Here is a 144179-nt window from a genome sequence, read left to right on the forward strand (position 1 = left end):
GTCCACTCCAGGTCTGTCTTTATTGTTGATTTTGTTGGTGACCAATTTCTCTAACCTGTCTGCAAAAATTATGATTTTTTTCCCACTCTATACTCTAAAGTGTTAATAAAGTAACCTCTGTGACATGTGTGACTTCCCCTTTAAGTCTCTTCCTCTTGTTTCCTATCAGTAAATCAATAGTTATATATGAAGAAGACGTTTCCTACAGATTCTGATCAGTCTCATACATCGTCCATCGTCCTCCAGCATCTACAATGAGACTTTCCATCCTGATCTTCTGTCTCTTCCATGGTAAGATAAGCAGCGGGGAATATCCTATTATATACATCAGGGGGGATAGTGACCTGGACTTCATATGGGGTTATAAGAGATGACGTCTGTCTATAGACTTTATATGGGTTATAAGAGATGACGTCTGTCTATATATTTTATATGGGGTTATAAGAGAAGACGTCTGTCTATAGTCTTTATATGGGTTATAAGAGATGACGTCTGTCTATAGTGTTTATCTGTCTATAGACTTTATATGGGGTATAAGAGATGATGTCTGTCTATAGATTTTATAGGAGGTTATAAAAGATGACGTCTGTCTATAGTCTTTATATGGGCTATAAGAGATGACGTCTGTCTATAAACTTTATATGGGGTTATAAGAGATGATGTCTGTCTATAGTCTTTATATGGGGTTATAAGAGATAACGTCTGTCTATAGTCTTTATATGGGTTATAAGAGATGACGTCTGTCTATATATTTTATATGGGGTTATAAGAGATGACGTCTGTCTATAGTCTTTATATGGGTTATAAGAGATGACGTCTGTCTATAGACTTTATATGGGTTATAAGAGATGACGTCTGTCTATAGATTTTATAGGGGGTTATAAGAGATGACGTCTGTCTATAGTATTTATACGGTGTTATAAGAGATGACGTCTGTCTATAGTCTTTATATGGGGTTATAAGAGATGACGTCTGTCTATAGTCTTTATATGGGGTTATAAGAGATGATGTCTGTCTATAGTCTTTATATGGGGTTATAAGAGATAACGTCTGTCTATAGTCTTTATATGGGGTTATAAGAGATGACGTCTGTCTATAGTCTTTATATGGGTTATAAGAGATGACGTCTGTCTATATATTTTATATGGGGTTATAAGAGATGACGTCTGTCTATAGTCTTTATATGGGTTATAAGAGATGACGTCTGTCTATAGACTTTATATGGGTTATAAGAGATGACGTCTGTCTATAGATTTTATAGGGGGTTATAAGAGATGACGTCTGTCTATAGTATTTATACGGTGTTATAAGAGATGACGTCTGTCTATAGTCTTTATATGGGGTTATAAGAGATGACGTCTGTCTATAGTCTTTATATGGGGTTATAAGAGATGACGTCTGTCTATAGTCTTTATATGGGGTTATAAGAGATGACGTCTGTCTTTAGTCTTTATATGGGCTATAAGAGATGACGTCTGTCTATAGACTTTATATGAGGTTATAAGAGATGACGTCTGTCTTTAGTCTTTATATGGGTTATAAGAGATGACATCTGTCTATAGTCTTTATATGGGGTTATAAGAGATGACGTCTGTCTATAGTATTTATACGGTGTTATAAGAGATGACGTCTGTCTCTAGTCTTTATATGGGGTTATAAGAGATGACGTCTGTCTATAGTCTTTATATGGGGTTATAAGAGATGACGTCTGTCTTTAGTCTTTATATGGGTTATAAGAGATGACGTTTGTCTATAGATTTTATATGGAGTTATAAGAGATGACGTCTGTCTATGGTCTTTATATGGGGTTATAAGAGATGATGTCTGTCTATATACCTATTATGGAGTTATAAGAGATGACGTCTGTCTATAGTCTTTATATGGGGTTATAAGAGATTACGTCTGTCTATAGTCTTTATATGGGGTTATAAGAGATGACGTCTGTCTATAGTCTTTATATGGGGTTATAAGAGATAACGTCTGTCTATATACCTAATATGGAGTTATAAGAGATGACGTCTGTCTATAGTCTTTATATGGGTTATAAGAGATGACGTCTGTCTATAGTCTTTATATGGGGTTATAAGAGATGACGTCTGTCTATAGTCTTTATATGGGGTTATAAGAGATGACGTCTGTCTATAGTCTTTATATGGGGTTATAAGAGATGACGTCTGTCTATAGTCTTTATATGGGATTATAAGAGATGACGTCTGTCTATAGTCTTTATATGGGGTTATAAGAGATGACGTCTGTCTATAGTCTTCATATGGGGTTATAAGAGATGATGTCTGTCTATAGTCTTTATATGGGGTTATAAGAGATGACGTCTGTCTATAGACTTTATATGGGTTATAAGAGATGACGTCTGTCTATAGTCTTTATATGGGGTTATAAGAGATGACGTCTGTCTATAGTCTTTATATGGAGTTATAAGAGATGACGTCTGTCTATAGTCTTTATATGGGGTTATAAGAGATGACGTCTGTCTGTGGTCTTTATATGAGGTTATAAGAGATGACGTCTGTCTATAGTCTTTATATGGGGTTATAAGAAATGACGTCTGTCTATAGTCTTTATATGGGTTATAAGAGATGACGTCTGTCTATAGTCTTTATATGAGGTTATAAGAGATGACGTCTGTCTATAGTCTTTATATGGGATTATAAGAGATGACGTCTGTCTATAGACTATATTTGGGGTTATATTATCTGAGGGGTGGTCTGACTTATGGGAAATACTGTATATAATGTGAGGGGTGGAGTCACTTATGGGAGATGCTGTATATATAATGTGAGGGGTGGACTCACTTATGGGAGATACTGTATATAATGTGAGGGGTGGAGTCACTTATGGGAGATACTGTATATAATGTGAGGGGTGGAGTCACTTATGGGAGATACTGTATATATAATGTGAGGGGTGGACTCACTTACAGGAGATACTGTATCTAATGTGAGGGGTGGACTCACTTATGGGAGAATAGAGATGTTGTGAATTGTTCGCCGGCGAACATAGCTTGTTCGTGTTCGCCGCGCCGTGCGAACATATGCAATGTTCGATCCGTCCCATATCTGTCATCATTGAGTAAACTTTGACCCTCTACCTCCCAGTCAGCAGACACATTCCAGCCAATCAGCAGCAGACCCTCCTTCCCAGACCCTCCCACCTCTCGGACGGACTCCATTTTAGAATCATTCTGAAGCTGCATTCGTAGTGAGAGGAGGGATAGTGAACCAGCTCCTGATTTAATAGGGAAATCGATAGCTAGGTGGTTTATTCAGGGTCCACTATAACCCTGAAGGACTAATCTGATCTCTGCTGTAAGGACAGCACCCAAAAAAGCCCTTTTTAGGGCTCAAACATCAGTCTGCATTTTTTCCCCCTGTGTAATCTAATTGCATTTGCCTGCCTGGCAGCGTGTGGGGCAGGCTCACAGCGTATGTTGTGCCCACTTGCCCAGTGGCACCACTCATATCTGGTGTAACAGTAGTGTACATTTTAAAAAAAATACAATTTTGACTGTAATAGATTGAATAACAGTTAGTTGTCTGCAAGCGTGTGTGTCGGGCCTACAGTGTCTACTCTGCCAACTTCTGCCAGTGCACAGTGCCACTCATATCTGTTGTCACAGTAGCTTGCACGCATAGTTCCACTAATCGGAAAAAAAAGTGACAGGCAGAGGCAGGCCACCCCCTCAGGGGCCGTCGTGGTCGTGGTGCTGTGATTCCCTTTGGCCCTAGAATAATGCCCAGTGTTCAGAGGCCACGTACCCTGAACTCGCAAAGTCCTGAGGACATAGTTGATTGGCTAACACAGGACACTGAATCTTCTACAGCTTCCGCTCAGAACCTTGACGCACCATCCTTCTCCAGCTTAGCTTGGGGCACCTCTCAATTTACCACTCGCCCGCCTGCCCCCACCACCAACACTAGCACCACAGCCACTTTACTTGATCCGTCAGAGGAGTTATTTACACATCAGTTTGAAGAAATGAGTGATGCACAACCATTATTGCCAGAGGATGTAGTTAACAGGGATATGTCTCAGTCAGGCAGCATTACACACATGGATGTACTGTGTGATGATGATGATGTTGTACCCGCTGCTGCTTCCTTTCTTGAGTTGTCAGATACAAGTGAAGCGGTTGATGATGACGATGCCCCCCAGCTCCCCAGGTGCTATTCTACATCACGGATACAGCAGTGTTACGCCATCTTGGGGTTGACTTGCCTGAAAGAAGAGAGTTACACCGCACCAGCACTCCTGTCCGCCCTGAACGCACAGGTGGATCAGTGGCTGACTCCGCACCAACTGGAGATCAGCAAAGTGGTTTGTGACAACAGAACAAATTTGTTGGCGGCATTGAATTTGGGCAAGTTGACACATGTGCTGTGCATGGCACATGTGTGTAATCTGATCGTACAACGCTTTGTGCATAAGTACCCAGGCTTACAGGATGTCCTGAAGCAGGCCAGGAAGGTGTGTAGCCATTTCAGGTGTTCCTACACGGCCATGGCGCACTTTTCAGATATCCAGCGCCGAAACAACATGCCAGTGAGGTGCTTGATTCGCGGCAGCCCAACACGTTGGAATTCAACACTCCTAATGTTCCACCGCCTGCTCCAACAAGAAAAAGCCGTTAACGAATATTTGTACGACCGGGGTGCTAGGACAGCCTCTGCCACGTTACTGGACGCTAATGCGCAATGCCTGTAGGCTCATGCGTCCTTTTGAGGAGGTGACAAACCTAGTCAGTCACACCGAAGGCACCATCAGCGACATCATACCGTTTGTTTTCTTCCTGGTGCGTGCCCTGCGAAGAGTGCTGGATCAGGCAGTAGATGAGCGTGAAGAGGAAGACTTGTAGACACCATCACCACCAGAAACAGCCATATCAGCATCGCTTGCTGGACCTGCGGCAACGCTGGAAGAGGATTGAGAGGAAGAGGAGTCAGAGGAGGAATGTGGCTTTGAGGAGGAGGAGGAAGACCAACCACAGAAGGCATCCCAGGGTGCTCCTTGTCACCTATCTGGTTCCCGTGGTGTTGTACATGGCTGGGGGGAAGAACATACCTTCCGTGAGATCATTGAGAATGAGGAACGGGACATGAGTAGCTCGGCATCCATCCTTGTGCAAATGGGGTCTTTCATGCTGTCGGGCCTGTTAACCCCTTAAGGACGCAGCCCTTTTTCACCTTAAGGACTGAGCCCTTTTTCGCAATTCTGACCACCGTCACTTTACGAATTAACCTCCCTGGCGGTATGATTCTGTCTGGAAATTTGTACCAAAAGCGGTACAATTTTTTGCACTGAATTTCACATCTCCCCCCGCCCATTTCACATCTCCCCCGTCACATTCCCTCTCCCTTGTCACATTCCTCCTCTCCCTTGTCACATTCCCCCCTGTCACATTCCCCCCTGTCACATTCCCCCCCTGTCACATTCGCCCCTCTGTCACATCCCCCCCCTCTGTCACATTCCCCACCCCCTGTCACATTCCCCCCCCCTGTCACATTCCCCCCCTTGTCACATTCTCCCCCCCCCCCCCCCCCCCTGTCACCTTGTCCTGCAGCAAATACACTAGGTTTGCCGGCAGATTTCAAACTTAGTGTATTTGCTGCAGAACAAGTCCTTTCCCCTTCAGCCAATCACAGGCTTTACACCACTGCGGCCTGTGATTGGCTGAAAAGGGAAAGGTCCTGTAAGATGAATAGTGAAGAGAGCAGGGACCGGAGCGCACGGAGGGGAACGACATCTTCAGGGACCGGGACTAGGTGAGCAAAAGGTTTTATTTATTTTACTACTTCTTCCTTTTACACTTAGCTCAGTGTTTTTCTACCAGGGGGCCTCCAGCTGTTGTGAAACTACTACTCCCAGCATGCCCAGACAGCCTTTGGCTGTTCGGGCATGCTGAGAGTTGTAGTTTTGCAACAGCTGAAGGCCCCCTGGTAGGGAAACACTGACTTTTAGTATTTTTCTTTACTTGCTCTGGCCGGCCCCCGCAACGGGAGCTGACCAGAGCAGATAATCGCATGTTTTCCCGGCGGCCGCATCGCTATATCGCATTGCTTTTGCGATATATCGTGCAGCCCGGCCGGGAACTCTGCAACTCTACCCCGAGCGTGACTCGGGGTTACCGATCCTGGCAGGGAAAATTAACCTCGAGTCACGCTCGGGATTACCGCGCAGGAGGTTAATAACGCGAAAACGCTTTTACCGAATATTCTGATTCTGAGATTTTTTTTTCGTGACATATTCTACTTTATTTTGGCGGTACATTTTCGGCGTTTCTTGCATCCTTTTTTGGTGAAAAATCCCCAAATTTCATGAAATGTTTGAAAATGTTGAATTTTTCTAACTTTGAAGCTCTCTACTTGTAGGGAAAATGGATATTCACAATCATTTTTTTTTCTTCACAAACACAATATGTCCACTTTATGTTGGCATCATAAAATGGACATATTTTTGCTTTAAAAAAAATTAGAGAAAGTAGAGCAGCAATTTTCAAAAATGTCATGAAAATTGCTAAATCTGAAGGGACAGATGTTACAGAACTACAACTCCCAGCATGCCTGGGCAGTCGAGGCAGTCGAGAGTTGTAGTTTGGCAACATCTGGAGGTCTACCGTTTGGGCACCACTGTAACAGTGGTCTCCAAACTGTGACCCTCCAGATGTTGCAAAACTACAACTCCCAGCATGCCCAGACAGCCTTTGGCTATCTGGGCATGCTGGGAGTTGCAGTTTGGCCTTCCTAGTGGTTGCCTCAGTAAAGATCGTTTTACTTTCACTTTCAATTCCCACCCCCCACTGTCGATTCCCTACCTGGGCAAGTATCCAGCAGGCTCCAGCGAAGATCCCGGGTTCCCAGGCATCTTCTCCTGCAGGTACAGCCTCCATCTTCTTCCCAGATCCCCTCGACATCCAGGGGCGGGCAGAACGGGGGGTTGCCATGGCAACCCCCTATCCTGTGCTGCCATTGGTCAGAACTCCATTCTGACTAATGGCAGGGAATAGGAGGAGATTGCAGCTCTGCAACCTCACTCCTATCCCTTAGGCTGATTGGGACTGTTGCTGACAACGCCGATCAGCCCTATTTTCCGGTTGATCGTGTCACCAGAGACCCGATCATCCCGGAATTGGAGAAAATCGCATGTCTGAATTGACATGCGATTTTCTCCTATCGCCGACATGGGGGGGGGGGGTTCTCAGGACCCCCCTGGGCGATGTGCAAGGGTGCCTGCTGAATGATTTCAGCAGGTATCCGGCTCCAGTCCCCAACCGGCTAGCGGTGGGGACCGGATTTCCCATGGGCATATGGATACGCCCTCGGTCCTTAAGGACTCAGAATGCAGGGCGGACGACCTGTACTGGGTGACCATGCTACTAGACCCCCGGTATAAGCAGAAAGTGCCTGAAATTTTACCGAATTACAGCAGGGCGGAAAGGATGCAGCAGGTCCAAAATAAATTAAAAAGTATGCTGTACACAGCGTATAAGGGTCATGTCACAGCACAACAGGGATCTAACAGGGGAAGAGGTGAAAGTAATCCTCCTCCCACGACCACAATGGCAACGACAGGACGATTTACAGACGTGTTGTTGATGGAAGACATGTGGAGCTTTTTATATCCTACCCATCGCCATAGCCCTTCAGGGTCCACCCTCAGAGAACGACTCGACCGACAGGTAGCAGACTACCTTGCCTTAACTGCAGATATCGACACTCTGAGGAGCGATGAACCCCTTGACTACGGGGTGTGCAGGCTTGACCTGTGGCCTGAGCTATCACAATTTGCGATGGAACTTCTGGCCTGCCCCACTTCAAGTGTCCTGTCAGAAAGGACCTTCAGTGCAGCAGGAGGTATTGTCACTGAGAAGAGAAGTCGCCTAGGTCAAAAAAGTCTAGATTACCTCACATCTATTAAGATGAATGAGGGATGGATCCCAAAGGGGCTGACATTGGGCAATACATTCAACATAAAAAGGCCTGATGAGATGAGCTGCCTTGGGCTAAAAATGGTCCACACGCTGCTGTATTTTACCTCTGAATGCCGGATGACTTGCGTGACTTATCCGCCACCAACTAGGGTTCAAGCCGCAATATTTTAGGCCACTTTCTGCCTGGGAAACAAACATCAATTTTTCTGCCCGCTGCTACAGCGGCTGCAACAATACCTAATTTTTCAGACATGTGTACATGCCTAATTTTTCTGGCCTCTGGTGCTGAACTGTGGCTTCAAAAACCAAACCAAAAAAAAGGCACACAACAGGGATTAAACTGATAGGAATAGTACTACTTAACACACCACTCCTATCTGGTGGCACATTAGATTGCACGTGCAGTGCCCCAAATTTGAAGTAGGAGGTCCAACCAAGCATCTTTTTCCATCTCCCGGTTCCTAAAATCGATGCCATATACACGTCCCCTTATAGGGGACATAATAGGGATTAAACTGATAAGAATAGAACTACTTAACACTACACTCCTATCTGGTGTCACAATAGCTTGCATTATAAAAATAATAATAATTTTGACTGTAATATAATAGCAGTCAGTTTCCTTCACACGTGTGCGTTTCAGGGCCTGCCAGTGCACAGTGTCACACCAGGGCAACTCATATCTGGTGTAACAGTAGTGTACATTTGACTGCATAGAACAAACTTCCCCTTATAAACCAAGAGCCCTCTCCCCCTTTCCCCCCAAAAACGACAGACTCAATTCTTCATTTTAACTGGTCTGGGTAGTGGTCACATCTCAAATTTATTTTATGTAAACAAAATAACATATAAAACTGCACAGCAGTTAACATTTAATATCAGCTTTTACCTCAACATAAACCAGATACTCTTACCAAGCCGGTATGGCGACCGCCAGACTCCTGGCGTGCATTTGTGCCCTCGGTACCTTTTCCTCCAATTCCTTTGTTACCAGGCTACCGAGGAGCCCGTGCTCCGACCGCCACTAAGGAGGAAAAGTGCCTGTTCTAGGCCATCCTGAAGGCCGGACAAAAATATGTCCAGGCCAATATCGTTCAGGTGGACCTCGTCCGGGATCATAAAACGCCTGTTGCCTGCTCCCGGTGGCGAACAACCACACCACCTTTCGAACGCACAAACCTTGGCATAAGCGAGTTCACCAGCCGGCGAGATCGCTCGATGGCTTCGGCATTGCGGGCCACCTGCCACAAAACCCTCGGAACAAACTCCGACCACACATGCACCATTTCCGTAAATGAAAACCAAGATTCTCTCCACATTAGCCTTCATGAGAATTATAAGGTCCGCATCCCGGGAATGACAAAGGTCATTCCCCCCCAACATGAACCACCAAAATCACACTAGAAGGAGTTAACCTTGCGATGTCCACCGCCTCCGTCAATACCCTAGGCCACCGCATGCCCGGAATACCTCTCCAGTGAGTCACAATGTCACTGCAGCCCAAAGATCAACCGCCAGGCTGACAATCCGCTCTATGTGCAGCCCGATGGAAGAGTGACCCAGGAAATAAACATTGGCTCTCGGAGAATCTGAAAAAGAAACAACATTAAAGCAACAATTCTGTTTGAACCTACCCCACATAACAACCAGACCTCCAGCACCCAATATGCTGTATTGCTTCCACTGACAGGCCCACTCTTGAAGCCTCGGTTGCAGCCCTAATCCGAAAGGAGTGGGTACCATACTCTACCAGAGGGGCAACTACCAAACCCAAACAACGCTTAAGCACAACTTGAAATTGAAAACGGGTTAGGGGTGACCCATCAGCATGCGCAAAAAAATGTGCACCAGACTCCCTGACCGCCAAAAATTCCAAAATTGTCCGCACGGAGCAGGTAATCCCACCAACCGCTAAAACACGCACCCACGCACCTTGCCCCACCTGGTCCGTCTTAGAACGCCTAACACGCAGCTGCAGCACACCGTTGGAGCACACCACATCCTCCCACAACAAACCACACATCCCGCTCTTAGAGGCAGGAACTAACTCCCCAATTCTCAAAGCGCTAAAAAACATAACGCAAAAAGCGGCAGAATACAAACGCAATTAACCCCTTTAGGACTCAGGGTTTTTCCGTTTTTGCACTTTCGTTTTTTCCTCCTTACCTTTTAAAAATCATAACCCTTTCAATTTTCCACCTAAAAATCCATATTATGGCTTATTTTTTGCGTCGCCAATTCTACTTTGCAGTGACATTAGTCATTTTACCCAAAAATGCACGGCGAAACGGAAAAAAAAATCATTGTGCGACAAAATCGAAAAAAAATACGCCATTTTGTAACTTTTGGGGGCTTCCGTTTCTACGCAGTGCATATTTCGGTAAAAATTACACATTATCATTATTCTGTAGGTCCATACGGTTAAAATGATATCCTACTTATATAGGTTTGATTTTGTCGCACTTCTGGAAAAAATCATAACTACATGCAGGAAAATTTATACGTTTAAAAATGTCATTTTCTGACCCCTATAACTTTTTATTTTTCCACGTACGGGGCGGTATGAGCACTCATTTTTTGCGCTGTGATCTGAAGTTTTTATTGGTATGATTTTTGTTTTGATCGGACTTTTTGATCACTTTTTATTCATTTTTTAATGTTATAAAAAGTGACCAAAATACGTTTTTTTGGACTTTGGAATTTTTTTGCGCATACGCCATTGACCGTACGGCTTAATTAATGATATATTTTTATAGTTCGGACATTTACGCACGCGGCGATACCACATATGTTTATTTATTTATTTTTTTACACTGTTTTATTTTTTTTATGGGAAAAGGGGGGTGATTCAAACTTTTATTAGGGAAGGGGTTAAATGACCTTTATTAACACTTTTTTTTACTTTTTTTTTGCAGTGTTATAGGTCCCATAGGGACCTATAACACTGCACACACTGATCTCTCATCCTGATCACAGGCGTGTTGAAACACGCCTGTGATCAGCATTATCGGCGCTTGACTGCTCCTGTCTGGATCTCAGGCACGGAGCAGTCATTCGTCAATCGGACACCGAGGAGGCAGGTAAGAGCCCTCCCGGTGTCCGATGAGCTGTTCGGGAAGCCGTGAGTTCACCGCGGCGGTCCCGAACAGCCCGACTGAGCAGCCGGGATACTTTCAGTTTCACTTTAGAAGCGGCGGTCAGCTTTGACCGCCGCTTCTAAAGGGTTAATACCGCACATCGCCGCGATCGGCGATGTGTGGTATTAGCCGCGGGTCCCGGCCGTTGATTAGCGCCGGGACCGACGCGATATGATGCGGGATCGCGGCGCGATCCCGCTTCATATCGCGGGAGCCGGCGCAGGACGTAAATATACGTCCTGCGTCGTTAAGGGGTTAAAAAATGGAAGAAAAGCCCCGTTCTGTTGCATCCAAAAGCAGGCCTAACAGGGAAAAATAAACCGGCTGACGAGTGTCCCGCCGCACATGAGTGCGCTGCCAGCCTTTCAAAGCCTGCTGGATCAAGAAGCGCTTAGTAACATGTTCCCAACCAAAAAGTTTAAAATAAAAACTAACACCGGACAAGCGCCGTCGGGCAACTATCGCAGAAACCTGAGACACTTGTAAAGAAAGCAAATAGTCTACCATGACCACTAGGCGATCAGCCAAATTAACTGCTACCTCCCTTCCAGCTATCAACGCACACCACTCAGCCCATGCCTTACCGTGTCTAGCCCATGTGGCAGCCGCCACAGATGACTCGATCAGGGGCAGCAAACGTCGCTCAGAAAGCTCCATACCAACTGGAGCCACTAGAACCCCTGGAGCCACTAGAACTGTCCCGGGAGGAAGAGGGCGATCTCCAGCGGGATGAGCGGGATCTGCGGGAGCGCTCCCTGCTCCTAGAATCCCAGCAATCATACCTCCGCCGCCTCCGGGAGGACCCAGCAGTTCTGCTACTCCTTGAGCGGCCAGAACCACGGGAGGACGACTGTGATCACCTCCCACAGGTCCGCCCCCAAGTGTTGGGGCAAGGGTCCATCTGACCACTGATACCTGGTCTGCAAAGCATGGTCAGGACAGTTATATCACCTACACTGCGCATTGGGTAAACCTGCTGACGGCTGCCAAGCATGGAATGCGTGGCTCTGCAGAGGAGTTGGTGACACTGCCACGACTTGCAGGCAGGCCTGCTGCCACCTCCTCTACTCCTCCTACTACATCCTCTTCAATAACCTCCTCGGCTGAGTCCTCTTCTGCTGCTGCGTCTTGCTCCACATCAACGGCACCCCCCCCCCAGCTCCCCCGGGAACTATCCATATCCATATCCCAGTGTCACGACGTCTTGGGGTTGACTTGCCTGAAAGCAGAGAGTAACACCGCACCAGCACTCCTGTCCGCCCTGAACGCACAGGCTGCTGACTCCGCAACAACTGGAGATAGGCAAAGTGGATTGTGACAACGGAACAAATTTGTTGGCGGCATTGAATTTGGGCAAGTTGACACATGTGCCGTGCATGGCACATGTGTGTAATCTGATCAAGAACGCTTTGTGCATAAGTACCCAGGCTTAAAGGACATCCTGAATCAGGCCAGGAAGGTGTGTGGCCATTTCAGGCGTTCCTACATGGCCGTGGTGCAAAGCGTAAAGCACCGAATGGTACGATAGGCAGTTCCTGGGTACAGAGTCTCTGACTTCGTGTTCCAGACAATCCAACATACCCTGTGAAAAGTGGCACTGGCAAAAGACATGCAAAGATGTTTCCTCCACGAAGGGGCACCGGGGGCAGTACCGGGTTCTGTACAGGTGCATAAACGACCTGAGAGAAAATCCTCCCTTAATGGCCAACCACGACAAGTCCTTATGTCCATTGGTAAGCCGTTTTGAAGCCACATTAGTCCAAACAGTCTCTGCCGTGGCGGTGGGGAGCCCCAGAACAAGCTCCAACAAGTCTTTACCTCGGATGAGCTTGTAGATTGTCTTTGGCTTCCACAGGTCCAGTTTCAGACCCTCCAGCTGGTGCTCCCTCACAAACTGGACAACATCCCCATAGAACCAGGGAGTGTTCCAGTTGTAAGAAATGAAGCTTTCCCACCTTTCCCAGCCCAGCTGTCTCCAGAGGGGCATGAGGAACAAGCGAGACATGGACCTGCACGCTGAGCCAGTCTTTTCAACAAGAGTTCGCTGCACGCTGACTCATGCAAAGGAGGCCCTCAGCAGAGTGGGGATATCGGGGACTCCTTTCCCACCCTTGCGGGGGTCCTTATACATCACAGACCTCTTGACTCTGTCCATTTTGGCCCAGATGAAGGGAAAGCCATATACATGTCCCCTGATAGGGGATGTAACAGGGATTAAACTGATAGGAATTATACTACTTAACACACCACTCCTATCTGGTGGCACATTACATTGCACCGCCATGAAAACTGTTGACTTCAATGTGTCCTTTGCCCGTCCCCCTCCTATTTCTGTAGAATTATTTATAATAACACAAATAAGGCCCTGGACCAGACATCACATGATTTCCCGCATCCCAAACCAGAAGTATGAATTCAGATCTCAGTAAGAAAAATATTTAGACCACAGACGAGTGAGAAAACAGCAAAATGTATTCTACCGTATCCCCCAGATGACCATCAGCACAGTCATAAGAACACATTAGCCCTGATTTACTAAGAATGGAGTGTTTGTTTATCTTGTAGTTGGTTTACTCCAAGTATTTTTCTCCCTGATTTACTAATCTGTCGCCCATCTCCGTAAATTTTTTTTCTGTCGCAGGGAAGTTATCTGTCTTTCTTTTTTTTGTATCTGAAGAAGTTATTAACCCCTTCAGGACCAAGCCCATTTTGGCCTTAAGGACCAGAGCGTTTTTTGCACATCTGACCACTGTCACTTTAAACATTAATAACTCTGGAATGCTTTTAGTTATCATTCTGATTCCGAGATTGTTTTTTCGTGACATATTCTACTTTAACATAGTGGTAAATTTTTGTCGATACTTGCATCCTTTCTTGGTGAAAAATCCGTAAATTTGATGAAAAATTTGAAAATTTTGCATTTTTCTAACTTTGAAGCTCTCTGCTTGTAAGGAAAATGTATATTACAAATTAAAAATTTTTTTATTCACATATACAATATGTCTACTTTATATTTGCATCATAAAAGTGACGAGTTTTTACTTTTGGAAGACACCAGAGGGCTTCAAAGTTCAGCAGCAATTTTCCAATTTTTCACAAAATTTTCAAACTCACTATTTTTCAGGGACCAGTTCAGGTTTGAAGTGGATTTGAAGGGTCTTCATATTAGAAATACCCCACAAAAGACCCCATTATAAAAACTGCACCCCCCAAAGTATTCAAAATGACATTCAGTCATCATTTTAACCCTTTAGGTGTTTCACAGGAATAGAAGCAAAGTGAAGGAGAAAATTCACAATCTTCATTTTTTACACTCGCATGTTCTTGTAGACCCAATTTTTGAATTTTTACAAGGGGTAAAAGGAGAAAATTTATACTTATATTTGTAGCCCAATTTCTCTCGAGTAAGCACATACCTCATATGTCTATGTAAATTGTTCGGCGGGCGCAGTAGAGGGCTCAGAAGGGAAAGAGCGACAAGGGGATTTTGGAGAGTACGTTTTTCTGAAATGGTTTTTGGGGGGCATGTTGCATTTAGGAAGCCCCTATGGTGCCAGAACAGCAAAAACCCCTCACATGGCATACCATTTTGGAAACTAGACCCCTTGAGGAACATAACAAGGAATAAAGTGAGCCTTAATACCCCACAGGTGTTTCACGACTTTGGCATATGTAAAAAAAAAATATTTTTTTTCACTAAAATGTGTGTTTCCCCCCAAATTTCAAATTTTTCCAAGGGTTAATAGCAGGAAATACCCCCCAATATTTGTAACCCCTTCTCTTCTGAGTATGGAGGTACCCCATAAGTTGACCTGAAGTGCACTATGGGCGAACTACAATGCTCAGAAGAGAAGGAGTCATATTTGGCTTTTTGAGAGCAAATTTTGCTCGGGGGGCATGTCGCATTTAGGAAGCCCCTATGGTGCCAGAACAGCAAAAAAAAACACATGGCATACCATTTTGGAAACTAGACCCCTTGAGGAATGTAACAAGGAATAAAGTGAGCCTTATTACCCCACAGGTGTTTCACGACTTTTGCATATGTAAAAAAAAAAAAAAAAATTCCACTAAAATGTGTGTTTCCCCCCAAATTTCACATTTTTGCAAGGGTTAATAGCAGGAAATACTCCCCAATATTTGTAACCCCTTCTCTTCTGAGTATGAAGGTACCCCATAAGTGGACCTGAAGTGCACTATGGGCGAACTACAATGCTCAGAAGAGAAGGAGTCATATTTGGCTTTTTGAGAGCAAATTTTGCTCGGGGGGCATATCGCATTTAGGAAGCCCCTATGGTGCCAGAACAGCAAAAAAAAAACCACATGGCATACCATTTTGGAAACGAGACCCCTTGAGGAACGTAACAAGGGATACAGTGAGCATTTGCCCCCCACTGGTGTCTGACAGATCTTTGGAACAGTGCGCTCTACAAGTTTTCATTTTCACGGACCACTGTTCCAAAGATCCGTCAGACACCAGTGGGGTGTAAATTCTCACTGCACTCCTCATTACATTCCGTGAGGGGTGTCATTTTCGAAATGGGGTCACATGTGGGGTTTTGTTTTTTTTGCGTTTGTCAAAACCGCTGTAACAATCAGCCACCCCTGTGCAAATCACCTCAAATGTACATGGCGCACTCTCCCTTCTGGGCCTTGTTGTGCGCCCCCAGAGCACTTTGCGCTCACATATGGGGTATCTCTGTAGCCGGGAGAAATTGCGTTACAAATTTTGGGGGCTTTTTTCCCTTTTACCTCTTGTGAAAATGTAAAGTATAGGGCAACATCAGCATGTTAGTGTAAAAAATTTAATTTTTTTACACTAACATTCTGGTGTAGACCCCAACATTTCCTTTTCATGAAGGGTTAAAGAAGAAAAAGCCCCCCAAACCTTGTAACGCAATTTCTCCCGAGTACGGCGATACCCCATATGTCGCCCTAAACTGTTGCCTTGAAATACGACAGGGCTCCAAAGTGAGAGCGCCGTGCGCATTTGAGGCCTAAATTAGGGATTTGCATAGGGGTGGACATAGGGGTATTCTACGCCAGTGATTCCCAAACAGGGTGCCTCCAGCTGTTGCAAAACTCCCAGCATGCGTGGACAGTCAACGGCTGTCCGGCAATACTGGGAGTTGTTGTTTTTCAACAGCTGGAGGCTCTGCTTTGGAAACAGTGGTGTACCGGACGTTCTTATTGGGGGAGGGGGGCTGTGTAGGGGTATGTGTATATGTAGTGTTTTTAACTTTTTATTTTATTTTGTCTTAGTGTAGTGTAGTGTTTTTAGGGTACAGTCACATGGGCGGGGGATTACAGCGAGTTTCCCAGCGCAAAATTTGCTGCATCTCAAGATGCGAGAAACCGACTGTAAAAGCCTCGCCCATGTGAATGTACCCTGTACATTCACAGGGGGGGGGGGGGGGGGTGCACCAGCTGTTGCAAAACCACAACTCCCAGCATGCATGGTCTGTTAGTGCATGCTTGGAGTTATAGTTTTGCAACAGCTGGAGGCACACAGGTTAGGAAACACGGAGTTAGAAACAGACAATGTTTCCCAACCAGTGTGTCTCCAGTTGTTGCAAAACTCCAACTCCCAGCATGCCCAGACAGCTGAAGGGCATGCTGGGAGTTGTAGTTCGGCAACATCTGAAGGGCCAGATGTTGCTGAACTAAAACTCCCAGCATGCCTGGACAGTCAGTGCATACTGGGAGTTGTAGTTTTGCAACAGCTGGAAGAGCACAGATTGGAGACCATTATACAATGGTCTCCAAACTGGGGCCCTCCAGATGTTGCAAAACTACAACTCCCAGCATGCATGGTCTGTTAGTGCATGCTGGGAGTTATAGTTTTGCAACAGCTGGAGGCACACAGGTTAGGAAACACTGAGTTAGAAACAATGTTTCCCAACCAGTGTGTCTCCAGTTGTTGCAAAACTACAACTCCCAGCATGCCCAGACAGCTGAAGGGCATGCTGGGAGTTGTAGTTCGGCAACATCTGAAGGGCCAGATGTTGCTGAACTAAAACTCCCAGCATGCCTGGACAGTCAGTGCATGCTGGGAGTTGTAGTTTTGCAACAGCTGGAAGAGCACAGATTGGAGACCATTATACAATGGTCTCCAAACGGGGGCCCTCCAGATGTTGCAAAACTACAACTCCCAGCATGCCCAGACAGCCAAAGGCTGTCTAGGCATGCTGGGAGTTGTAGTTTTCAGACTCCTAGAAGCAGCAGTGAAGATCTTCACTGCTGCCTCTGAGGACCACATACTTACCCGTCGCTGCTCGTCCACGTGGCCGGTCCCGCGCTGCTCCTCGGTCCCGCCGCTGGATCAGGTAAGTCCGCCGGTCCCCACATGTTCCCCCCGAATGCCGCAGGTCCCCGCGAGCCCCTGCAGCCTTCGTCCCCCGTTCTGCCCGACTTCCAGGGGCGGGCAGTGCGGGGGATCTGAACTTTCACCCCAGATCACTGTGATTGGTCCACAGGGATCAATCACAGTGATCGCTGACCAGGACCATCAATGGATGGTCCTGGGGGTGAAGCAGAAGTTGTCCCCTGCTGGAAACAGCGGGACTTCTGCAAGTTAACCCGTGCGATGCTGCGCATCGCCGGGTTAACTGAATGTCATTTATAAACGCCGGGATGCGCGAACGCACTGCACAACCCGGCGTTTATATATGACATTCTGCGGGAAGGGGTTAAACAGGGGAGCAGCCGGCATGGTCCTCCCCAGCCATATACAGTGTACTTTTGCTTTTATTTTTAAATTCCCCTCCGGGAGCCTTGAATGGCCGGTACTGAGGAGCCTCTGTTTGTAGGGGACACACATATATCAACGCTAGCACTTCCAATCAGATTTCATTTCATGATAGTCATGTGATTCTCACTCACCAGGATAATCCCTGAGTGGTCAAATAAATAATTGTACTTTTATTTAGTCAATAAGATGCTTACCTGTACATAGGTAATTTCCGGACCTGCGTTCTACTACTTATTACGCATACTTCCTGGTTTCGTCATAACGTCATTGCGTGGGGTCACGTGTATTGTCACATGATCCCCACGTCCTTCTCTTACGTCCTTTGTTTACCACGGTCACATGATTTCTCACGGGGTCAGAGATGCGTTTATTATACATATATATATATATATATATATATATATATATATATATATATATATATGATAATAGTAGATAATTTGGCTGGTTCTCAAGGACTCTAAATCAGCAGTGAGAGAAACTGTATCTGATCTAGAAATGAAAATAAGGAAGCTAAGATAATGCAGACACAGTGTTATAGATGTATCAAGGAAAAAAGTGTGGTAAATGATAATAATAGTTTATAAAGTGCTGGATCCTAGCACTCCCCTATATTCTGCTGGTACCAAGATAATGTATAAAGTATACAAAATGTAAATGTAAATGAAATAAAATAAATAATAGCAGGTTGAGACTGACAGAGTGGGTGGGGGCGCCTGCAGTGCACTTGCAGGCGCTGGAGACTCACAGTTACGAGCCCACTCTTGATGAAAAAAAGGTTTAGATTACATGCAAAGGGCACCGGATTAGCCGTTCTTATTCTGTATAGTTAATAGATCTTCGGCTATAGAAGACGGCTCGGCGGCCGTGTATCCCGGAGCAGTGCCTGGCGGGCCGAAACGCGTTTGATCCATTGTGTAGCAGACAATTAGACTGAACTGTACCCCTACAAATAGTATTGATCTCCGGAACCAACGCCGACCATCTCTGGACCAGCACCCGAGACCATCACCGCTGTACCACCGCACACAACTTCAGTGCGCACCACAACCCGAAGGCCGCCATACCCGATCCCTGGCTAAACGTGACCGGACCGCTGCACACCCGGACACTGTAAAGGATTCACCTACCACCTAGGAAGAGGGCTGCCATACCCTCCACCGTAGAGGAATCCACTACTGCCATGGGAGAGGACTGCCATATCCTCCACCGCCGGGTAAGAGGTACACTGTACCAGCGGGGCTCTGTTGTTCTTAACGGCCGCCGTGCCTTGCATCTCGTCACAGTCGCCGTGCTGTTCCTTTTACCCCCGGACAGCCGCCGCGCTGCTCCGGGATACACGGCCGCCGAGCCGTCTTCTATAGCCGAAGATCTATTAACTATACAGAATAAGAACGGCTAATCCGGTGCCCTTTGCATGTAATCTAAACCTTTTTTTTCATCAAGAGTGGGCTCGTAACTGTGAGTCTCCAGCGCCTGCAAGTGCACTGCAGGCGCCCCCACCCACTCTGTCAGTCTCAACCTGCTATTATTTCTTTTATTTCATTTACATTTACATTTTGTATACTTTATACATTATCTTGGTACCAGCAGAATATAGGGGAGTGTTAGGATCCAGCACTCCTATTTTAAACTGTTGTACTTATGTTTTAATTTATAACAATTAAAATAGTGTTCTACCTTGGACATAGAATTTAGACCATTTATTTTACATCATTAATCACTGTAACAGATCACTTTGCATCATATCATACTACCACACTGATAACCATTCTCCCTTACAACTGACAAACTCATACTGCTACAATCACTCACCACATTCTTCTTGATACATTGATTACATTGTATCCATACTTATCCTGCAACGCTTAACAATACAACAGTTGATCCAATCTGCAACATATTTTACTACCATATTCTAAACCATTCCCCCACATAACCGACAAACCTATACTATTATTATCATTTACCACACTTTTTTCCTTGATACATCTATAACACTGTGTCTGCATTATCTTAGCTTCCTTATTTTCATTTCTAGATCAGATACAGTTTCTCTCACTGCTGATTTAGAGTCCTTGAGAACCAGCCAAATTATCTACTTTTATCATTTACTACTGTGGTCAGAGGATACACCTTCTGGCTAATTTCTCGGACGCCTCTCGATAGATTGAGTATTTCCACCCCCTTTTTCTGTTATATATATATATATATATACATACCGTATTTATTGGCGAATAATACGCACTTTTAAAACTAAAATTTAAGGCAAAAAGTCTGCCTGTGTGTTATACGCCGATACATTTTCTGGTCACTGATGTAAAGCGGCTGCAGCAGCGGCTGCTTTTTGAGTATTAGCAGCACGGCCGCGGCCACTTTTAATCAGTGACCAGCGGCGTCTCCTCCCCGCTCTGGAAAACTGTCACTTGTTTTCTCCCGCACTATCCACAGGTACTGGTGGATCGTGCGGGAGACGCTGATTAAAATGAGCCCTACCTTGTCCGGATCTGCCCTACCTTTTAATCAGCGTCTCCTGCACTATCCACCAGTACCTGTGGATAGTGCGGGAGAAAACAAGTGACAGTTTTACTTTTAATTTTTCTTACCTCCCCCCTCCCTCATCATTCCCCCTTTTCCCTGCTTTTCATAGTTTTTTTATTTTCCTTACCTGGCTGCGCTTCGGCAGGTCAGATCGGGCGGGGGGTCTTGCGGGCTGCGGTCAGTGAAGCAGATGAGTGACGTCCTCTCCCGGCTTCTCTGTGCGGCATCAGTGACGTCACTTTTAATTTCCTGTAGTCGCCGCCAAAAAGTGACATCCGGAGGTCTGCAGGTTGAAGACCACTGGAGGAACATGATGGGGGGATGATGAGACAGGGTGGGGGGATGATGAGGGGAGAATGATGTGGGCATGATGAGACAGGGTGGGGGATGATGAGACAGGGGGAAATGATGAGGGGAGAATGATGGGGGGCATGATGAGACAGGGTGGGGGGATAATGATGGGGGCATGATGAGACAGGGTGGGGGGATGATGAGACAGGGGGAAATGATGGGGGGACATGATGAGACAGGGTGGGGGATGATGAGACAGGGAGAAATGGTGGTGGGGGAGGCACTAAATGCTTAATGTCTGTATGGCTAGTGGTGGTCTATGACAGGGGAAATGATGAGACATGGGGGGGATGATGAGACATGGGGGGTGGAGATGAGAGGGGTAAATGTGGCACAGGGTCGTTGGATGTCCAGGCATGCTGGGAGTTGTAGTTTTGCAACATCTGGAGGTCTGCAGGTTGAAGACCACTGGAGGAACATGATGGGGGATGATGAGACAGGTTGGGGGGATGATGAGACAGGGTGGGGGGATGATGAGGGGCATGATGAGACAGGGTGGGGGGATGATGAGACAGGGGGAAATGATGAGGGGGGAATGATGGGGGGACATGATGAGACAGGGTGGGGGGGTGATGAGGGGGGAATGATGGGGGGACATGATGAGACAGGGTGGGGGGTGATGAGGGGGGAATGATGGGGGGACATGATGAGACAGGGTGGGGGATGATGATACAGGGGGAAATGATGAGGGGGGAATGATGGGGGGGACATGATGAGACAGGGTGGGGGGATGATGAGACAGGGGGAAATGATGAGGGGGGAATGATGGGGGCATGATGAGACAGGGTGGGGGATGATGAGACAGGGTGGGGGGATGATGAGACAGGGGAAATGATGGTGGGGGAGGCACTAAATGCTTAATGTCCGTATGGCTAGTGGGGGTCTATGACAGGGGAAATGATGAGACATGGGGATGATGAGACATGGGGGGTGGCGATGAGAGGGGCGAATGTGGCACAGGGACTGATAAAAGGGAAGGAATGATGTGGCACTGGAGGGGACAGGACCAAACTGAGGTGCAAAAGAAAACTAAGTTGGGGGGGTGATGTGGCATTTAGTCCAAGTCATTTATTTTACATTTTATTTGTTTTACTTAAATTTCCCTGTTAAAATGGGGGTGCATGTTATAATAATAATAATAATAATAATATATTTTCTATTTATTTTTTATTTTTTTACTTTTACTTTCATGTTTATTATCATTTGTTTTATTGTGTTTTCTTAATCTCTTGCTTCTAATCTTCCTTTACTCTGTTATGCGCCTTTTAACCCCCATGTTGTGGCATCTGAATCCATGGTCCTGTTTGTGCCCTCTTCTCTGTTGATACCTGTGTTCTTGTTTTCTTCTCTTCTGTGTATGCACAGCTCGCGGCCTGGATTGTCGCCTGCGATCGTGCTGCGGCTGTCTCTGTATACTGCCTCGCAGATAGCGTTGGCCGTTGCCGGGGCAGCGGATCACGTGAGCGGGTGAGTCACATGACCGCGAACGTGTATGCGGAAGTATCCACAGCCTGTTTGCGCAGGCGCAATAGCTAGTAGCCCACGCTTACGGCGCCATTGTATGGAGCAGGTGGATGTTTCCTTCTCACTAGGCAGTATGTACTATTTTATGATGTTTATTATATGGGCAGGTGTTTATGATTGTATGATTATATGCAATCACATCTTGAGATGTATTTTCAAGCTGTATTTTAACTTTATGTATGATTTTTATGCACTGTACGCACTATAGCACTTTATTGACACTGATGCACTATGTGCTATATAATTATGTAACGCACTGTTTATACTTTTATATGATGTTTATATGATTGGCACTTTATGAATTGATTTGCACTAATTAATTGTTTGGGGCATAAAAGCCCTGTGGTGTTTGTATATCACTATGCTTGAAAATGGCTCCAGGAGGAGTTGAAACGTTGTAATGCTGACATGAGATATTAAATCACACTGTTTTTTGGAGTGCTGCGCCTGTTTTTGGTTTATATATATATATATATATTTGTGGTCGGTGCTCATGAGTGTAGCGTACCTACCTGCTAACACCTTACCAGACTAGACAATCTATAACCTCTAGGCAGTCTGAGTTATGCCATGTACTGCCGCGTGAGAGTACACCTGTAATTAGAGGGCATATCCTGGAGTAAAAATTATAGAAATTAAAGATATCTGAATGAGAGAGGGTTGGGTGGGGCGTGAAGAACCCACGGCGTCGGTAACAGGTACTGCCGCGGGTTCTTATAGCAAATCCCCGCCCCTCCCACAAACTCAGGCTAAATGCTTTAGCCTTCTTACTTGTGGTCGGTGCTCATGAGCGTAGCGTACCTACCTGCTAACACCTTACCAGACTAGACAATCTATAACCTCTAGGCAGCCTGAGTTATGCCATGTACTGCCACGTAAGAGTACTCCTGTAAATAGAGGGCAAAAAACTTCAGTATTAGTACAAAATGCTTTATTATCATATTACATAATAATCACATTGCCACCGATTGAAAGGCGTGACACCTTTCTGACTTGGGGTTAGGGATATAACTCGTGCAAGTATTAGATATCCAGCGCCTCGACTTTTTAATAACGTGAGCTGGTACCCCATGCAGAGATGCTGACGCCGCGGTGCCTATGTGTACCGAGAGGCCGGATATAACTGATGGATCACTACCCAATGGATTAACCAAGCTGCGAATGTCTAACAAATTGTACCGTAGTGAGGGCGGCCCCTCTTAATAGCAACAGCTGTTCTATTCACACCATGCTGCGCCGTTGATGTCGCTGCCCCGAAGCGAGGAAAGTGATCGAATACCGCGGATGGATCATTACCTAAGGATGTAATGAGGATACGTGCATTTCTGACCAATTGACATAGTGGTGAATGCCGCCCCCTTAACCAACCATGGCTGACCCTCCTTGGATCCTGAACGTGTGGAAAAACAAAGCTTGCAACACTCAAACTGGGCACTACTTGCGGGATGTAGGGAAAACGCTGTATGTTGACATCCTGACCGGGAAATGACATTAGCTGCTATACAGTTCCAAAACGTAGTTATCTGCATCCCAACAAACCTGATGTAACTTCGACCACGCACTTGCATGAAACTGCCCAAGCCTTAGAGAACAATAAACCTAAGGATAGAACGTCCTTTAGCGTTAAGTTGTCCTGATACCCAAATGGGGAATTATCTAACGCGTCAGAACCGTCTGACTGAGCCAGATGACTAAGGCAACGGCAAGAGGGCTCGCGAGCCTCCCTGTTAGAAAGCTCATCAGAACAGCATAGGTGGCGTAGGATGCAAACAAAGATGCCTTGTCAGGGCAAAACAATGTGAAATGCTGGATGTCTGACACTTTTATAGTGTTATGAGCTCAATGCAGTGAAGAGTGGCAAAATCCAATGAAAGCAAGTAGAATGAATGGTATGTGGGACATCCTCAAGGTATCTATAGTGAAAATTCCTATGTATTCCCGACTGTGGTGTACACCCTCTGCGTGTTAGAGGCTTTTTGTGACCTGTAGACGTGACAGGTCTCCACAAAACCAACCATATGCCCAACCCCCAATGCCAAACAACATGTATACAAATACAAATTCCTAACTTCACGTCAACCTAAAGACCGTGTCAGGTTGAACTGAACCGACCTGTGAATGTGACAGGCCATGAAACCATTAATGCAGCAAACAGAGACTCAACTAATACATAACTAATATCATCACCAACCTGAAGCCGAAACAGACGAAACCTCAACAGAAACCAAACTATATCCCTGTGCACAATCCGAATGCTTAATAAACATCTGAAAACGTAATGACATTGTCACCAACTTGAAGCCATGTCAGGTTGTAAATGAACCGACCTGTAGACGTAACAGGTCTGTCCGAAAGCAAAAGACTTAGCCAAACATATAACTGATGGTATTACCGTCAACCTGAAGCCGAGACAGGTCGTAACCCTGATTGACCTATAGACATGAGAATTCTCAACTGAACCATAAGGCTATCTTCCTGTAGCACAACCCATCTGCTAAATAAACACAACGCAAAGATGACCTTGTCGCCAACCTGAAGCCGTGTCAGGTTGTCTCCGTACAGACCTGTAGAAGTGACAGGTATAATCGAAATTAAAAGCCTCAACTAATATGTATAACTAGTAGTGTCGACGTCAACCTGAAGCTGAGACAGGTTGAATCCTGATTGACTTGTAGACGTGACACGTAACCACAGAACCCAAAAGCTATATACACGTATGCCAGACTCAAATACTAATAAACATGCCGACCCACCGGATTATCAGTGCACCGATTAACATGATGCCAACAAAACCTGCGCTGCGTCAAAGACATAAGTGTATGGTCTGAATACAAACATGAGCACAGTAAAAAGGCATGAAACATATGGAACAAATGAACAAAGACTTATACCGAGTATGAACACTGTAAATGTATGCCAAGCATGACTCCGTGACACGTATACCGAACATGACGACATGAACGTGGGCCTATCACAACCATCAAGACCATGCCCATCACGAACACCATGAACGCATGCCTAAAACAAACAGCATGACCGTATACACAGACCAAACTATAGAGGCATATACACAGAACAAACTATGAGTGGATGCAGTGAACGAACTATATGAACATGTGGCTAGAATGAACTGCATGAGTGATCGTATGCACTGAACCAACTATATAAGTATATGCACAGAACGGTGCATATGCCCAGAACAAACTGTATGATTATATAGCGCACTGAAGCGTGCTACTACATAAATTATGCCTACATAGTCTGACCCACTGTACCACATCTATAAAAACCTGATACGAAACAAGACACAACATTTCTGACCCACTTCACCCAGTGCACCACGCAAGCGTACGGCCGGGATGACTGACTGTATGCCCCGGACAGCTATGACCATATGCCCAAAAATATCTGATCAAATGAGCCATTATACAGAACTACATGTGAGCGTGAGCATGAACCGAATGATGCGAGCATATAGACGCATGTACTGATTCACGTGTGAATGTATGGCTAGAACTACCTATAAGGGCGAATGCATCGAACAACAATGTGAGCATGCAGACCTGTGGGCGTAACAAACTGTTTGTGTAAATGCACAAAACTGTAGAGCAGACTATGGGAGCATGTACCCAAGAGAAACTACGACTATGTACAGACCTCACAATACATGCGTATGGCCAGAACAGACTAAATAAACGTATGCACAGAACGAACTATATGACGTAAGAACAGAACAAAGTGTATGGGCGAATGTGCAGAACAAACTATAAGACTGTACGGCCTGCATTACTCTGTAATAGTGTGGCCTGAATAAACTAAATGAGTGTATGACTTGAACGACTAACATGCACGTGTGGCTAGAGCCAGCTAAATGAGTAACTGTACAGCAAAATATGCGTGTATGACCAAAACAAACAAAGACTATATACCTGGAACCAATAATATAAGCATACAAGCAGAAAGGACTATATGAGTGTAAGCATAAATTATATGAGTGCATGCACCGAGCAACTAAATAAGTAGATGCACAAACAAACTGTATGCGCGTAATCACAGAACAACTATAAGCTAATAAGGATAAGCCCGGAACAAACTATGTGAGCTTATAGCTAGAGCAACCAAGACTGCCTGCACGGAACCAATCACATAGGCATATCAATAGAACAGACTAAGTGAGTATATTCCCAAGACTGTTAGCATGTGCACCTAACTATATGAGCATGTCCCAAGACAAACTCTATGCACATATGTGTAAGACTAACAAAGTGAGCATATGCACCAAATGACTCTGTAGCCGTATCCACAGAACAAACTGTATGCATGTGTGCAGAGAACAACTATATGCTCAAATGTATAGAACAAACTATATGAGCGTATGCACCTAACAACTAAGTGAACGTATACACAGAATAAATTATATGCACTTATGCCAAGCACGAACTATATGAGCGTATACCCAGAACCACTGTGAAGGTATACACAAAACTGACCATAAGTACGTATGCACAAATGAACTGTATGCATGGAACAAACTATATGGGCGAAACCACAGAACCAACTATACACACCCACGTCTGCCCAAAACAAATTATATGAGCGTATGTTTTTTTTTCCCACAAAATATATGGTGACTGACAAACTGAGTGTTTGCCCCGAACCCGCTGGATGGACATATGCACAGGACAACTACATGAGTGTATGCACTGAAACACTGAGTGTGCAGACTGAACAAACTCTATGGCCCTCATTTACTTAGAAAATCGGGTTGTAAGTCTATGTAGCTTTCTTACCCGATTGCTTTTTCCCCATGTATTTATTATTATGTTGCATCCTGTTTGTCGCATGTGCGTCTTTTTGGCTTGGTTTCCAACTCCTCTGAGTTGTCGGGAAAAAAATCCACAACAATTGAACAAATTAGGGTTGGAAAGCTTTATAAATACGTGGGAAAGCTCAGAAATGTCGGGTTACGCCCCTTTTTCGAGTTTGGGAGAATCCACATCGGGTCCGTCAGGAAGAAATGTTGCATCGTGTCGCAGACTGGCGCATGATGTCTGCGACATGTCGCAGACAAAGATGCGATAAAAAAAACCGACAAAATAAGTTGGGTTTAGAATAGTAAATGAGGGCCTATGTGTGTATGCACAAACGAACTATGTGATCGTATGCACGGAACAAACTACATGCGAGTACACATGGAATGTACTGAGAAAATGTAACAAAACAAACTATAAAGCGAAACCCAGAACATACTGTATTTGCATATTCCCAGAACAAACTACATGTGCTTACGTACAGAACAAATTATGCGCATAAGTATGGAAACTATAGTGTAACCAAACTATGAGTGACTGTACCAAACAAACTTAATGAACCTAAACTCCGGCCAACTATATGCGCAAAACAAAGTGCATGTGCGATTGCCCAGAACAAACTATGATCTGTACCAGACAAACTTGGTAAATGTATACACGGAACACATTATGCACGCCTGTGGTAACCGTGACCACGAAACCATGCAAGAAACCAACGCTCTCAGCGATGTGCGAGCGTGTGTACAGTAAAAATGCTATGAGCGTGTGTACAGCATGAATGCTACCAGCAAATTTACAGTATAAATGCCCCGAGCGTACGTACAGTATGAATGCCACGAGCGTACGTACAGTATAATAGCTACGAGCGTACGTACAGTATAATTGCTACGAGTGTACGTACAGTATAATTGCTACAAGCGTACGAACAGTATAAATGCTACGAGCGTACATACGGTATGATTGCTACGAGTGTATGGACAGTAAAATTTCTACGAGCGTATCTACAGTATGAATGCTACGGGCATATGTAAAGTATAATAGCTACGGGCGTATGTACAGTTTGAATGCTATGGGCGTAAGTACAGTATAATAGCTACGGGCGTATGTACAGTATATATGCTACGGGCGTATGTACAGCATACATGCTACGGACGTATGTACAGCATAAATGCCACGGGCGCATGTACAGTATAAAAGCTACGAGCGTATGTACAGTGTAAATGCTACGGGTGTATGTACAGTATAAATGCTACGGGCATATGTACAATATAAATGCCACGGGCGTGTGTACAGAATAAATGCTACGGGCGTATGTACAATATAAATGCCACGGGCTTGTGTACAGTATAAATGCCACGGGCATATGTGCAGTATAAATGCTACGGGCGTATGTACAGTATAAATGCTACGGACGTATGTACAATATAAATGCCACGGGCGTATGTACAGAATAAATGCTACGGGCGTATGTACAATATAAATGCCACGGGTGTGTGTACAGTATAAATGCCACGGGCGTATGTGCAGTATAAATGCTACAGGCATATGTACAGTATAAATGCTACGGACGTATGTACAATATAAATGCCACGGGCGTATGTACAGTATAAATGCTACAGGCGTATGTACAATATAAATGCCACGGGTGTGTGTACAGTATAAATGCCACGGGCGTATGTGCAGTATAAATGCTACGGGCGTATGTACAGTATAAATGCTACGGGCGTGTGTACAGTATAAATGCTCCTCTCCCAGTCCCCTAAAAGTTCTGATCCAATTCCCAGCCACATCTCCTCTTCATCACTCAGTTTTTGAGCCTGTAACGGAGGATGAGGTTTCCAGGCTCCTCTCCTCCGCCCCACCCACTACCTGCTCTAGTGACCCCATGCCTTCCCACCTCATCCAGTCTCTCTCTCCTGCTATCAGCTGTCACCTAACTAAAATCTTTAACCTCTCCTTCTCTTCTGGGGTCTTTCCCTCCTCTTTCAAACACTCTATCATAACTCCACTATTGAAAAAACCATCTCTGGACCCGTCCTGTGCAGCCAACTATCGACCCGTGTCAAATCTCCCCTTTATCTCCAAACTCCTGGAACGCTTGGTCTACTCCCGCCTTATCCGCTATCTCTCCGAGAACTCTCTCCTTGACCCCTTACAGTCTGGTTTCCGCTCCCTTCACTCCACAGCAACGGCCCTAACCAAAGTCACTAACGATCTTCTGACGGCCAAATCAAATGGCAATTTCTCTTTACTGATTCTCTTGGGCCTCTCTGCGGCTTTTGACACTGTGGATCACCAACTCCTCCTCAGTAGTCTCCGCTCCATCGGTCTCAAGGACTCTGCTCTCGCCTGGTTTTCCTCCTATCTCTCTGGCCGCTCCTTTAGCATCTCGTTTTCTGGCTCTACTTCTTCTCCTCTTCCCCTTGCTGTCGGTGTTCCCCAGGGATCGGTCCTGGGTCCTCTACTCTTTTCACTCTACACATCCCCCATTGGAAAAACAATCAGTAGATTTGGTTTCCAGTACCACCTCTATGCTGATGACACCCAACTCTATACCTCCTCCACCAACATCACCCCTGCACTCCTACAGAATACCAGTGACTGTCTCTCTGCTGTCTCAGACATCATGTCCTCTTTATATCTGAAACTAAATCTTTCGAAAACAGAACTTCTTGTTTTTTCTCCATCAACTGATACTGTACCTAACCCTGACATTTCCATCTCGGTATGTGGGTGTACCATAACTCCCAGGCAGCAGGCTCGCTGTCTTGGAGTTATACTTGACTCTGATCTGTCTTTCACTCCCCATATTCAGTCCCTTTCACGTTATTGTCCCCTACATCTCAAAAACATTTCCAGAATCTGCCCGTTTCTCTCTACTGAAACTGCTAAAACTCTCATTATTGCTTTGATTCAGTCCCACCTCAACTACTGTAACTCTTTACTAATAGGCCTTCCTTTCTCCAAACTCTCTCCTCTCCAGTCCATCCTTAATGCCGCAGCCAGACTCATCTTCCTCTCTAGCCGCTACACTGACGCCTCCTCCCTGTGCCAGTCACTACACTGGTTACCAATTCAGTCCAGAATACAGTACAAAGTCTCACACACAAAGCTCTCCACAATGCTGCACCTCCCTACATCTCCTCTCTCATCACCGTCTACCATCCTACACGTTCTCTCTGATCTGCTAATGATCTCACACTAACATCTTCTATAATCCGAACTTCTCAGTCCCGTCTCCAAGACTTCACTCGTGCTGCACCGGTTCTCTGGAATGTTATACCTCAATCCCTCAGACTCAACAACAACATCCATAGTTTCAAACGTGGCCTAAAAACACATCTCTTCAGACAGGCCTATAACATTCTTTAATTGTCCTCAACATATCCTCAACATATCCCCACACCTCTTGTTTGAATAGTTATTGTGTAATATTGTCTGATACTTGTCTTTGTTTGTACCCCATAATTGTAAGTGCTGCGGAATCTGTAGGCGCTATATAAATAAAATTCTGTACAGTATAAATGCTATGGGCGTATGTACAGTATAAATTGCACGGGCGTGCGTGCAGTATAAATGCTGCGGGCGTATGTGCAATATAAATGCTACGGGCATATGTACAGTATAAATTGCACGGGCGTGTGTGCAGTATAAATGCTGCGGGCGTATGTGCAATATAAATGCTACGGGCATATGTACAGTATAAATGCTACGGGCATATGTACAGTATAAATGCTACGGGCGTATGTACAGTGTAAATGTCAACCAACATATTTATACATTCCTATTCAATAACAACTCCACATACTTTTGTGACATTAGCATGAGGCACCGCCGCGCACCGGGCGGAGCAGATAAGAAGCTTCACCAAATACCTCTACATGCATAAATACGTATAAATATACATGCATATCCACACGCATATACATGCGCGCTCAAACCCACCTAAAAACCTCCGCAAACTTGCGTATATATACATTTATAGACATGATCAGCGTACCTGGAAAACTAGCATGACGCATCAAACGTAGGGTGGAGCAAATGATACCCATGCACCGTGAGAAACACAAAACAAGCTCAAATCAATGAAAAAAAAAAATAATTATATATATATATACAAATCTTTTTTTTTTTGTGATAAACAAAAAGTGCCCCTAGAAGACAGTAAAAGGAAGGACAGAGGGAAGGGGGAGGCGGGGGCGGATCATACAGATCCCCCCGCTAAATCAAACAACAAAGTGCCCCCGGGAGACATTTAACAGGTATGCAGCAGTCCTAGACTCGGCGATAAATACTGCATTCTAACCTTAGAGATAACGAACAGTTAAACATGTCATTGCCATAATTTATTTAGCACCCATGTGAAGCTAACCACGCTATTAATCCCCCCCCCTCCCATATACCCCATGCACACCTGGGGGAGCGAGGTCTCACGAGACACAACCCCAGACCTTGTGCAGCGTTCACCCGTTAGCCACCTGCCGCAGTGGGCCACGACTATGCTGACTGATCCCCCACGAGTGCGGTAAACCCCGCAAGCAAGAAAACACAGGGACGCGGGTCCCTGAAATGAAACCAGGGGCCAGGTCGGGCTGGGGGTCCCCACCAATCAGCGGCTTACCTCCGGTGATCGGGCTGCAAAGGAACACCGCTCCCCGGCCAGCCCCCAGCCACTTACCCGAACGCCGTGTGTGAAACTTCGGTCAGCTGACCCGTGCATCAGCTGATCAAAGGCAGTCAGCTTATCCGGGACACGTGAAGAACCCGCGGCGTCGCTAACAGGTAATGCCGCGGGTTCTTATAGCAAATCCCCGCCCCTCCCACAAACTCAGGCTAAATGCTTTAGCCTTCTTACATATATATATATTATTTAACCCCTTAAGGATCGGGGGGTTTTCCGTTTTTGCATTTTCGTTTTTTACTCCTTGCCTTTAAAAAATCATAACTCTTTCAATTTTGCACCTAAAAATCCATATTATGGCTTATTTATTGCGCCACCAATTCTACTTTGTAATGACGTCAGTCATTGTGCCCAAATATCTACGGTGAAACAAAAAAAAAAATCATTGTGAGACAAAATTGAAAAAGAAAAACGACATTTTGTAACTTTTTGGGGCTTCCGTTTTATAGGAAAAGGGGGGGTGATTCAAACTTTTAATAGGGAAGGGGTTAAATGATGTTTGTTCACTTTTTTTTTTTCACTTTTTTTTTGCAGTGTTATAGCTCCCATAGGGACCTATAACACTGCACACACTGATCTTTATCATTGATCACTGGTTTCTCACAGGAAACCAGTGATCGATGATTCTGCCGCATGACTGCTCATGCCTGGATCTCAGGCACTGAGCAGTCATTCGGCGATCGGACAGTGAGTAGGCAGGTTGGGGCCCTCCCGCTGTCCTGTAAGCTGTTCGGGATGCCGCGATTTCGCCGAGGCTATCCCGAACAGCCCACTGAGCTAGCCGGCATGCTTTCGGTTTCACTTTAGACGCGACGTTCAACTTTGAACGCCGCGTCTAAAGGGTTAATAGCGCGCGGCACATCATTCAATGCCGCGCGCTATTAGCCACGGGTCCCGGCCGTTGTTAGAGGCTGGGCCCGACCTGCTATGACGCCGTGGCCCCGCGTTATAGATCGGGAGTGGACATATCACGTTCCAGTACGTCATGTGTCCTTAAGGGGTTAATTTAGGTGTATGTTGTGGATGCTATTCTATTTCACTTCCCTCTCCATTCCTTTTAGCCTTTTTAGTTATATTTATGTTATATATATATATATATCTATCTTCAATACTTTTGAAGACTGCAATGGATTTTAAAGATCGAGTATATTTAAGATGATTAAAAATCTATAAGAATTATATAGATTTGGTGATTTGAAATTTTTTATAATCTATATGAGGATTTTTCAGCAGATGGATCCTTATATATTTCATTTTAGTTTATGTAAATTTATTATTATTTAAAATTTTGAATATTCATCAGTTGGTCCAATCAGATTGCTATTAATTCTTGTATGCCTGGGCTTATATGGTAGAGATACAATAATGTTCCCCCACTTGTCAAGTCCTATTCCCATATAGCTATTGAGTTTGTATATTTTATATAATTCACCATTTGTTCCTCATTGCAGGTACTCAACTAACCATCCTTGCAGACCCATCCACTATTCCTTTTACCTGGTGAGTATGATCAGGGCCCGTTTTAGGCTTAGCGTGGCCCTAGGCAAAATCAAAAGTGGGGCCCCAAAAGTCTTAATAGTGCACTAACCAGATTTGCACATTTTTGGTCACTTCAAATACCATAAAAATATCTAAATCTCTAAAAAGCAATTGAAAAGTCCCATTAAAACAAAAATGGTACCGATAAAATCTACAAATCAAAGCGCAAAAAATGACCCTCATACATCCCCATATACAGAAAAATAAGAGTTATAGGGATCAGAATAGTACAATTTTATAGTTTTGTATAGTACCCCCCACATTAGGTTGACAGTATAGTTCCCCCACATTAAGTCTGCAGTACAGTTCCCTCCATATTAGGTTGGCAGTACAGTTCCCCCACATTAGGTGCAGTACAGTTCCCCCCACATTAGGTGCAGTATAGTTCTCTCACATTAGGTGTGCAGTACAGTTCCCCCCACAGTAGGTTGGCAGTACAGTTCCCCCACATTAGGTGCAGTACAGTTCCACCACATTAGGTGCAGTATAGTTCCCCATATTAGGTGCAGTACAGTTCCACCACATTAGGTGCAGTATAGTTCCCCACATTAGGTGCAGTACAGTTCACCCACATTAGGTGCAGTATAGTTCCCCCACATTAGGTGCAGTACAGTTCCACCCACATTAGGTGCAGTATAGTTCCCCCACATTAGGTGTGCAGTACAGTTCCCCCACATTAGGTGTGCAGTACAGTTCCCCCATATTAAGTGTGCAGTACAGTTCCCCCACATTAGGTGTGCAGTACAGTTCCCCCACATTAGGTGTGCAGTACAGTTCCCCCCATATTAGGTGCAGTACAGTTCCCCCATATTAGGTGCAGTATAGTTCCCCATATTAGGTGCAGTATAGTTCCCCCACATTAGGTGCAGTATAGCTCCCCACATTAGGTGTAGTATAGTTACCCACATTAGGTGCAGTATAGTTACCCACATTAGGTGCAGTATGTTCCCCCACAGACATACAGCCTTCAGCCAAATACAGTGTATGGCTGGAGGCTGTATGTCTGTGTACTGCACCACTTCAGTGTTCCGACCACTGGTTCTCTGGTCCGTGGTCACGGTTTACTGCTATGGCCTATAGACCATAGCAGTAGGTCCTGGGACCAGAAGACCGGTGGTCGGAGCACCGAAGATGAAGTGCTGCCAGCTGGTGCTGCTGACTTACCATGCCTGCTGGTGCGCGTCCTCCTCGTCGATGCTCCGCTCTTCCGTTGCTATGGGCTTACGCACGGGACGTCAGTGACGTCCCTGCATGTGCTACCTCCTGCGTGCGCTACCTCCCATCGGCCCCTGCGTTTTTAAAGTTAACGCGGGGGCCGCCGCAGAAAGGTAACAGGGACATCCTTGTGTCCTGAAAAGTGGGCTGCTCAGTGGCGGCCGCAAATACCCCAGGGCTTGATTAGGCCAATGCTGAGCAGCCAGCAGGGGGCCCCCACAGGGATGGGGACCCTAGGCAATTGCCTGGTTTTCCCCGCCCTAACGCCGGCCCTGAGTAGGATCTTTTATGTTCTTATTGTTCCATTTTCAGTTGTTATATTCTATACTCCTTTCCTTCTTTTTCCTTTTCTCATTCTTTTCTTTAATCTGGTAATGAGGAATTGTTGGCCGTTATTCATTATGTCAATCAGTGGTCCTTATACTGCTTATACCTAGACAAGGGTCACATTATTTCCAACCTCTCACTGTAGCTATTTTTACATATCTAAATGTTATTATTGTTATAATTATCCAACCGATCAATGAAGGAAGGCTGCATACGAAAAGCCTTCATTTAATCCCTTTGGAGATCTACAGTTCAATCTGTAGATCCATTTGCCTTCTTCCTTTTGGAGGAGGTTATCTACATCCCCCCTTCTCGGGCCCATTTTAATTTGGGTAATCCCCCAGAATGTCTTGATATTGGTGTGTCTGTGCCTATTCTAATTGTACGTAGGTGCTTTCCAACTCTCCTCCTAAATTTTTGTGTGGTTTTGCCCATATAAATTAGTTGGCAGTCACACATTGATCCATGTACTATATTCCGACTACTACAATCTATAAAATCCCTAATTATGTAATTCCTCCTGTCTAGGGGGTTGTTGAATGATTTTATCTTCAGAATATGCTTGCAGATAATACAATGGCCACAGGGGTATGATCCTGTGGATATATTTGGTAGCCAGGTGGTCCTATTTTCTTCTTTGTTTTCCTTTTGGTGACAATGGACAAGTATGTCCTTGAGGTTAGGACCACTCCTGTAGGTTATACTAGGATTAGCACCTATCACCCCTTTAAAATTGTTGTCAGCTTGAAGTATCGGACATTATTTTCTCATGACATCACTTGATTAGAGTATGTATCTTGCATCACAATACAACTGATTTGTTTGCATTGTGGTTCCTCTGGTTTGTCATTTAGCAGTTCTATCCTTTGCTTTCTATGGGCTTTATTGTAAGCCTGCCTCATATACTTTTTTGGCTATCCTCTGACTTCGAATCTAGACATTAGTTTGTTACTTTCCACCTTGAACTGCTCTTCTTGGCCCGCAGGTATTGGCCTATTGGTATGCTCCTACGGAGAGCTCCTGGGTGCCAACTATTCCAATGCAAAAGGCTATTGGGGGCAGCGGCCTTTCTAGGTATAAAAAGTATAAAGACCACTGATAGACATAATGAACAACAGGCAACAATTCCTCACTACCAGATTAAAGAAAAGAATGAGAAAAGAGAAAAGGAAAAATAAGAAAAGGAGTATAGAATATAACAACTAAAAATGGAACAATAAGAACATAAAAGATCATACTCACCAGGTAAAGGGAATAGTGGATGGGTCTGGAAGGATGGTTAGTTGAGTACCTATATGGGAATAGGACTTGACAAGTGGGGGAACATTATTGTGTTCCTACCATATAAGCCCAGTGATATGTGACTGTAACACTCTTGTTTCTGAAGACAGGAACTCCGGTGTATGTGGATCCGCTGGACCTGTGTGGCAGATGACTCGGACTGCACCAGGGAGCGGAGTCTAAGGTGCCGCTGATCTTCACCAGAGCCCGCCACAAAGCAGGATGGGCTTGCAGCTGCAGGCGACACCCAGGTCACTACCCCTGGCACGGCTCGACCACACAGGGGGCTGAGGGGATGCGAAGCACAGGCCGGAGTGCATAGCGTAACAGTACCCCCCCCCCCCCCCTTCGGTCTCCCCCTCCTTTATGAGAGAGGAAACTCCTGAGAAAGTCACGGTCCAGGATATTCTCCTCAGGTTCCCAAGATCTCTCCTCAGGACCGTAACCGTCCCAGTCGACCAAAAAAATGTGTTTACCTCTCACTGTTTTTGCAGAAAGGATCTGTTTAACTTTGTAGACATCAGATGAGCCGGAGACAGGTGTTGGGAAAAGATTCTTCTGAGAAAACCGGTTTACAACAAGAGGCTTGAGGAGAGAGACGTGGAAGGAATTGGGAATACATAACGTAGCAGGTAGACAGAGTTTGAAGGAGACAGGATTGATCTTTTGTAGAATCTGGAAGGGACCAAGGTAGCGGGGACCGAGCTTGTAACAGGGCATCTTGAAGCGGATGTATTTGGATGAAAGCCACACCATGTCACCAGGAGAGAAGGACGGAGGAGGTCTTCTACCTTTATCTGCTTGCGCCTTCATGCGTGACGAAGCCTGGGACAATGACTGTTGGGTCTGTTGCCAGATGGTAGAGAAGTCAGGGACCAGCTCATCAACAGCAGGCACACCGGAGGAGACTGGGAGATGAAGAGGAGGACGGAGATGGAGTCCGTAGACAACAAAAAAGGGAGACGACCTTGTGGACTCGGAATCCTTAAGATTACATGAGAATTCAGCCCAGGGGAGAAGGTCATCTTGGCAAGCTGAAACAAAATGCCAAAGATAAGTCTCAAGGATTTGATTGGCCCTTTCCACCTGACCGCTGGACTGAGGGTGGTAGGCCGAGGAGAAGTCCAGATTGACGTCCAGATGGTTACAAAGGGCTCACCAGAACACCTCGATCCGAAACGATATGCTGTGGAAGACCATGTAAACGAAAGACATGCAATAAGAAGTACTTCGCCAGCTGCGGAGCAGAAGGAAGACCTCGTAGAGGAATGAAATGAGCCATCTTGGAAAACCGATCTACCACGACACAGGAGTTACAAGTTACATAGGACCGAACAAAATCAGAAACATCACGTTCAAGATGGGGCCACCAGTAGTGCCGGGAAATAAGAAGTAGGGTCTTGTGTATTCCAGGATGTCCTGCTATCAAAGAAGAATGACCCCATTTTAAGACCTTGCATCTCAATCTGGTGGGCACAAAGGATTTTCCCGGAGCAACTTGCTGAATCTCGGCAGGAGCGGCAGGAATCAAACGGTCAGTAAATGTCGCCATTCCTCCAAAGCTAGCTTAATAGTGAGGAGTTCACAATCTCCAATTGAGTAAATCCTTTCAGCAGGAGAGAAAGTCTTGGAGAAGAACCCACAAGTTACACTCTTGCCCTTGGCATTTTTCTGTGTGAGGACGGCACCTGTTCCAATAGATGAGGCATCAACCTCCAACGCAAAGGGCCTCTCTGGATCAGGTCTTGTAAGCACGGGAGCAGAGAAAAATGCAGACTTTGAACGGGAGAAGGCCTCTTCAGCCTCTCGAGGCAAAGACTTAGGATTGGATGCTTTTTTAGTGAGAGCTACAATAGGAGCAACCAAGGATGAAAAATGTGGAAAAAACTGATGATAATAGTTAGCGAATCCCAGAAAGCATTGAACTGCACGTAGGCCCGAGGGACGAGGCCAGTCCAAAACTGCAGACAACTTATCTGGATCCATCTGCAGGCCCTGATGAGAGACAATGTAGCCAAGAAACGGAAGACTGGACTTTTCAAACAGGCATTTCTCCAATTTGGCGTATAGATGATTCTCTTCCGTAGTCTCTGAAGAACCAGAGGAACATGAGCACAATGCTCCTCTAAGTTGGAAGAGAAGATCATAATGTCATCAAGGTCTACGACAGCACAGGTATAAAGAAGATCATGGAAGATATCATTAACAAACTCCTGGAAAATGGCTGGAGCATTGCAGAGACCAAAAGGCATAACAAGATACTCAAAATGTCCGTCACGAGTATTGAAGGCTGTTTTCCATCCATCTCCCTTGCGGATACAAATGAGGTTATACGCATCTCGTAAGTCCAGCTTGGAGAAGACCTTGGCACCACGTAAACGGTCAAAAAGTTCTGAGATAAGAGGTAGAGAGTAACGGTTCTTGACCGTGATTTTGTTAAGTCCCCTGTAGTCAATGCATGGACGGAGTGAGCTATCCTTCTTCCCTACAAAGAAGAAACCTGCTCCAGCAGGAGAAGAGGACTTTTTGATAAATTACTTTTGGAGATTCTCCTGGATATACTCAGCCATGGCTTTGGTCTCAGGAAATGAAAGAGGATATATCCTCCCATGAGGAGGAGTGGTACCAGGCAGAAGATCAATAGGGCAGTCATAAGGACGATGTGGAGGCAGAGACTCAGCCTGTTTCTTGCAGAAGACATCCGAGAAATCTTGGTAAGGTGGCGGCAGGCCAGGTAAAGGTGGAGGCAAAAACAGGTTGGAGGCAAAAATTTTGACAGGATTGTCCCCAGTGAATTATTTCTCCAGTTCTCCAATCCAGTTGCAGGGAATGGCATTGCAACCAAGGAAGACCAAGAAAAATCTCAGAAGTACAGTGTGGCAGAACATAGAATTCAATCTTCTCTTTATGCAATATTCCCACTTGCATGACAAGAGATTCAGTACGGAAGTGAACCTTACAGTCCAGATTTTGTCCATTTACAGAGGAGATGAACAAGGGCTTGGCAAGCCAAGTAAGAGGAAGATGATACTTGTGGACTAAAGCTGCATCAATAAAGTCACCTGCGCATCCGGAGTCCAAAAATGCTGTAGAACTGAAGGAAGACTTGGCTGAAGCGAAGACTTGTACAGGAATGGTTAAGCATGGAGAGGTAGTATTCACACCCAGGGATGCCTCTCCCACATACCCTAGGTGCGGACGAACTGAACAGTCCTTGAGAAAGTACTCCGGGCTAGCACAGTACCAAACACAAATTATCATTGCGTCGTCGTGACCTCTCCTGCTGCGTAAGACAAGGATGATCTCCTTGTATAACCTCTTTGGAAAGAGGCGCAAGAGACAGAAGAGGAGAACGTTGGGACACAGGTGTCAGGCGGGAAGATTCCTTCTCAAAGCGCAATTCCTCCTGTCTTTTGGCAAAACGCACATCAATGGAGACATGCAATAAGAAGTACTTCGCCAGCTGCGGAGCAGAAGGAAGACCTCGTAGAGGAATGAAATGAGCCATCTTGGAAAACCGATCTACCACGACACAGGAGTTACAAGTTACATAGGACCGAACAAAATCAGAAACATCACGTTCAAGATGGGGCCACCAGTAGTGCCGGGAAATAAGAAGTAGGGTCTTGTGTATTCCAGGATGTCCTGCTATCAAAGAAGAATGACCCCATTTTAAGACCTTGCATCTCAATCTGGTGGGCACAAAGGATTTTCCCGGAGCAACTTGCTGAATCTCGGCAGGAGCGGCAGGAATCAAACGGTCAGTAAATGTCGCCATTCCTCCAAAGCTAGCTTAATAGTGAGGAGTTCACAATCTCCAATTGAGTAAATCCTTTCAGCAGGAGAGAAAGTCTTGGAGAAGAACCCACAAGTTACACTCTTGCCCTTGGCATTTTTCTGTGTGAGGACGGCACCTGTTCCAATAGATGAGGCATCAACCTCCAACGCAAAGGGCCTCTCTGGATCAGGTCTTGTAAGCACGGGAGCAGAGAAAAATGCAGACTTTGAACGGGAGAAGGCCTCTTCAGCCTCTCGAGGCAAAGACTTAGGATTGGATGCTTTTTTAGTGAGAGCTACAATAGGAGCAACCAAGGATGAAAAATGTGGAAAAAACTGATGATAATAGTTAGCGAATCCCAGAAAGCATTGAACTGCACGTAGGCCCGAGGGACGAGGCCAGTCCAAAACTGCAGACAACTTATCTGGATCCATCTGCAGGCCCTGATGAGAGACAATGTAGCCAAGAAACGGAAGACTGGACTTTTCAAACAGGCATTTCTCCAATTTGGCGTATAGATGATTCTCTTCCGTAGTCTCTGAAGAACCAGAGGAACATGAGCACAATGCTCCTCTAAGTTGGAAGAGAAGATCATAATGTCATCAAGGTCTACGACAGCACAGGTATAAAGAAGATCATGGAAGATATCATTAACAAACTCCTGGAAAATGGCTGGAGCATTGCAGAGACCAAAAGGCATAACAAGATACTCAAAATGTCCGTCACGAGTATTGAAGGCTGTTTTCCATCCATCTCCCTTGCGGATACAAATGAGGTTATACGCATCTCGTAAGTCCAGCTTGGAGAAGACCTTGGCACCACGTAAACGGTCAAAAAGTTCTGAGATAAGAGGTAGAGAGTAACGGTTCTTGACCGTGATTTTGTTAAGTCCCCTGTAGTCAATGCATGGACGGAGTGAGCTATCCTTCTTCCCTACAAAGAAGAAACCTGCTCCAGCAGGAGAAGAGGACTTTTTGATAAATTACTTTTGGAGATTCTCCTGGATATACTCAGCCATGGCTTTGGTCTCAGGAAATGAAAGAGGATATATCCTCCCATGAGGAGGAGTGGTACCAGGCAGAAGATCAATAGGGCAGTCATAAGGACGATGTGGAGGCAGAGACTCAGCCTGTTTCTTGCAGAAGACATCCGAGAAATCTTGGTAAGGTGGCGGCAGGCCAGGTAAAGGTGGAGGCAAAAACAGGTTGGAGGCAAAAATTTTGACAGGATTGTCCCCAGTGAATTATTTCTCCAGTTCTCCAATCCAGTTGCAGGGAATGGCATTGCAACCAAGGAAGACCAAGAAAAATCTCAGAAGTACAGTGTGGCAGAACATAGAATTCAATCTTCTCTTTATGCAATATTCCCACTTGCATGACAAGAGATTCAGTACGGAAGTGAACCTTACAGTCCAGATTTTGTCCATTTACAGAGGAGATGAACAAGGGCTTGGCAAGCCAAGTAAGAGGAAGATGATACTTGTGGACTAAAGCTGCATCAATAAAGTCACCTGCGCATCCGGAGTCCAAAAATGCTGTAGAACTGAAGGAAGACTTGGCTGAAGCGAAGACTTGTACAGGAATGGTTAAGCATGGAGAGGTAGTATTCACACCCAGGGATGCCTCTCCCACATACCCTAGGTGCGGACGAACTGAACAGTCCTTGAGAAAGTACTCCGGGCTAGCACAGTACCAAACACAAATTATCATTGCGTCGTCGTGACCTCTCCTGCTGCGTAAGACAAGGATGATCTCCTTGTATAACCTCTTTGGAAAGAGGCGCAAGAGACAGAAGAGGAGAACGTTGGGACACAGGTGTCAGGCGGGAAGATTCCTTCTCAAAGCGCAATTCCTCCTGTCTTTTGGCAAAACGCACATCAATGGAGACATGCAATAAGAAGTACTTCGCCAGCTGCGGAGCAGAAGGAAGACCTCGTAGAGGAATGAAATGAGCCATCTTGGAAAACCGATCTACCACGACACAGGAGTTACAAGTTACATAGGACCGAACAAAATCAGAAACATCACGTTCAAGATGGGGCCACCAGTAGTGCCGGGAAATAAGAAGTAGGGTCTTGTGTATTCCAGGATGTCCTGCTATCAAAGAAGAATGACCCCATTTTAAGACCTTGCATCTCAATCTGGTGGGCACAAAGGATTTTCCCGGAGCAACTTGCTGAATCTCGGCAGGAGCGGCAGGAATCAAACGGTCAGTAAATGTCGCCATTCCTCCAAAGCTAGCTTAATAGTGAGGAGTTCACAATCTCCAATTGAGTAAATCCTTTCAGCAGGAGAGAAAGTCTTGGAGAAGAACCCACAAGTTACACTCTTGCCCTTGGCATTTTTCTGTGTGAGGACGGCACCTGTTCCAATAGATGAGGCATCAACCTCCAACGCAAAGGGCCTCTCTGGATCAGGTCTTGTAAGCACGGGAGCAGAGAAAAATGCAGACTTTGAACGGGAGAAGGCCTCTTCAGCCTCTCGAGGCAAAGACTTAGGATTGGATGCTTTTTTAGTGAGAGCTACAATAGGAGCAACCAAGGATGAAAAATGTGGAAAAAACTGATGATAATAGTTAGCGAATCCCAGAAAGCATTGAACTGCACGTAGGCCCGAGGGACGAGGCCAGTCCAAAACTGCAGACAACTTATCTGGATCCATCTGCAGGCCCTGATGAGAGACAATGTAGCCAAGAAACGGAAGACTGGACTTTTCAAACAGGCATTTCTCCAATTTGGCGTATAGATGATTCTCTTCCGTAGTCTCTGAAGAACCAGAGGAACATGAGCACAATGCTCCTCTAAGTTGGAAGAGAAGATCATAATGTCATCAAGGTCTACGACAGCACAGGTATAAAGAAGATCATGGAAGATATCATTAACAAACTCCTGGAAAATGGCTGGAGCATTGCAGAGACCAAAAGGCATAACAAGATACTCAAAATGTCCGTCACGAGTATTGAAGGCTGTTTTCCATCCATCTCCCTTGCGGATACAAATGAGGTTATACGCATCTCGTAAGTCCAGCTTGGAGAAGACCTTGGCACCACGTAAACGGTCAAAAAGTTCTGAGATAAGAGGTAGAGAGTAACGGTTCTTGACCGTGATTTTGTTAAGTCCCCTGTAGTCAATGCATGGATGGAGTGAGCTATCCTTCTTCCCTACAAAGAAGAAACCTGCTCCAGCAGGAGAAGAGGACTTTTTGATAAATTACTTTTGGAGATTCTCCTGGATATACTCAGCCATGGCTTTGGTCTCAGGAAATGAAAGAGGATATATCCTCCCATGAGGAGGAGTGGTACCAGGCAGAAGATCAATAGGGCAGTCATAAGGACGATGTGGAGGCAGAGACTCAGCCTGTTTCTTGCAGAAGACATCCGAGAAATCTTGGTAAGGTGGCGGCAGGCCAGGTAAAGGTGGAGGCAAAAACAGGTTGGAGGCAAAAATTTTGACAGGATTGTCCCCAGTGAATTATTTCTCCAGTTCTCCAATCCAGTTGCAGGGAATGGCATTGCAACCAAGGAAGACCAAGAAAAATCTCAGAAGTACAGTGTGGCAGAACATAGAATTCAATCTTCTCTTTATGCAATATTCCCACTTGCATGACAAGAGATTCAGTACGGAAGTGAACCTTACAGTCCAGATTTTGTCCATTTACAGAGGAGATGAACAAGGGCTTGGCAAGCCAAGTAAGAGGAAGATGATACTTGTGGACTAAAGCTGCATCAATAAAGTCACCTGCGCATCCGGAGTCCAAAAATGCTGTAGAACTGAAGGAAGACTTGGCTGAAGCGAAGACTTGTACAGGAATGGTTAAGCATGGAGAGGTAGTATTCACACCCAGGGATGCCTCTCCCACATACCCTAGGTGCGGACGAACTGAACAGTCCTTGAGAAAGTACTCCGGGCTAGCACAGTACCAAACACAAATTATCATTGCGTCGTCGTGACCTCTCCTGCTGCGTAAGACAAGGATGATCTCCTTGTATAACCTCTTTGGAAAGAGGCGCAAGAGACAGAAGAGGAGAACGTTGGGACACAGGTGTCAGGCGGGAAGATTCCTTCTCAAAGCGCAATTCCTCCTGTCTTTTGGCAAAACGCACATCAATGGAGACATGCAATAAGAAGTACTTCGCCAGCTGCGGAGCAGAAGGAAGACCTCGTAGAGGAATGAAATGAGCCATCTTGGAAAACCGATCTACCACGACACAGGAGTTACAAGTTACATAGGACCGAACAAAATCAGAAACATCACGTTCAAGATGGGGCCACCAGTAGTGCCGGGAAATAAGAAGTAGGGTCTTGTGTATTCCAGGATGTCCTGCTATCAAAGAAGAATGACCCCATTTTAAGACCTTGCATCTCAATCTGGTGGGCACAAAGGATTTTCCCGGAGCAACTTGCTGAATCTCGGCAGGAGCGGCAGGAATCAAACGGTCAGTAAATGTCGCCATTCCTCCAAAGCTAGCTTAATAGTGAGGAGTTCACAATCTCCAATTGAGTAAATCCTTTCAGCAGGAGAGAAAGTCTTGGAGAAGAACCCACAAGTTACACTCTTGCCCTTGGCATTTTTCTGTGTGAGGACGGCACCTGTTCCAATAGATGAGGCATCAACCTCCAACGCAAAGGGCCTCTCTGGATCAGGTCTTGTAAGCACGGGAGCAGAGAAAAATGCAGACTTTGAACGGGAGAAGGCCTCTTCAGCCTCTCGAGGCAAAGACTTAGGATTGGATGCTTTTTTAGTGAGAGCTACAATAGGAGCAACCAAGGATGAAAAATGTGGAAAAAACTGATGATAATAGTTAGCGAATCCCAGAAAGCATTGAACTGCACGTAGGCCCGAGGGACGAGGCCAGTCCAAAACTGCAGACAACTTATCTGGATCCATCTGCAGGCCCTGATGAGAGACAATGTAGCCAAGAAACGGAAGACTGGACTTTTCAAACAGGCATTTCTCCAATTTGGCGTATAGATGATTCTCTTCCGTAGTCTCTGAAGAACCAGAGGAACATGAGCACAATGCTCCTCTAAGTTGGAAGAGAAGATCATAATGTCATCAAGGTCTACGACAGCACAGGTATAAAGAAGATCATGGAAGATATCATTAACAAACTCCTGGAAAATGGCTGGAGCATTGCAGAGACCAAAAGGCATAACAAGATACTCAAAATGTCCGTCACGAGTATTGAAGGCTGTTTTCCATCCATCTCCCTTGCGGATACAAATGAGGTTATACGCATCTCGTAAGTCCAGCTTGGAGAAGACCTTGGCACCACGTAAACGGTCAAAAAGTTCTGAGATAAGAGGTAGAGAGTAACGGTTCTTGACCGTGATTTTGTTAAGTCCCCTGTAGTCAATGCATGGACGGAGTGAGCTATCCTTCTTCCCTACAAAGAAGAAACCTGCTCCAGCAGGAGAAGAGGACTTTTTGATAAATTACTTTTGGAGATTCTCCTGGATATACTCAGCCATGGCTTTGGTCTCAGGAAATGAAAGAGGATATATCCTCCCATGAGGAGGAGTGGTACCAGGCAGAAGATCAATAGGGCAGTCATAAGGACGATGTGGAGGCAGAGACTCAGCCTGTTTCTTGCAGAAGACATCCGAGAAATCTTGGTAAGGTGGCGGCAGGCCAGGTAAAGGTGGAGGCAAAAACAGGTTGGAGGCAAAAATTTTGACAGGATTGTCCCCAGTGAATTATTTCTCCAGTTCTCCAATCCAGTTGCAGGGAATGGCATTGCAACCAAGGAAGACCAAGAAAAATCTCAGAAGTACAGTGTGGCAGAACATAGAATTCAATCTTCTCTTTATGCAATATTCCCACTTGCATGACAAGAGATTCAGTACGGAAGTGAACCTTACAGTCCAGATTTTGTCCATTTACAGAGGAGATGAACAAGGGCTTGGCAAGCCAAGTAAGAGGAAGATGATACTTGTGGACTAAAGCTGCATCAATAAAGTCACCTGCGCATCCGGAGTCCAAAAATGCTGTAGAACTGAAGGAAGACTTGGCTGAAGCGAAGACTTGTACAGGAATGGTTAAGCATGGAGAGGTAGTATTCACACCCAGGGATGCCTCTCCCACATACCCTAGGTGCGGACGAACTGAACAGTCCTTGAGAAAGTACTCCGGGCTAGCACAGTACCAAACACAAATTATCATTGCGTCGTCGTGACCTCTCCTGCTGCGTAAGACAAGGATGATCTCCTTGTATAACCTCTTTGGAAAGAGGCGCAAGAGACAGAAGAGGAGAACGTTGGGACACAGGTGTCAGGCGGGAAGATTCCTTCTCAAAGCGCAATTCCTCCTGTCTTTTGGCAAAACGCACATCAATGGAGACATGCAATAAGAAGTACTTCGCCAGCTGCGGAGCAGAAGGAAGACCTCGTAGAGGAATGAAATGAGCCATCTTGGAAAACCGATCTACCACGACACAGGAGTTACAAGTTACATAGGACCGAACAAAATCAGAAACATCACGTTCAAGATGGGGCCACCAGTAGTGCCGGGAAATAAGAAGTAGGGTCTTGTGTATTCCAGGATGTCCTGCTATCAAAGAAGAATGACCCCATTTTAAGACCTTGCATCTCAATCTGGTGGGCACAAAGGATTTTCCCGGAGCAACTTGCTGAATCTCGGCAGGAGCGGCAGGAATCAAACGGTCAGTAAATGTCGCCATTCCTCCAAAGCTAGCTTAATAGTGAGGAGTTCACAATCTCCAATTGAGTAAATCCTTTCAGCAGGAGAGAAAGTCTTGGAGAAGAACCCACAAGTTACACTCTTGCCCTTGGCATTTTTCTGTGTGAGGACGGCACCTGTTCCAATAGATGAGGCATCAACCTCCAACGCAAAGGGCCTCTCTGGATCAGGTCTTGTAAGCACGGGAGCAGAGAAAAATGCAGACTTTGAACGGGAGAAGGCCTCTTCAGCCTCTCGAGGCAAAGACTTAGGATTGGATGCTTTTTTAGTGAGAGCTACAATAGGAGCAACCAAGGATGAAAAATGTGGAAAAAACTGATGATAATAGTTAGCGAATCCCAGAAAGCATTGAACTGCACGTAGGCCCGAGGGACGAGGCCAGTCCAAAACTGCAGACAACTTATCTGGATCCATCTGCAGGCCCTGATGAGAGACAATGTAGCCAAGAAACGGAAGACTGGACTTTTCAAACAGGCATTTCTCCAATTTGGCGTATAGATGATTCTCTTCCGTAGTCTCTGAAGAACCAGAGGAACATGAGCACAATGCTCCTCTAAGTTGGAAGAGAAGATCATAATGTCATCAAGGTCTACGACAGCACAGGTATAAAGAAGATCATGGAAGATATCATTAACAAACTCCTGGAAAATGGCTGGAGCATTGCAGAGACCAAAAGGCATAACAAGATACTCAAAATGTCCGTCACGAGTATTGAAGGCTGTTTTCCATCCATCTCCCTTGCGGATACAAATGAGGTTATACGCATCTCGTAAGTCCAGCTTGGAGAAGACCTTGGCACCACGTAAACGGTCAAAAAGTTCTGAGATAAGAGGTAGAGAGTAACGGTTCTTGACCGTGATTTTGTTAAGTCCCCTGTAGTCAATGCATGGACGGAGTGAGCTATCCTTCTTCCCTACAAAGAAGAAACCTGCTCCAGCAGGAGAAGAGGACTTTTTGATAAATTACTTTTGGAGATTCTCCTGGATATACTCAGCCATGGCTTTGGTCTCAGGAAATGAAAGAGGATATATCCTCCCATGAGGAGGAGTGGTACCAGGCAGAAGATCAATAGGGCAGTCATAAGGACGATGTGGAGGCAGAGACTCAGCCTGTTTCTTGCAGAAGACATCCGAGAAATCTTGGTAAGGTGGCGGCAGGCCAGGTAAAGGTGGAGGCAAAAACAGGTTGGAGGCAAAAATTTTGACAGGATTGTCCCCAGTGAATTATTTCTCCAGTTCTCCAATCCAGTTGCAGGGAATGGCATTGCAACCAAGGAAGACCAAGAAAAATCTCAGAAGTACAGTGTGGCAGAACATAGAATTCAATCTTCTCTTTATGCAATATTCCCACTTGCATGACAAGAGATTCAGTACGGAAGTGAACCTTACAGTCCAGATTTTGTCCATTTACAGAGGAGATGAACAAGGGCTTGGCAAGCCAAGTAAGAGGAAGATGATACTTGTGGACTAAAGCTGCATCAATAAAGTCACCTGCGCATCCGGAGTCCAAAAATGCTGTAGAACTGAAGGAAGACTTGGCTGAAGCGAAGACTTGTACAGGAATGGTTAAGCATGGAGAGGTAGTATTCACACCCAGGGATGCCTCTCCCACATACCCTAGGTGCGGACGAACTGAACAGTCCTTGAGAAAGTGCTCCGGGCTAGCACAGTACCAAACACAAATTATCATTGCGTCGTCGTGACCTCTCCTGCTGCGTAAGACAAGGATGATCTCCTTGTATAACCTCTTTGGAAAGAGGCGCAAGAGACAGAAGAGGAGAACGTTGGGACACAGGTGTCAGGCGGGAAGATTCCTTCTCAAAGCGCAATTCCTCCTGTCTTTCGGCAAAACGCACATCAATGGTTGTGGCCAAGTGGATACTTTCAGACAAAGAAGATGGAGGATCTCGTGCGTCAAGGGCATCTTTAATCCTGCTTGACAGTAATTTTTTAAATGTGGCACACAAGGCCTCTTCATGCAAGTTCAGAGGCTAGAATGCGGAACTGAACCGCAGAGTCACCAACAGTAGAATCACCTTGACAGAGATTCAGCAATGCCGTCTCAGCTGAAGAGGCACATGTGGGTTCCTCAAAGACACTGCGAAATTCGGCCAAGAATGACGACAAATTGGAGGATACTGGATCACCACGGTCCCAAAGGGGTGTAGCCCAAGCCAGGGCTTTTCCTGAAAGTAGACTAATGACAAAGGTCACCTTACTACATTAAGTCGGAAACAAGCGAGTCCCAGCCCCGTCGGCAGCAGAAGGTAAGGGGACCATGCGCGCACGGTCAGCGTGTGAGGCCGGAGCGCATAGCTTAACAGTGACTCATTATACAACTACAGAGGCATACAAGAATTGATGAATAAACAAAATTTTAAATGATTGAATCATCATAGCAATTGGTGAACTGGCGTGACCAATTGTTACATAATAATAAATTTACATGAACTAAAATGAAATATATAAGGATCCATCTGCTGAAAAATCCCCATATAGATTATCAAATATTTCAAATCACCTAATCTATATAATTCATATAGATTTTTAAACATCTTAAATATACTCAATCTTTAAAATACATTGCAGTCTTCAAAAGAATTGAAGATATATATATATATATATATATATATATATATATATACATAGCATAAATATAACTAAAAATGATAAAATGAATGGAGAAGGAAGTGAAATAGAAGAGCATCCACAACATAGACCCGGGAAGCCGGCTGTGCTGCTAAAAGAATACTTGTCATTCATAGCGCTGTGGTGGCATATGTGTGTAGATGCACTGTGGGGGCCAAATAACGCTATATGTCTGGCCCCCACAGCGCTTCTATATACATATGCCTCTGCAGCACTATGAATGACAAGCATTCCCGGCCAGATGCGCTGCTAATAGAATGCTTTTCATTCATAGCGCTGCAGAGGCATATGTATATAGAAGTGCTGTGGGGGCCAGACATATAGCGTTATTTGGCCCCCACAGTGCATCTATACACATATGCTTTGAAGGGGTACTCTGGCGCTAAGACATCTTATCCCCTATGCAATCGTCAGTCATCAGACCCGGAGCGAACATGCTCCGGGGGCTAATGGTAATGGGGTGCTATGTGATAGATCATGGGGGTCTAGATATATAGAAGCTGTGGGGGGCCAGACATATACATTTCCCCCAGTGATTCTATATATCTTTCCCCACCACAGCGCTTCGATTTGAGAACCCCGCTGGGAGCCCTGAATGGCTCCTCAGCACCGGCTATTCAAGGCTCCTGGCGGGAAATTTAAAAATGAAAGTAAAATACATCGTACATCTCTGGGGAGCGGAGCATGCTTAATAACTTCTGATCGGATTGGGTATCAGAAGTGAGACCCGATGCGATCAATCCCTCAGCCCCTGCACTACTACCCCCAAAATGGAAAAGACCCTGTTCCATGATGGGGGTAGGATTCACTCGGTTTTGAGTAATTTCCCGACAGCTCAGAGCTGTCGGGTTTTGGTGAAGCTAAATTCACAGGTTTAACTGTAAGTTTTTCCTCATATTCCGAGCGTTTTTTCTTTTTTGTTGGGAACACGCCCCCTTTTGGGCTAACCACGTCCATTTTGACAGGTTTAAAAATTACTGTGATGATCTCTTTTGTTGGGAAATTGTGTCGCACAAAGTGTCGCATGGGCTATGCAACACAAATTTGGTCGCACAACCTGAGAAAAAGAGTCGGGTTGACATTAGTAAATCAGGGCTATTGTTGTCGTGTTCTAAAACTATTTGATATTAAAAGTTATTCTTGATTTAATATTTTATTTTTCTTTAATTTCTCTGTGTGGTTTATTCCAGGGACTTGTTGGACATCAGATCATTACTGTGTTTACCAACCAAGAACCATCCATGTGAAGGAAGGAGATTCAGTCAACATCCCGTGTACATACATCTATCCTGAGGAAATCAAAGGGAAATCACAGATTATTATACAATGGGTAAAGGGTTATGGACCGTTCTGTGGTAGAACAAAGGAATACATTACAGATAATTCTGGGAATATTGTAGATGAGTATAAAGAGCGGATCTGTAGAGTAACCCATCCTGATAACCGGACAGAGTCTCTCATAATCCGAAGACTGAAGTATACAGATGGAAACATGTTCTGCTGTAAAGCAAATATATATAGAGATGGAGATGAACCATTAACCTTGTCTGACAGATATGGGACATCTCTCATTTTTGAAGGTAAGAATGTATTTTATATAATACATTCCAAATACAGTATCTAAATAATAATAGTAACAATCTTGATTAGCGATAAGATATTCCGGGGACTTACAAAAATATTTAAAAGGAAACATGTACAGAAGAAATTACAAAGTGGTAAACAATCTATGAGGAAATGGAAGGATTCAAGAGGAGTAAAGGGGCATAAACCATAAAGGAGTTACATCATTATATATACTATTATATGTGCATTACTAGTTTTATTACCTATGTGGAATATGTCTATGTCCTATGTGTCCATTTATAGGTGTTAGATTGGTGTCTCAAGTGGAGGAGTTGATGGTCGTCCCAGGAGAAGAGATGGTCATCCCCTGTAACTACTCACAGGAGACCCTGGGGGAAGCCAAACAAGTCACATGGTATAGAGGATGTGATAAACTATGTGACTATAATAAGAAAGAGATTTACAGCTGGAACACAACACACCCCGGAGATGTATATCCATATTCACTGGTGAACCCCCCTGAAGACGTCTCTCTGCGTATACACAGTGTACAGGGTGATAAATACCCCCAATATTGTTGTCATGTGACCACCAGTAATGAAACAATACGAAGCAGATCCAGCACAGAACTGATCATCACAGGTAAGAAAATATTATGTATTTATTACTAAGGTTAATAATAGGACATTTTTCTCTGAACTCCTTCAGGATGTAGGACATACTGTTAGGATTCGGCAGGCTGGTGGTGGATCCTCTGTGTCAGAGAGGGATTGGCGTGGACCGTACCGGTGGACCAGTTCTAAGTTGCTACTGGTATTCGCCAGAGCCCGCCGCAAAGCGGGATGGTCTTGCTGCGGCGGTAGCAACCAGGTCATGTCCACCGGTAGCGGCTCAACCTCACTGACTGCTGAGACTGGCGTGGTACAGAAGGACAAGGCAAGAGCAAGGTCGGACGTAGCAGAAGGTCAGGGCAGGCAGAAAGGGTCGTAGTCAGGGGCAACAGAAGAAGGTCTGGAACACAGGCTAGGAACATACACAAAACAATTTCACTGGCACAAGGCAACAAGATCCGGCAAGGACAGGAAGGGGAAGTGGGGTTTTATGGGCATGGAGCAGATGGGAGCTAATTACACTGATTGGGCCAGGCACCAATTAGTGGTGCACTGGCCCTTTAAATCTTAGAGAGCTGGCACGCACGCACCCTAGAGAGCGGAGCCGCGCGCCAGGACGTGACAGCCGGGGAACGGGACAGGTGAGTAGATTGGGATGCGACCCGCGAGCGGGCGCGTCCCGCTATGCGGATCGCATCCCCGCCGGCAGTGTTAGTACAGCTCTCCCGGTCAGCGGGTCTGACCGGGGCGCTGCAGAGAGGAAAATGCCGTGAGCGCTCCGGGGAGGAGCAGGGACCTGGAGCGCTCGGCCCAACACATACCTGTACGTAATATGCCCGGTCCTGGTGTTTAAAACGGGGTCACACCATCACACCGGGTCGGTCCCGGCGGCTAACGATATCTGGGACCCTGGGCTAATAGCGTGCGGCACCGATCGTTGTGCCGTGCGCTATTAACCCTTTAGATGTGGCGATCAAGTTAATTGCGGCATCAAAAAATCAAAGTAAACGCTTCTCGGCAGCTCAGTCGGGTTGATCGGGACTATCACGATAAAATCACGATGTCCAGATATGCTAGGACGCGAGCGGAGACCCCCTTACCTTGCTCTGTCACGTCTGATCAGCGTTTGATTGCTCCAAGCCTGAGCTTAAGGCTTGAGCAATCGAGCCCCTATCTCACTGATCCATGCAAAGCTACGGCTTTGCTGGGATCAGTGTAAAAGATCAGTGTGTGCAGTGTTATAGCTCCCATATCGTTAATTAAACTGCACGGTCAATGGCGTACGCGCAAAAAAAATTCCAAAGTCCAACATAGCGTATTTTTGGGCCCTTTTTATGTCATGAAAAAAATGAATAAAACGCAATCAAAAAGTCCGATCAATACAAAAATGGTACCCATAAAAACTTCAGAACATGGAGCAAAAAATGAGCCCCCATACCGGCCCGATCACGGAAAAATAAAAAAAGTTATAGGGGTTAGAAGATGAGAATTTTTTATGTATACATTTTCCTGCATGTAGTTATGATTTTTTCCGAAGTACCCCAATATCCAACCTATATAAGTAGGGTATCATTGTAACCGTATGGACCTACAGAATAAAGATAAGGTGTTATTTTTACCGAAAAATGTATTGTGTAGAAACGGAAGCCCTCAAAAGTTACAAAATGAAATTTTTTCTTCAATTTTGTAGCACAATGAATTTTTTTTCCATTTCACCGTGGATTTTTTTTGTAAAATGACTAATCTCACTGCAAAGTAGAATTGGTGGCACAAGAAATAAGCCATCATATGGAATTTTATGTGCAAAATTGAAAGTGTTATGATTTTTAGAAGGTGATGAGGAAAAGATGAAAATGCAAAAACAGAAAAACCCTGCGTCCTTAAGGGGTTAAGGTAAATAAAGCTCTAAACCCCCAGGAATATGTCCCAGTATAGGAGTATAATGTACCCGGCCCCTATATTAGGAGGAGAAGACACTGGTTATATAGAGAGATGGGGGATTAGTAGTAGAGCAGGATCCTGTCCACTACACAGTGCACAACTCAGGAACAATCACCCCGCTCATCTCTCACTAATATACACACATAGGAAAGTGTCCGAACCGAAAACATACAGATAAACTTTTTATTTTTATTGTTTTTTCACTAAATTAGACAATAACTTTATTCTGAATAATTTCAAAAAATATTGTTATAGCCAAAGCGTCAACTCAATGGTCAATGGTGCAGTTTCTATATTATGGAGCAGTCTCTTTATTATGGAGCAGTTTCTATATTATGGTGCAGTCTCTATATTATGGTGCAGTCTCTATATTATGGAGCAGTCTCTATATTATGGTGCAGTTTCTATATTATGGTGCAGTTTCTATATTATGGTGTAGTCTCTTTATTATGGAGCAGTTTCTATATTATGGAGCAGTCTCTATATTATGGTGTAGTCTCTATATTATGGAGCAGTCTCTATATTATGGAGCAGTCTCTATATTATGGAGCAGTCTCTATATTATGGTGCAGTCTCTATATTATGGAGCAGTTTCTATATTATGGAGCAGTCTCTTTATTATGGAGCAGTTTCTATATTATGGTGCAGTCTCTATATTATGGAGCAGTCTCTATGTTATGGTGCAGTCTCTATATTATGTCTCAATATTTTATTTGACTAAATACAAGGTAACAATTGATAAAAGTGCAGGATCCTTGCACTTCCCATAAACAATTAAAATGTTTTAAAACAAAATATCACAGAACAGCTATTTGACACCTTTAGTGTAGTAGTTAGTAGTGGAATGTAGAGCAGTGGGAGTTGGTATGAGCACCTGCAGTGCACTTGCAGGCACTGGAGTCCCCAAATTGGCAGCCCACTGTTAGGGTAAAATCTGCTCTACAAATGATATGTTAATAAGTCACTTTGAAGACGTAAGTTTTAATCCTCCAGATGAGATTTGATAGTCACAGCAATGTCATGAGAGGTGACCGTGGGAAAAAGACCAAGTAGCGCAGCGGCTTTAACAGAGTTAGTTCGGCACGGTGGCCATTAGAGGCGGGTAGAGGAGCGGCACTGCGGCTGACAGGTGATGCTGGAAACACGGCGGCCGTCAGATGGTAATAAAGATGCGGCACGGCGGCCGTTGAGTAACCGGTTTGGTACACTGTACCGCTTACCCTTGGATGTGGCAATCCTTACGTCTCCTGGCCGCGATGGTGGTGACAGCGGTGTCCGGGATCTTCTTGTGGACTGCCGGCAAGCAGTCCTTTTCTCCAGGGACTAGTCACGGAATCTGCAGGAGTCGGATAAGCAGGGTAGCAGGGATGTGTCCTGATGTTGACGTCCTGGGTGTCTTCTAAGTATGCGCTCTTGGTATCCATGGCTCGCTCTGTTTGCTGTGTGCTGGGTGAGCTGTAGCCAGCGATGCATACAGCGGAGGTGATGGCACTTGTGGTGTAGCAGGTATGAGTTGGTGACAAAGTGCTGTTGGTGATATTAATCACAGGTGGTGGGGAGCAGACGCGTTTCAGTCCATCTAGGACCTTCCTCAGTGATCTATCTTGATATAATGGGTGTGGGTACTTTATATGTGCAAAATTGTCGGGAACAAAAGAGTTCAAAACAAAACCCGGTTCGGACTGCTTGGACATAGACAGGTGTGCAGTGGAAAGAACCGAAATGGAGAGGAATGGCCTAATGGGTGACTCTGAAATATAGTGTGGCAATCATTATCAATGTCATTTCATAGTAGTATATATATGAGTGGATGTATGTATATGTACATAATGGATAAGTGGGTGTGTGTGTGTATGTGTGTAAGATGAATCTGAAATATAGTGTGGCAATCATTATCAACGTAATTTCATAGTGCAATCTTCAGACCCAAGTTTGGTGCCTTTGTGTAAGTAAGTACTAGCCACCATTTTGACAAACAAAGCTAAAATCACTTACACGAAGGCACCAAACTTGGGTCTGAAGATTGCACCGACCACAAAACAACCTATTTTGAACAAAAAACAAGAGATGTCCCAGACATGGTTGTCACTCCAAGGCTTCTTCAGATGTGGGAAATGCACTAACTGCAAACAAACTAAATTCCAGAAGAGAACAGAGACAGTCACTTCAACAGTCAATGCCTACCAACACAAAATAGACGAATTATTAACATGCGACAGTGCCTCTGTCATTTATATTATCACGTGTCCATGTAACAAACAGTACATAGGACGGACCAAAAGAAGTCTAAAGACAAGAATAAAAGAACATTTATATAACATCAAAACAGGGTTTATGAACCATTCGCTATTGTCCCATTTCAAAGAATACCACAATCAAGACCCATCGGGTCTTCAGTGAATCAGTGAAAAAAGACTGGAGAGGCGGGAACCACATTACAAAGATGTCCCGCATAGAAAGTTGCAATATTTATGAATTCCAATCAATAGCCCCTTATGGTTTAAACTCAGAGATGGAGTTATTCGGCTTCCTTTGATTATCTTTTTTTATCTTTTTTACTATTCTCATCATTTTTAGTATCTTTTGACATATAGGTTTTATCTACATACGTTTTATTAGTATTTTTCAGACCATAATCTCCTCTCTTTTATTATTATCTTTTATCTTTTATTTTTCATTTTTATTCTTTTATTTATTTTTTATTTGTAATTTTGTTTATTCATATTTTATTTCTATTTCTATTTTTATCTATTTTCATTATTTTTATTCTATTTATTTATCTATTTACTATTGTTTAGTATATTTTTATTTTTATCTATTTTTTTTATTTTTTATATAAATTTTTATTTTTATTTATTTTTATTTATATTTTTCTTTATTTTTATCTTTATTTTTATTTTTATTAATTTCATTTTTTATCTTATTTTAATTTTACATTTACTTTTATTGTTGTCGCACTCTATTTTATTTTATTTTTGACTCTATTTTATTTTTGTTATACTTCACTTATTCTATAGTAATCTCACAATATGTTGATTCATAGCTTATTCTATTCTTATTATCCAGTAATTTCTACATTTCCTACGCTACAATGGTGACTAAATGACCCTACTATATCATTAAATTATCATCATACTAAATTACCTCCTATTTATTTGTTTACACTTACGTCAAACTCTTACCCTTTCCCATCCCGTCCCTATACACCTACACTGCCTTTTATATATACAGATTTAGACTTTACTTTGTCACCAACTCCTACCTGCTACACCACAAGTACCATCACCTCCGCTGTACGCATCGCTGGCTACAGCTCACCCAGCACACAGCAAACAGAGCGAGCCATGGATACCAAGAGCGCATACTTAGAAGACACCCAGGACGTCAACATCAGGACACATCCCTGCTACACCGCTTACCCGACTCGTGCAGATTCCGTGACTCGTCCCTGGAGAAAAGGACTGCTTGCCGGCAGTCCACAAGAATATCCTTGACACCGCTGTCACCACCATCACGGCCAGGAGACGTAAGGATTGCCACATCCAAGAGTAAGCGGTACAGTGTACAAAACCGGTTACTCAACGGCCGCCGTGCCGTGTCTTTATTACCATCTGACGGCCACCGTGCCGTGTTTCCAGCATCACCTGTCAGCCGCAGTGCCGCTCCTCTACCCGCCTCTAACGGCCGCTCAACACGCGGATGTGGCGTTGTGCGAAACCCACCCTAGCCCTCTCTTATCAAAGACATCCCATGGGGCATGCCCTCTATAGGCGTACCCATGCTTTACGGTTTTTGCACACCACAGACAGATAGGTTAGGTTGCTAGAACAATGTTGGTAAGTATCTTTCCATGCAAGCCACGACCACAAATAAGACTTTAAAACAGAAATATTTACACATGGAAATGTATCTTCCATATTATATAAATCCCAACTTTTACAACATCATCTATCGGCCTATTCTATACCTCCACTGGATATTGGGTTTTACATAAGGTTCATTTTTACTGGTCCTGATAGAACTTTAAGGGTCTATTCACACCTACAGAATCCTGTGTATATTTGATGTGCAGGATTGGTAGCTGCAGATTTGAAGCTGTGCTCGGTCATTTAGTTTACATTGAAATCTGCAGTTTCAATTCCTGCGGATCAATTATACACAGGATACTGTATGTGTGAATACACCCTAAAGAAAGAAAACTGTGTTTTAGGTCAATATCTAAAAACAAATGTGCAGGGACCCAAAGCCCCATAGACCTCAATATGGGTTTGATTACTTTTGAAAATACAAAATGCACCATAATCTAGAAACTGCTACATAATATAGAGACTGCTCCAAAATATAGAGAGTGCACCATAATATAGAGACTGCTCCATAATATAATAGAATAAAGGTGGTCGGCACTTCGGTTTCTCACCCGGTGCACGAAGAAAACGAATATGCAGTTGAAGAAGTCTCGGCACTCGGGATTTCTTTTCAAGGTTTATTCAAGTACTTCCAGTACTTCAGTACGCTGGAAGTACTTGAATAAACCTTGAAAAGAAATCCCGAGTGCCGAGACTTCTTCAACTGCTCCATAATATAGAGACTGCTCCAAAATATAGAAACTGCACCATAATATAGAGACTGCTCCATAATATAGAGACTGCTCCATAATATAGAGACTGCACCATAATATAGAGAGTGCTCCATAATATAGAAACTGCACTATAATATAGAGAGTACACCGTAATATAGAGACTGCACCATAATATAGAGACTGCACCATAATATAGAAACTGCTCCATAATATAGAAACTGCTCCATAATATAGAAACTGCTCCATAATACAGAAACTGCTCCATAATATAGAGACTGCTCCATAATATAGAGACTGTTCCATAATATAGAAACTGCTCCATAATATAGAAACTGCTCCATAATACAGAAACTGCTCCATAATATAGAGACTGCTCCATCATATAGAGACTGTTCCATAATATAGAAAGTGCACCATAATATAGAAACTGCACCATAAAATAGAGAGTGCACCATATTATAGAGTCTGCTCCATAATATAAAAACTACTCCATAATATAGAAACTGCTCCACAATATAGAGACTGCACCATAATATAGAGACTGCTCCATAATATTGAAACTGCTCCATAAAATGGAGACTACTCCATAATATAGAGACTGCACCATAATATAGAGACTGCTCCATAATATAGAAACTGCTCCATACTATAGAAACTGCACCATGATATAGAAACTGCTCCATAATATAGAGACTGCTCCATAATATAGAAACTTCTCCATAATATGGAGACTGCTCCATATATAATATAGAAACTGCACCATAATATAGAGACTGCTCCATAATATAGAAACTGCGCCGTAATATAGAAACATCACCTTAATATAGAGACTGTTCCATAACATAGAGACTGTTCCATAATATAGAGACTGCACCATAATATAGAAACTGCTCCAAAATATAGAGACTACTCCATAATATAGAAACTGCTCCATAATATATAAACTGCTCCATAATATAGAGACTGCACCATAATATAGAGAGTGCTCCATACTATAGAGACTGCACCATAATGTAGAGACTGCTCCATGTAATAGAAACTGCACAATAATATAGAAAATGCATCATAATATAGAGACTACTCCATAATAAAGAGACTGCTCCATAATATAGAAACTGCTCCATAATATAGAGACTGAACCATAATATAGAAACTGCTCCATAATATAGAAACTGCACCATAATATAGAGACTGCTCCATAATATAGAGACTGCTCCATAATATAGAGACTGTTCCATAATTGAGACTGCTCCATAATATAGAGACTGTTCCATAATATAGAAACTGCTCCATAATATAGAGACTGCACCATAATATAGAGACTATTCCAGAATACAGAGACTGTTCCATAATAAAGAAACTGCACCATAATATAGAGACTGCTCCATAATATAGAGACTGCACCATAATATAGAAACTGCTCCATAATAGATGAGACTGCTCCATAATATAGAAATTGCACCATAATATAGAGACTGCACCATAATATAGAAACTGCTCCATAATATAGAGACTTCACCATAATGTAGAGACTGCTCCATAATATAGAAACTGCTCCATAATATAGAGACTGCACCATAATATAGAGACTGCTCCATAATATAGAGACTGCACCATAATATAGAAGCAGTTTCTATATTATGGAGTAGTCTCTATATTATGGAGCAGTTTCTATATTATGGAACAGTTTCTATATTATGGAGCAGTCTCTATATTATGGTGCAGTCTCTATATTATGGTGTACTCTCTATATTATAGTGCAGTTTCTATATTATGGAGCAGTCTCTATATTATGGTGCAGTTTCTATATTATGGAGCAGTCTTTATATTATGGTGCAGTCTCTATATTATGGTGCAGTTTCTATATTATGGAGCAGTCTCCATATTATGGAGCAGTCTCTATATTATGGTGGAGTTTCTATATTATGGAGCAATCTCTAAATTATGGTGCACTCTCTATATTATGGATCAAACTCAATATTACGGTTCAGTATCTATATTATGGTGCAGTCTCTATATCATGGAGCAGTCTCTATATTATGGAGCAGTTTCTATATTATGATGCAGTTTCTATGTTATGGTACAGTCTCTATATTATGGTGCAGTTTCTATATTATGGCGCAGTCTCTATATTATTTAGCAGTCTCTATTTTATTGTGCTGTCTCTATATTATGGTGCAGTTTCTATATTTTGGAGCAGTCTCTATATTATGGAGCAGTCTCTATATTATGGTGCAGTCTCTATATTATGGAGCAGTCTCTATATTATGTAGCAGTTTCTATATTATGGTGCATTTTGTATTTTCAAAAGTAATCAAACCCATATTGAGGTCAATGGGGCTTTGGGTCCCTACACAATTGTTTTTAGATATTGACCTAAAACACAGTTTTCTTTCTTTAGGGTGTATTCACACATACAGTATCCTGTGTATAAATGATGCGCAGAAATTGAAACTGCAGATTTCAATGTAAACTAAATGACCGAGCACAGCTTCAAATCTGCAGCTACCAATCCTGCACATCAAATATACACAGGATTCTGTAGGTGTGAATAGACCCTTAAAGTTCTAACAGGACCAGTAAAAATGAACCTTATGTAAAACCCAATATCCAGTGGAGATATAGAATAGGCCGAAAGATCATGTTGTAAAAGTTGGGATTTATATAATATGGAAGATAAATTTCCATGTGTAAATATTTCTGTTTTAAAGTCTTATTTGTGGTCGTGGCTTGCATGGAAAGATACTTAGCAACATTGTTCTAGCAACCTAACCTATCTGTCTGTGGTGTGCCAAAACCGTAAAGCATGGGTACGCCTATAGAGGGCAAAAGACACATGATTTAGGAAAAGTGTTCTATTTGTTGTTCAACAGTTTGCAAAGCTAAGTACGTAAAGACCTGGGCAACCTCGACATGAGGGTCAGGTATGTAACGAGCAAAGCAGAAGGAATTCCACCTGCCCATTGACTTAATCAAGTGGACTGGTACGTTGTGCCGAGAGGCTGCTGAGGCCGCACCCATGCGGAAAGAATGTCCAGATATGGTTCTAGGATCGTGCCCTGATGCTGCCACTAGTGTGCGTATATGTTTGACAAAAGCGGCTGTTGTAAGTGGCCGGCTATCGAGCGGCAGTAGTGGACTGTTGTGAGGTGCGTGCTGGTGGGCTAACTGTAAACTGTCTAATACCAACACTGGACACCATTTGTGTCCGGCCGGGAAGTAGGTGACCTGGACCTCCTGTCTTGAGGTTTTAGTGGACCGGAGTGTAAGTACCTGATTGTTGCCCTTGCGTGTCAACTGCCCCTTGGTCAACCCCTGTCCTGAAGTAGAACCGCATGTGAACTCACCGGGTCGCAAGAACCAGTAAAACCCAAGATACATGGCTGCTTTTATGGTGATACTGAGGAGTAAGCCATAACGGGAACATATCCAGCATATCCGACATACCCCTGAAGATTTCACTAGAGACAGGAACCCGAGTGGGCGCCCTAGTAAGGGCTACATTCCTAATCCCTCTGAGAATGGCTTTAATGGGATGTGATGCAAATAAAGAAGGCCTACCCTGGTACTGCATGGACAAAAAATGCTGCACCCCTGCAAAATAATTCTTGATAGTACTGTGTGATAGTGAAGAAGCAGAGTGGCAAAAAGCGACAAAGCTAAGTAGTGAAGAAATGTAATCAGTGTTCTCCTCTGGATGTGTGGAGAGGAACCTCTGGTATGTGTCCCAACCTAACTGATAGCAGGACTTTGTTCTGGCCGAGAGGGAACTGGTGATGAGTTCGTTTGCCAGCCGTCTATACTGGCTCAACCCAGCACCAGCGACTGGAACGGGGGTACCGCTGTGCCCATGGGATCCGCGTCTGGTGCTACCTGAAAGAAAAGACTAATTGTTAGGATTCGGCAGGCTGGAGGTGGATCCTCTGTGTCAGCGAGGGATTGGCGTGGACCGTGTCGGTGGACCGGTTCTAGGGTTGCTACTGGTTTTCACCAGAGCCCGCCGCAAAGCGGGATGGTCTTGCTGCGGCGGTAGCAACCAGGTCGTATCCACTGGCAACGGCTCAACCTCGCTGACTGCTGAGAAGGCGTGGGACAGAAGGACTAGGCAGAGGCAAGGTCAGACGTAGCAGAAGGTCGGGGCAGGCGGCAAGGTTCGTAGTCAATGTGGATAGCAGAAGATCTGGAACACAGGCTTTGGACAACACTAACACTTTGACTGGCACAAGGCAACAAGATCCGGCAAGGAAGTACAGGGGAAGTGAGGTAATATGGACAGGGAGCAGGTGGAAGCTAATTAGACTGATTGGGCCAGGCACCAATCACGGGTGCACTGGCCCTTTAAATCTTAAAGAGCTGGCGCGCGCGCGCCCTAGAGAGCGGAGCCGCGCGTGCCAGTACATGACAGCCGGGGACTGGGACGGGTAAGTGACTTGGGATGCGATTCGCGAGCGGGCGCGTCCCGCTATGCGAATCGCATCCCCGCCGGCAATGTCAGTGCAGCGCTCCCGGTCAGCGGGTCTGACCGGGGCGCTGCAGAGAGAGAGACGCCGCGAGCGCTCCGGGGAGGAGCAGGGACCCGGAGCGCTCGGCGTAACACTAATTTTATTTCTTGATAGGGCGTCAGCTGCTACATTGTGCGACCCTTCTAAGAACTGGGCCGTGAACTGGAAGTTGTTCTGTGAGGACAACTGTACCAGCCTCCTAAGGAACCTCATGACCTGTGGGGACCTGGACCTCCCCTTGTTTAAAATCTCCACTGTGGCAGAATTGTCACAAATGAAGGTCACCAACTGTCGAGCCCAGCTGTAACCCCAGACCTACGCTGCAACCACTATCGGAAAAATTTCGAACAGTGCGGAGCATGTTGCAAACCCGGGGACGCTGCTGACCTGCGCTGGCCATTGATCGGCTACCCAATGGCTACCGAAAATGGCCGCGAACCCCAATGCTGAGGAAGCGTCCGTGAATACCTTAGGATAGGAGACTGATGCTATCGGTGTAAAAAAGGAGACCCCATTCCATCCACATCGGTCACGAGGCATTAGAAGACCTAATCATCCTGCCACATGATTAGGTCTTCTACTGCCTTGTGACCGATGTGGATGATACTGTCTTGGCATGGAGCCGCAGACAAGAGTGCCAGGAAAGAACGCCCTTGAGGAATTATCCTCATCGCGAACGCCAACATGCCTAGGAGGCTCTGTAACCCCACCCTAGTGGTGACTTGAGAATGGGTGAACCTACCAAACACCGCTCTAACCCTCTCTAACTTTTCTTGAGGAAGCCTGGCCTCCATCCTAGTTCCTTCTAAAACTACCCCTAAGAAGGTTAGCGACCTAGTCGGCCCTTCTACCTTGTTGGTTGACACCGGGATTCCCAGTCTGTCAAAAAGCTGCAGCCCTTCCTTTAACTGTTATGGACAAACCCCTGGTGGCTCGATCAGTAGGAAGTCATCCAAGTAGTGCAACATGTGTTTGCAACCCAGCACTTTCTCTAGTGCCCAGTGAAGGGCTATGGCCAGTTGGTCAAAGAGCCATGGGCTAGTCTTCGGCCCGAATGTTAGCCTAACCGCAAAGTAATACTTCTCCATCCACTTGATGCCGTACCACTGCCATAGTTCTTGTTTTACTAGCAGCAATTTAAAAGCATCCGCTATGTCAATTTTGGACAAGGAAACCACTGCGCCCAGTTGCAGGATCATTTGGATGGCCTGGTCTATGGAGGCGTACTTCATCCCAAACTCCTCAGATGGAATTAGGGAGTTGAGGCTGGGAACTATGGAGGAATGATGCGCTGAAAAATCGCACACAAGATGCCTTTTATTATAAAATTTCCCCACCACAATACCAATGAGGCTCACCCTCCAAGCGTCAAATGGAGGTGAGGAGAAAGGTCCGATGACGAAGCCCTTGTTTACCTCCTCCTGGAGCAGTTCCGTCACTGCATCCGGATTGTGGGAGGCGGACCTGAGGTTGTCGCACTCGTAGGTGGACTGGGGCAGGGCTATTAACCCCGTGTGGAATCCTTGCCAGAAACCGTCCAACAGCCACTTCACTCATCCTTGTGCCCCCAGAATCCTACCCAGGGCCGAGACATGGACCACACCTAGTCATGCCTGGGAGGCCTTCTGGGGGCAGACCATCCTTGGATGGCCTCGGTAGCAACTGAAACATACGTGGAGGAGCCTACACTGATTGTAGTTACACGTAGAGGTGTTGAAGTTATTGCAGATTTGATTTCTGCCTAGGTAACGGACTGGCCTCCCTAATCTGTCGTTGCTAGGCATGCTCTTCGGGCCCGTGCCTGCCAACATGCCAGCGCCTCTTCCCACTGAGGCCTCCTTGGGGTCGAGGTCGCACTAGGCCGCCGTGTGTGAGATGGACTTACATGTCCCGCACGCCGGAGCCGTTAAGCCCGCAAAGTGCTGACAGAAAAGCTCTGTGTCTATTCTCGACCAATCCATCACGTATGCAAACTGCGCCAAGGTGGCCGATGCCTTGGCTGCAAACGACTTATGGTAGTCGTAATACGCTGTGCCACCATATCTGTAGCCCAATTCGGTGACGTATAGTAGGTACGCATCCAGCTCCTCTCTCCTGTCAGGCCTCACGGAGCATATGACATCGCGGTACATACTAAAACCTATGACAAACTCCGGAATCGTTAGCTTCCGACTGAGTCTTGTGTCCTTGCTTTTAAACATTATGGAAAGTTCTCCGCATGAGACGACCCTGGTCTCAGCAATGTCATGGGTGGCGATCAGCAAGGACGCCAAGTTGACGTCTCTACCCTCTAAAATGTCCTTCTTGAGGGTAAGACTGATGAAGTGAGCTTGGCTGACCCAGGGCAGTTCCAGCATCCTACCTGAGGAGCCCGACTGTGGACCGGGCGCGACTGGCACCAGCTGGAGACAAGGCTCGGGGACCTGTTGAGCAGGGGCCTGTATTGCGGCTGCTGCCACTGGCTGAGCGGCCTGCACCCTGTCTCTGTCCATAGAGTCCAGCCTGTCCTGAAAACCTGAGACTGCATCCAGGACCGAGCTCATCATCTCGTGTAGCTGTGTGACAGGGTTTTCAACCGAAGTGGTCCCTCCGGTCTCTTGACCGGATCCAGCCTCTGACTCTGCTCTAAGCAACTTGTAGAGCTGCGCCTTCCTGGCGGAGGCTGGGTAGGCCACCTCTTTCTTACGGAGCTCCTCCATAAGCCTGGGGATGGTCCAGTTTCGGTATGCCTGAGAGTTACCCCTGTCAGACTCTCTGACAGGCGTCTCTGGCAGGGACCTGGTCTTCTCAATATCGGAGGAGTGAGACATCCTGACACCACCTGTCCGGGCCAACGAATTGGATGCCGGTAGAAGACAAAACAGAAGATAAGCAACCATATCCTGGACAGCGCCTGGAGCTCTCAGTTTGAACGTTCCTAAACACACCTGAAAACCACGACGCTTCACTTGGTAACTGAAAAGCACTGTGAGGCGAGCTCTAGATACATAAAAGATTACATATTTATGCAACTGCTGGCTGGGCCCTAGTACATAGTGCCTGGCTAATGCTACCAGGACGTGAGGCACAACCACCAAGCTGGGGAGTGCCGAACAGCCCGAGGCTGGGTTAACCCAGTGCCCCAAAAGGTCTCACCTAAACTCGCCGTGCTGCGTCCTATATCACCAAAACCGTACCGGGGCGTGACCCGGGCTAAACCTGTGCCGTAATGTGCGTACTAATGGGACAACCCCCATGGCCGACCCACCGTCCTACCGTGCATGCCACCAGACAGGCCCTCACCAGTGAGGAGCTAAGAATCTCCGAGAAATGCAACACAAAATGGCATGAGCGAGATAACGCACCTGCACTCTCAGTGCGGACAGCAGGACGCGGCCTGCCCCACTGCCTTCTGACCTTTGAAGCAACTAAACCAAAAACATACATAAGTTTATTTATTTTTATTTATTTTTGCGTTCTGAAGACATGTCAGAAATAACATAACCAACCGTGACACGACTGCTCTGAAGATGAGTCAGTTAACAGCGTGAGTTTGAGCGTTTGCTCTGAGGGCGTGTCAGTATCAATATGACTTGTGAATTTTTATGTAGAACTGCTCAGGAGAGCAGTTCAGAACTGACCAGTGAGTTGCTCCGAAGACGTGTCATAAACAACATGGTCCTATTATTTTTTTTGTTTGTTTGTTTTTGTGTTACCAAATTGCAGTGCTGAGTCCAGGCCAAGTGCTACCTGTCCTGAACTCGCCCGCCCTATACCATACATGTTTAAGGAAAACAAACAATAAACAATAACCCACCTTCCGTATATCCAAAGACCAGCAGGTCTAGACACGCAGGAAACTATAACACAACAAAACATGACAGCAACGTTTATAAGGTGACCTGGTGACAGCTTGCTGCGTGCCCCAAGCCCCTTAAACCTCTAACTCTGGTTGCTACGGAAGGCATCAGTGCGGTTGCCTGTGACAACTGCGTCTGAACCTCCTTCCCGGGGGCCCCTGAGTGTGAAGGGTTAATGGACTCTGAATGGGTGACCCTCAGTTTATTGTGCAATACTGCTTGGACCTGACATCAGTAGTGCCTGTGACTGCAGTCTGGAGCCCCCCAGCCCACCAGGGGTTAATGAAGTGAAAGCTATTAAATAGTTCAACATTTTCTGCAACATGTGCCCGTTGCTACGGGATCCTGCACGGGACGCCACCGATCAACGCCCAGCAGAGCCTTTAGGACGTCAACGCCGTGTCAGAACCCAGCCGCCCACTGTAGCTGCTTGGCATCACAGGAAGCCATGATCCCCAGCACTGACATCCTCAGCCCGGCCCAGCGTGAGGCGCCACATGAGGAACCTAGCCCCTCCCCTGAGCCACGCCCCCTGCAGAGGAAACCGGACGCCCGCCCAGCCTCCCCGCCGGGTGTGCACCATGCTGAGCGGTATCTCCGCTCCCCACCAAGCCACGCCAGGAGCAACTGAACCGCAGGTGCAGCCCGCCGGGAGTGGGAGTACACCGCTCGCAGGCCGGACACCGCAGACCCCAGGGCCCCGAAAGTAAGTGCGCGCCGGCCCGCCTCTGTGTGCGCAAATGTGTGGGCATAAAACACCTTTTAGTACGTGCGCTCCGGGAGCTGGCCCCTGTGTGCCGCACATGTGCGTCTCCCCGCCGCCGTGCGCAACCGGAGGTCTCGGCAGCAGGGGAGACCATGAGACACCGAGGTGCAGCACACAGGGAAAGGACAAGTGGGCATAAAACACCTTTTAGTATGTGTGCTCCTGGAGCTGGCCCCCCGTGTGCCGCACATGTGTGTCTCCCCACCGCCGTGCGCAACCGGAGGTCTCGGCAGCAGGGGAGACCATGAGACACCGAGGTGCAGCACACAGGGAAAGGACAAGTGGGCATAAAACACCTTTTAGTACGTGCGATCCGGGAGCTGGCCCCTGTGTGCCGCACATGTTTGTCTCCCCACCACCGTGCACAACCGGAGGTCTCGGCAGCAGGGGAGACCATGAGACACCGAGGTGCAGCACACAGGGAAAGGACAAGTGGGCATAAAACACCTTTTAGTACGTGCGCTCCGGGAGCTGGCCCCTGTGTGCCGCATATGTGTGTCTCCCCACCGCCGTGTGCAACCGGAGGTCTCGGCAGCAGGGGAGACCATGAAACACTGAGGTGCAGCACACAGGGAAAGGACAAGTGGGCATAAAACACCTTTTCGTACATGGGCTCCGGGAGCTGGCCCCTGTATGCCGCACATGTGTGTCTCCCCGCCACCGCGTGCAACCGGAAGTCTCAGCAGCAGGGGAGACCATGAGACACCGAGGTGCGGCCCACAGGGGAAAAAGAGTGTGCATGAGAAAACACAGCAGGGACCCCTGGGTTTAAGCAGCTGGCGCAGCGGCCAGTGCACATGCAAAGAACGGTACCAGGGCCGAGACGGTGCTTACCTTACAAATCACCGTAGCGGACTGCACAACGCCACATACGCCCTGATTGAGGTGAGAGGGGGGTATTTATAGGAGACAGCCCCTCCCACAATTATAGCCCAAGCGCTTTCACACTTGGTATATTTACAATTTGTATTTATTGTATTTTCCAGGTCCTTCACGCTCCTCCTCATCCTTCAGTGTTACCCAGCCATATACCATCACAGGACATAGAGGAGAGTCTGTGGCACTAAGCTGCTCCTACACATCATATATGGAGAGGGATGTCCTGGGGGTCACTATTTACTGGAGATTGGGCAACCTAAGCGGACCTTATGTCTACCACCCCTACAAAGAGATGGTTCATCCCAGTTATAGAGGACGAACGGGAATACAAGGAGCAGCAGATCTCCACATACAGGGGGTGAAGATGTCAGATGACTCCATGTATTACTGCTTTGTGATCATTAGATTGTGTACAGGATTTAAGAAATATGAAAAAGAAATCCAGTATGGAGGAGGGACCCGATTCATTGTGACAGGTAAAATAACAGGAGACTGAACTATTATATAACATAATATATAAGATAATGGAGGATACAATGACCCAGTGATGGACTCCTCTAAGTGCCGGGTATTATAGATGCCTGAATAGCAATGAAGCTGCTCTGAGTTGTGTAGATACAGGAAGGTTTTGGTGGCAAATAAATAGATTTCTATAATCCTCATCCAGATATTTGGGATAGTTTCAGAAGTGTCTGCTATGTAATATACAGAGTGTGAATTCTCCCTTAGTTTATGTTCACACTGAATTTCTTGTCTTTCTATATGTTACAGATCTCGTCCAGACAGAATCTCATCTACGTCCTACAGTCATTTTCTACATTAACATCGGATGGAAATTCTTCTTCTCACTTGTTCTTTTCATTTTAGCATTTCTCTGTTATAAAGATGTACAAAAGCTATAAAACCTGGACATGCTGATATTATATAACATATATATATATATATATATATATATATATAGTATTTCCCCAGACATTTTAGCTGATGCCTTCGTTATCTTTCTGGTTAGAGTTGAGTGACCTTTTTAATGTTGACGTGAACTGGCAACTGAATAAGCCCTAAACACGTTTCTAACACTGCCTAATAGCTGTAAAGCCCTCTCTAACATGACTAAGTATGTATTCACGTTTATTTTATTTTTTTTAAAGCTTAGTTATAGCGGCATGTGGTAACTCATGGTAACAGCTTCTCTAATGGGCGGGGGGATTTTTGAGGCTGTTTTACACTATAATAAAGTAGCATCAAGTATTCCTGGTTGTCAGCAGATACCTGCCATTCTTAAAATACACACAGACATATAGGAAGCCTCAGTGGCTTTTTCCAAGCATTAAAAAAATTATCCCTTTTTGGGAGTAGCAAGATCTTTTTAGTCTGCCAAGAGTAGAAGATGGCATGGATATCTCCAGCTGCTCAAAAATGTGTCCCAATTTGGAAGTAACTACAGAATTGGTGGACTGTCATTAGCCAGCGTACAGCAGGAGGTGGCAGACTGGTGTTCTTAGTAGTTTCTAGCATACAGCAGGGGTTGTGGCAGTACCATTTAATCACTGTCATTTGGCATATTTTTTTTTTAGAATTTTGCCAGCTGGGTGGCCCAGGCCTTGCTGAAAGTAACAGGTTCCAAAAATATTTTTTTTTCCGAATTTTGCCAGCCAGGTGACCCAGACCTGGCTGGAATTAACAGGTTCCTTAAAAGAAAACGGTTATACTGTTCACCCACACTAAACCCAATACACCAGATTCTAGTGTGGGTGAACAGGAGACCAATGTATAGTGTGGGTGACTCATATACATACCTTCAGTCCGGCGCCCAGTCCCTCTGAAGATCAGCTTCTATCTTCGCTGAATTGCGCGCTGGAGGCGGACCTGCCAGCTAAATTTGAATATTCATGGTCACTGGTCCCATGAACGCTAAGTAGGCACAAGAGTTCATGTGACCAGTGACCATGAATGTTCAAATTAAGCTGGCTGGTCTGCCTCCAAAGCGCAATTCAGCAAAGATAGAAGAGAATCTTCAGAGGGGCCAGAACGCCGGACTGAAGGTATGTATATGAGCCAGAGACCCCACATCTCTCCTGTTCACCCAGTGTATCGGGTTTAGTGTGGATGAACAATATGACCTTTTTCCTTAAAAGAATTTCCTATCACTGAGACCCGCACAGACCAGGAACGTTTGACAGAAATCTCTAGCACATGTGCCAAACAGGGAAAAAATGTGTTTTATTAAAATTTTTCCCCAGCCAGGCGGCCCAGACCTGGCTGGAGGTTGCACCATCAAGGGTGATGGTGGTGGCAAAGTGGTTGACAACAGGGGGACATGGATTCCTTGATGGATAACTGATGGGATTGGGGAGGAGGAAGGCTTGACACAGATGTAAATCCAGAAAATGTGCTGCCTGTGGATGAGGCCTAGCTGTTAGACAGTTGGCAGAGATCTGTAGGATCATCAGTAGCAGCAGCAGCAATAGCAGCATTTTCCTCACGATGTGGGGCATCTCAACTGTCCCATGCGGCCTTGTGGTAACCCTCCATATGTCTACATAGAGATGTAGTTCCTACACTCGGACTCTGGCCATGGCTTACTTTCTGTTTGCAGAGACAACATATTGCCACATTCTCTGCATCAGTTAAGGTAGAAAAGAATTTCCACACAGCAGAATACCAGGCAGGGACTGCACCACCTGTCTGTGCTCCTCCTCTGGATGTTTTTTTCCCAGAACCTGAACATGCGGCACCCTCGCTGTCACCTGAGCTCATCAGACCAGCAGCCATACACCTGTTATGTTTCGCAGGTTTTCTTCCCCTACCTCGGCTACGCTCTTCTTTACTGACATTGTTACTACCCTCCTGCTCTGAACTCGTCAGCTCATGCCCAGGTGGTTACCGCGTCCTGTCCAACACCACATCATCATCACTGTCAAACTCTCCGTTATCCTCCACGTCACTCTGCAGGAAGTTCTTGAGCTCTTTGCTTCGCCCCAGCATTTTACCAGCACGCTTACCTCAGCAACACACTACAAAGCTTGACTCTCCTCTTCACACAACTCCCCCTCCCCCCCCCCCCCCCCCCCCATGGCTAGTGCTATCCTTCTGCGTAGCTGTAGAGGTGAAGGCAAAGACAGAGACGAAGAAACATAGTGAATGGGATGGACAGTTCCACACGCTATGTTACTGTAGACACGGAGGAATCCACTGACAGGTCACTTACCGTAACATTGGCAGAATCCTGTGCCCCCTTTTTAATACACATGTGGTCCAGAAAAACCTGATCATCCGCTGAAACAGAAGACCCTCTGACAGGCAGGGAGAACTTGGGACGGCTGATGCGTCTTCCACTACTACCACCAGGCACCTGGTGCTGGTTCTAACACCAACATTCCTACTGCCAGAGGTAATAGGTCATCATGTGCTCTGAAGGTTATAGAGTCCATCATCTGCTCTGAAGGTTATAGAGGGCCATCGTCTGCTCTGAAGGTTATAGAGGGCCATCATTTGTCCTCAATATTATAGAGGGCCATGATGTGCTCTGAAGGTTATAGCGGGCCATCATCTGCTCTGAAGGTTATAGAAGGCCATCATCTTCTCTGAAGGTTATAGAGGGCCATCATTTGTCCTGAATATTATAGAGGACCATAAAGCCCTCTGAAGGTTATAGAGGTCATCATCTGCTCTGAAGATTATAGAGGGACATCATCTGCTCTGAATGTTATGGAGGTTTATCATCTGCTCTGAAGGTTATAGAGGGCCATCATTTGCTCTGAAGGTTATGGAGGGCCATCATTTGTCCTGAATATTATAGAGGGCCATAATGTGCTCTGGAGGTTATAGAGGGCCATCATCTGCTCTTAAGGTTATAGAGGGCCATCATCTGATCTAAAGTTTATAGGAGGTCATCATGTGTTCTGAAGGGTATAGAGGGTCATCATCTGCTCTGAAGATTATAGAGAGCCATCATCTGCTCTGAAGGTTATAGAGGCCCATCATCTACTCTGAAGGTTATAGATGGTCCTCATCTGCTCTGAAGGTTATAGAGCATCATTATCTGCTCTGCAGGGTATAGAGGGCCATCATCTGCTCTGAAGGTTATAGAAGCCATCATCTGCTCTGAAGGTTTTAGAGGGCCGTCATCTGCTCTGAAGGTTATATAGGCCATCATCTGCTCTGAAGATTATAGAAAGTCATCATCTGGTCTGAACGTTATAGAGGACCATCATCTGCTCTGAAGGTTATAGAGGACCATCATCTGCTCTGAAGATTATAGAGGGCCATCATCTGCTCTGAAGGTTATAGAGGGCCATCATCTGCTCTGAACGTTATAGAGGGCCATCATCTGCTCTGAAGATTATAGAGGGCCATCATCTGCTCTGAAGGTTATAGAGGGCCATCCTCTGCTCTGAACGTTATAGAGGGCCATCATCTGCTCTGAAGATTATAGAAAGTCATCATCTGCTCTGAAGGTTATAGAGGACCATCATCTGCTCTGAAGATTATAGAGGGCCATCATCTGCTCTGAAGGTTATAGAGGGCCATCATCTGCTCTGAACGTTATAGAGGGCCATCATCTGCTCTGAAGGTTATATAGGCCATCATCTGCTCTGAAGATTATAGAGGGCCATCATCTGCTCTGAAGATTATAGAGGGCCATCATCTGCTCTGAAGGTTATAGAGGGCCATCATCTTCTCTGAAGGTTATAGAGGGTAATCATCTTCTCTGAAGGTTATAGAAGGCCATCATCTGCTCTAAAGATAATAGAGCTTTTCATACAAAAGCTTTCTTCTTCACTATTTCAGCGATCACACTGATGTGTGCCATTAACCCCTCATATGCTGTGATCAATACAGATCACGGCATCTGCAGCAGTGAGGTCACTAAAATGGATGATCAGATCTCCCACGATCCGGTCATTCATAATAGCGGACGGAGGTCCCCTCACCTGCCCCCCTCCATCTCCTGGGGTCTTCTGCTCTGGTCTGAGATTGAGCAGACTAGAGCAGAAGATAGCCAATAATACTGACCAGTGCTATGTCCTATGCATAGCACTAAACAGTATTAGCAATCAAATGATTGCTCTCAATAGTCCCTTATGGGGAATATTAAAGTGTAAAAAAAAAAAAAAGTGAAAAGTCCCCTCCCCTTGTCACTTTTTCTCATTTTACCTCAAGAAAGTGTACAAAAAATAAATTAACAAACATATTTGGTATTGCCGCATGCATAAATGTCCGTACTATCAAAATATAATGGTAATGATCCCGTACGGTGAACGGTGTAAACATCAAAAAATAAAATAAAAAAATAGTCCAAAGTGGCTGCTTTTTTGTCACAGATTATAAAAAAGAAATAAAAAATGTATTAAAAGTTTCATATGTGCAATACATTTTTATGGTAAAGTGAGTGATCTGGTCACGCAAAAAACAAGTCCTCATACTAGTCTGTGGATGGAAATATAAAAGCGTTATGATTTTTAGGAGGCGAGGAGGAAAAAGCGAAAATTTAAAAATTAAATTGGCTGCATCCTTAAGGTCAAAATGGGTTGTGTTCTTAAGGGGTTAAAGTGGATTGAAGGCTAATTTATGGAGACATGTGGCAACCGCCTTCTGTATGCTTATTAACACTACAATGACACTAAGTGCAAAAAGTATCCCTGGTTTTTGTATTGAAATACATAGTGGCTTTTTTCAGACATTATCCCTTTTTGGGTGTAGCAACAAGTTGATGTCCCAAAATAGTGAAGAAGAAAGCTTTTGTATGAAAAGCTGAAAACATTATCCCACCTTTTGGGGATCAAGGGTTGTGAATGTTGCAAAGAGGCAGCCAAGATGATGCTGGAGTGGTGGGATTAGTAGTTTCCAGGATACAGCAGGAGGTGGTGTCTTTGGAGTATCCAGCGTACAGTGGGAAATGGTATACTGGTGGAATAAGTAGTTGCAAGCGTACAGCAGTAGTTGGCTTCTGATAGTAGTGTGCGTATAACAGGAGATGGTGGACTGGCGGAAGTTATAGTATGCAGCGTACAGCAGTAAATAGCATCTTTTAATATCCAGCATACAGCAGGAGATAGGGACTGGAGGTGGTAGTAGTTTCCTGCGTACAGCAGGAGGTGGTGGCTTGCGGCAGTCCTAGATTCCAGGGTACTACAGGAGATGGCAGACTGGTGGTAGTGAAGTATCCCGCATACAGCAGAAGGTGGCAGTCCAGTAGTAACCAGTGCTTCTCAGCTCTGCCGCGCAGCCCTTTTTTGCAAATCTGACCACTGTCACTTTAAGCATTAATAACTCTGGGATGCTTTTACTTTTAATTCTGATTCCCAGATTGTTATTTCATGACATATTCTACTTTATGTTAGTGGTAAATTTTTCTCGATACTTGCATAATTTCTTGGTGAAAATTTAGCATTTTTTTTAATTTGAAACTCTCTGCTTAAAAGGAAAATGGGCATCCCAAATAAATTATATATTTATTCACAAATACAATATGTCTACTTTATGTTGGCATCATAAAATTGACATGTTTTTACTTTTGGAAGATATCAGAGGGCTTCAAAGTTCAGCAGCAATTTTCCAATTTTTCACAAAATTTTCAAAATCGGAATTTTTCAGGGACCAGTTTAGTTTTGAAGTGGATTTGGGGGGCCTTCATATTAGAAATACCCCATAAATAACCCCATGATAAAAACTGCACCCCTCAAAGTATTCAAAATGACATTCAGTAAGTGTGTTAACCCTTTAGTTGTTTCACAGAAATAGCAGCAAAGTGAAGGAGAAAATTAAAATTCTTAATTTTTTACACTCGCATGTTCTTGTAGACCCAGGGGTAAAAGGAGAGAAATCACCCTACCTCATACCTCATATGTGTATGTCAAGTGCTCTCTGGGTGCACTTGAGGGCTCCGAAGGGAAGGAGCGACAATGGAATTTTGGAGAGTGAGTTTTTCTGAAATGGTTTTTGGGGGGCATGTCACATTTAGGAAGCCCCTATGGTGCCAGAACAGCAAAAAACAAACAAAAAAAACAAACACATGGCATACGATTTTGGAAACTACACCCCTCGAGGAACGTAACAAGGGGTACAGTGAGCCTTAACACCCCACAGGTGATTGACAACTTTTCGTTAAATTCGGATGTGTAAATGAAAAATAAATGTTTTTTCACTAAAATGCGTTTTTTTCCCCAAATTTTAAATTTTTACAAAGGGTAATAGGAGAAAATGCCCCCCAAAATTTGTAACCCCATTTCTTCTGAGTATGGATATACTCCATGTGTGGACGTCAAGTGCTCTGCTGGTTCACTGCAATGCTCAGAAGAAAAGGAGAGCCATTGAGCTTTTGGAAAGAGAATCTGGTTCGAATACAAATGCATAAAAATGCATACAATGGAGGATGCCTGCAGCGGACTGCAAGTACCACAACGGCATCCTACACCAGATAAACGGTGTGGATGTGTAACAATTAGAATTATACAATACAGGAATTTAGGTGCACTACTGTGGTAGATGTATACAATGACATTGGCTATCCCTCAACACTGATGTTAAAATTGAGACATTTGCCAGTATATCCTTGTATGAAGGACACACCAGAGCCCGCACACCAACGCCAAGGTTTCTCAAGTAGCATGGGACCTAACACTAACCTACCTGTGCCTGATAAGCAAAAACCAGGGGCCAATGGGCCATTTCAGCAGTATTAGGCCGACTCACAGCCTGCTCTCAGTTACCTCCAGTGTGGCTGGGCACACATACAATGGGAGGAGGGAGGCAGACTACGAGACCAACCTAAGTTGGCTGATATGTGTGCCGGCCTCACAGGTGAACCTTAATGCTGCCTTAATAGTGATCAAGGCGCATTAAATGTGGAGTTTATACACCTCCAAGTTTAAGATTTAAGCAACAACAAAGACGTGGTCTCAAATGGAAGGAGGTGCTCAACCCAAATGCAGTTGTGCATATATACTGGGGGAGCAGATCCTGCCCTTGTAGTCCGTTTCTAGGGGCGATCCCCAGCATAAAATGCATACAATGGGGGATGCCTGCAGCGGACTACAAGTGCCACAATGGCATCCTACACCAGATAGACGGTGTGGATGTGTAACAATTAGAATAATACAATACAGGAATATGGGTGCACTACTGTGGTAGATGTATGCAATGACATTGGCTAATCCCTCAACTCTAATGTTAAAATTGAGACATTCGCCAGTGTATCCTTAGATGAAGGACACACCAGAGGGGCTTTGTAAACACATGTGGCCTTCAATTCTGGTAACAGTTTCTCTCAAAAAGCCCAATGGCGCTCCTTCTCTTCTGAGCATTGTAGTTTGCATGCAGAGCACTTTACATCCACATATGGGGTATGTTCTTACTCAGAAGAAATGGGGTTACAAATATTGGGGGGATTTTTGTCCTATTTTCCCTTGAGAAAATGAAACATTTAGGGTAACAACAGCATTTTACTTACTTTTTTTTTTTTCATTTTCCCATCCAACTTTAACAAAAATTTGTCAAACACCTGTGGGTTGTTAAGGCTCACTATACCCCTTGTTTCAGTACATGAGGGGTGTAATTTCCAAAATGGGGTCACATGTGGGTATTTATTTTTTGTGTTTATTTCAGAACCGCTGTAAAATCGGCCCCCCTGTGCAACTCACCAATTTAGGCCTCAAATGTACATAGTGCTCTCTCACTCCTGATCCATGTTGTGCATCCGCAGAGCATTTTACTTCCACATATGGGGTATTTCCGTACTCAGGAGAAATTGCATTACAAATTTTAAGGGGTCTTTTTTCCTTTTACCTCTTGTGAAAATAAAAAGTATGCTGCAACACCAGCATGTTATTTTTTTTTATTTTTTTTACACTAACAGGCTGGTGTAGACCACAACTTTTCCTTTTCATAAGGGGTAAAAGGAGAAAAAGCCCCCCAAAATGTGTGACGCAATTGCTCCCGAGTATGGAAATACCCCATATGTGGCCCTAAAACTGTTTCCTTGAAATTCCACAGGGCTCCGAAGTGAGAGAGCACCATGCATTTGAGGACTACTTTAGGGATTGCATAGGATAGGGGTGGACATAGGGGTATTCTACACCAGTGATTCCCAAACAGGGTGCCTCCAGCTGTTGCTATACTGGAGAGTCAGTGGGTGTTTGGAAATGCTGGGAGTTGTTGTTTTGCAACAGCTTGAGGCTCTGCTTTGAAAACTGCCATACAATATGTTTTTCATTTTATTGGGGGGGGGGGGGGGGGGACATGGGTGTATATGTAGTGTTTTACCCTTAATTATATGTTAGTGTAGTGTAGTGTAGTGTTTTTAGGATACTTTCACACAGGCGGGGGTTTACAGTGAGTTTCCAGTTAAGATTTTGCGCTACGGCGGAAAATTTGCTGCAGCTCAAACTTGAAGCAGGAAACTCACAGTAAACCCGCCCATGTGATTGTACCCTTTACATTCACATGGGGGGGGGGGGATGGGGGCAAACCTCCAGCTGTTGCAAAACTACAATTCCCAGCATGCACTGACAGACCGTAAATGCTGAGAGTTGTACTTTTGCAACAGCTGGAGGCACACTGGTTGGAAAATCTTCAGTTAGGGTCTGTTACCTAACTCAGTATTTTCCAACCAGTGTGCCTCCAGCTGTTGCAAAATTACAACTCCCAGCATGTACTGATTGCCGAAAGGCATGCTGAGAGGTGTAGTTATGCAACAGCTGGAGGCACGCAACTACAGCTCCCAGCATGGCGAGACAGCCATTTGCTGTTCGAGCATGCTGTGAGTTGTAGTTTTGCAAGATTTAGAGGGCCACGGTTTAGAGACCACTGCCCAGTGATCTCCAAACTGTGGCCCTTCAGATGTTGCAAAACTACAAATCCCAGCATGCCCAGACAGCAAACTGCTGTGTGGGCATGCTGGGAGTTGTAGTTTTACAAGATCTAGAGGGCCACAGTTTAGAGACCACTGCACAGTGATCTCCAAACTGTAGCCCTCCTGCTGTTGCAAAATTACAAATCCCAGCATGCCCAAACAGCAAACAGCTGTCTGGGCATGCTGGGAGTTGTAGTTTTGCAACATCTGGAGGGCTACCGTTTAGAGACCACTGTATAGTGGTCTACAAACTGTAGCCCTCCAGATGTTTCTAGGCAACAATTCACCGTCTTCCGTAGTCAGCAGGATTGCCGCATGCCGCACTAGGGAGAGGATTACCACCCACCTCCACCGATCGCCACAGGTAAGGGACCTCCTCCGCCACAGGTCACACCACAGTTCCCCCGTTCTGCCCTGACTACCATGGGTGGGCAGAATAGGGGAACAGAATTTTAACCCCCCCTCGCCCCCCATCCGTTATTGGTCGACCAATAGCAGGGATAGGAGGGATGGCACCCCTGCCACCTCACTCCTATCCCTTCAGTGCGATAAGGGGTGTCTTGAACACCCCCGGTCCCCCCTTATACAGAGACCCTTATACGATCCCCTTTATACTCCGGGATGCGCCGTGATGCCTGCTGAATTATTTCAGCAGGCATCCCGGTCCGGTCCCCGACCGGCAAGAAGCGGGGGACCGGAATTTTCAAGGGCGTTCCTGTACACTCTACACCCTTAAGGACTCAAGATGAAGAGGATAAAGTGGTATTTCACCTCTAAACATTTTATCCCCAGATGTCTGATCGCGGGGGTCCCACGATCTCTGTGCAGTACCTGGCGTTTGTTTAGAACGCTGGGTGTAGGCCATAGGGGTCATGATGTCACAGCTACGCCCCCTGAATTAAAGATCATAAGAGGGGTGTGGTGGACGGCAGCCCCTCCCCCTCCCATAGACTTGCGAGGAGGTGTGGTTCTACCATGATGTTACAACCCCCCGCCACCCGCTGCAACAAATTGTTGCGAACGCTGGAGCAGTGGAGTACCCCTTTACCAACTGTTCTATACAGAGTAGTGGGTGCAAAACCTTTTTAGACATACTGTCCCCTAGTAAAGTATGTGGTTTAAGAATTTCTTCTGCTTAGTCTTCACTTTACATGTAATTTACAAAAAAAATACCCACAAATCATATGACTTTTTTTGTGGTTATCTACAAAGAATAATTAGGAAATGCATCTATTCTGGAGAATTTCGGTGATAAAGATTTATCCTTTCAGTTACTGTATTACCATGTTACCCAATATGATGTGCATTGTCATAATTACTCAATTATGAATTATGAATAATTGTCATAAAAATATTAATTATGAAACATTTAAAATTATGAAAATTATCAAAAATATCAAAATTATGACCTGGTGAATTGTAGACAAAGCCAATCAATACAATTCACATCTGATTACGACTATCTCCTCAGATATCAACAAGTTCTTTTAATGACGGGATGACATTAAAGCTTAAGGATGTAGTTTTGCAATATACAATAATACACAGGTATTATAAAGTATGCAGATTTATTGGTTATAAGGTTAAAAACATAAATGAGTAATAAACACAATGATATATGCAAATGAATATCAATTAGATATATTAGTAAACATTACAAGCTTGTTAATTGACTACATATAGTAGAACAATACATGTGAGTAGTAAATAACTTGTTACAATAAAACGAAAGCTACTGGGTTATGAATATCATATAAGAAAAAGGTTAAATATCCCTCTATCCAGAGGAACCTCATGATATCAAGATGGGCAATCTCTAATCATAGACATATCAATATGGAATGCTAAATACACTCCCCGCCCCCTTCTAACAAACTACAAATCACATAACTCCATGAATGGACAAATCCATCTAAGGATATAAACATGAAAGAACTATGATATACTTCCGCCCCATTCATTTTTTATGCATGATCTTGGTAAGACATTAAGACAAATAGCAGAGTTTTATGATCTCGCTAGACTATGTTTTAGGAGGAAGAACTTGAAACAAGTTTCCTGTGTGGGAAATATACTTATAACACTTAGTTTGGCGAGCAGGAATTCTAACAATGTCTAAGCAATTATTTAATGCTTTAATAGATTATTAGTCTTGATTCTTCTGCATGTAGAATGAAGTCTCACAATATCCTAAAACTATAATCTCAATATGGAGATAATTATTTTATTCAATTAATTTATTTGCCATTCTAAAAGGTAGAATTCCATCCATATTATCCAGATCGGTCTTAATTAAATGGAATACCTTGTTTGTGTCTCTTTCCAAGTCTATGTATGTACCTCAATTCGTCTCTTAGGAAAGCTGAACGATCCATCTCATCATCATGGATAGCCATTGGTGTAGTACCGTGTGATCAGTCCGGCTTGCTGGGATCTCACTTGGCTTTTCCACCTTGTTGGACCTCTTTCCTGTGTTTGGGAGAGAGTTCTTTGTCTTTATTTTTCCCTAGTCTTTCTTTTTCCATTGTCTCTCTTCCTTTGGGTCTTTGTGTGTTCTCTACAGTCCCTAACCTCTAGTTTACTAGACTTTTTAATTAGTTAGACACACCTCCCTAAATTAGAATTCTCCAATGAATTTAGGTTGGGCATGTACCTATGGTAATGACTGTGACATCACTAAATTACCCATAATGCATTGAGCAAATCACCTATAATGCCTTTCCTGTCTGTGTAATATCAACTACCCATACACCAGGGGGTTAACTGTCAATAACTGGTATCAAACCCACATTCCACTCTTGACGTATGGAGCCATAATTAAAAATTCAGGGATTATTTTTGACATATATAAGTAATTTAAACATGCATTCTCATAGACATCTTGGAGCCTACCTAGACATCCAAATTTATTGGAGAGATAAGAATACCATGGAGGTCTCTTTCACACAGACATGTGAATCTCTCTCTGTGCCTAATCAAATGGGTAATTAATTGTTAGTTACAATAACATAGACACAAGGCTGGCTAACTAGCCCTCTTATCTGTCTTATCTAAACAGCCATAAATATTCAAAGAGACAACAACTATTCTTCTCCCAGACTGGCACTTGTAGACAAGAACTTTAGAATTCACTGTGGTCTATTTAGAACATACAACATGGCGCACACATGATGCTATTATTCTATTAAACATAGTGATTCATTTTTGGGGCCTACAATAAGTACGACAAGATGTGGCAATCAAAGTTGATCGCCTTGTCTGATGTGAAAGTGAAACCTTCCTGGCAGCTCAGTGGTGCTGTTCGAGACCGCCGAACAGCTTGCAGGATGCTAAGAGGATCCCTACCTGCCTCCTCCCTGTCCGATCGCCGAATGACTGCTGAGATCCAGGCAGGAGCAGTTGAGCGGCGATAACACCGATCAATGCCATGCTATTGCATGGCAGTGATCAGTATAGGAAATCAGTGTATGCAATGTTATAGCCCCCTATGAAAATAAAGTGCTAATAAATGTGATTTAACCCACTTCCCTAATAAAAGCCTGAATCACCCCTCTTTTCCCATAAAAAATAAATAAATAAATGTCTGAACTATAAAAAATATATCATTAATTAAACCGCACGGTCGATGGCGTACACATAAAAGACCAAAATAGCGTATTTTTGGTCACTTTTTATACCATAAAAAATGTATAAAAAGTGATCAAAAAGTACAATAAAAACAAACATGGTACAGATAAAAACTGGTGCAAAAAATGAGCGCTCATACATCCCCATATGCGGAAAAAATTTTAAGTTATAGGGGTCAGAAAAGGACATTTTTAAACATATTAATTTCCGTGCATGTAGTTATGATGTTTTCCAGAAGTACGACAAAATCAAACCATAAGTAGAGCATCATTTTAATCGTATGGACCTACAGAATAAAGTGAAGGTGTCATGTTTGCCGAAAAATGCACTGCGTAGAAATGGAAGCCCCCAAAAGTTACAAAATGGCGTGTTTTTTTTTTTTCAATTTTGTTGCACAATGATTTTTTTTTCAGTTTTTGCCATACATTTTTGGGTAAAATGACTGATGTCATTACAAAGTAGAATTGGTGGCACAAAAAAAAAGCCATCATATGTTTTTTTTAGGTGGAAAATTGAAAGGGTTATGATTTTTTAAAAAGTAAGGAGATAAAACAAAAATGCAAAAACGCAAAGGCGCAAAAAAAAATGCAAGAAGGGGTTAAGGAGAAGGCCAATTTTATTTTCACATTTTCGTTTTTTCCTCCTTGCCTTATAAAAATCATACCTCATTTACATTTTCATCCACAGACGAGTATGAGGGCTTATCTTTTGCGTGACCAGTTGTCCTGCATAATGACATCACTCATTTTACCATGAAATGTATGGCACAACAACAAAAAAATACTATTTGTGTGGAAAAATTAAAAAGAAAACCGGAATTTAGCAAATTTTGGAAACTTTTGCTTTCACATCATACAATTTACGATAAAATTTACATTTTTTTAATTCTGTGTGTCAATACATTTAAAATGATACCCATGATTACCTATTTTTCTATTATTGTACCGCTTAAAAAAAAATCTCAAACTTTTTAACCAAATTAGTACGTTTAAAATTCCCCTAATTTGACGACCTATAACTTTTTCATTTTTTTGTAAAAGCAGCAGTATGAGGGCTCATTTTTTGCACCATGATCATTACTTTTTATTGATACCACATTTGCGTATGTAAAACTTTTAATCCATTTTTGTAAAAAATTTTTGGAATATGATGTGACAAAAAAGCATGAATTTTGGGGGGGGAAAAATTAGGTTTTATGCCGTTCACCATACAGGATAATTAACGTTATATTTTAATAGTTTGGACATTTACACATGTGGAAATACCAAATATGTTTATACATTTTTTTATTTTATACATTTTGGGTGTAAAATGGGAAAAAATTTGGTTTTACCTTTTTATTGGGGGAGGGGATTTTTCTAATTTTTTAAAGTTTTTTTATTTCCATTTTTTCCACTTTTTTTTACACTTTTATAGTCTCCATAGAGGAATATTTATAGCAATCACTTGATTGCTAATACTGTTCAGTGTTATGCATAGGGCATAGCACTTATCAGTATTATCGGCGATCTTCCGCTCTGGTCTGCTCGATCTGCAGACCAAAGCAGAAGGTACCAGGAGAAGCAAGTGAGGGGACCTCCGGCCGCCACTACAGATGATCGGATCCCTGCGGCAGCGCTGCAGGCGAACCGATCATCCATATTAAGTGCCACCCTGCTGCAGATGCCATGATCTGTATTTGACCATATTTGAATTCGCAATATTTTGCGAATGTATTCACGATTATTCGTCCTATATTCGCGAAATTTGCAGATTCGCTATGTTCATTCACTTTTTTTTCCATGCAAATTTTCCATGTGGAAATTTGCATAAAAATTTGCATATGAAAAAAACCCAAAAAGCGAAAATTCGAATGGAAAATTTGCATAAAAATTTGCATGTGAAAAACAAAACAAAAAAAAACCAATATTCGGCATTACGAATATATAACACTATATTCTAAACATTAGCAACATCGCGAATTGCAGATATTCGCAATAAACATTTGCATTAGGAATATTCGTGTTCGACACTATTGATCACGGCATCTGAGGGGTTAATGGTGGACATCGGCGTGATCACTGATGTCTGCCATTACCGGCGGGTCCTTGGCTGCTGATAACATCTGGGACCTGTTGCGCATGACGTAAATGTACCTCATGGTGCGTTAAGTACCACTGCACCATGATGTACATTTACGTCCGATGTCGTTAGGGGTTGGGGCTACACCATGGGCGCCAGGGGAGTGTCTGCTCCAGTAAGGAGGGAGGGAGGAGTGCAGGGCAGGCCTGTCAAGTACTGGTAGTGGGGGACTCATTATTATGGGGACAGAAAGGGCAATCTGTCACAAAGACAGGGTTGCTGAACAGTGTGTTGTCTTCCTGACACTCGAGTTTGGCACATCTCAGATTGGGTTAATCAGTTTCTGGGTGAAGCTGGAGAATACCCAGCAGTCATGGTACATATTGGCACCAATGACAAAGTAAGAGTTAGGTGGAGTGTCCTTAAAAATGATTTCAGGGACTTAGGCTGCAAGCTTAAGGAAAGGACTTCCAAGGTAATATTTTCTGAAAGAAAGAGGCAACGGGAGAATAGGGAGGTAAACAAGTGGCTCAGAAGCTGGTGTAAAAAGGAGGGGTTTGGCTTCATGGAGAACTGGGCCGACTTCGCTGTCGAATACCGGCTCTACCATAGGGATGGGCTGCACCTCAATGGGGAGGGTGCAGCTATGCTTGGGGAGAAGATGGCTAGAAGGGTGGAGGAGTGTTTAAACTAGGGACTGGGGGGGAGGGAACCTACAACGTAGAGGGGTGTCGTGCGGAAATAACTCAATTATGAATCATGGTAATAAAAATGATTAATTATATAAAATCAAAAATTATGAAAATTATTAAAAATCTTAAAATTATGACCTGGTGAATTGTAGACAAAGCTAATCAATACAATTCACATCTGAGTCCGATTATAAAGTTCTTTTTATGATGGGATGACAGTAACGCTTAAAGATGTAGTTTTGCAATATACAATAATACACAGGTATTATAAAGTATGCAGATTTATTGGTTATAAGATTATAAGCATAAAAGAGTAATAAACACAATGATATATGCAAATGAATATCAATTAGATATTAGTAAACAGTAAAAGTTTGATAAATTTACTACTTAAAAGTAGAACAATACATGTGAGCAGTTAGAAATTGTTACAATAAAACAAATCTGCTAGGTTAGAAATATCATATAAGAAAAGGTTACATATCACTCTATTCAGAGGAACCTCATGATATTAAGATGTGCAATATCTAATCATTAGACATCAATATGGAATGTTAAATTCACTCCCCGCCCCCTTCTAACCACTACAAATCACATGACTCCATGAATGGGGAAATCCATCTAAGAATATACATATGGAAGAATTATGATATACTTCCCCCCATTCTGGACTATTTTCTATACATGATCTTAGTAAGACATTAAGACAATTAGCAGAGATATATGATCTTGCTCTATATTTTTAGGAGGAAAACCTTGAAACAAGTTTCCTGTGTAGGAAATATAATTATAACACTTAAATTGGCGAGTAGGAATTCTATCAATATGTCTAAGCAATTATTTCATGCTTTGATAGATTATGAGTCTTGATTCTTCTGCAGATAGAATGAAGTCTCACAATATCCTAAAACTATAATCTCAATATCGAGATAATTAATTATTTTATTTTATTCATTTATTCGCCAATCTAAATGGTATAATTCCATTCACATTATCCCAATTAGTCTTAATTAAATGGAATACCATTTTGTGTGTCTCTTACCAAAACTTTGTAAGAACCTTACTTCTGCTCTGATGAACACTGAACGGTCTATCTCATCGTCAGGAACAGCCATCGGGTCGGTACCGTTTGATCAGTCCGGCTTGCAGGGATCTACATGGCTTCCATCTTGTGGACCTCTTTCCTTTGTCTTCTCTAGAGTACAGCCCTCAGCACAGAGAGTCTCCTGTCTTCAGTTCCCAGTTAGAGAAGTTTCATCTCCAGTTCAGTATCAGCCCTCACTATTCAGTCTCCCCCTAACATCTGGTTTACTGGACTTTTTAATTAGTTAGACACACCCTCCTAAATTGGAATTCCACAATGAATGTAGGTTGGGCGTGTACATATGGCAATGATTATGACATAACTATACTACCCAGAATGCATTGAGCACATCACCCATAATGCCTTTCCTGTGGTATAATGTCATCTACCCATCCACTAGGGGTTGCTAATGCATAAGCAATTAGCATCATTACCATTAAGGGTTACCTTGTCAATAATTGGTCTTAAACCAACATTCCACACTTTGACAAATGGACCAATAATTAACAAACAGGGATTACTTTTTGTCATCTATAAGTAATCAAACCCTGGATTCTCATAGACATCTTGGAGCCTATTAGACATCCTAAATTAATTAGAGATAGAAGTTTGATGTTGGTCTCTTTCACACATGTGAATCTCCCTGTTTGTCCAGTCTTGGTAATTGATCGTTCGTCTAGAGAGTGTAACCAGACCCCTTATCAGTCTCTTATCCAAACACCATAAAGTAGACATCTAAGTATTCTACTCCCAGACTGGCATTTGTATAGGGGACTTAAAATGATTGTGGTCTTATTTAGAACATACACAAAATGGCTGACATCATGCTCTTATGCTATGAAGCATATTAAACACAGTGATTCATTTTTTTATGTCCAAAATGCATGACAGGGGGAAGATAGTGTAGATAGAGAGGGGGGACTTTTTAATGTACCTGGGGGGTGGAGCGGAGGGAGGGGTTAGAATAGTTAATAGGGATAGGCTTCATAGGAAGAAAAAACATACACCATTGAATTCCATGTTGACTAATGCCAGAAGTCTGACCAATAGAACTGACGAACTGGAGTGGTTGATGTCTGAGGAGGATTATGACATAGTGGGTATAACAGAGACTTGGTTGGATGATACCTGTGACTGGGCGGTCAACATACAGGGTTATAGTCTATTCAGGGAGGATCGGACAAAATGGAAAGGGGGAGGAGTTTGTCTTTATGTGAAATCCAGTCTGAAGGCCACACTGCGGGAGGATATACGGGAGGGAAACGATAATGTGAAGTCATTATGGGTAGAAATATATGGAGATTAAAAAAAAATTCTGATAGGGGTTTGTTATAAGCCACCAAACATAATGGAAGAGACAGAAAATCAATTACTGAGGCAAATAAACAAGGCAGCAAATCAGAATGAGGGGATAATAATGGAGGACTTTAACTATCCTGATATAAACTGGGAGACTGAGACCTGTGAATCTCTTAAAGGAAACAGGTTTCTGACTATAGCTAAAAAAAATTATCTGTCTTAAATGGTGCAGAGCCCGACCAGAGGGGGCGCCCTACTAGACTTAATATTAAACAACAGACCTGACAGAGTAACTAATGTGCAGGTAGAAGGACACCTAGGAAATTGTGATCATAATATACATTATAACTTGTTCTTCAATAAGGGAATCTCTCGAGAGGCCACAAAAAAAAATTAACTTTAGGAAGGCAAAGTTTGATCAACTCAGAGAAGCCCTTAACCTCTTAAGGACCCAGGACATACCGTACGTCCTGAGTCCGCACCCGTTCTATAACGCAGGGCCACGGCGGGGACCCGTGGCTAATAACGCGCGGCACAGATCAGGAGGACACCTGTACAGGGATTTTTTTACTGCACTACCTCTGGTTCTTGTATTTCCCAGCTTCCTGTCTGTCATATCTGTGGATCAGGTTGTATACTATATATTTGTACTTGACAGAGAGTTTTTTGTGATAATACATGCAGACTATATATATATACGGATATTTTTGTGTTATTTGGATATATATTCAGAGGTGGTGTTAGAACCTTACTATAGATACAAGTGTCCTGGGAGGAGTCCAAGGGGCTCCCCCCTGTTGTGGGAGGGCATGTTTCTGCCTTTTTAAATGTTTTTATGGAGGTTGGTTTGTTTTCTGATTAGAAATGTTGTAAGTGTTTTGTGTATTTTCTAATAAAGATTTTCTTGTACATTTATTCGGGTGTGCGCTTTATGGTGTACTGTTTTGTTCTTTGTGCTTTGATTACTAGTGGGTACATGCGGCAGTACCCCCCACTTATTATTTGGATACATATCTAGCTGAGCCTGCTAGTGTTTTAAAGTGTCTATGCCCAGATTTATCATACCAGCCTGCATTAGTGAGATCTGGGTGGACTAAGCAGCTATTGGCCTTATCCTAGAGGTAACACCCAGTCTTTGGGTCTAAGTGACAACCAAGTCATTAATTTGTATTCTCACATCCTCTCGGGCCCTGAACTATACCTAATTAAGAAGGGGTTATCCTTTGTCCCTACCAATAGAACACAAGTTTTGAGTGGGTGATAGATTTACATCTCTTTGGCCACTCTTCTTCCACTTTGATGATCTCAGGACTGCCCAGGAACTGGCCATTGACCCCAATGATGTAGGGGATGTGAACTTACTTGGATCACTGTTGACTGAAGAGGAATGCAGTCCTGGTCTTGGACCTTTGGGTGAGAAGGACTGCATTGACTTCTTCATTAATGTGGTCTGTAAAGAAATAGAGGCCAAATTCTCTAAACTTCTATCCCAAAACTAAGAATCTTTTTCATGCTGAACGTCAAACATTAAAATCTCTCCAAGGCCAAAGATACATTGGTCCTGAAACCATCGGACAAGAGTCAAAATCTTGTACTTATGAATCAGCATTATTATGCCAAGATGTGTTTAAAAATACTCTTTCATTGGGATACTTACCAAATTTTACCTTCAGACCCCAAGGCAGAGAATACCAAGGCAGAGCTAAAAGAAATCCTTCTTCAAGCTAAATCTTTACAACTAATTGATGACCATGAATATGCTTTTTTATTTCCACCATCAACCCAAATATCCACATTGTAGGGACTAGTTTCTGGGGTAGGAAATCTCACCCAGAATGTGGGTATTTACCTGGATAAAGTACTTTGCCCCTTTGTTTTGAGTCTTCCTTTGTATCTTTGTGATACAATTGACCTTCTGTCTAAGCTTCAGGATGTAACCCTTGAATCAGACCACTGGTTACGCTCAATTGAGGCTGAAGCCCTTTATAGCTCCATCCCACATCATGTTGGCATTCAGGCCATCACACATTTTCTTAGGGCCGTAGTATTCATCATATGGCTCACAATGAATTTGCTGTGCCATTAGTAAACTATGTCCTCAAATCAACAATTTTCTATACAATTAACATTTCTTCAATCAGCTCAAAGGCAATCCCGTGGCACCCACCTATGCCAATCTTGTATTGGGCTGGTGGGAAGAAGTGATAGTGTTTGGTGAATACATGATAAAATACCAAGAATCCATCATCTATTGGGGCAGGTATATTGACGACATTGCCATAATTTGGGCAGGATCAAAATTGTTGTTCGATTAATTTTTCAGTGCTCTAAACATCAACCAGATTGGTCTAAAATTTACCCACAGAATACATAGGGACAGTTTGAGCTTTCTGGATGTGTCAAATAACCATAATTAGAATAGCGGACTAGACAACCAGGTTCATCACAAAACGACAGCGGGTAATACTCTGTTGAGATGGGATAGCCATCACCCCAGACCTCCGAGAACAGGAATACCAAAAGGCCAGTATCTCAGAATACACAGAAATTGCTCCTCAGACACTGTCTGTAAACAGAAAGCCAAGGACCTTAGGGACTGTTTCCTTTCTAGGGGTTACCCAGACACTATCCTTAGGAATGCATATCAACATGCAAGGGTCAAGGATAGAAATCAGTTATTGACTCAATCCAACAAACAAGATATGGCACATAAAAGGATCATAACCACTTATGACTCTGCTTGCCAGAGAAATTAAGCAAATTATCAACAAGTTCTGGCCGATACTACACACAGATCCAGTAGTTTCCAAGATTGTTGGGGACAAACCACGCATTACTCAATTTGGGTGAGTACTTAGTCCATAGCCACTATATTCCACCCCAACCGGTGGGTTCCTGGATTGATCGCAAACCCACTGGCACCTTCAAAATATATACTGTAAGGACATCTAAACACTTCAGTAGTTACACCTTGAACATAGTATTTTGCAATTATGATTTTGCTAATTGCAAAATCACATGTGTTCTGTATCTACCACGCGACTTGCCAGTGCTCTAAGGGATACATTTGCAAGACTTCCAGAGAATTAAGGCGACGCGTTGTGGAACATGCAGAAGGCATTGAACATGCCAGAGAGAAGCTTTTAGCATTACACATGCGCCAACACCATTCGGACAGCCCCTTTGACATCTATTTCCAAGTAATAGAAGTATTTGGAAAAAATGGCCGTGGTGGCAATGTGAATAAACAACTATTATGCAAAGAGGCTAAGTGGATCTTCAGAATGAAAAAATTACTTCCGGATGGACTTAATGATTCACTTTCTTTCGCTTCATTCATCTAAGGGATTGTTGGACTACCATTTACATTGTGCTATTTTTGTTCCATCTACCTAAATTCCTGATATATTAATATAAAATAATTGTATTTATTATTAAATTAATCTCTAAGTTACTAGTCATCTCAAATCCACATTATTATTTATAGACTCATTCCAACTATCTTTGTTACATGTACAGACTGGACAGCCATCTAGGGACATAGTATATATATTACTAATGTACCAACATTATGGGCCCTTATCCCCTTTTTTTCATATATATGTCTCATATTTAGTATATTTTCTTATGTAAGTTGGTTTGATCATACCACTTTCCATGAGCTGAGCCTGCTTCATAGATGCTGTAAGCAGCCGGGCACTCACTACCTATGATGGACATTGGCCTTACATGATTTTTGGAGCTTCCTCTGTCATTGAGCTTCTGTAATATTCTTGTTTTTAGTTTCTGCCTTGTTGTTTTTTACAGGTGAGACATAGGATTATGTATATTATATAATCTCTATTAAAATGTACCATTTATTTTATAGGGTTAACTTTAGATGACACAGAGTCTATAGGAAACACATAGCGTTACATTGTTACAGACCCAAATTTTAATAAACCCTTATGGTGCATTTATATTATTTTAGCCAAATCTTCATATTTCTTATTGGTCCTGGTACAGTTCTACCTGTGTACGTTTACATTCTGAGCTGCTGGACACTTTAGGCCTCATTCATATCTGCGACAGAGATTGAGCCGGAAGGTCAACAGACAAAAGACACCGACAGTTTCAGATGGATCCCGTTGACTTTAATGGGGTCGCCTGGTTTGTGTTTGATGTCCTGTAATTAATCACAATCTGACCTCTCAGGACTCTGTCCTCTGAGGTTCTGGTAATTGAACATATTCTGTGATGAAGATCCAATGCAGGGGAACCCCTGCGATCTCCCTGCTGCACCCAGTGTTTGTTTAGAGCGTTGGGTGCAGCGTCAGAGGTTTTTGACGTCACGGTCATGCACCGCTCATGATGTCACAACCACACCCCCTCAATGCTAGTCTATGGGAGGTGGTGTGACGGCCTTCACGCCCCCTCCCATAGACTTGCATTGAGGGGCGTGGCCGTGATATCACGAACGGTGTGTGACCGCGACGTCACGAGCCTCCGCCCCACATCACCAGTCGTCCGGCACTGAGCGAAGTTCACTCCGTGCACCGGATGTCTGAAGTGGAACCCCTGCGATGAGACATCTTATGGAGTACCTCTTTAATTTCCTTCCTCTTTATAGCAGGTGTTTCTTGTCTTCAGGACATGAGGACCTGGATGATTCCTTGTATCTTATCTTTGTGATATTCCTATATCTGGGCCCATAACTTACTACAGATCTCGGCCTTGAGTAGAAGCATCAGACATTGTGAGAGAAATAACTTTTTTAATTGGGCATATGTACATCTATAATTACACATAGAGGATACAGGAGTCACCAACACAGAACAACCATAGAGAACATAGAGGAACTACACATTACTAAGCAGTAATAGCACAGCGCCATCTGCTGTCTTTTCAAATAGTAAGTAAACTGCAGCTGTTGTTATACTCCAACCACTATTATCAGTAGTGTACAGGAGACGTCACCCGGAATGTCAGGGTAAATACTGATAGATATCATATAATACATACAATCTGATATATATTGTGTGCAGTAAATTCAGGTTTTATATCGTATATACATCTTTATAACAGAGAAAAGCTAAAATGAAAAGAACAAGCGAGAAGAAGAATTTACATCCAATTCTAACGGTAAAATTGACTGTAGGACGTAGTTGAGATTCTGTCTGGACGAGATCTATGAGATATAGAAAGACAAGAGACAAGAATTAAGGTATTTCTATTATATTCTAAAGAGATACTGACGTGTAATACTTTCCTACAATGTCTACTGCCCGAAAAAGAATGTGGAGTAGCTTTACACTTGTCTAACTACATATCATCTGTTGGTTGGCTAAACCTGCACCAATATTCTACACCAAATTTTTTTGTCCAATTTTGGCCCATTTTCTAGGACACACCCTCCTTCCTATAAGTCACATAATCACATGAGGTAAGGAGAATGACTTAATTGAATAATAAGGCTGGGTTTACAAATAGTGTTTTGATCAGTATTTAGGTTAATATTTTTAGCCAAAACCTAGTTTTTCAGTTTTGGTTTCACTCTGGTTATGGCTAAAAATAATGACTGAAATACTATGCACGAACCCAGCCTAAAGTTGTCTAAAAGGAGATGAATCAAGATGTGCCAAATTTTTGTGTGTTTTATTAGAAGGTAAATAGTAAATCTGCCCCCTCTCTGTGTGTAAAAGAAACCTTCATCTTCTTATTCTAGTACATCCGGCAGCTTCTGACCACTTCTCCTTCTTCTTGGAGATGCACCCAGTGGTGGACCTCCCATAGAGGAAGACCTCCCATAGAGGAAGACCGCACAACTGCTATGGGGCCTGTGAGAAGGGGGATTATATCTTGTCTCTTTACTTAATGTACAATCGATATGCCCCTCCACCTCTTGAACTGCTTATTCTGGTGGTCAGCAGCTCTAACCTACCTCCTCCCTATAGTGAAATCTACTCTACATCAATACCCAAAGGACTTGGCTCGGTGAAGAACAGAGATGTTCAGGTGCGGGCACTGTCTTATTGGCGAGCTAAGACGTACTGTGCTCCACACATTATTTAGGCATAGTTGCTATAACTTTGGCTTCACCCTACCCACCTGGGGAACTTGAAGACAACATGTACTGGGCCAGGCACGCAGGACTGCTCTAGGGGAAATGCACCTAGTAGCTTACAGCAGAGGGAACACTGGTGGTGGCCTCTCTTTGCCCAGCAGTGCAGAACTGTCACAGAAGGACTTAAAGGGGTACTCCACTGGCCAGCATTCAGAACATTTCATTTCGAATGCTGTGTGCACGCTGCAGGGGTCAACCACGCCCCCTCCAGATGGCTGCCACTCCCCTCCCATAGACTTGCACTAAAGGAGCGTGGCCTGATGTCACAAGGGGGCATGGCCGACATCTGCAGCACGCACACAGCGTTTGGAACAAAATGTTCTGAACACTGACCAGTGAAGTACTCCTTTAAGACCAGGTAGGTACAGTACACAGTAGTTTTCATTGTAGGGGAAAAGGAGGTTAGTGCCGCTGGCCACCAGGATAAGCAGTTAGGGAGGGGAGGGGGCAATTTTGGTGGGGGGAACCCGGGATCCATCTATCCATGGTCCACCCATCAAAAGAGCAAAAGAGTAAGTTTGGTCTCCTGTTATTTTACCTGTCACAATAAGTCGGGTCCCTTCCCCATACACGATTAGATTCTTATATTTGCCATTCCCTGTACACAATCTGATGATCACAAAGCAGTAATACATGGAGTCATCTGACATCTTCACCCCCTGTATGTGGAGATCTGCTGCTCCTTGTATTCCCGTTCTTCCTCTATAACCGGGATGAACCATCTCTTTGTAGGGGTGGTAGACATAAGGTCCGCTTAGGTTGCTCAATCTCCAGTAAATAGTGACCCCCAGGACATCCCTCTCCATATATGATCTGTAGGAGCAGCTTACTGTCACAGAGTCTCCTCTATGTCCTGTGATGTAATATGGCTGGGTAACATTGAAGGGTGAGGATGTGGATAGGGGACCTGGAAAAATATGATAAATTAAAATTTTAAATATACCTAATAAGACTATATTCAAGAAGAAATCATTAAAGGAAATCTGTTACCAGTGTCACCAACACTAACCTGTCAGGACAGACAGGTAGTGCAGGTGACACTGATGACAATGATACTTATCTGGTCCTGTTCCATGCTCCAATTCTTCCACAATCTTCCGATGAATCTTCAGTTTCGGGGCTGCCTTGGAGCATGGGCGGAGCTCCGTGACATTACCACAGCTAGCAGTGGACCCAGTTGGAGCATGGGCAGAGCTTTGTGACGTCGCTGCTTCTGCTCTCAAGTCGGCCCCGGAATGGAAGACACGGCAGAAGATTGTGGAAGAACCAGAGCATGGAACGGGATCAGGTAAGTATGGTTATACTGACAGGTTATTGCAGATGACACTGATAACATATTTATCAAGCAGAAATATTTACACATGCAAATTTATGATCCACATTGTAAAATTCTCAGTATTTATTGCATAAAACTATTGGCCTAGAATAAACCTCAGTTTAATTTAGATTATTGACTGAACGAAGTGGGGTATACTGTTACAATGCTATAAAGTTTGACTAAAATTTATCATGAAGGCTAAAATTTGGTTAATCCAGCACTACCTACCTAAAGCTGTACACCACTGACAGGGGATTATTGTATTACAGAGAGGTCCTTGTACAGCCTTATTCTCACTGATGTAAACAAAGACTACTTGTTTTTGGAAATTGAGAATTTGAGCTCTTTATCCTCACAGCATGAACAGAATAGAAATAGTCACTTGGTTGTAGACAAAATTTCATCTAGATAAGTCACTTTTGCCTAGGTGTATGTATGTCTAAAAATAACATGGCTAGGAGATTTGCAGACTTAACTGACATTGTCCAGACTACTATAACTAGCAGGTTACCCTGGTTATCGGCAATTTTTGTCTCACTGCCCCATAGGCGTATGATAAGGTGGCAAGACAAAGATTGTTGTCAGCTGGGGAGTAAAGTGTGTAAAACATGATGCAATGCACAGAAATCGCTTTGCAAATAAATTACAAGTACTTCATATACATCAACGCAATAGGCAAAAACCTTTTCTCTAAGCAGTGCAACAACTTGGATCTTTGATATTGGGACACTACACATTTTCTTCTTCTCCTGACATAGAGGCCAGTTACACCTTACTCCTATATTGGTTCATCTTCTTGATGGGCTTGGAGTGCCCTAAACTATCCTATTATTCTCTTCTTATAACCTTACAAGATATTTCCTTACCTGTATTGGTCAGTTCTGTACCAAATCTGCTTTGTATTGCTCCCATACTGGTGATCACATGACAACAATAATAGCGGTATTCATCCCCCTGTACCCTGTGTATACGCAGAGAGACATCTTCAGGGGGGTTCACCAGTGAATATGGATATACATCTCCTAGGTGTGTTGTGTTCCAGTTGTAAAACTCTTTCTCATTATCGGTACAATCCTTACTCTCCCCATTATACCAGGTGACTTGTTTCACTTTTCCCCCATTCTTCGGTGAGTAGTGACAGGGGATGACCATCTCTTCTCCTGGGACGGCCATCAACTCCTCCACCTGAGACACCGATCTACCATCTACAAACAGAAGCCATGGGATAGAGAGGTGTTGCACACAGTTAATAAAACCTGGAAAGCTCTAATAGAATAACATTATAACTTCTTCACCCCTTGAGGACACAGAAAATATTCATTTAAAGCACTTATTTGTAAATTAAAATGAAGACATAGCAGGGGGACATCAAGAGAAGAGCGGGGATCACGGTAAAGCAACCATTTTGCATCGGTAGGTGCAAAACTGTTATCTTAACGCAATCCCCCCTCCTCTATTGAGGTCTCCCTGATATGTCTTCATTTTATCTTACAAAGGAAATAAAGAATATTGTGTGGTATCCCAGTGCAGAACACATCTGTCTTCCTGACCTAGGTGGATGTCACCAAGCATGTCTGCTCCGGGCTCACTGCTCAGGTTTATCTGTGTAATTGTGTTATGATTTATTGTACTGTGTAATGTATAGTCAATGCACTTTTATGTTCTTGTGCCTTACGGGGTTAACTTGTTTGTGTAGGAGGATGCTCAGGGGATCACATGTCTTCTTCAGCCAATCAGGGATGCTCCCCTAATCCCCTTAGTCTGGGTAGACTGGGAAGAGCTAGTTAGTCTAGAGGTGAAAGGAGAGAGAAGAGTGGAGATCTCTGCTTTGGACCTGTACATCACCACATGGGGACATGCCTAAGAAATCCATTTGCTGCATCAGTCTGTTCCTGAGCAACAGCACCCTTCACAGGATCCCACCAACCAGGCAAGTCAAGTTCCGAAAAGATAGCAGGAGATAGAAAGCCTCAGGCAACTCTGGTTAAAATAAGTCTAGTATGGCGGTAATCTCTATTTTAGGATTCCAAAGTGAAGAGCAGAGTCAGCGTTTCAAGCTAGTCAGTCAGTGAGGTCTACAAGTCCCATAGTGCCTAGAAGCAACTGTGATTTCTAAAGCATTCTTCCGCGAACTCTAACCCTGCATCTGTGTTCCTTATTGCTTCAGGGCTTGGCTTAAGAAGAAATTACCCTTGGACTGTGGAGGTCAACACTCAAACTTTATTCCAGTCACAGCACCCCACCAGTACTACAAATACACCATTGCCCCATTGCCTACTACAACTGGATTTTTTTTTCTGATCTACATGACATTTTACTATTGCTATTATTTCCAGGAAGTAGAGCACCTGACAAAATATCTACAGACTCAATGCCTGTGAATCACTGACTTTTGTCCTATTGGTGTTTGGTTGGCTGACATGCAGTGCCCAAAAATGTGACAGCTTTTGCTTCTTTGAGATATATATATATATATATTTATTTTTTACCTTCAAAAATGAGAGACGTCCCATAGTCAGACCAGGTGTATGGTTTACGACCACGTGAAGATACAGTTGCTGTACAGCAGATCGTGTCTCCATCTGTATATTTCAGTCCTCGGATTATGAGAGACTCTGTCCAGTTATCAGGATGGGTTACTCTAGAGATCCGCTCTTTATACTCATCTAGTATATTCCCAGAATTATCTGTGATGTATTTCGTGATATTATAACAGTCTTCACCATCACTCACTCCCCAAAGTATCTGTGGCTTCTCTTTGATATACTCAGGATAGGTGTATGTACACGGGATGGTGACTGAATCGCCTTCCTTCACATCGACGGTTTTTGGTTGGTAAAGACAATAATGGGCTATGGTCCAACAAGTCCCTGGAATAAATCACATGGAGAAATGAGGGGAAAATATGTAAATAAAAAAGTTGATTATAATATTAAAAAGTTTAAGATGAATGACAATGATTTGAAGGTAACTGACACCTTGTTCTCCCACACTAAACCCAATAAACATGGTGAACCTGACTACAAATAGGTGTATTTCACCTGGATTTGCTGGCTGGTTCCAATCTGGAGGCAGGAGCCAGTATACAGAGCTTCCCTGCCTCTGTCCTCTCTGCTTCCATATACCCGTCCACCTTGTGCTCACACGAGTGAACATTCTATGAATATTTATGAGGTGGACGGGCATATGAGAGTGGAGGCAGGGAAGCTTTGTGCCTCCATTGTGCAGGATGAAATTTGCTATGGTCCCTGGTTCTCCGAAACTAGACAACAGATTTGAGTGAGTTACACCTATTTGTAATCAGGTTCACCCTGTTTATTGGGTTTAGTGCAGGTGAACAAGGTGTCAGTTCAATGATTGTTCAGTTTAATGATTGATGCAGTCTCCAATATAAATCCTGACACAATAGATATCAGGATTTACATTTGAGACTGCATCAATCATGTTGTATAACTGAGGGGGAACCTAAAGGACATGGGTCCAGAGCAACCTCAAACCATTTCATCAGTTTTTCTTCCTTACGGCCACTGCACTCGGAATGTCCACCCAGAATATATCTGGGAGGATCGTCCATAGTGTGAATGTGTCCTTACTGTCTTATAGCTATACTGAAATAATATATAGATATAAGACAATAAGAGCACATTCACACTATGGGGATCCTCCCAGATATATTCAGGGTGGATATTCCGCAGCTGCCGTCATTGAAATCCGCCCTCGCACAGATTATTTAGGACACTATCTTGTATCTATTTGGAAACCAAAACCAAGAGTGGGCCCAAAACACAGAAAATAATCAATATCTGCTCATTATATTTTTTCCTCGTTCCATTCCACTCATGGATTTGACTTATATATACTAATACATAATACTGGCTTTGGCCGGTTTCACACGAGCTCCTGACCGCAGGTCTGATCACATGAACATTTTTGCATTTGTATGATGTACACAAGCCCCAGCCTGACCACCGGTTGTCAGTTCAGGTCATCAGACTGGTGGTCAGCCTGGAGCTTTTTAGTGTTGAGCAGGAATATTTGTAATGCAAATTTTTATCGTGAATATATATATATATATATATATATATATATATATAGATATATACAGTGCTATATATTCATAATGATGAATATTATATTTTTTTCACATGCAAATTTTTATGCAAATTTTCCATGAAAATTTTAGCATAGAAAAATAAATTAACGAACATAGCGAATATGCGAATTTCGCGAACATAGGAAGAATAATCGTCAATATATTCACAAAATATTGCAAATTCGAATATGGCCCCTGCCGCTCATCATTAGAGCTTATGTCTGGAAAGCAGAAGTGACAATGTTCATGTAAGGAAGTGAAACCGGCCCTAAATACACGAGTGCGAAAGATCAAGAAGAGAGGTGATCAGTCTTCCTGTTCTCACTATCTGTAGATACCGATGTCGGGAGTTACTCGAAATGTAGATTTATATTTATCATGTCTATGTCTCTTTGACTTCAGTATCCTCCTGGCCTTATATGCAGCTGACTGACACTAACATTGGATACATTTAGCTCGGTGAAAATGCTTCAGTACGTGCATGTAGACATAAACATAGGGGATTTGACATATTATACAGCCTAGACGTCCAGTTCAGCTTACACTAAGCCCAGACGGCCCCATATGTTGTCTGTACTGTAAATGTTGTGGTCACCAGCCGGGTGAACTCTATAGGGTCTGGTATTCAATAACTAGAGAGAGTCTATACACAGTGGTTATCTATACTGTATATAACAAAGAAATAAAATATATAACTTCTGAGCTTTATACTTTTGTGTATTCACTAAAATGTACCAGATCTTCATGGAAAGACAAAAAGGGAGTCTAATGTATCTAACACATACAGTATGCCAGCACCGGGGAACATGAGATAAAGTAGTCATCGAGGGACAGGGATTCTTCTAGTATGAAGATAAGACAGATAGAACCTGATTCTCATCTAACGCTCCATACATAGAAAAGGTGTCTAGAACAGCAGATTATGTTATATGTATGGGGGTCTCCTTATTCCTAAGAGAGGATGTCGAGCAAAGAAGAATTGGATTTATTAACCTCTTCCCGACCCAGGACGTACCTGTACGTCCTGGGTCCTTTCCGTTTCTACAACGGGGGGGCCACGCCATGGCCCCCCGTCATAGTGGGTTGGACCTGGCACCTAGCAATGGCCGGGACCCGTGGCTAATAGCGCACGGCACTGATTGCTGTGCCGCGCGCTATTAACCCTTTAGATGCGGCATTCAAAGTTGATCGCCGCATCTAAAGTGAAAGCTAATAAGTGTCGGTTAGCTAAGTGGGCTGTTCGGGACCACCATGGCGAAATTGCGGCATCCCGAACAGCTGGAGGACACGACGAGGGTCCTTACCTTCCACCTCCGTGTCCAATCGCCGAATGACTGCTCTGTGCCTGAGATCAAGGCATGACCAGTCAAGCGGCAGAATCATTGATCAATGTTATCCTATGGGATAACAATGATCAATGTAAAAGATCAGTGTGTGCAGCGTTATAGTCCCCTATGGGAGCTATAACATTGTAAAAAAAAAGTGAAAAAAAAAAAAGTTCATAAAGATCATTTAACCCCTTCCCTAATAAAAGTAAGATCACCCCCCTTTTCCCACTGAAAAAAAAATGTGTAAATAAAAATAAACATATGTGGTATCGCTGCATGTGGAAGGGTCCAAATTATAAAAATATATCCTTAAATAAACAACACGGTCAATGGTGTATGCGCAAAAAAATTCCAAAGTCCAAAATAGCAGATTTTTGGTCACTTTTTATATCATGAAAAAATTTATAAAAAGCGATCAAAAAGTCCAATCAATACAAACTTCAGATCAAGGCACAAAAAATGAGCCCTCATACCGCCCCGTTCGCGGAAAAATAAAAAAGTTATAGGAGTCAGAAGATGGCAATTTTAACCCCTTAACGACCATGGACGTGTATACACGTCCAAGCAGGATGAACGTTCCCGCACGATAACGTGTATACTCGTTCATGGTTCTCGTGGGTGCTGCCCAGTGCACCCACGAGATCGCGGCAGGGACTCGGCTGTAATACACCCTGCGGCAATGCCAGGACCGAAGTAAACTTCGGTCCCGGCAGTTTAACCCTTACAGCCGCGGTCGGAAGTGACCGCGGGCTGTAAGTGTAATGACAGAGGGAGCTCCCTCTGTCTTCCCTGCAGCACCCCGCAGCGCGATCGCGGGGTGCTGTGTGTAATCCCCGGCGGGCGGGGACCTGCCGCACTGCTGGGACCGAAGAAAACTTCAGTCCCAGCAGTTTTACCCTTACAGCTGCGGTCGGAAGCGACCGCGAGTTGTAAGGAGTTTTGACAGAGGGAGGGGACTCTCTCTGTCTCTCTCCTGTAGCACCCCGCAAGGATCTCGGGGTGCTGCTGCTGCTTACCTGGGCAACCGGGGGTCTTTACAAAGACCCCCAGGTCTGCCCTGGATATTGCCTGTCAGGACGTGGCAGAGGCACGTCCTGATATGTTGCCTGCTAGTGTAAAACTAGCAGACAGCATATATCTACAATGCTTTGGAATACTAAGTATTCCAAAGCATTAAAAAAAGTGAAAAAAATATAAAATAAATAAAAGTGTATAAAAACAATAAGTGTAGAAAAAAAGTGTAAAAAGTGTAAAAAAATAAAATAAAAACACATTTATTAAATAAATATAATAAAAAATAAAAATTTATAATGTGTAGTATCACAAGGCGTACATCCGCAGCATATTACATGCTGCGGATGCTCGCCAACAGTCACAATAATGAGCTCCCTGCTGCGGTTGGGTAGCTTTGTGTGTCCACTAATAGCGGCGGATTTCCCACCGGCAGTCATGAGCGGACACACCGAGCTATCCAGCCACAGCAGTGATCTCACCCTTGTGACTGCTGGGGGGCATCCACGGTGTGAAATATGCTGCGGATGCGCTCTATGTGACCCTACACTGCGTCCCATTCATACTGTGTTTCCGCAGTGTTAGAGGTATCCATCAGCATCATGTCAAAAAGAGGGATGCTGGTGTATACTGTAGCAGCTCCATTTATTTCTGAATGAGACTACTACAGTCTACATTGGCATCCATTTTTTGACATGACAACGGACACCTAAACTGCAGAAATGCAGTATGAATGGGGACTATTCATATAATGATGCCCTCAAAGCCAAATGGTGCTCCTCTCCTTTTGGGTCCCACCATGTGGCCATGCAACCAAATATGGTCTAAGCGGGGGTATCACTGAACACGGGACGAACAGCGTAATAAAATATAGGGCGCATTTTCTACTTTTCAGATGCAATGTACAAAAAATATGTCTCACAAATAATGCATTTGTGAATAAAAAAGAAAATTTAAATTTTTTCTCTGACTTTGTATTCATTCCAGCCACACAAAAAGGACTCAAAGTACTCACTTTTGGTCTAGATCAGGGGTCTGCAACCTGCGGCTCCGGAGCCACATGCGGCTCTTTTACTCCTTTGCCGCGGCTCCGCGAGTCTGTCCCGGGTCCCGGTCACCCTCATTCCGGGACAATGCAGTGTCCTGGAATGATCTGAGCCTGTGAGCCGCCGTCACGGCGTCGTCGGTTTACTTACCTGCCCTGGTGCCATCGGAGCGGAGTCTCTTCTTCTGGGGCCGCGTGGATCCTCACAGTTATGTGACAATGTAACATCACATGACAGTGACGTCGCCGGCCTGCGCCTCAGTCGAGGAGCGCCGCCGGGAGAGGAAGATGCCACGAGAGGAGCTGGTGACTGTGTAAAGTACATTACTCACTTTACAGCGGGGCATTAACCCCTCACCCCGCGGCAGCGTTAATGCTGCCGTGGGGTGAGGGTTTAACGCTACCGCTGCCATGAGGTGAGGGGTAACTTAACCCCTCACCCCATGGCAGCGTTATCGCTGCCGCGGGGTGAGAGGTTAACACTGCCGCTGCCATGGGGTAAGGGGTAACTTAACCCCTCACCCCATGGCAGCGACAGCGTTATCGCTGCCACGGGGTGAGAGGTTAACGCTACCACTGCCATGGGGTGAGGGGTAACTTAACCACATGGCAGCGGCAGCGTTATCGCTGCCGCGGGGTGAGAGGTTAACGCTGCCGCTGCCATGGGGTGAGGGGTTAAGTTACCCCTCACCCCATGGCAGTGGTAGCATTAACCCCTCACCCCGCGGCAGCATTAACCCCCCCTCTCCCCAGTGCATTAACCCCCCTCTCCCCAGCCCACCCCAGGCCTGGGCCCAAAAAAAGCCCACCCAGGCCTGGCCCCCAAAAAAGCCCACCTCAGTCCTGGGCCCAAAAAAAGCCCACCCCAGGCCTGGGCCCAAAAAAGCCCACCCCAGGCCTGGGCCCAAAAAAAGCCCACCCCAGGCCTGGGCCCAAAAAAATGATGATTATTATTTATGGTACACTGGGGCCCTGATTAATTTTCTATGGCATTTTGGGACATTGATTATTGGGCATAGCAAATTTTGCTATGGGGCCCTCTGATTTCTAATTACGTCCCTGTTTTGGACCTCTGTAGGCCAGCCATGGATAAAGGCAAGAAAAGAAAATTTTCTGAATTTCATATTGTTAAGTGATTGACAGCTGACTGCATGATCCTGTATATATAGCATTAAGGTAAGAAACAATATATGCAGTGTTATATTTGTTTTAAATGTTGCAATGGTTTTGCGGCTCCCAGTTTTTTTTCTTTCTTCGGAAACGGGTCCAAGTGGCTCTTTTTGTCTTAAAGGTTGCAGACCCCTGGTCTAGATGAATACTTTAGGGGGTGTAGTTTCCAAAATGGGGTCACTTGTGGGGGTTTTACATGGTTCTGGCAGTAAAAACCTTTGCAGGCATGAAGTGCGGCCTATAATCCATTTGGCCTAAAATGTGGCCCTGAAAGCCAAATGGCGCTCCTCACCTTCTGGGTCCTACCACACGGCCAAGGAACCAAATATGGCCTAAGGGGGGGTATTTCCAAACATGGGCCGTGCAGCTTAATAAAATATAGGGTGCAATTCTTGCAATATCAGAAGTGATGTACAAAAATATGCCCCACAAATGATGCATTTGTGAACAAATGCAAATTTCGAATTTTCAACACTGACTTGTAATAATTCCTGCCAAAAAACTATGGTGTTAAAATACTCACTGTACCCCCTAGCGAATACCTTGAGGGGTCTAGTTTTTAAAATGGGGTCATTTGGGGGGGTGTTCCTATGTTCTACCACCTTCAAATTTCTGCAAACCTTGCATAGCACATTAAAAAAAAAGATGTACTTTTCACATTTTCAAAATTTTCAAATTTTCAAGTTAAATTGTTAGGCTTCTAATTAATTTAAAATGTTAATTAAAAACAAAAAAAATGTTGTCAAAATAAAGTAGACATCTGAAAGTATAAGTTTCATAAACAATTTGGTCAGTAAGTATAAATATATCCAACCTATTAGTGTTAAAATAGAAAAAAAATTGAATTTTCTTTTTAAATTTCATGATTTTTTGCATTGTAAAAAAAATACTACAAATGATATCGGCTTACTTTTACTATGTACATGAAGGACAACTTGTGACAAAAAAACAATGTCAGAATTATCGTGATTGGCAAAACGTTACCAGAGTTATTCTCTAATAAAGACAGACATCCCCGATTTGAAAAAAACAGGCCTGGTCTTTCAGGGGTGTACAGGTTTATTTGGGCTGGTCCTTAAGGGGTTAAACATATACATTTTCCTGCATGTAGTTATGATTTTTTACAGAAGTATGACAAAATCAAACCAATATAAGTAGGGTATCATTATAATCGTATGGACCTACAGAATAAAGATAAGGTGTCATTTTTACCGAAAAATGTACTGTGTAGAAACGGAAGCCCCCAACATTTACAAAATAGTGTTTTTTCTTCAATTTTGGCACATAATTATTTTTTTTTTCCATTTTGCCATAGATTTTTGGGTAAAATGACTGAAGCATTCAGCAGATAATAGAGGTAAATGGACACCTTAAGACTATTTCTATCTGATATAAAATAGGATACTTATCTTACCATGGAAGAAAAAGAAGATCAGGATGGAAAGCCTCATTGTAGATGGTGGAGGACGATGGACGATGTATGAGACTGATCCGAAATCTGTAGAATGAGATGAAAAGAGGAACTTACACAAAAAGTTCAGAACATTAAAAGTCAGATTTGTTGTAAGAGATAAGACAAGGTCAAATATAGTAACAAGTGCTAAATGCTACTGGGTGACGTCAACAAGTCCTCCTACTATAACTAAGGATATAGGACTAGTCACACAATCTGGGGCATTTCTTCTTTTGGAGAAAAACCTAACTACAAGGAGGAACAATCAGTAAACACTAAATATATCAAATAGGTGTAAATAGCATTGTGTTACATATGTTAAATAGAGATGTCGCGAATTGTTCGCCGGCGAACAGTTCCTGGTGAATTTAGCATGGTCGCGTTCGCATCGCCGGGCGAACATATGTGAAGTTCGATCCACCCCCTATACTTTAACATTTCAGTAAACTTTGACCCTGTGAGTCAGAGTCAGCAGACACATTACAGCCAATCAGCAGCAGTCCCTCCCTTCCAGACCCTCCTACCTCTTGCACGGACGCCATTTTACCCTCATTCAGCATGCGGCAGGCTTAGGAGTGAAGTTTACTTCTAAAGTAAACTAGGGTCCAGTTTACTTCTAAAGCACTAGTGTAACATCTGCTTTAAAGGGTACTTCTCATCAAGAAAACTTTTGATATATTATAGATTAATGTATGCAGAATAACTTTACAATTGCATGTTATTAAAAAAAATTAGGCATGTACACTGGCTGGAAAATGTGGTATTGTCGCAGCCGCTGCTGTAGCAGTGGCCAGAAAAATTTCTGTTTGTTTCGCCAGGCAGAAAGTGGCCTAAAACATTGCTGCTTGAACCCTCGTTGGTGGCGGATAAGTCACGCAAGTCATCCGGCATTCAGAGTTCAAATAAAGCAGCGTGTGGACCATTTTTAGCCCAAGGCAGCTCATCAGATCAGGCCTTGTTCAGTCAAATGTATCGCCCAGTGTCAGTCCCTTCGGGGTCCATCCCTCATTTATCTTAAAGGGTACCTCTCATCAAAAAAACTTTTGATATATTATAGATTAATGTATGCAGAATAACTTTACAATTGCATGTTATTAAAAAATATGCTTCTTTCTATTTCATTTTCCACTTTGAAGAAATGACCACCAGGGGTCTCCCTACCAGTCCTGGCAGCAAGCATTTCAGACTCATGCTGGAGTCCTAAACACTACGAGCTGCCAGTCTGCTTTGTTCACAAAGGAGAACACTCAGAGCTGCCAGCCTGCTTTGTTCACAGCCTGTTTGGCTGTGAACAAAGCAGGCTTGCATCTCTGAGTGTTTAGGACTCCAGCATGAGTCAGAAATGCTTGTTGACAGGACTGATCGGGAAAAATACAATAGAAAGAAGCATATTTTTCATTAACATGCTATGGGAAAGTTATTCAACATTCATTAATCTAAACTATATCAAAAGTTAATTTGATGAGAGGTACCCTTTAAAGACAGCACCCAAAAAAGCCCTTTTTAGTGCTGAAAGATATGAGTCCTGGTTGGGAGGGAACCGCTGATTAAAAGGGGTACTCCAGAATCAAACTTAAGTTCCTTCAAGCAACTAACTACTACAGTATTCAAAGGGCTGAAAGATATCAGTCTGTGTGTTTTGCAACAGCTGGAGGCACCCTGGTTGGGGACCACTGCTTAAAAGGGGAACTCTGCTGGCAAGCTTTTTTTCTTTAAAGCAACTAACTACTACAGTATTCAAAGGACTGAAATATATCAGTCCGTGTGTTTTGCAACAGCTGGAGGCACCCTGGTTGGGGACCACTGCTTAAAAGGGGAGCTCCGCTGGCAAGCTTTTTTGCTTATTGTCACACCAGTGCAAATCACATTAGGTGTGACAGTTGTGCAAATTAAAAAAAAAAAAAACCTTTTTTGGCTGTCAATTCACGTCACAGTTGCCAGTTTTTTTGCTTGCAGGGCAAATTGTGTCACCCTAGTGCAAATCACATTTTGTTTGACACTTGTGCAAATTTAACCAAAAAAATTACAGGCAGAGGAAGGCCACCCTGCAGGGGCCGTCGTGGTGCTGTGATTCCCTTTGGCCCTAGAATGGAAAGTGTTCAAAGGCCACGTACCCTGAACCACCAAAGTTCTGAGGACTTAGTTGACTGGCTATCACAAGACACCCAGTCCTTCTCCTCCTCTAGCTTAGCTTCGGGCACCTCTCATGCTACCACTTGCCCGCCTGCCGCCACCACCAACACTAGCACCACAGCAGGTTTACTTGATCCGTCAGAGGAGTTATTTACACATCAGTTTGAAGACATGAGTGATGCGCAACCATTATTGCCAGAGGATGTAGATGACAGGGATATGTCTCAGTCAGGCAGCATTACACACATGGACGTACGGTGTGATGATGATGTTGTATCCGCTGCTGCTTCCTTTTTTGAGGTGTCAGATAGCGGTGAAGGTGTTGATGATGACGATGTGTCCGTGGATGCCACGTGGGTGCCCGCTAAAAGAGAAAAAGAGGGAGAAAGTTCAGATGGGGAGACAGAGAGGAGGAGACGAGTTGGAAGCAGGGGGAGGTCGTCGCAAGAAGCTAGTGGCACAGTCAGACAGCATGCATCGGCACCTGTGGTCAGCCAGACGGGACGCCAATCAACGCATGCTGTTGCCACCACCAGAATGCCGTCATAGCAGAGCTCAGCAGTGTGGCATTTTTTTTTGTGTCTGCCTCTGACAACAGCGAGGCCATTTGCAACCTGTGCCAGAAGAAACTGAGTCGTGGGAAGTCCAACACCCACCTAGGTACAACTGCTTTGCGAAGGCACATGATGTCACATCAAAAACACCTATGGGATCAACATGTCAGTACAAGCAGCACACAAAGTCAAAGCCGCCATCCTCCTCCTGGTCCAGCATCTTCAGCCAGGTCAACCACTGCTGCCCTCCTTGCCCCCTCTCAACCATCCGCCTCTCTGTCTCTCGCCTTAAGCAGTTCCTGCTCATCTGCCCACAGTCAGGTGTCTGTCAAGGAGATGCTTGAGCGCAAGAAGACAATGTCTCAATGTCACCCCCTAGCCCGGCGTCTGACAGCTGGCTTGTCGGAACTGCTAGCCCGCCAGCTTTTACCATACAAGCTGGTGGAGTCTGAGTCCTTTAAAAAAAATTGTAGCCATTGGGACACCGCAGTGGAAGGTACCCGGACGAAATTTTTTTGCACAAAAGGCAATCCCCAACTTTTACTCCATTGTGCAAAAGGAAATTATGGCATGTCTGGCACAAAGTGTAGGGGCAAGGGTCCATCTGACCACTGATACCTGGTCTGCAAAGCATGGTCAGGGCAGGTATATCACCTACACTGCGCATTGGGTAAACCTGGTGACGGCTGCCAAGCATGGAATGCGTGGCTCTGCAGAGGAGTTGGTGACACCGCCACGACTTGCAGGCAGGCCTGCTGCCACCTCCTCTACTCCTCCTACTCCATCTTCTTCCATAACATCCTCGGTCGAGTCCTCTTCCACTGCTGTGTCTTGCTCCACATCACGGGCACCCCCCCCCCAGCTCCCCAGGTGCTATTCCACATCCCGGATATGGCAGTGTCACGCCATCTTGGGGTTGAATTGCCTCAAAGCGGAGAGTCACACCGCACCAGCGCTCCTTTCGGCCCTGAACGCATAGTTTGACCAGTGGCTGACTCCGCACCAATTGGAGATTGGCAAGGTGGTTTGTGACAATGGAACAAATTTGTTGGCCACATTGAGGTAGGGCAAGTTGACACATGTGCCATGCCCTACATGGCCATGGCGCACTTGTCAGATATCCAGTGGCGAAACAACATGCCAGTGAGGCGCTTGATTTGCGACAGCCCAACACATTGGAATTCAACACTCCTAATGTTCGACCGCCTGCTCCAACAAGAAAAAGCCATCAACGAATAATTGTATGACCGGGGTGCTAGGACATCATCTGCGGAGCTGGGAATTTTTTTGCCACATTACTGGAGGCTCATGCGCAATGCCTGTTGACTCATGCGTCCTTTTGAGGAGGTGACAAACCTGGTCAGTCGCACCAAAGGCACCATCAGCGACATCATACCGTTTGTTTTCTTCCTGGAGCGTGCCCTGCGAAGAGTGCTGGATCAGGCAGTAGATGAGCGTGAAGAGGAAGAGTTGTGGTCACCATCACCACCAGAAACAGCCTTATCAGCATCGCTTGCTGGACCTGCGGCAACGCTGGAAGAGGATTGTGAGGAAGAGGAGTCAGAGGAGGAATGTGGCTTTGAAGAGGAGGAGGAAGACCAACCACAGCAGGCATCCCAGGGTGCTCCTTGTCACCTATCTGGTTCCCGTGGTGTTGTACGTGGCTGGGGGGAAGAAGATGATACCTTCCCTCACATCACTGAGGATAAGGAACGGGACATGAGTAGCTCGGCATCCGTCCTTGTGCAAATGGGGTCTTTCATGCTGTCGTGCCTGTTGAGGGACCCTAGTATAAAAAGGATGAAGGAGAACGACCTGTACTGGGTGTCCACGCTACTAGACCCCCGGTATAAACATAAAGTGCCTGACATGTTACTGCATTACAGCAAGGTGGAAAGGATTCAGCAGGTCCAAAATAAATTAAGAAGTATGCTGTACACAGCGTATAAGGGTCATGTCACAGCACAACGGGAATCTAACAGGGGAAGAGGTGAAAGTAATCCTCCTCCTCCTCCCACGAACACGCCGGCAAGGACAGGATGCTTTACAGACATGCTGTTGAGGGACGACATGCAGAGCTTTTTAAGTCCTATGCATCGCCACAGCCCTTTGGGGTCCACCATCAGAGAACGACTTGACCGACAGGTAGCAGACTACCTGGCCTTAACCGCAGATATCGACACTCTGAGGAGCGATGAATCCTTTGACTACTGGGTGTCCCGGCTTGACCTGTGGCCTGAGCTATCACAATTTGCGCTCAGACTTCTGGCCTGTCCCGCTTCAAGTGTCCTGTCAGAGAGGAACTTCAGTGCAGCAGGAGGTATTGTCACTGCATTGTGGTATTGAAGAGGAGTCGCCTTGGTCAACAAAGTCTGGATTACCTCACCTTTCTTAAGATGAATGAGGGATGGATCCCGAAGCGACTGACACTGGGCGATACATTTGACTGAACAAGGCCTGATCAGATGAGCTGCCTTGGCCTAAAAATGGTCCACACGCTGCTGTATTTGAACTCTGAATGTCGGATGACTTGTGTGACTAATCCACCACCAACTAGGGTTCAAGCCGCAATGTTTTAGGGCACTTTCTGCCTGGCGAAACAAACAGAAATTTTTCTGGCCGCTGCAACAGCAGCGGCTGCGACAATACCCAATTTTTCATCCATGTGTACATGCCTAATTTTTCTGGCCTCTGCTGCTGCACTTGTTATGGTGCTGCAATTTTTATGGCCGCTGCTACAGAAGCGGCTGCAACAATACCAAATTTTCCAGGCATGTGTATGTGCCTAATTTTTCTGGTACTCTCTTCTGACATCTTTGTCCATTTTCGCAACTGTGGATATTAGATGTATGCTAAGGGTAGCATGGTGGCTCAGAGGTTAGCACTTGCAGCGCTGGGGCCTTGTGTTCAAATCCCACTATGTGCTGCCTCAAGGGGGGCTATAACTATGTGCTGCCTAATATGGGGGAATCTTATGTACTGCCTAAAGGGGAGCTCTAACTATGTGCTGCCTAAAGGGGGGATCTAGCTATGTGCTGCCTAAAGGGGAGAATCTAACTATGTGATGCCTCAAGGGGGGCTCTAACTATGTGCTGCCTAATATGGGGGAATCTATGTGCTGCCTAAAGGGGGATTCTAACTATGTGATGCCTAAAGGGGGATCTAACTATGTGCTGCCTAAAGGGGAGAATCTAACTATGTGATGCCTAAAGGGGAGCTCTAACTACGTGCTGCCTAACATGGGGGAATCTATGTGCTGCCTAAAGGGGGAATCTAACTATGTGATGCCTAAAGGGGGGATCTAACTTTGTGATGCCTAAAGGGGGGAATCTAACTATGTGATGCCTAAAGGGGGGCTCTATGTGCTGCCTAAAGGGGGCTAAAGCACGTTATTCCAAACCATTTAGGAATAATAGGTGATTTATGCCCTTTATGGATTAAAACCAGACTCTGCATCAACTATGTAATTTTCCATGGGAGTTTTGCCATGGATCCCCCTCCGGCACGCCACAGTCCAGGTATTAGTCCCCTTGAAACAACTTTTAAATCACTATTGTGGCCAGAAAGAGTCCCTGTGGGTTTTAAAATTCGCCTGCCCATTGAAGTCAATGGCGGTTCGCCTGGTTCGCCGGTTCGCAAACTTTTGCGGACGTTCACGGTCCGCGAACTGAAAATTTTATGTTCGCGAAATCACTACTTATATATCTGTATTAATTCCTGCCCCCTGCAAGGGCCCTGCTGGGGTAGGTGATTATAACTGTATTTAATAAATGGTTTATGATCACACTGAATCTCCCACAATCTTTTTAATATCACATTTACATATATATATATAGAAACATTACATTTACACACACACACACATATACCCTTCTATACACACATTGAAATCCATATAGACATCATCACATATTTATATGGTCCATACATATTTATCCATATCACACAAACCCAATTCTAGTATTTAATACAATACATAAGCCCAGATTTGAGGAAACACATACACAGTATATACATTGTATATACAGAATTTTCATATATTTATCCAGGTTGTACAGGCTACACAACCTTCACGCTAGTACTCGTCTGGCAAATATCCCATATAATCAATGTCTTGGTTGTAGCTACCTACTCTTTTTAAATTATTATAGGGCAGCTCACTTGGCTTAACTTCTGTTATGTAACGGGTTTCACTAGGTGGGTGGCTCTTGAAAATGACCTATTAGCCCCCCATTCCCTGTCTTCTCTTATGTGGTCTGTTAAGCCGGTTTCTTCATATATTCCCTACTCAGCCACGATTTCTCTCTATTCTCTCCTCTGGCGCTCTGTCTGTTTCAAACTATCCTTACAATCTCCTGTGTTCCCTTTCATACCTCTTCTACGTAATCCTTTCTTTCCCCCTGGCCTTAGACAATCTGACTTTTCTTGGTGGATTTCCCAACATCTCTTTTTCCTTTTCTTCCATTTTCTTGTAGGGAAGAAATTGATATCTCGTTGTTTTCCTTACTAGATTTAACCCTCCCCCAGAGGAATCCTTTTGTTTAACTAGCGCTTTCCGAGGTGACACGTTGCCGTGGGGACGCGCCAGCTCCACCCCTCCTCTGACGCAATTCGCGTCACTGGGTAGGGGTGCCGGGGTGTTTCCACCATGCGCTGACATCTGCGACTCGCTCCTCCTCCCCTGTGATGCGCTGGAGGTGGGATGCTTCGAGTCGCCTGCCGGTGTTCTGTTCTTCCGCCTGCATTATATACCCCATTTGCGTTATTGATGTGAGGTCTGTTCTATTTAATGCAGTTTTGATATGTTTTCTCTTAGCATGGGATGGGGTCATAGGTCATAGATATATCTTATGGCGATGTAACATCCAGTCGCGGGTCACATGACCAACCTGAGGGAGGGGTTTATACATCATCTGGTCGCTTTCACATCCTACTATTGGTAGTTGGGACATATATATAGTAGGGGGTCTGCCGTGTTATGACCATGCCCCGGAAAAAGCCTTGGAGTGAAATGTTGGGTGGTGGAGGGTTGCTCATCTCTGCAGTCCACTTGGTGATTGTTTTCACTTTTGTAAATTTTTAGGTGTCTTCTTTCTTCCTCCTTGTTTGGTAGTATTATATGTTATTATCTACATTATGCACTTTGCATCCATTGCAGCTATTAGCCTGGTGACAGTGACAACCTTGGGGACTACAATGCACCTCTGATAGCGATTTACATTGTGGCCACACCCCATTGGTAGCCTCAATTTCAGTTCGGTTCTGTTACCAGCTGTACTCTTTATTTCTATATGTAATTTTTACATGCTTTTAAATGTATGTTTCCAGAGCATAATAAAGTTGTTGTTCTTAAACTTACCTGATCTATATGCCTTTCTTTGTTGTACATAATATATTGGACTTTTATAATCTCCATTGTCTGGGTTTGCACCCCGTTATGAAGTTGATAATTGGGTTTACCCAGCTGGTCTAAGTAGTGCATCTGCTAATTCGGAAGCACTGCCGGGCCTATTTTTCCAATAGTGGACCTAATACTTGCTCAATGGGGGCCTAATACTATACAGTGGCCCAAAGGGGGGCTAATATTATACAGTGGGCCCAAAAGGGGCCTAATACTATACAGTGGGCCCAAAGGGGCCTAATACTATACAAGGGCCAAAGCAGAAGGCCTAATTCTATATAGGGAACACAAAGGGACAAATCTATTATGTAGAGAGAACTAGTGGGCACTATTACTGTAGGCTGAGCAGGTCTATTTAAATCATATATGTTATAGAAGTTCATCTTTCGGTAATAGGATCTGCAGCCTTTCATAGAACTGTTCGCATGTTATTTCCCGGGCAGCTTTTTCTATCATATCATGTATTTTTCAGTAAGTGACTTCATCTGGGGGTTAAAAGTACTTTTATTTTTAGGTTAAACGATTTTACAACACATTTCATTTCTTGTTCTGGTCCCATCAATGGCAGCTCATGCATTCTCTTAGATAGAGCCATAATAATGAGTTCACCAAAGGCTCTATAATTGTTCATCCACTGATTCATTCTATCAAAAGCAAGAACATATTGACCTCTTTTTCTTAAGATGTCTTAGACAATGTACCAAGATCTACTGCGCAATTTAGAAGTCTAAGTCTTCTTGGTGGTACCCTTACCCAGTAGGTTCTGTCGGGTGTTCAGGTCCGGCCTTAATAATATAATATAGCATTTGGGCACAAATATACAACCTACAATCCCGGCACTGGATGCTAAAATGCCAAAAACTTCAACGGCCACCATAAACTTGCCTTGAGTGCTGAGATAGGCTGGGACAAAGGAGATCCAGACACTCAAGAAGATCAACATGGAGAACGTGATCCACTTGGCCTCATTAAAGCTGTCTGGTAACTTCCGGGCCAAAAATGCCATGAGAAAGCTGACGCATGCCAGAAACGCCATGTATCCCAGCATGCACCATAGAAGGGTATCTGAACATTCATTGCATTGGAAGATGATGACCCCAGTTTTGATCTTGATATTTCTTTCAGGGAATGAAGGGCATTGGAGCATCCAGTATACACAGATGGAAAGCTGGATGGAAGTGCAGAGAGAAATGGCTGAAGCTGGGACTTTAGGTCCCATCCATGTCCTCATGTTGCTTCCTGGTTTGGTAGCTCTAAAAGCAATGACCACCATGATAGTCTTGGCCATAACACATGAAACACTAAGAACAAAGATGACACCAAATGCTCCTTGGCGGAAGCGACAAGTGAGTTTTTGAGGTTCTCCTATAAAAAGTAGTGAGCACAAGAAGCTCGATGACAGACAAGTGAGGAGGAGATAGGTGAGGTCTCGATTGTTGGCTTTGACTATGGCCGTGTTTTTGTATTTGATGAACACGCACAATATGCTGACAGTGATGAATGAACACGTGACAACCGTTGTGGTCAAAGTAATTCCAAGTGGTTCCCAGTAGGACAAAAACTCAACAACTTTCGGAATACATAGAGTGTTATTTTCGTTTGGCCACAGTTCATCTCGACATGGAGAACAGTTGCTAGAATCTGGAAGTCAACAGATATGTGATAGAAAATATGAAAATATATGGTATATCCAACAGCCTGTATATTATGATGCTTAAAGGGGTACTCCACTGCCCCAGTGATTTGAACATTTTGTTCCGAACGCTTGGAGCAGGCGGCGGGGGTCGTGATGTCATGGCCACACCCATTGTGATGTCATGCCTCCTCAATGCAAGTCTATGGGAGGGAGCATGGCAGCCACCACGCCCCCTACCATAGACTTGCATTTAGGGGGCATGGTGTGACTTCACAAGGGGCATGGCCATGACATCACGACTCCTGCCACTCGCACCCAGCATATTAAACGAACGCGAGGTGCTGCAAAGAGATTGCGGGGGTCCCAGCTGTGGGATGCCAACAATCAGACATTTTGGATAGGGGATAACATGTCTAAAAGCGGAGTACCCCTTTAAAGACAACACTTTTAGACAGTGCCCCTCAAAAATAAGATGGCCAAAAAGTTGTACTGGTGCAGGGATCCCAAACAATCATTTGTAACCTATAGGAAAACTCAACAGAAAAAAATGCATTTGCAATTGTCATGGTCAAAAGCTTTATTTCTAAGTGATCCTTATAAAAATGGCTTTTTTCTGGTATATGTTTTTTAGCTGTATGTATAAAAAAAATGAGAATTTTTCCATAATGTTGTATCTGTATAAGATCAAGATTGGACAGGACCACCAGAGACATAAATAATAGTCTCAACCCTATTCAGAGTTGACTTTGGAGACAGACACTTGTCTCTAGAATGCATTTCTTATTAGATCTTATAGATGATATGTCACATATATGAAATTATAAAAAAAAGGAGGGTGGGGGGGTGACCCTTAGAACCATGTCGCCTGGGGGACCATAGAATTCTCAGTCTGAATATCTATATGACAAAGTCTTCTTTAATATTGTTGGGTGAAGCCTACCTATGTGATCAGATATTTCCCCTTCTGAACATGGAACGCAGTCAAAGCAGCACATTGGTTGTCCATTTTGAGTCGCCTTTCGAAATCCTGGAGCACAACTTTCAGAGCACGCACAGTAAGGGATCTAGAGGTAGGAAGGACATTTGTTACATGTAGGAGTACCTAAATGGGCACTGTCATAAAAAAAAAACTTGTATTGAGACACATCAAAAGTTTTGATTGGTCAGGGTTGGAGTGTTTAGGCCCTGACTGATCATCATAATTAGCTGGGAAAAGTGCGCACTCTCCAGGCTGTGTGGTGCAAAACCCAGAAGACTACATTATGTAATTTTATGGGGCTTGCATAGGGGTCTGACATAGAGCCGGTAGATGATCGTGTGGAAGAAAAACACTCATTCTCATTCTCGTCCTTGGGTGGGATCCGAACACTCAGGCCCGAACCAATAAAAACCTTTGACATGTGTTAAGGACATCATGCCATGTCCTATGTTTTCAGCTTACCATAGAATAGATACTGTACCTCTTGTTCTCCAGTGATCCACGTAATTCTAGTGGCATTGATGACCAGCTCATTCTCTTGAAATTCACGTAGATTGTAGCGCCCAACCTTCACAAACTCGATGGACCCATCTGGGTTCCTGTGCCAGTTTATCACGTCATAGACTGTTGGTGGGTTTCCAGTAGAATCGAAATATATTTCTTCTCCCATTGGATTCTTAAAATGCAGATTTTTTATGGAGTTGACAATCTACATTTTATAGGTAAAGAAAAAAGAAACAGTGACTAATAAAATAATTGTTCTAAACTCTGAACTTTATTTTTCTAGACAATAAATAGCAAAAAAATGGGTCTCACTTGGCTTCAACTCCATCAATGTATTAAAAAGTCAATAACAGCCCCTTACTCCTTCTTAAAATACCCCAAATAAATCTGGTTCCCAAAATATCATGTCCATCAACAGTATATAAACCCCAGGAGTGAATCATTTGGGGTCGAGTATTCTGGATTTTTACCGCTCAACCAGTTTGTTTTGGGGAAAAAAAAAACGACACCAGAGCTGTCTGGCTTCGGCTTACCCCCATAAGGAACATATGAAGGTTGAGTCGTGCCGAACATTCATATGTACTGGGAGGTCAGGAGAGACAACAAACGTTCGGCCTACAGTTATTGAAGATGTACTGTATGTAGCCTGAAAGTACTGTATGGCAGCCTTAACAGGGCTGGTGCAAGGATTTTTGCCACCCTAGGTAAAGTTAATTTTGCCTCCCCTTGACTCTGCCCATTGGCTCCACCTTCAGGCACGCCCTACCTTACTACCGGGGGTGACACATTGTAACAAACCCCCCACATGTAATCTCCTTGGTGGGCACACTCTGTCACAGACCTAAGATAGGGGCGCTGCATGCATATAGTACTGGGCGGGGGCAGGGGGTTTGTTGGAGGGAGGGTTAGTGTTTAGCGGGTGGGTGCGCTGTTAGGATGCATATCTTGAGCTATGATAGGCTTAACCCCTTCCCGCAGAATGTCATATATAAACGCCGGGTTGTGCAGTGCGTTCGCGCATCCCGGCGTTTATAAATGACATTCAGTTAACCCGGTGATGCGCAGCATCGCACGGGTTAACTGGCAGAAGTCCAGCTGTTTCCAGCAGGGGACAACTTCTGCTTCACCCCCAGGACCATCCATTGATGGTCCTGGTCAGCGATCACTGTGATTGGTCCCTGTGGACCAATCACAGTGATCTGGGGTGAAAGTTCAGATCCCCCGCACTGCCCGCCCCTGGAAGTTGGGCAGAACGGGGGACGATGGCTGCGGGGGCTCGCGGGGACCTGCGGCATAGGGGGGGAACACGAGGGGACCGGCGGCCTTACCTGGCGGGACCGAGGAGCAGCGGCAGGACCGGCCACGTGGAGGAGCAGCGACGGGACCGGCAGGTGAGTGTATGGTCCTCAGAAGCAGCAGTGAAGATCTTCACTGCTGCTTCTAGGAGTCTGAAAACTACAACTCCCAGCATGCCTAGACAGCCTTTGGCTGTCTGGGCATGCTGGGAGTTGTAGTTTTGCAACATCTGGAGGGCCCCAGTTTGGAGACCATTGTATAATGGTCTCCAATCTGTGCTCTTCCAGCTGTTGCAAAACTACAACTCCCAGCATGCACTGACTGTCCAGGCATGCTGGGAGTTTTAGTTCAGCAACATCTGGCTCTTCAGATGTTGCCGAACTACAACTCCCAGCATGTCCTTCAGCTGTCTGGGCATGCTGGGAGTTGTAGTTTTGCAACAACTGGAGACACACTGGTTGGGAAACATTGTTTCTAACTCAGTGTTTCCTAACCTGTGTGCCTCCAGCTGTTGCAAAACTATAACTCCCAGCATGCACTAACAGACCATGCATGCTGGGAGTTGTAGTTTTGCAACATCTTGAGGGCCCCAGTTTGGAGACCATTGTATAATGGTCTCCAATCTGTGCTCTTCCAGCTGTTGCAAAACTACAACTCCCAGTATGCACTGACTGTCCAGGCATGCTGGGAGTTTTAGTTCAGCAACATCTGGCCCTTCAGATGTTGCCGAACTACAACTCCCAGCATGCCCTTCAGCTGCCTGGGCATGCTGGGAGTTGTAGTTTTGCAACAACTGGAGACACACTGGTTGGGAAACATTGTCTGTTTCTAACTCAGTGTTTCCTAACCTGTGTGCCTCCAGCTGTTGCAAAACTATAACTCCCAGCATGCACTAACAGACCATGCATGCTGGGAGTTGTGGTTTTGCAACAGCTGGTGCACCCCCCCCGTGAATGTACAGGGTACATTCACATGGGCGAGGCTTTTACAGTGGGTTTCTCGCATCTTGAGATGCAGCAAATTTTGCGCCGGGAAACTCGCTGTAATCCCCCGCCCATGTGACTGTACCCTAAAAACACTACACTACACTAACACAAAATAAAATAAAAAGTTAAAAACACTACATATACACATACCCCTACACAGCCCCCCTCCCCCAATAAGAACGTCCGGTACACCACTGTTTCCAAAGCAGAGCCTCCAGCTGTTGAAAAACAACAACTCCCAGTATTGCCGGACAGCCGTTGACTGTCCACGCATGCTGGGAGTTTTGCAACAGCTGGAGGCACCCTGTTTGGGAATCACTGGCGTAGAATACCCCTATGTCCACCCCTATGCAAATCCCTAATTTAGGCCTCAAATGCACAGGGTGCTCTCACTTTGGAGCCCTGTCGTATTTCAAGGCAACAGTTTAGGGCGACATATGGGGTATCGCCGTACTCGGGAGAAATTGCGTTACAAGGTTTGGGGGGCTTTTTCTTCTTTAACCCTTCATGAAAAGGAAATGTTGGGGTCTACACCAGAATGTTAGTGTAAAAAAATTACATTTTTTACACTAACATGCTGATGTTGCCCTATACTTTACATTTTCACAAGAGGTAAAAGGGAAAAAAGCCCCCCAAAATTTGTAACACAATTTCTCCCGACTACAGAGATACCCCATATGTGAGCGCAAAGTGCTCTGGGGCGCACAACAAGGCCCAGAAGGGAGAGCGCACCATGTACATTTGAGGTGATTTGCACAGGGGTGGCTGATTGTTACAGCGGTTTTGACAAACGCAAAAAAAACAAAACCCCACATGTGACCCCATTTCGGAAACTACACCCCTCACGGAATGTAATGAGGGGTGCAGTGAGAATTTATCCCCCACAGGTGTCTGACGGATCTTTGGAACAGTGGTCCGTGAAAATGAAAACTTGTACAGCCCACTGTTCCAAAGATCTGTCAGACAACAGTGGGGGGCAAATGCTCACTGTACCCCTTGTTACGTTCCTCAAGGGGTCTCGTTTCCAAAATGGTATGCCATGTGGTTTTTTTTTTTGCTGTTCTGGCACCAGAGGGGCTTCCTTAATGCGATATGACTCCTTCTCTTCTGAGCATTGTAGTTCGCCCATAGTGCACTTCAGGTCAACTTATGGGGTACCTCCATACTCAGAAGAGAAGGGGTTACAAATATTGGGGGGTATTTCCTGCTATTAACCCTTGCAAAAATGTGAAATTTGGGGGGAAACACACATTTTAGTGGAATTTTTTTTTTTTTTTTTACATATGCAAAAGTCGTGAAACACCTGTGGGGTAATAAGGCTCACTTTATTCCTTATTACATTCCTCAAGGCGTCTACTTTCCAAAATGGTATGCCATGTGTTTTTTTTTTGCTGTTCTGGCACCATAGGGGCTTCCTAAATGCGACATGCCCCCCGAGCAAAATTTGCTCTCAAAAAGCCAAATATGACTCCTTCTCTTCTGAGCATTGTAGTTCGCCCATAGTGCACTTCAGGTCAACTTATGGGATACCTCCATACTCAGAAGAGAAGGGGTTACAAATATTGGGGGGTATTTCCTGCTATTAACCCTTGGAAATATGTGAAATTTGGGGGGAAACACACATTTTAGTGAAAAAAAAATTTTTTTTTTTTACATATGCAAAAGTCGTGAAACACCTGTGGGGTATTAAGGCTCACTTTATTCCTTGTTATGTTCCTCAAGGGGTCTAGTTTCCAAAATGGTATGCCATGTGAGGGTTTTTTGCTGTTCTGGCACCATAGGGGCTTCCTAAATGCAACATGCCCCCCAAAAACCATTTCAGAAAAACATACTCTCCAAAATTCCCTTATCGCTCTTTCCCTTCTGAGCCCTCTACTGCGCCCGCCGAACAATTTACATAGACATATGAGGTATGTGCTTACTCAAGAGAAATTGGGCTACAAATATAAGTATACATTTTCTCCTTTTACCCCTTGTAAAAATTCAAAAATTGGGTCTACAAGAACATGCGAGTGTAAAAAATGAAGATTGTGAATTTTCTCCTTCACTTTGCTGCTATTCCTGTGAAACACCTAAGGGGTTAAAATGATGACTGAATGTCATTTTGAATACTTTGGGGGGTGCAGTTTTTATAATGGGGTCTTTTGTGGGGTATTTCTAATATGAAGACCTTTCAAATCCACTTCAAACCTGAACTGGTCCCTGAAAAATAGTGAGTTTGAAAATTTTGTGAAAAATTTGAAAATTGCTGCTGAACTTTGAAGCCCTCTGGTGTCTTCCAAAAGTACTCGTCACTTTTATGATGCAGACATAAAGTAGACATATTGTATATGTGAATAAAAATTTTTTTTATTTGTAATATACATTTTCCTTACAAGCAGAGAGCTTCAAAGTTAGAAAAATGCAACATTTTCAAATTTGTCATCAAATTTTAGGATTTTTCACAAGGAAAGGATGCAAGTTACCACAAAAATTTACCACCATGTTAAAGTAGAATATGTCACGAAAAAACAATCTCGGAATCAGAATGATAACTAAAAGCATTCCAGAGTTATTAATGTTTAAAGTGACAGTGGTCAGATGTGCAAAAAACGCTCTGGTCCTTAAGGCCAAAATGGGCTTGGTCCTGAAGGGGTTAAGAATGCACATTACAGTGTTACCGTATGGGGGTGGGGTTGCTGCTGGCTGACCTGACTGTGAGCTAGTGGTTGTGACTTCAGATGTTGGCTAAGTTTATTGCAGTGGGCAGAGCAGCTACCCCCTCAAGGGGGTGCTCTAGGCGGCTGCCTATTTTGCCTTAGGCAAAGTCGGCCCTGAGCCTTAACTTACTATAAGAATTTATTTATTATGGTTTTATCACAATTAACCTATTATATTTTTATTATTAATGATCCTGTATGCCATATGTTTGCAATGATAACAGAAAAATACATCGACATGATCTTTAGAGATGCAAAGTGGGCCTCCTCTGGGGCATCTAAGGAACTGAAGTGTAAGACTGTTTCTAACCTCAGATTTTATGATTTAAAATTTATGTTATAGAGTAAAAAGTAACCAAACCTGCCAAGGGGCTATGTCTTTTAGATGTTCACATGTTCCGTGTTGATCTTGATTGGATGAACAGAAAATGAGTTCATGTAGGGCATTAGCCAGAGCATACACTGCATTATACACCAGATAGTGGGTACTAAAGTCAAATTCATTGAACTCATATTCCCTGCCCCTAAATCTGGTCAGCTTCTCTTCCCCTGTGCACCACAATGTGCCGTTTTCTTCAGCATTGCTTTTGTTTGACCACCGACACCCATGGACCCCTTCCCAGAATTCTTCAATGAAGATGTCCTTAGGAAGTGAGGTTGAAGGTCGGAGAGCAAGTTGATATTCCTTTAACCCTGGAATACCCATCTCGTGCAAACACAGTGCAAGAGTCCCCAGCATCATTTTACTAAACCTCTTGGAGGCAACCAAGGGTGAACGAGACCATCCTTCGGTACCAAGCCATATGCGTTTCGTGTGGTCTCTCTCTAATAGATGGTCCATTAAAGGATGGACAAAAGGATCCCTGGAAATTATTATAACAACCTTAACTGATGACTGAATGACCAAATCCGCAATGTAATTCAATTTCCAAATGGAGGTGGTTGGTCCAAATGTTTCATGATATGCAATGCACACTCTCAGTTTTTGTAGTTCATCTTTGAGAACTTGAGAACATACGATTCCATAGTCATCATTCAGAGACAGTAGGCCAACCCAGTTCCACCCCATATAGGCAACCAGTGCAGCTAGGGTCTTAGCCTGTCTGTTGTCACTAGGAATGGTGCGGAAGAATGATGGATACAGAAGACGGTTATTCAGAGAGGCTATAGTTGCTGTATAGCTGATCTGTAGGATTGAAGCAAAAAGAATACAAAAACTAAGGATTGTCGATAGAAAGAAAAAAACAGAACATACGACACAGCACACTGCATATGTCTTCTATAAGGAAAGATGTAGTTGAAACAATTGAGGAACATTTGGATAAATTTGATATAAAAATTTTAAATCACAAATAAGGACCATATTTACCTGAGGATACATGTATGTTCCCAACACAGTAGCCATTGCTAAAGTAGTTGATGAGATGGCATCCCCAATGATAGCAATAGGAACCTTATGTCTACACTGGTAATTTAGAATTGGATGGTCCTCTCCAGACAGAGTCCAAAAAGTTCCCCAAAGAGCTTCCGAAAAGTGTGTACATGTGTCAAAAATATGAAAGCCCAGAGATATATTCGGAAGTAAAGAGTCAACGGCATTTATCTCATTCATGGCATATATCATGGTGTGCATCCAGCTGTAAGAAACTGTACTGTACCTGAGGAAGGAAAAAATCAGATTGTAAAAAATAAGGAGAAAGTCTAATGGTATTTAGTCAAAATAATCATGAATAACGTGATGGTCTTTCATTTCTGGCTTTCAAGACTAAAAAAAAAAAAAAAAAAAAGGCTGTATACAAGGATCAAACCTCTTGAAATCCAACATGTCAAAAGTTTTGATCGGTGGAGGTCTGAGTGTTCGGATCTCCTCCGATCAGAGAACGAGTCGGGAGAAGTCTCCGCTCAGCGCGTTCTCTCCCCGCTTTTTGTCACGTAATGGGGAACTCGTACCGTAACTCTATGGAACGTGTCTCAATCATGTGACATAGAACAGAAGAGCACAACCAGCAGACAACACACCAGGGAAAAAATGTACTCTAGTAATATACTTTAGTGTTAAACGGGTATATCTCCTGTTGTATGTATGGGCATTAGTGATTAGCGGCATATAACATACCGTATTTTTCGCCCTATAGGACGCACCGGCGTATAAGACGCACCCAATTTATAGGTGCAAAATCTAAAAAAGTAAAGATTTTGAACCCAATAGTGGTCTTCAACCTGCGAACCTCCAGATGTTGCAAAACTACAACTCCCAGCATGCCCGGACAGCCGTTGGCATCTGGAGGTCCGCAGATTGAAGACCACTGCATAGGAGGTAATACTCACGTGTCCCCGCCGCTCCGGACCCGTCACCGCTGCCCTGGATGTCGCTCCATCACTGTCGCCGCGTCCCCGTCGCTCCAGAACGTCTCTGCTGCCGGCCGGGTATCCTCGCTCTCCGTCGCCGCCATCACGTCGTTACGCACGCCGACGCACGTACGCAACGACGTGATGACGAGGAAGGAGAGCTCCGGCCATACAGGGGATCCCTGAACGGAGAAGACATCGAGGAGGCAGGTAAGGTCCCTCCCGGTGTCCTGTAAGCACTAACCCGGCTATTCAGTCGGGCTGTTCGGGACCGCCGCGGTGAAATCGCGGCGGTCCCGAACAGCCCGACTGAACAGCCGGGTTAATGTCACTTTCTCTTCAGACGCGGCGGTCAGCTTTGATCGCCGCGTCTGAAGGGTTAATACAGGGCATCACCGCGATCGATGATGTCCTGTATTAGTGGCGGGTCCGGGCCGTTGATGGCCGCAGGGACCGCTGCGATAGGGGTGTATTCGCCGTATAAGACGCACCGACTTTTTCCTCCCAGTTTTGGGGAAGAAAAAGTGCGTCTTACACGGCGAAAAATACGGTATTCAAATTCACAATATTTTGCGAATATAAGGACAAATTATATAACCCTCCTACCCACGATACTCCTCCATTGGTCCCTAATACTATGACCGTGTTACAATTGTTCAGGTATTATGGCCCTTGACACATTTGTATATTATTATATAGTCCTCAATATTGTCTTTTTAATCTCCATATTACCTTTTTGGGCTGTGCTCCTCAATACAATAATCAAGCACCCATGTCTGGACTAACCACCCACCCCCTCTCAAGAGTTATGGTATTTTGCAGCGCTGGAGACACATAAGTGGGATAATTACATCAGCACAGTCCTGCTCCCTGCGCGCGCGGCAATGCCGAGCACTGCTGACATCTGAGTCTCTCAGCATTATGTTCTGTGCGGCGCTGTCAACGAGTGTGCTGATCTCTACAGTGCTTCCCCGTTCTCAGCGCCTCAAAGTTCGGCACCCCTCCCCCTTCTGTAATCAGTTCTGTGCGCTGCTGATCTACGGGTGTGCTGGCTGATGTTTACTGATTATGCCGTGACGGCTACTCGCCAGCCTTGTTCCGGTATTCATTCATAAATAGTGTTGAGCAGCATAGGCCATATTCAAATTCGCGATATTTTGCGAATATATGGACGAATATTCGTCAAATATTCCCTAAATTCGCATATTCGTAATATTCGCGTTATATTTTCGCATATACGAAAATTTGCGAATGCGAAAATTTGCATATGCTACAATTAGCATAAACGAAAATTCACATGTGCGAAAATTTGCATATGCGGAAATTTACATAAGCGAAAATTCGTACGCCAGTCTCACACAGTAGTATTAGAGCCTTCTTTAGACCACACAAGCTGGAAGCAGAGAGGGATGATCACTGTGATGTGTACTGTGAAAAAAAAATAAAAAAATATTCGTCATTACGAATATATAGTGCTATATTCGCGAATATGCGATATTCGCGAATAAAATTTGCATTGCGAATATTCGCGAGCAACACTATTCATAAACTGACCGCAATGTTTTCATTCCAGTGTAACACACATATCGTTACAGTGTTGCAATATATGTTACTGGTCACACATGTGTTTCATTATGAAATATGATAACAGTTTTTACTGGATTAGTCTGATTTCTTTTATCCTTTTATACTTTTCTTTTAACTATTATGTAATGTCATGACCTATTGACCTGCTAATGATTGCCTCGAGTCTTACAGTATGTATACACTGTCCTATGCCTTAATCTACTGTGCCTGACGAAGAGTCCTGCTCGGACTCGAAACTTGTTGTTGCACCTAATAAAATTGACTGTTCATGAATCCATCAAGCGTGGTCTGGACTGTCATTTGCTCGAGGAGAAGTGCCTGGAAAAGTGCTGTTTTTCTGGATTATATCTACCTTATGTTTAACCCCTTTAAGTTAACTTTTATGGACTCTTCGTAGATTCAAAGCAGCAAAGCAGACATCATAGACTTCACTTATGTAAACCAGCATCGATAACATAGCTGAATTTATTTTATTTTTTTCTTACTTTGGGTTTTCCCTTGACATAAACCACTGCTATATGTTCATAGGAAAAAAAAATTCTTCCTCCCATTCCTGATATTTGATAAAAATCAGTTAAAAGTTACAGTATATACAGCTAGACCAAAATGTTGTTAAAGTTATAAAAAATAAATAAAATATTTTTTTCTGTAATTATTAGTCATAAAAATATGTACAACTTAATGAAAAATGTACTTTCCCAGAAAAGCCTGTAAAATCCAAACCCCAAAAATTAAGTAGATATCAAATAATAAATCAATAAAGAGAGAAAGAAATCAATAAATATATACAAACAAAAAATTTAAAATATTTAAATATTACAAGGTCGCAGGAAAGCATGTTGGTTTACGAATGACAATAGAAATAACAGGATAACAGTAACATAGATAGACACTCACGAGTTGCAGCGGATCGGCTGGACTTTTTCGGTAAATGAATATTTTTGCTCTTCCCATGATGTGTGCATAGGGAAAAATCCTGCTATGATAATGTCCCCATCTTGGAAAAAGCCTTTCTTGGGAGGACTGTAGAGACTACAAGGGGGAGACTGACCAGAGCCGACATGTAAGTGTGTTATAAAGATGTAGATTACGATGGCCAGGAACATGCTGGAGAAGACATAAGAAAAAGGTTGGTCGGTGACGTTGATATAAGGTAAATATAAATATAAAATTAGGCCCCGTTCACATTACACAAAGCCATAATACTCTGGTAATATTACCTTGTAGAGGTTTCCCTATATATGTGGATTTTGGTATGTACTGTGGGTTTGTAAGATCTCTGTGTGCTGTCATATAGAAAGTTATTGCTGTATGCTGTATCTGATGTCAATTTCCGAACAAAAAGCATAAAAGCATTGCCCCTAAAGTAGTATAAAAACCTCTGTATAGGTGAGGTATAGGCACAAGTTATCTCCTTGAAGGTTATGACTGGTTTTAAAGCATGAAATGAGTTGAAAACCATATGGTACCCATACAAAACCCATATAGAACTCATATGAAAGTAAACAGAATCCATACAGTACAATAAGGGCGTGAAACGTGTTGTCTGTTCACTGTACCATGCTAGATCACCTATAAAGTCCATTCGATTTTTCTTGAATTTCCTATTTGTTGTGAGCTATTCTGTGTCGTTCCAAGCACTATTTGTGCACTTTTATGGTGTTGTTTTGGTAATACTGAAGGAAATTGTAACGTGTAATACATGAAAGGTGAAAGGTCAACCACAGTAATAGAAACTCTTGCATTCAGGGAAAGCAAGTGCGGGAACCTGCCCTATTAGATGCATATTTCCTAACAGATCATATGGATTGAGATTGGTCTTCATGAGACAATCCCTTTAAGGCTAATTTACACAGTGGAATTTTTAAAAACACTAATAAACAATTAGTGATATGAAAAATAATACTTTTGGTTATCACAATCATGGACATAGATGTTAATGCTTTTTGGTTGGTCTTTAGATTTTTGTTGATCCCACCTGTTAAAAAATCTTTGGACTTCAATTGTCTAGACCCCAAAATAAATCCAAACCTCAGAGTGCCCTTCCAAAAACAAGGCCACTCTTGTCCTTCATTTGTATATGGTATTGTTGCTAAGTTCCATTAAACACTTTCCCACTCCAGGACGTATGGGTACGTCCTTGCAGTATGATTCCATATTTCCTGTCTATTCCCAGCTCTACTGGAAGCACCAAAGCTGCCAAGACAAAGATTGTGCCATTCACAATAGTGTTAACCCCATAGATGGCATGGTCAGTACCCCCATCGGCAACCCTGTAGAACGATCGTGAAGTCCCGATGATTACCATGGCAGCCAGAGGCCAGATGATGGCTTTGTGTCTGCCAAGTATGGAAGCCTGTGAGGTCCAGCCACTAATATAAAGATTTTCCACTAAAATAAAGTACAATATGTTGCGAAAACTTTCAGGATCGCTTTGCTCAGTAAAAGCATTCCACAGTTATTACCTCTTAATGAGACACCGAACCCAGTCCCCAAACAACCACATGTCATTAAAGTGAATGGAGCAAGTTTTAATACCTCACATAATCTGAGGACAGGTGTGGTGCTGTTTTTAAGAAAAAGCAACTCAATTCCATTTTTCTAATCTTAGATAAAATCCTTAAATTCCGACCCTGCTTCAAAAATAATTCCTACCCCAGGCCGGACTCCTAAATTATTGGCCCGTTAATTCATCAGACCTCCAGACCAGACCCTTAAATAATTTCAGTCCCCAGATTAGGCCCAAAAAAAGAGTTAAAGATAAAAGAGGAAGACACATAAAGAAAATAAAATGTTAAAAGGTTTATCCCAAGATGAAAATATATCCACCTACCCTCAAGAAAATACATAACCAGCTAATTTAGGGGGTCCAACCACTAGGACCCCACCAATCACGAGAAAAGGGGACAAATGTCTCCTACCACTTCATTTGCTCGGGGAACACAAACGTTTTCCCAGCAGTTAGACCAATACCAATCACCTAGGTATCCTCTTTTTTGTAGTTCTGGGATTACTTTACATCTTTGGATAGCGCATTAAAAGATATTAAGATGCAATGAAAGAAAGCTTGGAAGAAATTTTTAAGTCAAGAAGAAGGAGGTATATAAGGAATAGTTGATCAGGAATGCATGGAGATACACAAATATAAAACAGCTAGACATGAAGATTAATTCTCCTGATGTATGCTGGCTACTTTGAGTCTGCCACCTCCTGATGTACGCTGGGTACTAAAGGTTCACCACCCCCTGATGTACGCTGGTTACTACCTATTCTCCAACAAGAATACATTGAGACACTTGGAGAGAAGCCAATCAGACAGGCTTGGGGAAATAAGAAGATATTTTACTGTATGAAATACCAAAATAAATTATTGAAAAGACTTGGAGTCATAAAAATGAGATATCGATAAAACCTTTTAAAACACATCAAAAAGATGCAAAACACCAAGAAGATGTGGTGATACTTCAGAAGAAGACATTTATATTCACCTCCCAGTCACATCAGTGTTCTGTTGCACAGAGAGAGGGACAGAGAGCGCTGTGTTTTGCACAGAAAAGTATTTTACAGCAGCGATTCCCCTCCCAGACACTACAGCGTTCTATTACAGAGAGAGACAGAGAGCAGTGTGCTGCACAGAACAGCAGCGATTCACCTCAAGCCCAAATCTTGCCTAGCAGCACTGATAGGGAAGGGAGTGAGATTGAGAGAGAAAGTGCAATTTTGAGTGTAGTACACAGCTACTGTGTGCTGCAGCACTGGTGTGTACTGCTGGTGTTGTACACAAATACTTAAGTATTTTAAGTGTACTGGAGCACATTGTCCTCCCCTCATAAGTGCATACCTCATATGTACATTTAAGTGGTGTACTATTTTATTCCTATTAAACTCTTAAGGGCCTAGATACTCATCGCCTCAGGTGCGTTGTTGCAAGAGGGCGAAAGGGGGGCCCAGCACACATTACACTGAGTCATTGATTCCCAACCAGGGTGCCAGGACACTCTGGTGGGAAATATGACGCTAACATTATTTGATTTTTCTGCCCAGGCCTGTGCACCTGTGAGTCACAGGCGTGCAGGCCAGGCGAGAGGGAAGTCTGTGTGCAGTGCTGGGACGGGTGATGCTGCTGCTCCAATCCTAGTGTATCCTCCCTCTCTCCTGTGGAGCAGCTCTGGACTCTGGATTCTCCCTGGTCCCTCAACAGAATGATGTGGATTGAGGGAAGGAGTATGGGTAGCGCTGATAGAGGCCTACTCAGCTTCAGGTAGTGCACCCCCACCCTTCTTTCACTCCTCTACACCTCTCTGTCACCTTCATAATCTCTCTGTTATCCCGTGCACCCCTCTGTCACCCTTGTATACCCCTCTGTCACCCATGTACACCCCTCTACTCCCCTGTCTCCCATGTACACCCCTCTTTCACTGTGTGGGGTAATGCAGGAGGCATTGTGTGTGCTTGTGGGGGGATCATTGGGGAGATTTATCAAAACCTGTGCAAAGGAAAAGTTGCCCATAGCAACCAATCAGATTTTTTCTTTCATTTTGCAAAGGCCTTGTTAAAAATTAAAGAAGCAAGCTAATTGGTTACTATGGGCAACTGGACAACTTTCTGTCTGCACAGGTTTTGATAAATCTCCCCCCTTGTGCGTTGTGGGAAGGCTGGAGTCCTTTGTAGGGAAAAGGGGAGGATAATGCTGGAAAAGTGCAGAGCCTAATACTAATATGTTTGTGTTGCAGGTTCTATGATGTCCTGTGCCAGATGGGGAAGAAAGAAAAAAAAAGAGAATGACTGATTATTCGGTAAGGGTGTCCCGCTAATTTTATTTTTTTCCAAGGGGTCACAATTTTCTGTTCTCACCTCAGGAAGTAAAATAGCTAGCTACAGCTCTGTCTGTAATGCACATCAAGTAACAATGTTTTGCACTTATAAGATCGCTGTTATTTTCTGTTCTCACCTCAGGAGCAAAAAGAGCTAGCTACAGCTCTGTCTGTATTGCACATCATGTAACAATGTTTAGCACTTAGCTGATCGCTAGACATTTTTAATATTTCATATAATTTAAATAAATAATTGCTATACATAAAAGCCAGGTAAGAAGTCCAGAATGGAAGGTAACACTTTTCACTACATTCTCATGGCATGAAGGACATTTCCAAAAGAATCTGCATGTCATACTGAATAACAGTATTACTTCACTAACCCAGCACACTCCCTATGCGTGTTACAGCAAGGCAAAGTGTTCTACACCCTATTGAGGCCGAATCACATTTTTCAAAAAATTTGCTCTTCTCTAGTCATCATAGAGACGTAACCATGAAGATGTTGAGATTCATGGCGAGAAGGTTATGAAAATATGGAGATATGTATCAGAGTATATGTAGATGTGTGTAGAGGAAGGTAAATCCATACATAGAGGTAGGATCTACTTACCTTTTCTTGCTGGATTAAATATGTTGGAGTGACAGTAGGTGCCTGGCTGACTGTCACTCTCATCTCTCCAGCTTGTTTACGTGGTATTATATATATATGATATTTTTTCCCCACCGATTGAATGTTGTCACCTCTGAGACGATCTCCATTGCTGAGTTGTGTTTATCAATCATAATTATACTTCTCAAAGGAAAATCCAAGCAATTATAAGGAAATAATAATTGTCCCCTTCTGTGCCTCATAATTCATTGTCCCATGATGTGCATACTATGCATTTAGAAAGTTTTCAGACCCTTTCCCTGTATTCACGTTTTGTTATGTTGAGGCCTTGTGCTAAAATTTTAATAAAATGTTTTTTTCCTTATTCTGCAATCCATGATGAGAATATGAAAATAGAAGAGTAGAAATGTTTGCTCGTTTATTATAAAAAGGGAAAACTAAAAATTATCTAAACGTTTTCAGACCCTTTGCTATGAAACATGATATTTAACTCTTTGATGTTTCACCATATTGATTGGAGTCACCTGTGGTAAATTCAGCTGATTGGACAGGATTTTCCTGTCTGTATATAAGGTCTCAGAGCTGACAATGCATAAAAGAGCAAAAACTAAGCCATGAGGGGTAAAGGACTGCTTGTAGAGCTCAGACATTTCTGCTGCAATGAAAGTTCCCCAGAGCACAGTGGCCTCCATAACTCTTACATGGAAGAAAAAGGAACAACCAGAACTCTTCGTAGAGCTGCTGACCCACCAAACTAAGTAATTGGGGGAGAAGAGCCTAGGTAAGAGAGGTGACCAAGAAGCCAATGGTCACTTTGGCTGAGCTCCAAAGATCCTGTGTGCAGATAGGGGAAACCTCCAGAAAGTCAACCATCACTAAAGCAGGACTTAAGAGTCTGGGGAGCAGAGGAGTCTGGGGCAGAGGAGGAAGAAGACAGAGGGTCTGGGGGAAGACTAGGGGGTAGGACTGCATTGTCGTATGCTGTCTCATAGACGGTATTGCAGTCCAGTGGAATTCGCCCAAAGAATAAACATATTCTATGGAACAGCAGGTGTTTGTGCAGTCGTACCTTTGCAGTATTGACTTTGGCGGCACCTGCTTAAAGGCAAGATTCAGCTGGCCGACTGTGGCAGTGTGGACAAGCCCTAAGGTGTCCAAAGGAAAAGAGGAATGATGGGTCTAGCCACACTTAGGGGTCAGGGGAGGACAGTACAAGGGTGGGATTCTGCCAAACAGACATATTAGTGTGTGTGGCAGTATTATTTTTAGAATGCATAATGTCTGACAGGGTTATATTGAGGTGGCACAGTGTGTGGCAGGGTTACATTTCAAGGGCAGGTTTATAATGATTATTGTGTTCATGCATAGGATGAAGATCTGTTGATAAAGTGAGGAACCAATAGTGTCCAGGCGTTGAACTCTGTAGAGGAAGCTGTAGTTGAAAGAAGTCCTGGGGGTCTGGACCAGATGGAGAAAAAAAACTAAAAGGAAAGACAACACAGAAATCTCCAATGAGTCATTATATCATTGTGTATTCTGCCTGACTGTCCCATCAGAGCTGGAGTCACTAAAAGGAAAGACAACAGAGACATCTCCAATGAGTCATTATATCATTGTGTATTCTGCCTGACTGTCCCATCAGAGCTGGAGTCACTTGATGGGTAAAAGTGTACCCCTAATCTGTGGCTCTCCAGCTGTTACAAAACTACAAATCCCATCATGCCTGAGGCTCTCTAAGCATGATGTGAGTTGTAGCTTTGTAACAGCTGGAGAGCCTCTTGAGCCAAAGTGATTTAGACTATGCAGGTACTTTCACCCAAAAAATTTGGCTGCACTGTCTAATATGCCCAGGACTATTTCTGGTCCCAGTCTAGCCCTGATGTCACCACTAACTAAACCTTATGTCCCCATAGGCATAGGACCCTCTCTTAGTTGTTGCGCCCTCTCTTAGTTGTTGGGCCCTCTCTTAGTTGTTGGGCCCTCTCTTAGTTGTTGGGCCCTCTCTTAGTTGTTGAGCCCTCTCTTAGTTGTTGGGCCCTCTCTTGGTTGTTGAGCCCTCTCTTAGTTGTTGGGCCCTCTCTTAGTTGTTGGGCCCTCTCTTAGTTGTTAGGCCCTCTCTTAGTTGTTGGGCCCTCTCTTAGTTGTTGAGCCCTCTATTAGTTGTTGGGCCCTCTCTTAGTTGTTGAGCCCTCTCTTAGTTGTTGGGCCCTCTCTTAGTTGTTGGGCCCTCTATTAGTTGTTGGGCCCTCTCTTAGTTGTTGAACCCTCTCTTAGTTGTTGGGCCCTCTCTTAGTTGTTGAGCCCTCTCTTAGTTGTTGGGCCCTCTCTTAGTTGTTGAGCCCTCTCTTAGTTGTTGGGCCCTCTCTTAGTTGTTGGGCCCTCTCTTAGTTGTTGAGCCCTCTCTTAGTTGTTGAGCCCTCTCTTAGTTGTTGGGCCCTCTCTTAGTTGTTGGGCCCTCTCTTAGTTGTTGAGCCCTCTCTTAGTTGTTGGGCCCTCTCTTAGTTGTTGAGCCCTCTCTTAGTTGTTGGGCCCTCTCTTAGTTGTTGGGCCCTCTCTTAGTTGTTGGGCCCTCTCTTAGTTGTTGGGCCCTCTCTTAGTTGTTGAGCCCTCTATTAGTTGTTGGGCCCTCTCTTAGTTGTTGAGCCCTCTCTTAGTTGTTGGGCCCTCTCTTAGTTGTTGGGCCCTCTATTAGTTGTTGGGCCCTCTCTTAGTTGTTGAGCCCCCTGTTAGTTGTTGGGCCCTCTCTTAGTTGTTGAGCCCTCTCTTAGTTATTGGGCCCTCTCTTAGTTGTTGAGCCCTCTCTTAGTTGTTGGGCCCTCTCTTAGTTGTTGAGCCCTCTCTTAGTTGTTGGGCCCTCTCTTAGTTGTTGAGCCCTCTCTTAGTTGTTGGGCCCTCTCTTAGTTGTTGGGCCCTCTCTTAGTTGTTGGGCCCTCTCTTAGTTGTTGAGCCCTCTCTTAGTTGTTGGGCCCTCTCTTAGTTGTTGGGCCCTCTCTTAGTTGTTGGGCCCTCTATTAGTTGTTGGGCCCTCTCTTAGTTGTTGGGCCCTCTATTAGTTGTTGGGCCCTCTCTTAGTTGTTGAGCCCTCTCTTAGTTGTTGAGCCCTCTCTTAGTTGTTGGGCCCTCTATTAGTTGTTGGGCCCTCTCTTAGTTGTTGGGCCACATAGCAGCTGTTATTTTTGCTTGTGTGGGTATCAAAAAAGAAAGACAAGTCCATCCCATGACATTTAGATTTTTTATTGATCCATTTGGGGAACAATACAACCTGATGAATTGCTGTATATATTATGTAAAAAGCAATAATCTATGAGGACACAGATCTCAGTGTTTGGTCTACAGAAACATTACCCCATGTGTATTCAGATCTATGTGGTCAGGATATCATATTTAGCAGTGGCCTTCTTCTATTGCCACTTTCCTATTCAGAAGTACTGGTAAAGCATTACACATAGTAAGGGATAAACCAGGACACAATATAGTGACAAGTATCCTTCACCAGTATCTACTCACCACAACGGTGGTGCCCTTAAACCAGTGATTGGCTACAGAAGTCACATGTTCAGAGAAACCAGAAAATACAGACTGAGGAAAATAACTTTTTTTTTATCTACAGAACTGGATGACGGGTAATTTAATTCACCGAAATCAGCAATTTCTTCAGCAATTTTGTATAGTTTCATTTTGAGGAATCAATAATGTTATATTAACATTTTCGGGACATTACTGCATGTGGCGATTTGTTCATTTTTTTTTCTCTTCTTTACATTTTCATATTGACAAAATATGAAAAAGGGGGTTATTTTAATTTTTTGTAGGGGAGGGCTTTTTTCTATTTTAAAAATATACAAATCTCTTTTTTTTTACACTTTTAGGGGACTTTTATAAGCAATTATTAGATTGCTTATACTGATCTATGCTATTGCATACCATTGTTCAGTTTGATCAGCACTCTGCCAGTACAGCCTGCCTGATGCAAACTCTATAAGCAGATTTACTGTGTCAGGAACGGAAGCCTAGAAAAGACCTCTGACTGCCATAGTACCGGATCGACACCCCGCAATCACACAGAACAGGAGTGGCATCTGACACTTTTAAATGCTATTGTTTGCAGCATTTAAAGGGGTTATCCAGGAAAAAACTTGTATATATATATATATATATATATATATATATATATATATATATAAGGAGTTGACCGCAGCACAAAGGGGTATTAAAGCAAAAAAATGTGGTTTATTCCATGAACAAAGAGTGCGACGTTTCGGTGCTCTCACAGCACCATTCTCAAGCAAAAGAATGGTGAGAATGGTGCTGTGAGAGCACCGAAACGTTGCACTCTTTGTTCATGGAATAAACCACATTTTTTTGTTTTCATACCCCTGTGTGCTGCGGTCAACTCCTTGTGAATAACCTTACTTGGACCCTGGGACCGGGGCCCCTTGGACTAGCCTGCACCTACTCTCATTTTGGATGTGCTGCCTTCTTTTTCGTTTTATATATATATATATATATATATATATATATATATATATATATATATATATATATCTCAACTGGCTCCAGAAAGTTAAACAGATTTGTAAATTACCTCTATTAAAAAATCTTAATCCTTTCAGTACTTATGAGCTTCTGAAGTTAAGGTTGTTCTTTTCTGTCTTAGTGCTCTCTGATGACACGTGTCTCAGGAAATGCCCAGTTTTGAAGCAAACCCCCATAGCAAACATCTTCTAAACGGGGCATTTCCCGGGACACGTGTCCTCAGAGAGCACTAAGACAGAAAAGAACAACCTTAACTTCAGAAGCTCATAAGTACTAAAAGGATTAAGATTTTTTAATAGAGGTAATTTACAAATCTGTTAAACTTTCTGGAGCCAGTTGATATATAAAAAAGTTTTTCCTGGAATACCCCTTTAAAGAGTTAAATGACCAATAGCAGCTGTATCGCAGATGTTCCTTATTAACACACACCTGAAGCGAGCTTGGCCCCTTTAAATATATAGCGGTCTGGTTAAAGAGTTAAAACATAAACCTGTATGTCACCACTGGGTTTAAGAGCTTACTATATGCTATGTATATTGGTGAATTCAATGCATAAAATCTCACTAGTGATGACTGTAGATAGCCAGGATCTTATCATGTAACTTTATGGTAAAATTCTTTATAGAGTTATACTGGTCATCTAGTGGACCTGGCACCAACTAAAGCACTGGGCACCTCCAGTGTGTGGCAAAAAAGCCAGAGCACATGCCCCGGGTGAGTGAAACTTAAAACATCTTCTTCAGGATGCAGACACCGGTGAAAACTGATGGAAACTGATGGAACACAATGCAGCGTCACATCCTGTAGTAGGCTGCAGGCTGCCTTACGCCTATGACCTGCAAAAGGCTACCACAGTCAGTTGTTTATTTGATCTTTGAATGTCCACATTCTCCAATATTTCCAAAAGGAAATCTTGTAATGATGCAATATTTCCTTTTCCTTAAAAAGGTTTTCTGGGACTTAAACATTGATGGTTAATCCCCCAACTGTATCCCTTCTCATCAGTACAATGCAGGGGATGTGGTGCTCCAAAAACCATAATGCCCCCTTTATTGACTACACAGACACAGCAACTTGTCCATATGGACAACCATGTCAACTGTCCCACTTAAGTGTTTGAAATTGATGTGTTGTGTTATCTGTAAATATGATGATGTGCCTACATAAGTAAGAAAGGGCAGGCAGCTAAAACTAGAGAACATGGCCTCTTTAGGCCCAGAAGAGTGTGGGGGTAAAACAGGTAATTTCTCATAGATCTTCATTTTAATATGGCCAATGCATGCAAAATCTATTCACTGTTCTCACACATTCTATGAAACCTAGGTCTTCTGGGTGGTACTTTTACCGAAGAGGCTCGCACGAGTGTTGAGATCAGATCGAAATAATATAATATAACACTTGGGGAAAAAGAAACAACTTAAGATCCCAGCACTGGAGGAAATGATTCCAAATACCTCAACGGCCACCATGAACTTTCCCTGGGTGCTGAGATAGGCTGGGACAAAGGAGATCCAGACACTTAAGAAGATCAACATGGAAAAAGTGATCCACTTGGCTTCATTGAAAGTATCCGGTAGATTCCTGGCCAGAAAAGCAAATAGAAAACTGACACAAGCAAGAAATGCCATGTACCCAAGCATGGACCACAAGAACACATCTGAACATTCATTGCACTGATAGATGATGACCTCAGCCTTTATCTTATAGTTCTTCTCTGGGAATGGAGGACAAAGTCGAATCCAGGAGACACAGATGAAGACCTGTATGGAGGCACAGATTACAATGACCACAGCCGGAACTTTGGGTCCCAGCCATTTTCTCATATTGCTTCCAGGTTTGGTTGCTCGAAAAGCGATAACAACCATCAGAGTCTTAGCAAATATACAAGAAACGCAAACGACAAATATTACTCCAAAAGCTTTTTGACGCAAGAGACAGGTTAATCTTTTTGGTTCTCCAATAAAGAGAAGAGAGCAGAGGAAACTCAAGGACAGTGAGGCGAGGAGGGCGTAGCTAAGATCACTGTTATTGGCTTTCACAATGGCCGTGTCTTTGTACTTGACGAATATGAACAAAACCCCAATGGTGGTGAAGAAGAAGAAGGTTGTGGTGGATGTTAATGTGACTCCAAGTGGTTCCTTGTATGACAAAAACTCAATGTCTTTAGGAAGGCAAATGGTTTTGTTGGCATTGGGCAATGTCTCTTCTGTACATGGGAAACAGTTGCTTGAATCTAAGAGACAAAAAAACATGAAATTTGAGTTAACTTTGAGAAATACAACTACAGTCTTGTCCTGAATAAACAGTAATGTCTGAATATCTAGCCTGTAATTCCTTAATATTTGGTACATATTTTACAAGGTGTATGTAGCCATAAGTCTAGGGAACACATGCAATGGCCTATCTAAAGGAAAGGGGATAAGATGTCTGATCGTGGGGATCCCATCGCTGGGGACCCTTGCGATCTCCCTGCTGCACCCGACGTTTGTTTAGAGCGTCGGGTGCAGCGCCCCCTCAATGCAAGTCTATGGGAGGGGGCGTGAAGGACGTAGTCCATAGACTTGCAGTGAGGGGGCATGGCCGTGACATCATGAGCCTCCACCCTGCATCACTAGTCATCCGGTGCACAGAGCGAAGTTCGCTCCATGCACCGGATGTCAAGGGTGCCACAGCCAAGATCAGACATCTTATCCCCTATCCTTTGGAAAGGAGATAAAATATTTAGGGGCGGAGTACCCCTTTAAGCCCATAGAGATGTATGAAAGCTTGATTTGTATAAACCTTGGTGAGCCCTTTGAAAATGATGTCTCTTGGCAAGTGTTCTGGCCTTTATTCTACTCTTGATTCTGGGTGTTGGAAATCAATCTATAGTGTTCCCCTAGATTGCAAGATATCTTGTTACTGTCACGGTCCGGTCAGATGGCAGGAGGTGGATCCACTGGACCAGAGGAGAGATGGCGTGGGCCGTATCAGGTGAATGGAGTCTAAGGAACTACTGGTTTTCACCAGAGCCCGCCGCAAAGCGGGATGGTCTTGCTGCGGAGGTAATCCCCAGGTCGTTCCACCCGGTAGCGACTCAACTCCTCTGGTTGCTGAGATAGACGAGGTACAGGAGGGACAGGCAGAAGCATAGTCAGACATGGCAATGGTCAGGGCAGGCAGCACAGGTTCTAAGTCGGTAGTCACGGGCAACGGGTCGGCAACAGGCATGGTAACACTGGAACAACAGGGAACGCTTTCACAAGGCACAAGGCACAAAGATCCGGCAGGAGGCTGTGGGAGGAGAAGGCATTTATAGGCAGTGCACAGGTGAATGCCTAATTAAGTCCAACCAGCACTGCCTGTCACAAACCTTAACCCTTAATATCCACTTTGGGCCAGGCACCAATCACTGGTGCACTGGCCCTTTAAATCTAAGAGTCCCGGCGCGCGCGCGCCCTAGAGAGCGGGGGCGCACACGCCGAGACGCCGGAGCGCTACCTGGGGACACATGCTGTGAGCGCTCCGAGGCCAGCAGGGGGCTCGGAGTGCTCAGCGTAACAGTTACTTTATTCCTATTTACTTATTTATATCTTGTTGCTTTGTATTTGTCTTTAACAATTAAGTAAAATATATCTATTCACTTAGGCATTGTCTGGTAACCCATTTAATTCTTGCAATCTACTATAAAGCATGCATCTCTCTTAAAGTACTTTAATGATAGGAAGAAAATTTTGTTAAATATGTTCTTTTTTCCAAATCTGTCTCTATTTTCAGACTGTACTTTTTTTTTGTTTCATTTTTACTTTATGCTTGTTTTAGTTTTTTGAGAACCTTATTTGAGTTTGGCCAGGACTAAAGATAAGCAAGGTGTGATTAGGTAGAATAGGCTCAAGTCCAAATTAAAGGTGCCCTGAAAAGTCATGTTTGACATGCTGAGGTCTCTTAGGGTTCCCAGCAGCAGCAGTACAGTATGGAACCGGATTAACAATGTAGGAGATGTGCGGTTGTGTAGGCCCAGTACAGTTGTTGTGACCGTCGATTTGAGAGATTCGAATTTATAACATCAGGAGTTTTAGGGGAAATCAATTCCCTCATCTCTAGTCAGGACTGTATGTATCCAGATGTACCTGTTTGGTTGGATATTTCACCTTCTGCACAGGGGACACAGTCATAGCAGCACATTGGTTGTCCTTCTTGGGCAGCTTTCCGGAATCCAGGGGAACAACTTTCACTGCATACTGATCTGGGGACCTAGAGATAATAAATACAAGGTTATGTTATGACGTTAGAATGTTCTGCTTTTCATGATGTCTTCTCTTTCATGTAAGCTATACTACCTCATTGCCTCCAGTGATCCATCGGATGGCCGTGCTATTGATGCTCAGCTCATTTTCTTTAGCTTGACCTAAATGGTACCGGCCAACTGTCACAAATTCAATAGAACCGTCCGAGTTCCTTTGCCAGTTCAGAAGGTCGTAGTCAGTCGGGGGTCCTCCATTGTCATCAAAGAACATCTCTTTTCCCATTCGATTTGTGAAGTAGACACTCTTCAGGCGGTGGAAGACCTGAGGGATCAAAAGGTTCCATATTGTTCCATAGTGTCGACATTTAAACCACTCATGATCTTGTTAAATTTTATAATCCTCCCAGTTCATTGCCCCCCTCATGATAAACCCTGCCCTGCCTTTATTTTTTATTATAATTTTTTAGTTTTCTACCTTGATATTGCTCTGTATTTTCTGCTAAGTCTCAGTCAGATTAACAGACTGGGAAGGGGCGTTCCCCAGCAGGCGGGACATCATCTGAAGCCATACAGGGGAGAACTTCCTCCCTTACTCTGCTACACACAGCCCAGAGCAGTTCAACGTGTGAGATGAGCTATGATCGGCTACCCCCCCCCCCCCCCCCTCAGCACTACAGACTGCATTTCCTGATTTTGGACTTCTGCCAAGCCAGCAGGAGTCTAAAGTCTGTGCAAGAGATAGGGGGAAATGTGCTCTGGACAATAGGGAGACACCTACTGGCAGCTTTTTTAAACACAAATAAAATGTAGAAAGCATAATTTTTTTTAATCAAAGTACATTAGAAAGATTTTCTATTTACCATAAGGAGTGCGATAGCAAAAATTACATTTAATGATAGTGCCCATTTAAGCTACAATTCACATAATAGCATACATTTTGGCACTGGAAAGGACTATGGAGATAACAGTATAATGCCGGAAATCCTGATGGCTAGCCCTTTGTGGCCATGGGCTTATTTACACCCCGTTTTCCTGCTGACAGGTTCACTTCAAAGAACATACATGTAGGTAGGGTTGGACAGCTCCTTCAAGTGCATGCTAGCAGTCAAAATGACCCAACACCCGCTCCATTTTAAACCCTTATGCTATGTGCACATAGTTTTTGAGATGTAAAATTACTAGAAAATGTCCAAAATACAGTCATATTTTTCCAGGACAATTTTATTTTATTAAAATTTTTTTTTTTTTTACTTTTATTTTAATTAGTTTAGTGCCATCTTTCATTTTACCATGAAATCTAATGCAAAGCAAAAGAAAATTAATGGAATGGTGGGATAAAACTGAAAAAAAGTGAAATTCTGCAACTTTTGGGGTGTTGAGATTTTATTTACCCAAAGTATATAGCTATTGTATGTTTATTGCTGATAAAATAAAAAGTGCTTTCTCTCACTATATTTTGACCACTGTCATTTATTTTTCCATTGATGGAGCTTTCTCAGTTTCTGCATGGAGAGCTGTACCTTTTCTTGGTACCATTTTGGACGCCTTTTTTTTTTAAATCACATTTAATTCCATTTCTAATAGCTGAGGTGGCCCAAAATTGTCATTTTTGAGGTTCGGTATTAATATTTGTTAACAGTATTTTATCGCACAGGAGAAAAAACAAAACAAAACAAAAAAACACATTTTGGTGTATTGTAGTTTACATTTTATTCTATTTAAACAAATTTTACTAAGGGGAATTTTTTTCTGTAAACATTTTTGTTATTATTTTTACTACTATTTTAGAATCCCATACGGAACATCACTATGCAACTATATAATTGCTTATATAGAACACTGCTATAATATTGTAGTGCAGTGAAGTCTCATATCTGTAATCCACTACTACTGCCTGCTTAAGACAGGCTGTAATAGTAGACCTTATATGGCAGTCACAAAGGCCTTAAAGGGCAAGTATAATGTAGAAAAACATATACCCTCTCCAAAGGATAGGGGATAAGCTTTAGATTGCAGGGGGGTTGGGGCGGGGGGGGGGGGGTCCAAGCGCTGGGCACCCCCGCGATCTCCTGTTTAGGGCCCCGGCTCTCCTATACAGTGGCCACCACGCCCCCTCCATAAAGTTCTATGGGAGAGCCGTTCGGCAATCTTCGGCTCTCCCATAGAACTATATAGAAGGGCATGGTGGCACCTGGTTTGGGGGGGCGGGTCATGACATGCCTTATATAGGTGAGCTGGGGCTCTAAACAGGAGATTATGGGGGCCCCAGTGCTCAGACCCCCAGCGATCTAAAGCTTATCCCCTATCATTCGGATAGGGGATACGTTCTTTTTCATGATACTTGTCCTTTATGAACGACCCAGCTGCCATGACATCCAATTGGAACTAAACGATTATGTTGGAGGGGGCCTTTCAGAGACCAGAAGAGACCAGCATGCAGCTTACACCTCCCAAGGGTTAAATGTCCAGCATTGCAGCTAGCTCTGATATCGGTCTGTGTTAGTAGGCAGCAGTAGCAGGGTATGGAACAAGTTCAACTCCTGAGTCAGTTCTATAATCCTACTACAGACATCTGCAGTACAATGAGAGTGGTTACTGGAATAATGGGGACAAAACAAGTTCCTGGTGCTGGAACTTGAGGTCTTGTTTCTTTCCCATTACTCCAGTGCCCATCAGGAGTTTGCCCCTGTTTCCTGTTACCTATCGTGCTATCATCAATAATGTGAGTGGCCGGGCATATTATTTTCATCAATAAGCTGAGCGGCCACCTGACCAGACTGAGGTCTCCTGTGTGCTCTTAAACCTACCCTACTGAGGGTAATACACGAGGCGCCACTCCGGTCCTGTTATCTTTTCCTTTCCTTTATAATGACAGTGATTGTAAAAACCAGTGTATAATCTGAAACCTTACCTGCCACGGCTTAAAGTTGGTCAGATCTTCACATTTTTTCTGTGTGAGGGACATCTGATCCAGAGCACAGGGGTAGATTAGATTATGGATGGCATGAGCCACTGAGTATACTGCATTGTATATAAAATATTGGGTCCTAAAGTCAAATTTACTATTGGCATACTGCCTGTTCGTGAATGATGTCAGTTTCTCTTCTCCTGTGCACCACAGAGTCACATTGTCTCCACTAGAACCAACACTTGGCCACCGACAGCCTAGAACTATCTCCCAGAAATCCTTTATGAATATATCTTGAGGGAGTAAAGAAGATGCTCGAAGCCCTAGTAGAAATTCATTAAATCCGAACATTTCTACTTCATGTAATGTAAATCCAATGGTTCCAGCCAATAAATCACTGTATCTCGGTGTAGATAATATTGGTGAAGTTGACCAGCCATTACTGGCGACCCAGATTCTCTCCACATCCTTTTTCTGTAATAGCAATTCCATCAGCTGGTGGATGTAAGGGTCTCGGGAGAACAGAATTATGACCTTTGCTGAGGACTGGACAATAACCTTTGCTATGGATTGAATTTCTAAGGACGTGCCTTGCCCAAATGTCTCATGGTAAGCGATGCACACACCCAACTTCTGCAGCTCTTCTTTGAGGATTTGCGATCCCTGAATTCCATAGTCATTATTTAGAGACAACAACCCAACCCACTTCCAGCCCATGAAGGAAACTAATTCGGCCAAGGCTACTGACTGCTTGGCATCACTGGGAACAGTACGGAAAAAAGATGGGAATAAGAAGCGATCACTTAGTGAGTTAATAGATGCGGCATAGCTGACCTGGAAAGATAACATAAAAATAATTAACATTTTATTCAGAATCTGGCCAAAAAAAATATCAGTTAAATTAAAGAGCATTACCTCCTAAACTAAGTACTTAAGTCATACCCCTCTGACCTTAATACTGGGCATACCTGAGTGCCTTGGTTGACATTAAACAGTAAACCAACCAAGGCACTCAGGTATGCCCAACCATAATCTCAAACATTTCTCTTTGTCTTTTCACTCATGGACAGATGATGTTTTTGGTATTCATGATCACCCAACAGATTTAGTTCAAGGATCCAGTAATATACAGCGTGGGCCATTTATATGGATTCACCTTAATAAAATGGGATCGGTGGGCGATATTAACTTCCTGTTTGTGGCACATTAGTATATGTGAGGGGGGAAACTTTTCAAGATGGGTGGTGACCATGGCGGCCATTTTGAATCCAGCTTTTATTTTTCCAATAGGAAGAGGGCAATGTGACACATCAAACTTGTTGGGAATTTCACAAAAAAAACAATGATGTGCTTGGTTTTAACGTAACTTTATTCTTTCATGAGTTATTTTCAAGTTTCTGACCACTTATAAACTGTGATCAATGTGCTGCCCATTGTGTTGGATTGTCAATGCAACCCTCTTCTCCCACTCTTCACACACTGATAGCAACACCGCAGGAGAAATGCTAGCACAGGCTTCCAGTATCTGTAGTTTCAGGTGCTGCACATCTCGTATCTTCACAGCATAGACAATTGCCTTCAGATGACCCCAAAGATAAAAGTCTAAGGGGGTCAGATTGGGTGACCTTGGGGGCCATTCAACTGGCCCATGACGACCAATCCACTTTCCAGGAAACTGTTCATCTAGGAATGCTCGGACCTGACACCCATAATGTGGTGGTCACCATCTTGCTGTAAAAACTCAGGGAACATGCCAGCTTCAGTGCATAAAGAGGGAAACACATCATCATGTAGCAATTTCTCATATGCAGTGGCCTTGAGGTTTCCATTGATGAAGAATGGCCCCACTATTTTTGTACCCCACATACCACACCATATCATCAATTTTTGTGTTCCAAGAGTCTTGGAGGGATCTATCCAATGTGGGTTAGTGTCAGACCAATAGCGGTGGTTTTGTTTGTTAACTTCACCATTCACATAAAAGTTTGCCTCACCACTGAACAAAATCTTCTGCGTAAACTGAGGGTCCTGTTCCAATTTTTGTTTTGCCCATTCTGCAAATTAAGTGTGCCGATCTGGGTCATCCTCGTTGAGATGCTGCAGTAGCTGGAGTTTGTAAGAGTGTCATTTGTGAGTGGTTAATATTTGCCAAATGGATGTTCGACTAATGCCACTCTCCAGTGCCATGCGGTGGGTGTTACACTGTGGGCTCTTGCTGAATGAAGCTAGGACAACCACTGATGTTTTTTCATTAGTGACAGATTTCATGCGTCCACATTTTGGCAAATCCAACACTGAACCAGTTTCACGAAACTTAGCAAGCAATTTTCTAACTGTAGCATGGGAAATGGGTGGTCTCGTAGGGTGTCTTGCATTGAAATCAGCTGCAATGACCTGGTTACTGCGTTCACCAGACATCAACACAATATCTATTCGCTCCTCACGTGTTAACCTCGACGACATGTCAATGGCTGTAAACAAAGAGAAACTTGTAAATAACTCATAAAAGAATAAAGTTACGTTAAAACCAAGCACACCTGTGTTTTTCTTGTGAAATTCCTAATAAGATTGATGAGTCACATGATCCTCTTCATTTTGGATTCAAAATGGCCGACTTCAAAATGGCTGCCATGGTCACCACCCATCTTGAAAAGTTTCCCCCCTCACATATACTAATGTGCCACACACAGGAAGTTAATATCACCAACCATTCCCATTTTATTAAGGTCTATCCATATAAATGGCCCACCCTGTAGATCAAGTCATGTTTAAAAGAGTTGAGCTCAAAAGTGGAGGAAAAGTGATTTACGCTCCTAAACTATAAGGCCATGAGCACCAACCACACTAGTCATGATGCTGTTGAGTCAAGTTAAAACACTGTGGGTAATTTATCAAAAAACTTTCTTGTGATCAGTGAC

General features: G+C 43.8%; 4 protein-coding genes across 4 annotated transcripts in view; 1 reads left to right on the forward strand and 3 right to left on the reverse strand.

Annotated features, from left to right (window-relative positions):
• Positions 1–254: 254 nt before the first annotated feature.
• LOC130367313 (uncharacterized) lies at positions 255–56833 on the forward strand. Its single transcript, XM_056569721.1, has 4 exons — positions 255–291; positions 50412–50801; positions 51091–51429; positions 56571–56833. Exons 1-4 carry the CDS (start codon positions 255–257, stop codon positions 56831–56833), a joined length of 1029 nt encoding a protein of 342 aa, XP_056425696.1.
• A 34432-nt stretch (positions 56834–91265) lies between these two features.
• Positions 91266–104048, reverse strand: LOC130366751 (uncharacterized). The gene is made up of 6 exons (XM_056569079.1): positions 104003–104048; positions 103131–103208; positions 96431–96811; positions 94808–95146; positions 93162–93530; positions 91266–91687 (listed from the first exon to the last, which is right to left on the reverse strand). Exons 4-6 carry the CDS (start codon positions 95112–95114, stop codon positions 91557–91559), a joined length of 807 nt encoding a protein of 268 aa, XP_056425054.1. The 5' UTR covers positions 95115–95146; positions 96431–96811; positions 103131–103208; positions 104003–104048; the 3' UTR covers positions 91266–91556.
• LOC130367315 (extracellular calcium-sensing receptor-like) lies at positions 96420–121634 on the reverse strand. The gene is made up of 7 exons (XM_056569722.1): positions 121599–121634; positions 120591–121415; positions 115226–115453; positions 114706–114829; positions 112877–113770; positions 104003–104086; positions 96420–96811 (listed from the first exon to the last, which is right to left on the reverse strand). The coding sequence occupies exons 1-7, from the start codon at positions 121632–121634 to the stop codon at positions 96420–96422; spliced, it is 2583 nt and encodes an 860-aa protein (XP_056425697.1).
• A 13813-nt stretch (positions 121635–135447) lies between these two features.
• LOC130367316 (extracellular calcium-sensing receptor-like) overlaps positions 135448–144179 on the reverse strand; it is a 17377-nt gene continuing 8645 nt past the window's right edge. The window contains exons 3-6 of the mRNA XM_056569723.1: positions 141265–142095; positions 138448–138675; positions 138238–138361; positions 135448–136361 (exon numbers count right to left, since the gene is read on the reverse strand). Coding sequence (XP_056425698.1) covers positions 135448–136361; positions 138238–138361; positions 138448–138675; positions 141265–142095 — 2097 coding nt within the window. The remainder of the gene's footprint in view (positions 136362–138237; positions 138362–138447; positions 138676–141264; positions 142096–144179) is intronic.

Source organism: Hyla sarda, chromosome 4, assembly GCF_029499605.1.
Source record: "Hyla sarda isolate aHylSar1 chromosome 4, aHylSar1.hap1, whole genome shotgun sequence".
Lineage (NCBI taxonomy): Eukaryota > Metazoa > Chordata > Amphibia > Anura > Hylidae > Hyla > Hyla sarda.

What these genes read in the sequence shown, in the direction of transcription:
- LOC130367313 (XM_056569721.1), top strand. Translation starts at nt 255, where the DNA reads ATGAGACTTTCCATCCTGATCTTCTGTCTCTTCCATG. An exon ending in GACATCTCTCATTTTTGAAG is followed by an intron (nt 50,802 to 51,090) that starts GTAAGAATGTAT and finishes GTCCATTTATAG; the next exon opens with GTGTTAGATTGGTGTCTCAA. An exon ending in CACAGAACTGATCATCACAG is followed by an intron (nt 51,430 to 56,570) that starts GTAAGAAAATAT and finishes TTATATATACAG; the next exon opens with ATTTAGACTTTACTTTGTCA.
- LOC130366751 (XM_056569079.1), bottom strand. Translation starts at nt 95,114, where the DNA reads ATGGCCGTCCCAGGAGAAGAGATGGTCATCCCCTGTCACTACTCACCG. An exon ending in TACAGAACTGACCAATACAG is followed by an intron (nt 93,531 to 94,807) that starts GTAAGGAAATAT and finishes ATATTTTTCCAG; the next exon opens with GTCCCCTATCCACATCCTCA. An exon ending in GACCCGACTTATTGTGACAG is followed by an intron (nt 91,688 to 93,161) that starts GTAAAATAACAG and finishes TATATCTCATAG; the next exon opens with ATCTCGTCCAGACAGAATCT.
- LOC130367315 (XM_056569722.1), bottom strand. Translation starts at nt 121,634, where the DNA reads ATGGCTACTGTGTTGGGAACATACATGTATCCTCAG. An exon ending in AAGACATAGCCCCTTGGCAG is followed by an intron (nt 115,454 to 120,590) that starts GTTTGGTTACTT and finishes TATAAAATGTAG; the next exon opens with ATTGTCAACTCCATAAAAAA. An exon ending in GATCTTCTTTTTCTTCCATG is followed by an intron (nt 96,812 to 104,002) that starts GTAAGATAAGTA and finishes GATTTATTCCAG; the next exon opens with GGACTTGTTGGACCATAGCC.